This window comes from Apus apus, chromosome 2 (genome assembly GCF_020740795.1).
Source record: "Apus apus isolate bApuApu2 chromosome 2, bApuApu2.pri.cur, whole genome shotgun sequence".
NCBI classification, from domain to species: Eukaryota; Metazoa; Chordata; class Aves; order Apodiformes; family Apodidae; genus Apus; species Apus apus.
In genome coordinates this window covers 4158437-4302615 of record NC_067283.1, presented here as the reverse complement: position 1 = coordinate 4302615, position 144179 = coordinate 4158437, and the positions used below count along the sequence as shown (strand labels likewise).

The 144179-nt window shown below is 42.1% G+C and overlaps 1 protein-coding gene across 3 annotated transcripts; it reads left to right on the top strand.

Moving 5' to 3' along the window:
• The first annotated feature begins 54758 nt into the window (after window positions 1–54758).
• MINDY4 (MINDY lysine 48 deubiquitinase 4) lies at window positions 54759–142870 on the top strand. 3 transcript variants are annotated; one of them, XM_051610395.1, is made up of 18 exons: window positions 54759–55005; window positions 57071–57190; window positions 58581–58789; window positions 65112–65370; window positions 66745–67157; window positions 84154–84212; window positions 84558–84667; window positions 85753–85869; window positions 88853–88941; window positions 93362–93463; window positions 94443–94506; window positions 95874–95939; window positions 96181–96248; window positions 113396–113459; window positions 115490–115651; window positions 128649–128829; window positions 131863–131935; window positions 142496–142870. In XM_051610395.1, the coding sequence occupies exons 1-18, from the start codon at window positions 54943–54945 to the stop codon at window positions 142536–142538; spliced, it is 2262 nt and encodes a 753-aa protein (XP_051466355.1). In that variant the 5' UTR covers window positions 54759–54942; the 3' UTR covers window positions 142539–142870. The 3 variants fall into 3 exon arrangements, with proteins under 3 accessions (XP_051466355.1, XP_051466354.1, XP_051466356.1); XM_051610394.1 differs by lacking the exon at window positions 142496–142870 and adding an exon at window positions 136750–137940; XM_051610396.1 differs by lacking the exons at window positions 85753–85869; window positions 142496–142870 and adding an exon at window positions 136750–137940.
• Window positions 142871–144179: the final 1309 nt, after the last annotated feature.

Sequence of the window (144179 nt, the reverse complement as noted above, 5' to 3'; positions counted from 1 at the left end):
AACAAACTGTTCTAACTTCCAGCCACTAAAGATTTGACCTCAATAAGGTCTTTTTAGGACTTTTTGCTGATTCTCAAATGGACAGGGCTCTTTACCTGGTGGTGCACAGACTGCAGTTGGGGCTTTCTTGCTTACAGTTGGTGGAAATTTGGACTGGACACGATTTAGACCTTCTGCAAAGCTACTTCAGAACTTAAAAGTCTAAGAAAGACAGCTTGGAAAGATCCCAGCAGGCACCTATAAAAGCTCAGGCCTACAGCTGATATCAGCTTTGAGACTCTAGTTCACAGCTTTCCTCCAATGAAACCTACAACCCTCCTTCTTAGCACCAGAATGTCTCTGGGAAGACATTTATTACAAGAGGTATTTAAGCCTTCAAGGATGTGCATGAAATGGAGCCCTTCTTTCTCCTAGGCAGCTCTTACACTGATTCAGCTCAGAGGATGATTCCCAAATGTAGTCACTGAGGGGAAAAAGGCCAGTGTGACAAACAGTTTAAAACCCACCAGGTATTAGAGGCTTGTTTCCCACAGCAGCCCTATGGCAACTCCATTTCCCAGAATCACAGAATGGTTTGGGTTGGAAGAGAATTTAAAGATCATCTAGATCTAACCCCCTGCATGGGCAGGGACCCCTCCCACCAGCCCAGGCTGCTCCAAGCCCCATCCAACCTGCCCTTCAACACTGCCAGGGATGGGGCAGCCACAGCTTCCCTGGGCAACCTGTTCCAGTGTCTCACCATCCTCACTGGAAAGAATTTCTTCCTTAAGAAGAGACTGAAGAGTTTGCCCCTGTGGAGTGGTGGGTCTTGGCTGCACAAGTGGGTGGCTGCAGTCAGAGGCACAGAAGTCCCACACCAGACATGACCACAAAGTTCAGCTTTTCCTTCTGTGATATGTGAGGGGATATTGATCCAAGCTCTTCCTCTGGAAGGGATTTTGGCCCAGTCCCTGCATTTTTTGAAACCTGGGGAGGCTCTGGGAATGAGCAGAAGCAGAGGTGTGGGCACCTGGAGGTCAGCCTGGGGCAGACCCTATGAGCTGAGGTACCAGGTGATACAGACAGTGCTGGGCAGTGTTCTCACATGTGACCCTTGGTGGGACTGCAACCTGTTCCAGTGGAAGCAAGTCACCCAGCCTGCCTCAACCCCTCACAATGGTCCCAGGCATGTAAATCACTTTGGAAATTAAGCCTAGAGTTTTACAAGTGAAAAAGGACATCACTGGTCCTGGAATCCAAAATCTGATGAGAGCTAGCCACTAGAGTTGAGTGGAACTGTAGGGCCAGCCTGGGAAAGCTGCAGCAAGTGATAAAAATAATCACATTTCATGCCTTGTAACTTTAATGAATCACCTTAACACTGAGTCTTGCTTAACCAGACATAATTAAGAACAGTGTGAATGTTACCTTTGAGGAACGAGGTGGTAACTCAGTGTGTTTAAATCAAAAGAGTCAGCACAGAAATGAGTCCGGGTGCACATGTATATGTGTTGATCCTATTATCTGCAGTGTCTGACTATGATGTGTGCTTTCTGCATTAGTGATGTGCTTCGCAGTAACAACAGGATCCTTTACTCAATTACAGCAATAGTCCTGATGAGTTTGTTTATGTCTTTGATAATTTTCCAATGATGGTGTGTTTTGGAGAGTGCACATACATTTTTAATGAATTGAAATTGTGTTGTGTCTGATAAGGTATCTTTTCCCCAGATGGTCATATTACATAAAATCAGATTCCATTCCCTGAATTGAATTCAGCCTCCCCCAGAGCTTTGTCACCGACTTGTTTCCATTATATGACCCTGGCATGTTACACAAATTAGAAAAACAAAAAGAACAAACAAATCTGCTCTCATTTTCACTCTCCAGAGAAGAATTGACACAGCAGAGATCATTCTGAGAGGCTTGTTTGTGCTGTACATACATGCATTTCAAGCAAAGTGGATGGTAAACTGCACTGGATTGCAGGAGATAAAAGTTTCCCTCCTTCCTCTGCCACTGAACCCTTGGGAAACCCTGGTCAAGTCACTTAGAAGACTTTTCTCTCCCCTAAGTTTAGATTCTGGTCTAAATGAGTTTCCCAGGCAATGGAAAGAGACTGATGTCTCCAGAGAATGATTCACATGATGCTAAAATGGGAGGGGGAGGAATAATAACCCACCAGAAGAGTCTCTCTTCCTCTAATCAACTATCACAACAAATACAAGAAATAAGACCAGCTAGCTGGGTGAGCTGGAATAGGTGGCAGGGCTACCATCCACTTGCTCTTAACTTCAAGAGAACTGCAGATGAGCCCCACAGCTATGAGTGAAAACCAGATCTGGTCAAGTTTTAACCAAGATACACCTTCATTCTAGGGTTTGGTTTGCTCCTACTGATAATTTAAGAAAAACGAAAACAAACCAAAAAAACCCCCAACCCTTCAGTGTAGACTTGCTCTCAAACACCTTAGTTCCCAGCCAGATCTAGTTACAAGCTATGAAAATAAATCTTGCTGTTACAAGATGCATGAAAGAAAATTTGGCTGCACGAGCTCTGCGTTACTGCACGAACATTGAGAGAAAAGATGAGATGGGAGGGAAAAGACCTTCTCAAAAGCATTTTTACCTAACAAATGTGGCAAGAACCAAAATGTATGGGCCTCTTCAACTCCTAGTTTGGCTGTCTAAATGTCTTAGCATCTGTTGTAATCTCAGGCACTGTGGGTGTATCCTGCCCAGCCTCTAGAGCCTCTGTTGCTCCTCCTAAATCCTCCATCACCCCTGGAAGCCACCCACAGATACCCATGTAGGGAAGTGGCACCAGATGCCTGTGTTCAGGCAACTCAATCCTGCTCTAGAGTCCCCTGGAACTCATGAGTTAAATGAAGACTATTTAAGGACTACCTAAGCATTCTGGGATGCTCAGATTTTTTACCAGCTTTTAGCAAGTTCAATTATCTGTGGGAACACAGTGAGTATTTTAAGCAGAAGAAGAGATTCACAGTGCCAAGTGAAGAGAGCAGCATCTGAGCCCTGAAGCAGACTGTGAAATCTCCCCCACAGCTGAGTGAAGTCTCACGTTGAGGTTGAAGGTTGTGCAAATCTCACAACGTTTGGGTCTGAAATTATGGAAATGAGTATTGCAAAACTCTCTCTAATTGACACTGATAAATTGTTACATGGTGCTCAAATATGTATGATTCAGCCCAGGTGGAATACACCAAATTAGGTCAAAGCCTGTAATCCTATTCATGTCTCTAGCCCATTTAAGACACTGATCTGCCTAAGCAGAGATAAGCCTATCAGTGCTAACAGAAGCTGGCTAGATTTCAGCATTTATCATATTCTCTACAGTCACTAATAAAGCCAAATTCTGTCGTGGCATTCAAATACATTCATATTCCCCAGGTAAACAAAGATTTTTTTATGTAGGGCTTGTTACAACATTCTAATTTTCCTTCAAGTTCTCATTTAAAAAATATGAATGAGGTTGCTGAAGATGAGACTTTCCATCCTGAGAAAAACACTTCCAAATTTTCAGGCTCCATTGGTGCCAACTATTTCACTCTGACAAAACTGGATGTTATTGTTTTGATTTTGCTAATACTGAGCAGGAAACATCACTGTGAGAGTCAAAGGAAAGCTGTTAATTTATTTTTGAAGTGCTTCATCATGTTTAACCTAAACAAGGTTTTCTCAGGTTTAAGATGTATATTATAGGGCAACAAGCCACCTTCAGAAGAGCTGGCACACTCATCATCACCTCTTGACACTTTGATGGCTTGTAAACAATCTGGGAGCACCAGAATTGGTGATTTAAATATTTAAATATATTTGAAGTTTCTCCATTTCCAGAACCAGCACAAGCTGTTTTGTTCCAGCATTTTGATCTCTTGTTGGATTTTGAATCTGTAAAACGAGACTGTAATAATTTATCTGAAATTTATTTCTGTGCAAAGCACAGAACTTCATGGAGGTCACAAAGTCAGAAGGGATCCATGTGTCACCTTTCTATGCCTATACAATGCACAGATTTTAGGCACACTGGGGGCTGGATTAAAACAGTACTTACACACATCTTGGTCAGGTCAGTGGAGCAGCAAGAGGGAAAACAGCCAACAGGATCAAGTCATAATTTGTTGCTTTGTGTGTTAGTGCCAGTAAGCCCTGGTGGGAGGATCAGAGTGTCTCCAGCCTCAGCTTGATGCACTAATCCCTCAAGACAATACATTTAATTGTAATTTCAAACCCACTGTTTCTCTGGCATGCAACATACAATTATATTGGCCTCACTCAGGTGGGAAATGAGCTTGCCATAAGTTCTTGAAAAGAATCTGTCTTTTTTTCCCCAAGTGTGTCTTGCAGGAAAAGAAGATTTGTACTTAAAGATTTATCTCCATGAACCTCAAAAAACCATCCTTGTCAGGGTAAAAGTGAGTAAAATGCTGAATATCTTTCTGAATAACACACCAGCATCACCTAGCCCTTTTGAAAGTGAAGAGTTCTACACAACCAGGGGGCTTGATCTGAAGTTAATGTTGTCCCAGCTCAGTAATGTTTTCTTATCCCTTCCTGAAATACCTTCTGTCCCAAAGGTCTGTTACACTATCACTCTGAGACACCTTAAAGTTTGCCAGATCTAAAACATCCTGGTATTAATAGAAATACCAGCTCATGCCGTATTAGTCTCTCTCTCCCCAGGAGCATTGCATCCATAGTTGAAAAACTTTCAGTCTTTCTCTTTCCTTTCAAGGACAACAGGTTTCTTCCTGGTCCTGTACACATACTTCTCTCCTGCAGAGATGCCCCATCCCTGGCAGTGTTGAAGGGCAGGTTGGATGGGGCTTGGAGCAACCTGGTCTAGTGGGAGGTGTCCCTGCCCATGCAGGGGGGTTGGAAGTAAAAGATCTTTAAGGTCCTTTCCAACCCAAAGCATTTGGTGATTCTCTGAGTCTCTGACATCCTTCCCAGTTATTATGGACTCTGGGGCTTGGGCTGAGCTGTGCTGTATTGGGATGGGAAGAGGCTCTGCTGCAGTAATCAGGCTGATCAGATCATGGTGTGCCACTCCTGGAAGGGCCAGGAATAGAACAAAGCCATCAGCAGGCACCTGCTTTGCTTGTGTTAATCAAGCCCTGGGCTTTATTGCTGCCTGCCAAACTCTGCAATTGGCCAGGGGCACGACAGAACCCAGTGTGAGGGAACAAGGCTGACCTTGCCTCAGCAGTGATCCTGCCTGACATCTTGCTACCTTTGCTTTAGCAAAGCCATCATAAAGCCCATGGAGATGCCCTGCTTTTCTTCCTGGAGCTTCTGACTGAGTGGAATTTGATGTTTTATTACACTTGTGGATTTGTTGATGCTCAGTCTGAGGCTCCTGTACCTCCAGAAATGTTGGCTTTATCTACACTAGGCAAGAATTAATCCCAATAGTTTCTGAAAATGCCAGACCCTACATTATACAAAGTGACAACAGACCCACAGGTTGGCCTGCCTGCAAACACCTGAGCTGACAACAACTCAGTGGATTTAACACACCAGACTAGCAATTAACTCCTGTATCTAACACAAACTTTCCTGTGAGACCTCACTTCATTTTTGTGTGTCCTGTATCTCAACAGAGGTAACACCATATCTGTTGCCTGAGCCATTTGGAAATACCTGCCAACTCTCTCTATTGTTCAGAATATAATTTTCTTGAACTGTTAAACTCATGTTACTGCAGTGGATTAATAAGTAATAATATTTTAAAAAAATCAAACTTAATTTGACCCCCAAGGTAAAAGCAGGAAATCTGGAACATACAAATTATACTCACTTGGTTTTGGTGTTGCCACTTTCTTTGATTTTTTGGCACAAAAAGTTATTAGAATTTCTTTTAGAAAGAGGCTTCCAAAACCAATGTTAATAAGAATCATGAACTTTCCTTTGAATTTAACTCCAGTTTCTTGCAAACCTGTTGAACAGTCCAGGTTTGCTTCAAATTGGATGCAGATTTCTCAGGAAAGGTCATGAACTTTCATAATACCTTTATAACCATCCCAGCTTTAGAAAGACTTCTGGGGAAAATAAAGTGCCTAAAGGCTAAACTGCATCCTGCTTTAGAGCTCCCACGTTAAGGTCACATTCATAGGGTATAAATTAGCTTTGTCTGTTAGTAGTTCTCTGCCCTTTAAGCCTCCAATGTAAAACCAAGTAGTTTTTGGCTTAAAGGAAATTAAAAGAACACAAGTCAGGTACTTAAGTGGGTAAAATGATATAGCAGCAATGGCACACAGATGTTATTATGTTCCTGTGAAGACTCCTTTGTAACCTGCAAGCTGCCTGTTCTACTCATTCTCCAAACACTGCATTATATTTAACATTAAAATGAGAGCTTGTAGTGACGGGCATCTTTGCCCATCTGTTTCTCCTCTGAAGTGCTCAGTATTTTAGGAAACCAATAAAAATAACAGAGTGATAAGAGCCAAGTTTTTTTGGTGTTTTTTTTTTTTTTCAGAAGGGATGAGTTATTTTGGATCTGTTCTAGGAGAACTGGCCTCTTCCCAACAAGGTGTGCATAAAAGTCCACCACGTGTTGTCCTATAACAATACACAGCCTTGCCTGTGAGTCTAGAGAGGCAATAAAGCTGCTGGAACATACTGCAAGGAGCTTGGGGCCAAAGCTGTGCTTAATGTGCACCTCCTAAATGCTCCTCTTTGAAGTCTTTGCATTTGATGTGTCTCTAAAACTGCCTTTGGGTCTGATTCACTGAAATCACTCAAAGCTTTTTCCATTTCCTCTATTCTCTTTTTAAGCTGCAAACGCATGGCCCAGAATCTCCTTGGGGGATGGAGGGAATGATTTGGCCTTTTCTGAACTTTTACTGTCCTTTTACCTCCACACTTGAAGGTGCCTGTGACAGGCAGTTTGACTGCTAACTGAAGCTCCTCACTGTTTCTGCTCCAGGCTGCAACCTTGGATGCTCCCAGCTGTGGTCCTTCTCTCTGGCTCCTCCCTAACCTGATCCTGGCTCTACTGCTCCCCTCCACTCTTCATCAACCTTCCCTCCACCCAAGGCCCCACCCAAAGCTGTGGTTTCACCCCACCGACCTCTTCCTAATCTTGGCCAAACTTGTTCTTCAAGCATCAAGTGGAGGAAAGATGATGGAGAAGATGGAAGAGACAACAGAGCCTGTTTCTATATCCCTCTCAGGTATCCAAGCACAGCACCTGGATCAACTGGATGCCTCCGGGGAACAAGAAGCATCATGAAGGATGCCCTGCTTACTGTCCTCCTGCAATTCTCTCCAAACCCATATTTGAACCCTTGATCCTCACATCCCTTTCCTCTTCTTTTATTATGTCCATTATAATTTTTTTCTCACTTTTTCCCAGCACCAAAATGCTTGATTACAAGGAGTGTGTGTGTGTGTGTCCCCAGCAGGACAATGACAAAGTAATAAAATGTAGCTCTTACAGTGAGAGGAAAAGAGCAGCTGGCTCAGGTGAAGTGCAATTATTTGTGTAAGATTAATGTGAACCGAGTGATTGACTAAAGGGTTGTCACTTTATTGGCATATTCATTAAAACAAACAATGTGAAAATTACCACTGATCAAGACATCTCTGCCTGTAGCTGCCACCTCTGGGTAGTGACTGGAACCAGTGCAGTCTTATGAGGGAAGGGAAGGGAAGGGAAGGGAAAGGAAGGGAAGGGAAGGGAAGGGAAGGGAAAGAGAAAAAGGAAAAGAAAAAGGGAAAAGAGAAAAGGAAAAGGGAAAAGGAAAAAGGAAACTAAGTAGTAGACTCTCATAAAAAATTCCCAACTACACAAAGCAAAACTGAAGACTTGATCTCCCTTGTTAATACTCCTCATGCTTCCAGGAGCTATGGCACGTATCATGAGGCTTCTTTTCAGGGCATTATTTGAGACCAGAAAGATGTTTTAAAGCAGGAATTCTTATATTTTTTCTGATTAAGAGTGCCCAGAGGAGATGTGATTAGAAATCAAGAAGTAAGCCCCAAAGCACAGCCTCAAACCATGCTGGTGCAGAGCAAGTACTGAAGCGCCAAACAAAAAGCAGTGAATGTGTTTGGGGAACAACTCTCTTCCAGCAAGGGGAACCAGACACACCACAAAGCTTTCAGCAAGGACCTGCTTTGCTGTTTCCTCTCCATGGGTCACTGGATCTTTATTTTCTGAACTATAACTGCCACAATTGCTCCTGTGGCAACAACTGGTTGTGTTCTAGGTCTCACCAACCATTCAAACACCTGGAAGTCACTGTAGCCAGTTGAACCTTCATCTTGAAGTTCCAACAAACACTGTAGTACCTGTGCTAAGGTAAACTGGTATTGCCAGCATCCAAGAGCTGGCACTTTAGGCTCATGACCCAAAGGAGCTTACACTTTACACAGGGATATACTGGAAAGAGTCCAACGGAGGCTACAAGGATGATGAAGGGGCTGGAACATCTGTCATATGAGGAAAGGCTGAGAGACCTGGGGCTGTGTAGGCTGGAGGAAAGAAGACTGAGAGGGGACCTTATTAATGTCTACAAATATCTGATGTCAGGAATGGGCCAGTCTCTTTTCAGTGGTGCCTGTGATAGGATGAGGGGAAATGGCACCAAGTTACAACACAGGAAGTTCCACCTCAACATCAAGAGAAACTTCTTTAGTGTGAAGGTGAGGGAGCCCTGGGACAGGCTGCCCAGAGAAGTTGTGGAGTCTCCTTCTCTGGAGACTTTCAAGACCTGTCTGGATACATTCCTGTTTGATCTGCCCTGGGTGTTCCTGCTGCAGCAGGAGGGTTGGACTTGATCTCTAGAGATCCCTTCCAACCCTGATCATTTGATGATTCTAAGATTCTATAGGAAGTCATTCACAGTGGTCCTTTAGGGAAGCAGAAGTGCACTTGAGTTGATGGCTCCAAATACATGGTTTACCCCCAGGAATTTAGGGCTCAGCCTCAGTACAAAATGCCTTATCCAAAGGCCATTGCAGTCACTGGAAAGACTGACCCGAACCACAGTTGTCAGAGGTCAGGCAAAAGACAGGGTGCTGCACCAATAAAGATTGCTTACTCTTCTTTTTGACATCTTCCCATCTTGCTGCTTTCATTAATGCTGTTTCCCCCCCTCCTTTCCCCACTCCTTCCTGCCTCCTTTAAGCACAAAGAGGAGTCTGCTAGACAATGCACTCACAAGTTAACACAGCGCAACAGACTGAGGCTACATTAAGAGCAACTAACAGGGAGGTTTTATTTCTGAGCTCTAGGGAAGGAGCAATGAAATGGAAGGATAGGGCTCACCACTGCTGTGAAGCCCAGCAGCTTCAGCTATAAAAAGAATGCTTTTACACAGAGATATAAAATTAAATACAGTCTGAAAGCCTCGCTGCTTCCAGAGAAGCTTTAAGCAGCACATGTTGATGAGAGTCTGGATTGGACGTGTACAGGAGAAAGGTGTTTAACTGCTAGGTGCACATTGTACCTCCGAAGACCAAGGCTGCAGAGGGTGTGTCCAGGCACGATGGAGCCAAGGTGGTTTATCTTGGCAAGTGGGGGTCTCAGGTCTGGCTTGCTGTGTGTGACCAGACCTTTCACACATGGTTTTTTTCCATCTGTACATCTGGAAGCTGTTTTAGGGTATCACAGGGTGAGAGGTGATCAAATAATTGTTACTGCAGTCCTCTAAGCAATTTTAATGAACTATGGGACCTCTTTGTACAGGCTACAGCTCCAGCAGTGGGGACACTGCCCAAAACACCTATGTTGCTTTAGGATCCTGGGCTGGGACTTAAAGTAGGGCTTGAAGTGCAAAGGCTCTGTAAGTGTGGACATCAGAAAGGTTTTGTCACCCATCACCTCAGAGCATCTGTCATTTCACTGCTACCTTGGGTCAAAGACCAGCAACTTCTGGTAACAGCATTTCTCACAAAGTATCTGGAATTTGTTTTGAGACATCAAAAGTTCAGTCCCTCACCTCCTTGGCTGAAATACTTCTGTTAAAAACACAGGCCTTGCTGCCTGAGTTTTCCATTGCCACCCAACGTTGGTTCTTGTGTTGCTGTTTATTTAAAATAGTCTTAACTGCTCTGGCACTTCTTATGGAGAACATACTTCTGGGGTACAATCAAGTCACCTCTCAATCATCTTCCTGACGAACTGAAGAGACCGAGCTCATTAAATCACTTCTCAAAAGTATTTTCCCCAGCCCTCAAATTATTTTCTGTGTTGCTTTTCATCCCTGATTAGTTTATCCTTATCCTGACACCAAAATGTATCAGTTTGGCTCTGTCCAATGCTCCCAGCTAAGGTTTTTTTAACCAACTGCTCCTCTCCCAATACACCTTAAAAGGGTCATCAGACACTGTCCTCCCCCACAGCTCCCAGTCTGTGACTACCAGTGCAGAATGAACTGCTCAGATTTATACCCACAAGATTGCCTTCAAAATCAGTCTTTTCAAAACACTATCATCTACTCTTTGAGAATTACCAGTATTCCTAGAGCCAGCAGATTGCATTTGTCTGTAATAAAAAGACCATTTGCACTGGCCTAGCTGACAAACAGTCAAAATTGCCCTCTCTAAATGTCATGTCTTCATTATTATTTATAGGTGCTTCATCATTTTGACACCCTCAAATTTTTTCAGCTGTGATTGCGTATTTACTTTTGGATCATTAATGACACTGTTGACTAGTGCTGGGCTCAGTGCCAATCTTGTAAAACGCCAGTAAAGCATCTTAAAAAGTCGTTCCATTAGCTGCAGGAATGCTGCTTCCCTTGTTCTTAATCACTTGAAAGTGTTTCTACAGAAAAGAATATTGGCTCCTACGATGTATTGCTCATTATTGTCCAGAACTTTGCTCGATACTAATTAAAAGCATTTGAAAGATGCTTGGGTACATGTATGCACAAAGCTTTCCAGCTTCCCTTGATCAAGGGTCTGTCAAGACCTATGTTCAATAAAGCCTTGCTGACAAACATAAAAATTGCATTGCTATCCTCTGTGTCTTCACTAATCAAATCCCATATCAGCTTTTCCATAATTCTGCCCAGGGCTGGAAATCCAATAAACTGGCATCTAGTTAAGTGGATTATTTGATACTTACATCTAAAATTAGCTCCTTGCTGAGTTCTCAAAAATGCTACGACACATCACATTGAATCCAGAAGAGATGAAATGCCCAAACATTTCCAATTGTTTGGCCTTAATCCACTGCCACAAAGTGGACACAGGGCTCCAACAGGGGGGCTCTAGCAGGTTTAGCTGCAGTGAAGCTGCTGAAGTTGAATAAAAGCTGTTTTCAGCTCCTCAGTCCTGCAAGCACCTTAACACAAACTAACTTTGTTTAGCTATCTATATAATTATATCCCCTGCTCATCACCATAGCAACCAAAATACTATACTAGAAGGTTACGATATAAGTAACTGCATTTGGAATGAATCTTTCATCTATAAATGTCTCTGCTTCAGCCCTGCATTAATCCCCACAGATTCACTTCACACTAGAGCTGCAAGCTCAAGTGAGCACAAACGTGTGAACTCATAATCACAAAGGAAATTTCAAGAAATATCTGGAGCTCAGTGCTTGAATTTATGGATGAGTTAGCCTGCTTCTTCCACTGTGAACTGTTCTGTCTCACAGCTTCATGGAGCTCTGCTAACAACTCAAGACTTTACACACTCTCTCTCTTGAGAGCAGAAACACTTTTCTGGAAGTTAAAAGTACCTGTGACCTCCTTTCTCTCTGTTTTGTCTGGTGCTTGGTTTTTATTTTTTTATTATTATTTTTTTTTCCTAAGAAAAAGTTTCAGACCTGTAGGTAATGTGGTTCTCCCCCTGTACTGAGCACTGGTGAGGCCTCACCTCGAGTCCTGTCTCCAGTTCTGGGCCCCACAATTCAAGAAGGACCTTGAGGTGCTGGAGCAGGTCCAGAGAGCAACGAGGATGGTGAAGGGGCTAGAGAGAAAGTCTTACAGGGAGAGGCTGAGAGAGCTGGGGTTGTTTAGCCTGGAGAAGAGGAGACTCAGGGGGGACCTTCTCACCTTCTCACTCTCTTCAACTACCAGAAGGGAGGTTGTGGTCAGGTTGGGGCTGGGGTCTTTTTCCAGGCATCTAGCAACAAGACAAGAGGGCATGGCCTGAAGCTGCTCCAGGGGAGGTTTTGGTTGGATATCAGGAAGCACTTCCTCACAGAGAGGGTGATTAGACATTGGGATGGACTGCCCAGGGAAGTGGTGGAGGCACCATCCCTGGGTGTGTTCAAGGACAGGCTGGATGTGGCACTTAGTGCCATGGTCTGGCTGATGTCATGGTGTTGGTCATAGGCTGGACTGGATGATCTCAATCTCAGAGGTCTTTCCAGCCAGTGCAGTGAAAAGTTAAGCAGAACAGAAAAGGCAGTTAAAAGTTGTCATCTAGCCCTAGTAAAGTTAATAAAGTACAAGAGATGCACTTGGTACGTAGGCAGAACCAGGAGAAAACTGATGCACAGTCTGAAGTGGGAGTGGCTAGAAAATGTGCAGGCATAACATGGTTTCCCTAGAGAAAGGGCTTCAGAAGAATGCTGGATCCACAAGGTCAGTGATGTAGTGAGGTCTTTAAAGACATTAAGTGATTTCCATGCATCAGTCCCTGTGGATCAGGACTCAGTGCATCTTGGTCTGGAGTTTGACTTCTGGGCAAACTGCTGGTTCTCAGACATTGGAGAGGTGATTGTCCCCCTGTGCTCAGCACTGGTGAGGCCACACTTGGAGTGTTGTGTCCAGTTTTGGGCACCTCAATTCAAGAGAGATCTCGAGGTGCTGGAGCAAGGACAGAGGAGGGCAATGAAGCTGGTGAAGGGCCTAGAGAATCAATCTGATGAAGAACACATGAAGGAGCAGGGAATGTTTAGTTTGAGGAAGAGAAGGCTGAGGGGAGACCTCATCAGTCTTTACAGCTACCTGAAAGGTCATTGTAGAGAGGCTGGTGCTGGTCTCTCCTCACAGGTAATTAGTGACAGAACAAGAGGGAAGGGCTTCAAGCTGCACCAGGGCAGGTTCAGACTGGACATTAGTAAAAAAAAACCTCACAGAAAGAGTGGTCAGACACTGGAATAGGCTGCCCAGGGAGGTGGTTGGGTCACCATCCCTGGATGTGTTTAAGGGTTGTTTGGATGTGGTGTTGATGGATGTGGCTTAGGGGAGAACTTTGTAGAGTAGGGATGATGGTTGGACTCGGTGATCCCAAGGGGCTTTTCCAACCTGGATGGTTCTATGATTCTATAATTCTATGATTCTACAACCCATCTGAGACCAATGACCTTCTGTCAAATGTGATCTTGGAAAATCAGCAAATCCTAGAGCCTGTAAGTCTTGGAAAAAAGCAGATCTTTCTGCAGGTCAGAAAGAGATTAACAGCTAGTTTAAAAGCTTCACATGTTCAGAACCTCTGTGACTACAAATGATAGTTCTGAACACTGTAATATAGCCAAAATGAGACATCCAGCAGCATCAGCCACCTCCAGTACTTTGGTCAGGATAGATTAGATACTCCAGGTCCTTATTCTTGAGCCTGGAAAGAGTTCCAAAATAGATATATTATGAGTTCATTTCTTCCAGTACCTGTTTTTGATTGAACAACATCTAGAATTAGTCATCATTAAAGTAAGATACGACACTAAAAAGAGCACTACATAGGACCTCACTTGGAGTATTCTGTCCAGTTCTGGGCTCCCCAGTTCAAGAGGGACAAGGATCTACTTGAAAGAGTCCAACAAAGGGTTACAAGTATGATCAAGGGACTGGAACACCTGCCTTACGAGGAAAAGCTGAGAGACCTGGGACTTTTAGTCTGGAGAGGAGAAGGCTGAGGGGGGACCTAATTAATGTCTATAAATACATGAGGGCATCAAGAAGGCAGGGACAACCTCTTGTCACTTGTGCCCTGTGACAGGACGAGGGGCAATGGATTCAAATTAGAGCACAGGAAGTTCCACCTCAACATGAGGAAGAACTTCTTTCCTGTGAGGATGCCCAGAGAGGTTGTGGAGTCTCCTTCTCTGGAGACTTCCAAGACCTGTCTGGATGCCTTTCTGAGTGACCTGCCCTAGTTGTGTGGGTTTTTTTGGTCCTGCTCTGGCAAGGGGGTTGGACTCAATGATCTTCAGAGGTCTCTTCCAACCCCTAATATTCAGTCATTCTGTGATAGGGGTGTGGAATCATGGGAAAATAAGGGAATTAAAGGGAATAAAGAGTTTAGAACATGGTTATTAAAAGATACAAGCATATGGCAAGAACAAGCCCAGGTGAAATATCCACAGAAAAGAGAGGGCTAAGATGAGGGCATGAATTCAGAGCAGCTTAGGAGAGAACAACTGAAGCCATGCCACCAGGCTGACTGTTGACATCTGTCAGCATTCAAAACCACTTTCTAGCACAAACAAAAAAGGACATCTGTTGGGTTTTGATCTCTTCATTCCCATTAGCAGGGCACTTTTCCCATCAGCTTTTCTTTCCGTAACGGAACCAACACTCAATGAGTGACACATATCAACACCCTGGACACAGCCACTTTCCCACTGCATCCCAGACTGAGCTGGGATTAAAGCTCATTTCCCTGTGAGCACATTTCACTTCCAGCACTGACACCTTCGTCCCGACACTTTTCCCACCCCCACCCTGGGTCCACCAGCTCCCTCCTGCCCAGCACTAATTTTCAGCTCCACCACCAACCACAGGCAAACTCCTCCCAGCAGCTGATGGCTCCTTTCAGCCCCTTCTGCCAGATACTTCTTATCAGAAGAGCCATCAAAAATAGCAGAGAGCCCTTGGATGACGACATGCTAAGGTTGGCACAGGACACAATTCCTGGCTGGCCTTCCAAGCTGACAGCCACTGTCCACTCCCACAAGCCTTGCTCCTCCAGCAGGGTTGGAGGTTGCTTCTCCTCAGAGCTTGGCCCAGGCAGCTGGGATGCTGTCACTGACAGTGCCATTGCATCATGCATATTTAGGATAGCTGAGCACCTCTTCCCCCAGCCACTCCCCCCCATGGCAATGACAGGCTCTGTTTTGTGTTTGTTTCCTGGCTCAAGTCATTCCATTTGTTACGTTTGGCTCCTCTCCACTGCAGCTGAAGAGCCAAATAGCCAAGGGCAGAGGGCTGCTATTTCACCTTTGATAGATGGGAACTGAAGTTACTCTTGGCAGCAGACCTGAAGCTTCTATAAAGACAAAAATTGGGGCTCAGACACAAAAGGGCCATGCTCTGCAGATCTTGGTGGCAGGTTTAGTTAAGATTACCTGAGCTTGGCTTTAAATCAGCTTGGGGGACATATTGTCTTCAGGATTATTTTGCTGAAGTACATTTAGAGAAGTTATGATGGGTCTAAACAGATTATTGTAAGAACAGCTACAGGCTCTGCAACAAACAAAACACCCAAACAACAACAACAACACCCTCATTTGATCTCTCAGATATCAGCTCAGTTTTGCACTGTTAGGAAATACAGAACCCTACAAAACAGAGTCAAATGTGAGAATAAAGTATGATGAAGTAATGAGATTTCAAATCTTTTGGAGCTTGCTGAGCTACAAGAGCTCTAGTCCCTATTTTTTTTCCCAGTCTTTCTTCCCCTTTACCATACATTTTTGAAACCCAGCAAGTTTTTATGGTAGTCATATACTATTTACAAAGAGCAACACGAAGTTTTGTAGCAGTGCACATGGTATGTAAAATGAATTATAATGCCATCCAGCTTTTCTATGTTGCCTTTTTATCATGAGAGCTCCAAGACAACTCTCAAGCAAAGAGAATCAGCTTTTGATTTACACAGGTAAGACACTGCAGCACAATTGGTTTCATGGAGTCATAGAACTATTCAGGCTGGGAAAGACCCTTGGGGTCACAGAGTCCAACCAGGTTGGAATTCAGGTTGGAATTCTTAGGTTTGGTTTTGGCAGAGCCATGAACAGAGTGGATGATTGTAGGGTTGAGTCTACTGCCTTTAACCATCATACAGTATTGCTCCTCATACACATACTGGCTAAAAACTGTATCCCAGACCTGATTCAGATCTGAGCTCACAGAAGTGAATGCAACTCCCTAAAACCCAATGGAGCTATATTTAGCTTTGTCAGCTTAAGATCAGGTCCATTATATTTCAAATTAATGTTGCCCTGCAATAGACTATGTATATTCTAAGTGTTTCTTAATCTTTTATTATTTCTTCATCAAGCATTGCAGAATTTGCCAGCTTTACATAATTTAGACATCTTGAGAACATCATAACACTCCATTTAATTCCTCCTTCTAATGGAAAATTATATAAAACCATTCCTAATCAGTTAGCCTTACTTCCAGGGACTATCACTGAATAATTCAACCATGACAAAAATGAGCTCTGCAATACTAAGTGTCATAGGTGGCTCTGGCATGATCTAGACTTAATGACAGATGAACCCAACTCCAGTCAAATCCATGAGAACCTGTTTTCATGTCTGCAGCCAGTAAGGATGAAAACCCATTGGAATCTGGGGGTGTTTGAGTGGAATATTTCAGTCTTGAAGGGCAAAGATGTGAAAACTCCATAATACCAAAGTGACTTGGAAGCTGAGTTTTATCTTCAGATAGGTACCTTTGATGGTCTCTCTCTCTTTCAAGTTCAGATCTAAAACTGATGTGTGGAGGTAGCAGATCTTGAAACCAGAGTTAGGAACTTTTGTCAGTATGTAATGGAGGTATATGGGGAAAATAACTGCATCTTTAGTCCTCTAGATATCTTCTGAGGTCTGAACTTCAGCTCTGATGAAAAAAGTGTTGGAAATAGGCCAATGACCCCAACAGGTTCTGAAGTGTTAGCAGACCCTTGTGTGACCCCAAGCCTGAACCACACACCCAGCCCTTCTGAGAACATCCTTCCCCAGAGATCAGGACTGTCCATAACTGGGGGGCTTGTTTTACATGCTATCTTCTGCAACATTGTCCTGGAACATTGGCCCAGTGAGCTCATCTAACACCTCCACAGCCACCCGGACAGAAGCACAGTCCTGAGGGAACAGAGCCAGAAAATGGGCTTATGATCATAGTGTCCTGTGCTCCTTTGGTCTGAGCTCTTCCCACCAGGCATGTGGTCTCCCTTGCCACCACACATGGTTACTAATGCCATAATGACTACCACTGTTCTGAAATAGTGGAGCTGCTCCTCATTGCTTTGATTCCAGGAAGAAAATCACAACATTAATTTACATCTCCCTTTCCAACTCTGCATGATGACTAACTCCTCTGCCAGAGTAACCGAGCCAGTGAGTCTGCAACCACATCCACCACCTGAAGACAGGGCCCTTGAGTTACAGAACAGTCCTCCGAGATGGTGGGAAGGCACAAAAATCCACCCCAGCTCAAAAAAGGACCTTCAGCATCCTGACTTCTCTTCAGCCTGGTGCTGATCACTCGAGTGCCTCATGTCTAGTCAATGTGCTGTGCAGCCAGTGGCCAGGGAAAGCCTGTGCATGTTAACTCCCTTCTGCAGGAGCTCAGCAGCTGTTCTTTACAGCTGGAAACATCTGAATTGTTTCCAAACATCTTCCTTCTTGAAATACCAGGGCTTACTTTGTCTGGCAAGCTTAGCTCTCTCCAATCTAGCTATTTCCCCTCGGCAGGTCTTCCCTCTCTCATGCACACACCCTTTTGCAGCAGGGCCAGAAAGCTTAACCCACAAAGCAGATGCACCCTGGGCTAAGAGGGCATGAACAACTAGGAGCTGTAGATAAAAAACAGGTGTGCAGAGCCTACAGTGACACAGTCAAATAAGTATCCATAATACTACTAAAGGAATAACTAAATAAATTACTCTTTCTTCTCCCCTAGATGTTTTACAAGTGACCTTGCCTGTAACTAAGCAATTTCCCTCTTATCTGCTAATCCCCTTTTGTTCCTCCTTATATCCAGGTTTCCCAGATACATCTGACTTTTTACCAGCTGTTACAGGACAGCAGCATGATTTGACTTTTGGCTGCATGTTGTGTTTGTCAAATTCTGCACATCCAGAAAGATGCTGAAGTGATGAAGGAGAAACTGGACCCAGTGCAGCATCAACTGTTCCTTTTTGAGATGCAGGTGCAGATGAATTTCAACTCACTCTACCTTTGAATTTGCACGTCAGACTATTGGCCAAGATTTGGCAGGTATGTTGACAGCAAAATGATGGTTCGGGTAAAATACTGGCTGCTTTGGAAAGATTGTGGGAAGTGCCTCTCCATGTGGCACTCGTGAGGACACATCTGCAATACTGTGTCTTGACAAGAGCCTCTCATACAAGTGAGATGTTGACAAACTTGAGGGTGTCCAGTCGAGGGCCATGAATGTGCCTTGGGATCTACCAACCCAAGGAACATGAAACATGAGGAGACCCCACAAGAACTTGTTCAGCCTGGAAAAGCCTAAAGGGGGACTTCTTTTTGCTGTCAGGAAGGAGGTAATTTGAGGGAAGAAGGCAGACCACTAAGCAGTGCACATCAGGAGGACAAGAGACAGCGGCTACAAGCTGAAGCAAGATAAACTCTCATCTGAAAAATGAAAACTGGCTTTGCCATGACAGTGGTGAAGGATAGGAAGAGGAGCTCCGAGAGGCTGTGCTGCCTCAGAATGGTTGAGGTTAGTGGGGACTTCTCAAGATCTCCTAGTCCATCCACACTTGCTTAAGCAGAGTCAGTGAGAGCAGGTTGCCCAGCACCATGTCCAGCCACGTTCTGAGTATTTCCAAGGACTGATACTTCACAGCCTCTTGTGGCAAAATGTTTCAGTGTTCAACCACATTGTTAAACCATGTTCATCGACCTGTTTTAATGTTCAACCTCAGTGAAAAACAGTTTTCTTCTCTTCAGATGGAGCTTCTTGTTTTTCCATTTGTGCTCATTGCTTCTTGCTCTGTCAGTGCTCACTGCTAAGAAGACCCTGGCTCTGTCTTCTGTGTTTAGCTTCATAAAGATCCATCACTGGAGATTTTCAGAACTCTATTAAAAACCTAACAGCCCGGGGGGTGGGATAGAAACTATCACTGTTAAGAGCAATGTTTGGGAACAGAGACACTACAGGTCACTTCCAATCTAAGTGATTCTGTGATTTTACAAATGATCATTGCAGATGTGTCAAAGCTCCAGAACACTGAGAGGTTCCAGCTTTATGACTCTGGAAGTACATTAGATAAGACAGATCACAGGTAAAAGAAGCAAAGTGCCATTTTTATTGCTATAAAAAACCTCAGAATGCAGAGCTATGGAATTCCTCCAGACTCTTTCCTGGCAGCACTAGAGAAAAGAATTAGCTCATTTTCCCAAATTTCACTCCAGCAACTTCCCCATCATCATCCAGATTCTTAATTTCCTTCCTGCTTTTTGTATCAGTTTAAATTCATGAACTCCCACTTTAGATATGCTTTTAATGATGAGACATGAGTGCACAGTATTATTTTTTACAAACAGAACTGGAGGAGGAACGTGTGCACAGTAAAATAATCATGCACAACAGACTTTTGAGGTCCTACATCTGACAGAGATGTCACAGAGTGAGGAGTCTCCTGGAGGTGTACATGGGCTTAGATTTGTGCATGTAATTAGGGGCAGGTTGAGGGAACATCTGGATATTGACTCAAGCTGACTCAAAAATACTGACATAGCTATGACATGCACATTTACTCAAATACTTATAGGAAGCAGGTCTGTTCCTTTCTAACAGGGAAGAAGTATTTATCAGAAAAATTCAGCAGCACCAAGAGCACAGAGGTAACACTGGCCCTTCAAAAAGTGCTTTAACAAGTGCTGTTAGACTGGCTCAGAAATTTCTACGCAACAAATAACACATTTTCCTTGAGAGCCAAAGATTCCCCATTTCCATGCCCATTTGACAAAACCCTGAGGGTTTTTCACCTAAGCAATACTGCTCAATACTGCCTCGACAACACCTTTTTGTGCAGGGAAAAATGTGGTCACAATGAGAACAATTAACAAAAAGATATTAGAAAGGAACCACCTCTGCCATCACCTCTGCCTGAAAATCCCCTTCCAAAGTGTCCTGTGAAATTAAACACTTCCAGGGAAGACTCTAATGATTCCTCATCATATCAATTCTTTCTATTAATTATGGCAGTGTCAGGGGTCTCAATGAGATGGGGCTTTGTAACACTAACTGCTGTAGCAGCCCCTGAAGAGCAGTCTGGTGCACAAAGCCTGAAAAATAAGTAGAAAAGAGTCAAGGAGAGTGAGAAACAAACAGTTATTCTTGCATTGTACTGGAAAATCTGAGGGGCAAAACAATTAAGGATCAGAAAAAATCAAGCTGAGAACAGAGTCCAGACACCTTTGGTCTCTCTGGAGCACAGCTGCAGGCTAATTGTCCTTGACACCAATCTGGTAAAGCTTTTTAGAGTATTTTTGCTGGAGTCAGACAGAAAATTCCCTCTCTTATCTCCTCACTGCAGCCTGAAGCCTCCGTACCACATGTCAAAGTGCCCGACAAGAGCGCTGCAGCCACAACATCCAGACTGCTCACCAGCACAGTCACAGCAACATCATTACCCCAGCCCTGCTTTCACACCAGCCACAGCCTCCCCTAAAAGCCTTGTGCAAAAAGGAATGGCTTCCCACCCACCAGCTGCCCATCCGTGTGTCCAGGAGGACTGGAATAGCAAAAGGAGGGTTTAGAACCATTTGGTGTTAATCCTGCCAGTAACTGCAAACTGCAAAGGAATTCCTACCAGCAATTTTGTCTCCTCTTTGTAATCGTTGTTTCTCAGGGCAGCCTGAAATTTGATCTCCCACATTTGATCGTAAAGTGGCCATAAATTCATCCCTGCAAAAATTACTGATCCTCCTCCTCCCCCCTTCCTCCCCCCCTTTTTTTTTTTTTTTAATACAACCTTCACAGCTGCAAAATTTAACTGAAATTTGAGTTATACCTACCTATTGCCACAGAACTATACAATAAATCTGGTTCTTTTCTCCTCTATCAGAATGCTTTAAGCAACTATACTCATAGAGTCTCTACAGGAGAGTATCTAATTTGTGCCTTCATGCAAAACCAGCCATTCATTTTCTCCAGCTACGTTTTCTACATCTAGTCCAAAGTGACAAACAAGCCCTACAGCAGAATGAAGGTCCTTGTGGTATCAAGAGAGCAGTGCTTGGCCAAACATTAACATCTCGTTTGACTAGATTCCAACATAAGCATAATTAAAGTGTCTTTTTGTTTTCAACTGAGGCCACAAGTAGTTCACATGCACTGTAACCCTCTCTACTCACATTAAGTCAAGATATAAAATATGCAGGAAACATGTATTTCACAAACAGAAATGTCACACTCTGGGATGAAACAATTTACTGCTGGCAGATAAAGAGAGTCACTTTTCTCCCCAGTGTCATTAAGTCTCCCTTACTAATGCTGCCACAACTGAACCCTGAAGATGTGCTTTGCTTTACAAGAGAGTCATGCCCTTGGGGCCAGGCAGGCATTCCCTGGGCTCTGAAAAACTTGTGGGTTTTTTTTAAGAACTATAGCCTGGTTTGGAGCTGCAAATCCCTCTCTCTGTTACAGAAGAACAACAGGAATAACCTGCTAAACTCAATGGGGTCAAACCAGTGAGCAGGTGAGGAGATAAGGGAAGAGCAGAAGCAGTCAGTGTTGAACTGCAAAGCCATTCTGAGCCTGTTCCCAGCCTGGAGCACAGCACATGATAGGAGGCACTTCCCCAAAAATTCACATTTCAAGTGGGGGAGATGACTGAAGGAACATCAGACACTTAACTAGAAACATCATATTCTTCCCTTCTAAGCAATGTAGAGATGCTGGCACCTCCTGAGGGCAAGAGTATCCTTCTGGTGACCACACTGACCCAATTTAGGTCTCCAGCTTGGCTGTCAATTACCAAAAAAACAGACCTAACAACTTAGCCATGTGCACGAAAAAGAAGTCACTAGCAAGATGACAGGAAATTCAGTCCAGTGCATTGAAAACTGCCCAAACTGCCAAACTCAGAGAGCTGTGGTCAGTGGTATGAAGTTCATCTGGAGGCCAGTCACTAGTGCTACATCCCAGGGAGCTCATACTGGGGCCAATACTGTTTTTTTTTATTCATTAGTGGCTTGCATGTGGGTGCAGAGTGCACCTTCAGCAGATTCATAGCCAATACAGAACTGGGAAGAGTGGTTGATAGACCAGATGGTTGGTTACGATGCCATTCCAAGGGCCCAGCACAAGGCTGGAAAAATGGGCAGAACGGAACTAATGAACTTCAGACAAGGCAAGTGCAACATAGGAATGGGATGGGTTTGGACTGACCAGCTAGAAAACAGCTCTGCAGAAAATGCCCTGGAGGTTCTGGAGGAAATCAAGCTCAACACAGGCCAGCAATGTGTCCTTGCAGGAAAGCAGGCAGACAGCAAGATGGGCTGCATTAGGAGCATCACCAGCAGGCTGAGGGAGGTCATCCTTCCCCTTTACTTGGTATGGGTCACATCTGAAGTGCTGTGTCCAGCTCTCCTCAGTGTCTCCTGGTGTCTACACAGCTCCAACAGGTTTCTACTGGCAGCTGATGTGGGTAGTTTTTCAGTCACTGATACCTATACCCAACTAAGATTTTCCCCAACCCTTCTCTTAACTGCTGAGAAGACTATAATTTGGGACTTGTCAAGAAGCCTAACCCAGAAAACATCTCCCTTACCTAAAAAGGCCCTTCTCCCTCTCAGAAAAGGGCACACACTGCTGGGCATTAATGTGCACTGACTGAAAAACTTTACAACCAAAGAAAATTGCTGAAGATGGGATGAAGCCTGATGCTTCGAAGCATTAAAAATGCAATTTTAATAAATCACGAGTTCCCAGGAACAAGTTTTTATGTTTATGACAAAATTGGTGGTAGTTATGCCTTGCAACAGAAGTAATTGACAGGATGAAATGGTTTTTACTCCAAGTCGTTGCTTTCTGTGGAGTTCTTGAAAATGAGATGAGATCCGTCGAGACAAAGAAAATGAAATCATTGTAGAGCAATGAAAGTGTACCTAAGTGGTTATTTACTAGGAAAAAATTTCAATACTAATGACAGAATGAAGAGATTAAATAGAGTGAGAGGTTTGCTACAACCTACAACAACATCTCCCCTCCCAGGCCCCCTTTCCCAACGCACTGGTTAACATGCCCATGTTTTGTGCAGGTGGGTAGACTGGGATGCACAAGAGGTTTCCACAGGATAAAAAGCCCTGAACAGGGATGCTGTGCTCAAAAGGACAGTTCCAGACTTCAAAGCAGCTCTCCCAGGACACTCTGAGTGATAACCCACCTACACCAGAGATCCCCAGCCCTCTCCAAGGGCACAGCAGAGTCTTGTGTCACAGTGTGTCACAGCCCCCCCAAGCACACCCTCACGGGAGGCACATCCCAAAGAGGAGCACAACCCAGGCAGATGGCTGCTCCAGCCACAAAACAACCCATGTCCCACACCTGCCCCATAACCACATGAATGAGAGGTGCAGTAGGAAGGCTGTTTATTTGGAACATAAGGCACACAGAGGCCAGCTGAGATGAACGGTTCTTCTCCCCATTTCCCCTGCACGTGGATGCATTCACACTCCAGCTAATGTGAAAAGCATCAACCTTGCTCACTCCTACACTGTCACTTGGGGTGCACAGTTATATTTCTGAAGCCTCCCGTGGCCTGAACAGCCTCTCAGAAGACTCTGCATGGTGCAGAGCTCTGGTGGGTTTGAGGGAAATGGAGGCACACATCACCCAAGTGACAAACCGACCTCAGCTTGGCTGAGAGAAGAGCAGTGTGGAAGGAGACAATCCCTGTGCTAGGATGGAGTGGCAAGTGGAAAGAGAAAGAGACCAAAAGGCTGTATTTTGGTGGCCTGTGGTCCCTGCAGCTCCTTTACAGGGCTGAGAAGCATCTTTGCATCCTGCCCAAGCTCCAGGGAGAGCGAAGCTGTAGCATCCATCCCACTCTGCTCTGGCAAGCTGCCCGCTAGCAGAAACTTCATGTCATAGATTTGTCTTTCCACACCTGCCTTTTTCTTTTTGTTCCCTCTGAAATGTCATGGGAAGGGCAAGGGAGCACAATCCACAATCCAACTTTCTCATGCAGGCCTGAGAACTGATCCACCAGTGAAACCGAATCTGCCAGTTTCTAGTCCACTGTGCAATGTCACGGTTTGAGAGGGTGATAAAGAAGTGCAGGTCTCAAGGAGAGAGGTTTTGTATTTAAGTTAGTTCACCTGAGGCTGGTTTATTCTTACTTTTACTTATTCTTTTCAATTCATTTGCTTCTACCTCCTCCAGCTCCAGTGGCAATCATGGTGCTCAGCTCTCAGCCCCATGGGGCAGGCAGCCCTGGCTCAGTTTTCACACCAAATAGCAACACATCAAGAATGAGAACACAGTTCTTGAGGCAGCGACTGTTTTCTGTGTCAGGCCCTCCTGGAGCTTCTCACCAGGGCAGTGATTGGAAATTCTCCATCACCCCAGTCCCAATTATCAGAAGAAAGTGGCAGAGAGTGGAAGGCCAATTCTGATAACTGAGTCAGAGGAGCAGAAAAATTAGCGTCTCTGAGTGATTTATCACCTCAGGCCACTGGTGTAATCCTTTCCAAATTCAATTACAGCTAATTAAAAAATCATTCTCTGAGCTGATCACTTACAGTTCCAAGGTACTGTTAAATCCTGCTGTAACAATGACCACAAAAACCAATACTCTAAGGAACACTGCAAGATTTGCTCTGATGTGATGCTAGGGTGATACCATAATACACTTAGTTGGCAGCCCTCTGGCACACTGGGTGCTTTTGTGTAAAGCAAGGCAGGATTACAGTCCTGAGTACCCTAATATCTCTCTTTTTGTTTAACCTGACCCCAAATTGGTCTCGGATTGCCTGGGAGAAGCAGAAGCCTTGAGAAGCTGTTGTTGCACTTCACACACAGCTGCACTTAGAATGACTTTATCTCATTCATAAAGAACTGGTGTTATGGCTCCTGTCCACTCATTTTTATTTTTATTTTTGTTTAGCACTAGCAGACACGAATATATTATTATTATTAGCACACGTTTAGTCTGAGGTCAAGTTCTGATGACCAACTCCAGCATTTGGTCTGGATAGAAATGCCCTCTCTGTGCAGTCAGCAATCTTCCCTTGACATTGGGGATGCATACCAAGTTAGAATAAAAGAGAGGGAGCAATTTGGAGACAGAGGCTCAATTCTGGAAAGGGTTTTAAAAGTCAAGCATCTCTTTTCCTCGCAGAGCATTCAGTAGGATTAAATTTCCTCCAATTGTCAGGAGTTAGACCTTTGTAGTTTTCTATCAATCACTGTAAAACAAGGGCTCTGGAAGCAGCTACAAGACATGAAGCACCTTTCTCTGCCTACTGCCCTGTAGCAATAAGTGCTTAACTCCTGGGAATGTCTATTAGCTATTCTTTTATTGCGTTATCTGGATAATAAACCATCTGCTTACACAGCTTTTACTGACAAGATCAGCTATGGGATTGGCAGCAGCAGAACAAAGTTGCTGTTTGCTTTCAAACTCTCAAGGTCAACACAAGCCAGTACACCAGTCACAGCAAAGATATGGCACAGTGGAAGGAAAACAACTTTCTGGTTGTTCTTCAACAACCAAAGCAGGATTTGCCAATGACTGACCCTACTGCAATATTTGAAAATGGATGTTTCATCACACAGGCTTTGGAACAGAGGCTGGTGATCATTTTTCAGAGTGTGTCACACCCTCTGTGCTTATCAGGGCACAGAAATGCGTGTCAAAAATACAATTTGCCTAGGAGGAATCATTGCTGTCTGATACATCACCTCCTGAAGGGACCATAAGAGGATACTTTGAAGAAAAACAGAACAGCTGACAACACCCCCAATCCAAGAAAATGACATTTCACGGGGGAAGAAATTTCCTCTGGCTCTTGCAGAGAACACTTAAGCTTTGTTGTACATGATGTAATTATCCACACTTTTATTACCTTTTGTGTCTTAATTACTATTACAGTATGCCTGGCAACCTGTCACTCATCAGCTTACAATCAGGGGCTTTGACTACATGGTTTAATTCATCAGATTATAAAAGCAGCCAAAGAAAGCTGTAACACAGCTACTGGTTCCTGTCCAACTACAGTCCTGACTGTATGGGCAGGCCTATTTACTCATATTTAATGAATTGCCCTTCAATGAGGCTCCACTGACTCTCTTTGGCACATTTCTGAAAGAATGTTTTGAGAATGGGAAGAGAAAGTTACTGCACAACCTCCACAGGCTGTGTCTTCATAGCAAACTTCATCCAGAACGAGAAACAGGTTTGCGAGTGGAGGGGCAGAGGAAGCCTCACTCAGTATGATTTTTGCATCTTCAATTCAGGTTGTCCTCAGCTCTGACCAAAGCTCTTCTGCTCTCAAGGCATTCATAGCATTCCTCTCTTGCAGAGGCTCTCTGGAAGTTAGTAATGGAGCTGATCTCCTCCACCAGCACCAGGGATCATCACTGATATCGGCCAAGCACCAGGGATCATGACTGATATTGCCCCTGGTTTTCAAAGAACTTGTAGGAACACTAAGGATTTCAAATCTCTTTCCTGTATCATGTTCCAAATCCTTTAATCCTATTAAGGACATTCAAGATTAACAGATAGGAAACAGGAAAAAAAAAACCCAGCAAACCTATTAACAAAAAATTACCTTTCCCAAATGACATGCAAAATACAGCTGTATACATGGAATGGAATGGAATGGAATGGAATGGAATGGAATGGAATGGAATGGAATGGAATGGACTAACTACACTAGACTAGACTATTTCAGTTGGAAGGGACCTACAATGATCATCTAGTTCAACAGCCTAACCAATTCAGGGCTGACCAAGTTACAGCACCTTATTAAGGTCATTGTTCAAATGCCTCTTAACCACCGACAGGCTTGGGGCATTGATGACCTCTCTAGGAAGCTTGTTCCACTGTTCAACAACCCTCTCAGAAAAGAAATGCTTTCTACTGTCCAGTTCAATACTCCCCTGGCACAGCTTTGAACCATAAATTGTTATTTTGCCATTAAAAGAAACATAATTATCTCAAAACACTTGACAGTCTCTGGCACGTAGGGTTAGATGAGCTCTTCTCCTGGAATCATACTCTTTCACCCACCCTCCAATTACTGTCACTTTATTGTGGGAACAAAAATAGCCATGAAAAGAAATTCAGTCAATGCCACTGTAGTATAAAAAGCACCACAAAATGAACCCGACATATTATACTTAGGGTGTACATTGAAAGAGGAGATGTTACCCGGCTGCTCCTTGACTACAAAGGAGATATAATTCTCTTATTGAGAGCTCCACCAGTGGTGAGGTTAGAGTAGAAGACAGGATGAGAATTTTGCAACATATTAAGATCCCATGGCTAAACCTTTCACCAGGTTGGTGATACTACAGAATTTTTCATGTCTCAGAGAACAATCTCAGCAAACACCTGATTTGCAACCTAGGAAACAGGAAGAAAAAAGAAATAAAAAGCCCACACCTTCTGTCATAGCTTTTTACACCTCCGTGCTGTCTTCAACCCAGAAATAGGTCACTGGGTAGTTTTACACTTCCTTCTTTTTTGCATCATTCAACTAGGTAAAAGAAGTGCAGAGTAAAGCCTGCCAGTTACACTGAGGGAATGCAGCTGGGGACAGAGGAGACTGGGATGTCTCCTCAGTGAGGCTGCTTTGGGTGCAGGTTTGGGCACTGCAGTATAGGCAGGACATGGAGTTGCTGGAGAGGGTGCAGAGAAGGGCAGCTGGGCTGATGAGGGGTCTGGTTTTACAAGGAGAGGCTGAGGGAGCTGGAGCTGTTCAGCCTGGAGAAGAGGAGGCTGAGGGGAGACCTCACTGCTCCCTACAACTACCTGAAAGGAGGTTGTAGGGAGGTGGGTGTTGGCCTCTTCTCCCTAGTGACCAGCGATAGGACAAGAGGAAATGGGGTCAAATTGCACCAGAGGAGGTTCAGGCTGGACATTAGGAAAAATTTCTTCACAGAAAGAGTGGTGAGGCCTTGGAACAGGCTGCCCAGGGAGGTGGGGGAGGCATCCTCCCTGGAGGTGTTAAAAAAACAGGTAGATGTGGCGCTTCAGGAGACGGTTGAGTGGTCACAGGGGTGTAAGGCTGACAGCTGGACTTGATGACCTTCAAGGTCTTTTATAACCTTAATGATTCTATGACTGTAAGTCCCAAGACTGCACCAGCTCATGGCTATGACAGAGCTGTCATGCATAGAGTTGATGCAACTGCCTGCGGGCCACAAGCATCCAAGCTAACCTGTCTGTGGGTAGCTCAGAAGGTGAGAAGCCAGTGGAAAAATGAATAAGGAGTTGACATCTGTTGACATCTTTCACAGGAGGTGAGAAACCCGGAACGATGGTCAATGAACAGACTGGCATCTCCAAATAGTTCACCCAGGTCCAGTAATGCTGGAGGCAGAACAGGTGGGAGATCTGCTGCCATGAATATGTCATTAATTATATTTGATTAATTTCTGTTGCTCGATGTAGAGCTGTTCTTTCAGTGGACTATTTATCAGCAACTCAGCAGTCAGATGAAGCAGCACTTGCTGAGGACACACTATTGAGGATGTTATTGAACCTGGACTTCTATAAATGTCCCTTTATAGCAATCACCTCATTTAAAAGTCTCTTCTGATGGACGGAGCTTTACTACAAGCACAGTTTACTACAAGCATCTCATCCTGCCACTTGATGGGCATATTCAGTTCTGGAGGAGTCACTTCATTTTAGAGTGCACCTTAGAAACAGCTGCTTTTTCCACTCTACTCATCTTCAAAGCATCATGGAAAGCTTCCTGCTTTCCTCACAGAAGGTATTTTCATAGCAGAAAATCAAATAACAAAATTATCCCGTTCTTTCTTCCAAACTCTGCTCAAGCAGGGTATAAATTGACTTTCCAGTAAACATATGGGCCACCATCATTGCTTTACTGATTGGACTGTAAACTACAAAAGTTTAGACTCAGACTGATTTTGAGGTGCACTCTCAGAAGAGAGATGCACTTATGAAGAGGGAAATTTAACAAATGTTGCTTGATAACTAGTTGGAACAAAAAATCTGCAGTTACTGGTCCCTTCACATGCTACAAGTGATTGATTATGGACTTATGGTAATGGTAGCTCATCTTAAGAGCTTCCATGGAGACACAAATCAGCTTTAATTAAAAGATGATATGAAAAATCACTTGTTGAGATACCAGTTCATTAACAAACCAGTGATAAATTACACGGTGGGTTTATTGGAGACAAAGCACTCCACCACACTTAATCCAGTTCTGTTTATTTTCACCCAGAATGTCTACCCTTAGGGCATTTTAAGTACACCTCTGTTGAAATGATTTAAGGAAAGGGAAGCCCCAGTCTGTGATTCAGTAGTGGCACACAGACAATATGGGGTGATTTAAAGGACATAAAGTAGTGCTGAGGAGGAATATCTAAGATACAGCAGCTTCTTTTGAAGGATTATCACTTTAGCAACAGCACAGAGTTTATACAAAGCAAGTTTTCCGTTTAAACATTTGCTCTTTAAGAAATCAGAACACACCAGAAGGTGTTTGGGGTGGGTTTTTACTGTTTATTTCCCCTGTTGCTACTTCTGCATTGCTAAATGCATGTACCTCAGGGAGCAACCTCAGGCTCTCAGAGAAGCTCCTGCCGAGTGGGTGGATTCACTTCAGGAGCATTTGAGTCAACTGGGTGGCACTGCTGGGGCTGTTGGACAATTTCTCTTGCAGTGAAAATCTTTTCACCACTCAAAACACTGGTGGCAACACACCATGCAGCAAGTGACCAGATGTTTTTAAGATGTAAATTGGAGGATAAATGATGCAAGGTTGAGGAGGCAGAGTTTGCTGGAGCAGCACTGGTGGGCAGGTGGAGATCAGGACTGTCCCTACTGATCATGGAAATCCCAGAATGAACCAAATCCAAGCTTCACTCCAGAATGAGCTGAGTTTTGGCTCCTATAAAGGACCTGGGAATTAACTAACATGGGAAGTCACAGACCCTGGAAAGCAGCAAGTCAAGTTAGTCAGCAGTGTAGACATCTCCTAGATTAGTACACAGAGCCTGTAATGATCCATCTTCCAAGAAAGTAAATTAGCCCATCAGGGACTGAGTGGCTTGTTGTCACTGGAAGCATCCATGGTTTCTGAAAGATGTAGAATACATATTTTCTGCAACTCAGTCCCCTCAGGATAGCTGGGCATCTAGGATCTGTCATTTTGACATCCATATTTTTCATACTAAATGCCATTTTTTTCAGTTCATTCTGTTCTTAGATGGATACCCCAAAAATATTAATGAGAAAGCATGCAGCTGAATCAACAAATAAGCCTTTACATGTTTGGGCAGGTTTGTTTTTCTCCTTGGCTTCTACTGCCATAGCAATTTGCAGAGGGATGGTTGGTACTGAACAAAACACTGGCTCAGCAGGGGAAACACAACAGTAAGCAGGATTAAAAGAGCAGCAGTGTCAGCACCTTCAGGTCTAGACATATCAGCACCCTGTATCAGGGCAATAGCAAGAAGACATACGAGTTACTAAATTGGAATTATTAAATCAAAGCTGTTAACTTCTGCTTGTCTCTTCACCTTTCCCCACAAAGGGAGGGCTCTGCCCATGTTCCTCAGCTGTCCTCATCTTCCAGAGTCAGGACTGAGCAGAACTCAGCTTCTCTTGCTTCCCCAGTCTATTGAAAAGTGCAGGAGTTGTTAGACTGGATGAAAAAAAGACCAGTATTAAAAGACCCACAGTAGAAAGAAAAAAAAAAAAACAACCCAAAACCTCACCAATATATGATTCTATTTTATAGGAGGCTGTCACTTTGGATTCACTGGTAAACAGTAACAAAATTTGGTATGAACTGCTCACCTTTGGATCTCAGACTTTGCAAGGATGCTTCACTGCTTCAAGATAAAGACAATTTCTTCTTTGAGTTGGACAGGACACCAGCTCTTACTGTAACTTCTGCAACAAGCTTTAAATCTCCAGTAAATCTCCTGTTTGTTTACTTGTTTAATTGGTTGGTTTGACCAAGGTTGGCTAAGTAACCTAAAATGAGACCCATCAAGGAGTAATTTCACTAAATTTCCCTCCTCTTCAGGCAGACAGTAAGTTCAGCTGCTCAGCTGGTACAGTGAACCTGGCTACTGGCTCCCACTTGTTCCTCTAGACCATCAGTCAATGGAGAGACAGGTACCTCCAGGAGGTGACATAATCCACCTACTTGAGATCCCTTCTCTGAAACAGATGCCACAAATCACTAACTAAATGCCACCTTCCTCATGCACTGGCAAGGCAACCTAGCTCAGCCACCCAGAGGTTCAGCACCTAGTTCAAAGTCAGATGGTCCCTGTTGCAGGAAGAAGCCCATCCAGCTGCTTCAGCTACCTGATGTAGTGTGGTGTCCTCAAGCCACTGGATTCACTCTGCAGAGAAACTGAAGCACTTGCTTTCAGGGTAGAAGCTCTTAGGATAAAAGCCCTCTCCCTTTGAAGGCAGCTTGTTTTTGGTGCAGATTTAGTGGACGTGCAGAAGCTCTTCCAGCACCTTCAGTCTGCAAACAACCTGAACAAGTGCCTCTCAAGTGATTAAAAATGATAAAATTATAGTTATGCTGACCCAAAGCTAGAACTGTCTGGCTTAAGAATCCGTTCTGATGTGTTGAAAGCAGAACTAAAGACAATAAGAAATGTAGCTGGGTGCTATTCTGGCTTGCTATCATTGCAAGGGGACAAATCACCACATGTAGGGATTAACTGGGACTTACCTCTTGCACATCAGGTTTTCTAGGAAGGGGCAGATAAGCCAAAAACCTGATGTTTGATTTACAGCTGCCATGGTGACATTGTACATTTGGGAGGAGTGTCAGAAAAATGCTTGAGCAGAGTGTGACAATATCAAGAGACAAAATTCCCACAGTTCTGTATTTTATTATTTTTTTTCCAACACAGGCACTTCTTCTACAGCACTCCAGCACTTTAGTAGTCCAAAGGTGCCACCAGGCAACATGAGAGAGAATGCCTTGCACTAGCTACAGTAGAAGAAATTCATCTCAGGACTTATACTGCTGGAACAAGCAGAGTTGTTTTGAATGACTGGAATTGAGGGGAAAAAATAGAGAGTCTCATTTAAATTGAACTAAGCTTGCTGAGTGGCATGAGGGATTCATCAAGGCCTTTTCATAATTTCTCTGGACCCCTTTACTTGTGTCCCTTCAGCAGTCCTTCACTTCCCTCATTTCATTGCTGTGTGCACCAAGGGGTTTCATGCTTCATGCACCTCCAGCTCCTCTGTGCTGCTTCCCAGGAGCTGGCTTGTCCAGATGATAAACTGGTTCATCCTCAGTGACTGGCTGGATTTAGACAGTGTATTTCTCAGCTGTTATTTCAGCAAGACTTTCTTTTTCAAGACATAAAATCACAGAATCGTAGAATGGCTGAGGTTGGAAGGGATCTTCAAGATCATCAGGCTCCAACCTCCCTGCTACGAGCAGGGACACCTCCCACCAGACCAGGCTGCACAAGCCTCATCCAACCTGACCTTGAACACCTCCAGGGATGAGGCTTCCACAACCTCCCTGGGCAACCTATTTCAGAGCCTTCCTACCCTGATGGTGAAGAATTTCTTCCTGATGTCTCACCTAAATCTCCCCTCTTTCAGTTTAAACCCATTACCCCTTGTCCTGTAACTGCCCTCTCTGGTGAACAGTCCCTCCCCAGCTTTCCTGTAGCCCCTTTCAAGCACTGGAAGGTGCTCTAAGGTCTCCCTGGAGCCTTCTCTTCTCCAGGCTGAACATCCCCAACGCTCTCAGCCTGTCTCCAGCGCAGAGCTGCTCCAGCCCTTGGATCATCTTTGTGGCCTCCTCTGGACTCTCACCAACAGCTCCTCCATGTTCCTCCTGTGCTGAGGGCTCCAGAGCTGTACACACTACATTATTTAGGCCAAGTAATCTTTGTTTTCAGTAGTTCTGTATCATAAAATTCGGCAATTACTCTTGTAAATCTGTCAGGGGTCTAAGTAATTATCCAATTTAGAACATTTAAAATAACAGGCAGGAAAATTCCACCCTCTTGCATGTGTTGTTAAAAGGAATTGGCCTGGGGGAGATGGGCGTGCTGTTCAAGTGCATTTTGTTGGGTGAGTTGGGTTAAAAATGTGCAAGAATATATGGTCATCTTGAAACAAGTTGTCCTTTGGCTTCATTCATCCTTCTTTTCTGTTCCAATTGCATCAAGTAAGAAAGATTATTGCAAGGAATCGAATTCCTGCCTTCAGCTATCTAGTGGAAGGTTATAGAGAAGACAAACTCAGAGTATCCTCAGAGGTGCATGCTGAAAGGACAAGAGGCAAAGGACACAAACTGCAGCAAGGGAAATTTCGGGAGGACACGAAGAAACAGCTTTTTTTAACTGAGACTGGGACAGGTGCCTGGAGTGTTTGTGGAATCTCTGTCCTGGGCAATTTTCAGCACATAGGGGATGAAAATTTCAAGCCCCATGATCTGGCTTTGAAGTGGATCCTGCCTGAGGCAGAGGTCAGACAGGAGACCTCAAGAGATCCTTTCCAACCTAAATGGTTCACTAATTTTAACAAGCAGAGACACAATTCTGTACTTCTAAGGCACCAGCAAAATCACTTCCCCCTGTCAAGCTGAAACCACGTGAAGAGGGTCTCTAGTGCTGGGTTCATAGGAGCTCCTTCAGCATCAAATGGGTGTAACTGAGGTGAAGCTAATGTTGAGCCAGAATTTATTAAAAACCTGGGCAGAGCAGCTCCCCAGTGACATTTTAGCCTTAGAAGCACTGCCTTCTTAAATTGCTAAAAAAACAGGAAGAATGACTAATAAAGCTTTAAGTCAAAGTATGCACCCAAAATCGTTCTCCTTATCCCTGCCCCTGGTGTTGTATCACTCAGAGAGGACAACACCTGGGCTCCAGTCTCACTGTGAATACAGCATCTGCCATCACTGACAACTTCTCCTCACCAGGGCAGCCTGTTGTTGCAGGAAGGTTGCTTTCCCTCCCCATCTACCAGGGAAGCTCACTGGCATCCACACATATTTCACAAACGTCCCCGTTTTCCACCAAGCAGATGGACTGTTTCCCAGCCAGTTCTACCCCAGAGAGTCTCTACACCTCCCTCCATCTGCTCCCCAGGCCTACGCAGGCAACAAACTGTGCAACCTTACAACGATGATCTTGGCTTGATGCCTCCGTAAGAAAAAACAAAACAAACCCAAAACTAAATAAAAAAAAATCCTTTGCTTCAGCTAGTTTTTAGTATCTATAATTAGCTGGTATCAAAAAACATCAACATAGGACTGCAGATATTTTTGATACAGTTTGAGTGATGATGCTAAAGAGAGCATAGGAATGTTGCAGGGCCACAAATATTTCAAAGCCACCTTATGGACATTTGCAATTTATAACAAGCTCCTAATATGAAGGCCTGTCTTCAGTAAGGACAGCAACAGAATGATAAATGCTTACTAGGGCTCCTGGAAAGGCAGGATAGAATTTCCATTGGAATTTTTTACCTTTTCCTTCCCCCAGTGAAAAATTTTAATGTTTCTCCAGAACAACAAATTCCAGTACCTATGATGGTTGCACAGACCTTAAGGTCTTCATTCAAATGAGGTGAACAAGTAAAGTAGGAACAAATCTCAGGCACAAAACATTTCAAATCCAAATTTTAAATACCTCAGAATTTGAGAGAGAGATTCAAGGTTCAGGGATGGTCTGCTACAGGAGGGAAGAACAAAACTGACACCAGCATCAAAATACAAGTTTGATATTATAGAAGACCTTAAGATCACTCTTAACATCTGAAACACCTGAAAGTTTTAATTGTAGATTGACTGTAAATTACAGACTGCCTGAAATGGAATGATTTGGCCTTGCTTTTCCTACAGAATATAAATTAAAAAGAATTTTTACTTTCCCCATATTCTGCTGAATTTCACGGAGTCTAATGCCAACTGAAAGTTCTTGTAAGCAATTATTTAATCCCTGCTTTACTTTACTTTCCAGTCCAGTGCCAATGCTATGAAAGTTTTCACTAAACAATCCTGTAACACACAAACCTCCCCTGTGAAGCCTACTTTGCTACACCCCCCCACATCTGGATGAATGCTGGGGGAAGCAGAGGCTCTAACAATTATTTTCTATTGTTAAACAACATAACACTAGTGAGAACAGTTGTTCAAAAAGGAACAGCATTATGAGAGGGAAACAAACACCTTAAAAACCAGCAATCAAAAGAACTGACATTCAAGGACACACTAGCAACAAGTGTAACCTTATAGCCTCTTACCCATGCTGGAGTAAATAGGTAATTGCTCATGCATAAATGTAGGAAGTGCTTAGTTCTCAATAAATAAATTATAAAACTATGAGAAAATCCACAAGCAGCAGTAGAAAACAAGAAGATTCCAGCTACTTATTTGAAGGCAGGTATTATGGTCTGACCTCCTGCACTTACAGCCCAGTTCTGTGAAGCCTCTTTCATTGAAAGATAAAGACCCACTAAATTTCCTCCCTCAGCCTGATTTAAAACATGGGGAAAGTAATTGGTAAAATGAAAATACCCAAACTAATAATCTCTGCTTAAGGCTCCCTTGTGCAGCAAAACCTGTGGGACCTGGGCTGATGCATGTGGGATGTAGACAAGCTGTAACTTCTCCTCTGACTCAAAACACTGGGGGTTCATGGACTTCACTAAACTCTGTGCCCAATTTCTGTGCATCTTTGGTTTAAAATTCTTTCAGGCATGGACAGATTTCCCCACCATTAGAACTGGTTGCAATATAAGAGAATCCAATCAAAGTGAGGTCTGCTGGGTGTCATTGAAAGTGCAGTTAAGAACAGAAGGCAAGGTTTTGGCAGACCTGTCCACTGCAGATTTTCTTGCACCTTCTTTTGAAACAGCTAGGATTGCTGGAATGGATCTAGTCTAATATACATCCCCATTTCATCCTCTCAGTACTCCAAATCATGGAATCTCCTCCAAAAGTTGGACTCCAAACTCTGCAGTAGGGTCTGGAACAGTCCATCTAATTCTGAGTCAAATACATTTGACAAGCCTGTTTGGGATCTTGCCATAATCCAGGGTTGTGGAGCAAAGATGAAGTCCAGTTGCCTTGTATGGGATGGTAGGAATGCTGAGGACTGAAAAAATGGCCAGGACAGCAGCCCCAGAAACCATTTGACTGCTCTTCAAATATCCATATAGTCGTTACTCTAAGTAAACCTGCAAACCCATGGCTTACTTCAGCCTTACTCTTCAATCCCAACAGTAACCACTTTCAATTATTGTGTAGCTTCTGAAGACCTCCAGAAACTTCATCTTTTCACAAAGGCTGGGTGCTGGACTGGAAATGATTCAAATCACAGTGTAACAAATGCAACCAGCCTTGAATTCCTGCAGGAGCTCGTGACAGGCATCATTTTACACTGGATCTCAGCAAATACCCAAGCATTCCTTTTTTAGCAGAAATACTCCTAAGAAATTAGTTTCAAGATCTCACGGGTGCATATTTGAGGCTCCAAAGACTATATCTGTACACACACAAGTATGTTATTCATGCCAGAACTGCTCATCCAATCAAGGAACGGAAATGCTACTACTGTTTGTGGTTCATTTACCCAAATGCTCCCGAATATCACAGCGGAAATTTAGAATAGTTGGGAACCACTACGACACTGAAAACATTCCAAAAATGCACGATGAAAATTCTAACATTAGACTAAAAATCCTGTGCTGCTCCGAGAGGGGGGGAAAAAGGAAAAAAAAAAAAAAAGCCTGTGTTAAATGGGTTCCAAAACACCTGGAACTGGTGCTGGCCATAATAAGAACAACAAAGTTTTTGGAGAAGCAGCGGATGAGGTTCTGTAAAAATAGATTTTTGCTAATTCATTATTGAGAATATTATTTAAGTCTTGTATCAACTGAAATTTCAGCTTCAATTAACAACAACAACAAAAACCCACCACGATTGCTACAATATCGAGTAGAAGGCAACGTTTTGTTTAACGTTTCCCTTTTGGTTATGGTCAGAAGAGGAGGAGGCTGGGCTCTCCAAACGAGCAGCTGGAAAAAAAGAAACAACGAATCATGAGCTCGCCCTAGTGTTTTAAAGTAAGACTGCAGTGAGGAGCCACAAATTCCTTCATGTTTTACTTCATAAACCATTTCCTTGTTTATCCTTTCCGTATTAAAGCCAAAACCTGAGTGCCTAAACTCTGATTTCTTTTGTTAGCAATTTAAAAATGTTTACTCATCTGAATCTCCCATTTTACAACCAACTGCATGTACTCAAATGTTTTGATGTGGATTTTGAAGACAGTTACAATTAAGTTCAAAGCAGTACATTACTTTGTTTTGCAGACTACAAGCATTGCAGCATTTACCATGGAGAACCCCTAGCAAATGTTAGTTTATAGCTTCAGCATAAGACACAAGGCAGAAGAAAGGGGAGGGAAAAAAAAATCTGAAGCATTTCATGTGGGATTAATAAGAAATTCCCAATCCATTCATGACCTGGTTTTCAGAAACTAGTCCATTTACATAAATACAGTCTGCCTGCAGCTACATGCTGTCTAGTTTTTAGAAATCATAGAATCTGCTAAGTTGGAAGAGACCCATCAGGACCATCGAGTCCAACTACTGTCCCTGTGTAGGGTACCCCAAGAATCACACCATGTCCCTGAGAGCATCATCCAAATGTTTATTGAGCTCAGGCAGGCTTGGTGCTGTGACCACTGCCCTGGGGATCTTGTTCCAGTGCTCAACCACCCTCTGGGTGAGAAACCTTTTCATGATATCCAACCTAAACCTCCCCTGATTCAGCTTCCTGCCATTTCCCTAAGCCCTGTCACTGTTCACAAGAGTGAAGAGATCAGGACCTGCCCCACCTCTTCCCCTAGTGAGGAAGCCACAGACTGCAAGAGGTCACCCCTCAGCCTCCTCTTCCTCAAGCTGAATAATCCCAGTGACCTCAGCCGCTCCAAGTCATCCCTTCCAGACCCTTCACCATCCTCGTGGCTCTCCTTTGGACACTCTCCAATAGCTTGATGCCCTTTTTATATTGTGGTGCCCAAAAATGCTTGTGGTGCTCAAGGTGAGGCTGCACAAGAGCAGAGCAGAGCAGGACAATCACCTCCCTTGACTGGCTGGCAAGACTGCTTGATGCACTCCAGGACACGGTTGGCCCTCCCAGCTGCCAGGGCACACTGCTGGCTTATCTTCAGTTTGCCATCAACCAGGACCTCCAGGTCCCTCTCCACCATGCTGTTCTCCAGCCTTTTCCTCCTTTTCCTGCCTTTTAAAATTATTATTTCCCAATAAAATGATAAATTTCAAACATATCGCTTGGTGCATTAATGATGATGCACTCCAGCTTTGAGGGAAATGAAAAAAAGACACAGGGTTTTTGCAAATCAATACCTACCACCTCTAAATGGGCAAAGTAGTCCTCTCCAGTCTGCCTACAAATAGGACAGAAAGTTTCCTGAGGAGTGGGGTGGCCCAGGCTTCAATTTCAACAGAGGTGTGAAGTGAGCTGCAAACTGTGGGAGAAAATAAGACGGAGGAGACATCAAGCTTCTGAAAACTACAAAAGAAGCCTTTGAAAACTACAGTTGGAAAAGGTTTTCAAGGAGAGATGCTCAGTGCTGAGAAAAAGAAAACAAACCACTGAGCATGTTGCCCACAGCAGGTGGATTCCTTAATAGAAGCTGGTTGCACATTTTAGGGGAAGAAAAGAGTGTGTTGCATTGTTCTCAAACAGCCACCCTGCTGAGATGGCAGGGCAGGAACATTTCATTTCCCTAAGACAGAACTGGGATCCAAAGGTAATTTCCCTTAGAAAAAGGGACAATAGGATGGCACCAAGAAAACTGCTTGATTCTGCCAATGCATTGGTGTGACTGTGTATAAAAGAAACTAACAGCAACAATTTGGTATGAGATGATGGTGATCAGTTCATATCTGAAGTAAAAAAAACCCACAACACTGCAAGCACACAGCAGGAAGAAAAGCTTGAGATGGACTATGAAATTTGAGGGCAAAACTAAAAGAACTAGAGCACTTGTCTTTACTCTGAACAGCTTTCAAGGTGTCTGAAAGGACATTAAGACAGGGCCTTCTGGCTGATCAGTCTTCTTCTTAACCCCTTCCTAAAATCCCCTCCCAAAGCAAAGCAACAACAAAAAAAATCTCAATCTCAAATTAAAACTTCTATCTCAGTCAGAATGAGCGGATTCTACAAGAAGTGACTGCTGAGGGTAAAGGTTTGAGAGAGGAGATAAAAAGCAAGGCTATTCTGGAGAGAAAGCCCTGCAGAATCCATAAAAGCAAGCAAATGTGTGATAGGGTCAAGTCAATAATTTATTTTGCTGACATCGATATGCACAGAGAAATGAAACATCCATATCCTTTGGATTCATATTCTTGCACTAAATATATGTTCTGTCTGAAGGGCAATGAATCTCAAAAAGAGAAAAGGGATGTTTGAAAACTGCCTTGACAGGCAGAGCATGTCCTTTGTTCCTGTAATTTTACTCTGTATTTTGTTTATCTCTCAGTCCATGTGCCAAAGCATATTATTGTTTACTACTGCACCTGACTTTGTTATTTTCCTGACAACAATTATAACTGAACATATATATGAGAAATGTAACTGAACTTGGAGGTGCTTCTGTTTGGGTTGACAGGTAGATGACTGGGCACTGGCAGAGCTTTGCTTAGAGGAACAGACCATAAAAAACTACGGGACACAGCATCAGAAACTGCCAAACATAAATAACAGAGTGAAAAGCTGAGAAAAAAGTAATACACCTAGCAGTGTGAGGCATGGCTGGGTTTCACACGTGGTTATATGAGAGAGCCACATTCCAGAGGTAACTGATGGGGTGCACTGGGGACCATCTGGGGACCAGGATCTTACAAGGCCAACAGGACCCAGGTAATGTCAAACCACCTCAGGCCCAGGTGAGCTCAGTAACAGTGTTGGAAATACTGACTTTGAATGCAGATACAGTAAAATCATGAGCAATGAGGAAGAGATAATTAAGGATGGGTTGCTCATTTAGGAGGACATAGGAGTGGAGAAAGGAAGAGATCAAAGTTCAGGGGGAAAAGAAAAGCATGGGAAAACAAAGAGAAATGGGAACAAATGGGGTCAGCCTAGTGTAAGCAGGTCAGAACCCTTGTCTGACTGACCTGTACCTGACCACCACAGTTTACCCTATCTCATCATCACATCCTAGTCTTAACTATTTTGTGTGAGATCTCACCCTGGTCTCTGTGTTCATGGGTGATCTAAGTGTCAGCAGCTGAAGAGCAGACTTTCGGCCACAGGGGCCTGTAGGTCTTGGTGCAACCAACTGGAGGGACTGGGTTTGTGGGGGCTTCACCAGGGAAAATCAATTCTGTGTGCATGTTGAATGACACTTGCTAACGAATTTCAAGCTGGACTAGCTGGAGTGTTGGAGAAGCTCCACATCTGGTAAAGGCCAAAGTCTCAGTTGACAACTTGTTAAGGTCCTTGGAAAAAGTCCAGACATGGGTATTAGATGAAAGAATCTGGGATAATATCTGAGAGATCTGCCAACGTGATGTGCTTGTGAATCTAGAGAGGCAAGACATGTAAAGGTCTTTTTACTAGTGAACTTCAATCCAGACCTGATGGAGAAGGGTAAAAGCACTGGGCCATCTGTCTTCATGTTTCTATGAGTGTTGCTGGTGTTCCTGTGTTGTTACACACTCACATTTGTTGTCTCTGGGTACCCTAGGATGGTCTGTGCCTATCACCTTCTATCAGATGCCCTCTTTCACTGCTGCTCTTCTCTTGATGGAATCCCAAAACTACTTTATGAATACCTGAGCATGCCTTGGCAAGGAGAGCACCCTCACTGCTCCTTAATCCCAGTAAGAATGTACAGATTTGCTCACCAGACCTAATCCCTTGTGTCTAGTGGAGCGATTGGAGTTCAGAACGGTGCACCAGCCACAGCAACCCCTCAACTCCTGTCTAGAAATCAGTATCAGCAGCTTCACTTACTGCACTGCATCAGCTGCTAGGAGAGATGAGCTGCCTGTTCCTTCTGGACACAAAGAGTAGTCCCAGTCTGATTATTTGACTTTTTGGGATGGTGACAGGTGGACTCAGCAAAGGAAGATCAGTCAATACCAAAGCATTTCCATGCAGGAAAGTAGCAATTGGTCCTGTGAGGGGTAAGGAGGGCACAGAGAGGCTTGAAAAGGGGTGGGAAAGATGCATTTACTGAGAGTGGAGCAACCACTTAGACTAACATCCCCTCCTATGGACCAGCAGAATTGTGGTGTTCGCACAACCATGACAAATGGGCAATGTTTTAATGTGATGCACTTTGTGTCAAGTGTTTGCAAACACTTGACAAGAACTTCACACTTCCAGGATCTTAAGCAAGCCATCGAAGTTGCCACAGTATCAAGCCCATGATAGTATGGGCTCAGGAGTACTTTTATCCCCACACAACTGCCTCAGCAAAGAATGCACATCACAAAAAGGACATAAAATGTCTGGCTGAAGTAGAGGTCATCTAAAACAGACTGCAAAGAAAGGTTGGTTGATAGGAAAGGCATCCTTCCATGGCCTCTGTATTCTCTCTTTTCCTGCTTGATATATTGTAGGACAACAAAGCTCTGTAAGAATCTCAGCAGACATCAGGACAGTCATCCAGTGGGACAAAATGAAATAAAAAGGGGACAATAGAAGAAAAACAGGCTATCAGTGACCATGTAAGAGCTGCACAAAGAATCAGTGACAAAGCCTACTCTTACCAGATGCTGCATGAATGCTCCAAGTCCTGCTGTTAAGTTGCATTGCTTCTTTATTTCCAAGAGGATAATGATGAACAATTGTTTATAACTATTTCCCAAGCACTAAGGTAAGACCTCTGTCTCTGACTCCTGCTGCTAAACATCCTGCATTAGCAAACAGTCCCAAAGATGTTGACTAAATTAGTTTTTAACTAGTTTAACTAGTTTTTAACATTTAAAATGCAAAATTCACAGGACTACGACAACCTGGTATTAGGAAACTATTAACATCGTGCCCAAAAGATACAGATGCCTTTGCACACATGTGTGTAGTTAAGAGTGAATTATGAGTCAAGAGATCCAGCAGCATATTAGAAGTCACAAAGCTGCTTACTCTAAAGATCTCAGATGCAATTATAAAACTCAGTGGAGAAAAGTAGATATTATTTTCTCTCACTAGTGTGCTTCGAAGGCAGGTCATTCTTACCTGTGCTTCATACCATTCCTATTAACAGAAAGCTGAGGTTCCCATTAAACCAGCACTCCTTTTTCAGAGAAACAAGACAAAAAGATGGATGAAGTTCCACACTGCAGCAATGCCATAATTCACACTTCATGAGGTACACGAAGGATTACATTATTGAACTGTATTTCAAACTGTGCCTGGCATCTCTGTGCTGACTTGCTCTATGTTCCTAGCTCTGAAATACACAGAATTTCACAGACCTTTAGAGGAACAGCCAAGGCTACCATGCAGTGCTGAAATAAAGCCTATTTGAATCCTTATTCTTTGTTCCCAATCTTCCTTAAATTGATGGGAATTGAAGAATGTTGAATTTTTTAATATATATTTTTTTTTATTTTAAATGAAACAGATTTTCAATCCCACATCAAAGAAGTTCTTCCAAAGCTATTAGCCAAACCACATGGGAAGAACCCAAACCACCTCCAATGAGGCAGTTATTAAAACAAATATTTTGATTTAATATACTTGTTAAACAATACATTTCAAGACAAACAGAATCCACTTGCAGACCAGGCAGTTTCTGCTGGTTTCAGTCACTGGAACAGCAGAAGACTACCATGATAGTGAAGTGCTCAGAGGGTGGGGTTTCAGTCTGCTTTTCCTCCAGAAGACATTCTTCACATATCATTTTTGACAGGCTAATTTTTGCAGCACCTATTTCATAGAATCATAGAATGATTTACACTAGTCCTGAGCAGAGAAGCAGTGTAACAGCTTTTAAGCTTCAGCTTTTAATACCTCATCCTTGAAAAGCTTTCCAAAATTTCTTGCTGTTATTGTTTTAATCTTCCAGTAATTTCTACCTTTCATTTCTAGCAGTTCAATGAAGATAGTTCCAATAACCACAGGCAACAAGATGACAGTTGTTTCAGATCTCCTCTTTCAATGACAGATACTCAGTTGTCTGGAGGGAGATGACAGAGCAGGTGCCCATCAGACCTGCTGCTTAACTTACAACACAAATATGAAATGGCCAGGGTGTGCAACTAGGGACTAGCTGGTGAGCATAGCAGGTGACCCAGATGTGCAGCCAGAAAGAAAAGTCAGCACAGTGGTGATGTTCTGCATGAGTGGAAGAGGTTTTGATGTAGAGGTGAGCACACAAGGAAAGATGTGGCTGCATAAACCACTGGGCTGCCCTTCCTGAGTCCAGGGCTGAGGCTGCAGCAGCCCCACTTAGGCAAGTGCTCTGGTAAAATCATTAAATTTGGAGAGCTGGTGGGGGTGAAATTAAATGCTTGACATCTAGTGACCACCCCAACAACAACAAACCTCCCAAAGACTCAGTGAAAACAGAGTCAACAATGGGACAATTAATGCTAAGTTACCAGCTTTGCAAGAGTAACAGAGCCACATGCATGGGTGGGTGTGTTGCAGTATTTTTAAAGAATGATAATAAGTTTGTAGTGTAACAGAATGAAGATGTTATAGACAAAGACAAACATGGAAGAATCTTTCAGGTTAGGAATTGTATAATCTAATCTCAATTTAGCACTGCAACTGGACACTGCTGAGCCCCATCAGGGCAATGACAGTGATCATGAAATGCTGAGCACAGAAACTGTACATTTGGAACTGGTAGCAAAAAGAGGAGTTAAATTATCTACATTCAGAAGGGGTTGGTGATTCATCAGGATGGGATGCAGACAAAACCCCTAGCAGAACCTGTCTAGAAATCCACATGACACATGCTGTGTTGGCTGTGGACTCCAGTGGTGCTTGGGATCCAGTTCAAGTAGGATCCCTGGAAGAGCTGTTCTTTAGCAGTGATCACAGCACAATTACTTTACTAGAGAAAAGAGCAGGAGAGTGAAGAAAGCACTGGATAAAAACTGTGAAGAACTGGAACAACTTAAAAACAAGGCTATTATTCAAGAAAAAGATTAAAAGAACAACCAATCAAATGTACAGACAATCTAAAAACTATACAGAATACTAGACTAGAAGCCCAGATAAAACATGGACCAAAGGGAAAGAAAGAGAAAAAAACCCAATTAATTCTTGCTTGGCTCAACAGGGAGTTAAGAAGGCTGTCAGAAGGAAAAGGTCAGAATTTAAAGAAATTAAAAGCTTGCCCACATGCAGGGAACAGAAAAGCCACACAACACGACAGGTCAAATGTAAACAAGAAATTAAGAGGGTGGAAATTATTAGAACAGCACCTTACAAGGGATACTCAACTTCACAGTAAAGTGTTCTTTAAAAACATTAAATGCAGGAGGCCAGCTAAGGAATCAACAGGACTGCTTGTGAAGAGGATGTAACAGGAGCACTCTGGGGTAGGCAAAAACACTCAGTGAACTTCTTGCACTGGTCTCTTCTGCTGAAGACCCTGGGAAGGTCCCCACGTCTCCAACATTCTTTCTAGTGAATTAAATTCAATACACAAGAAATTCTGGAACAAAACAACAATGCTAACAAACCACCAGACCTGGATGGCATTCTCTCAAATGTGAAAATGCAAAACTGCTGGCCAAGGTGTGCTACCCACCCCTAAAGCAGCTGCTCTGCCAGAGGCCTGCAGCACTGCTCATTCCCATCTACAGGAAGGCTCCAGATTGTATCTCGGAATTATGGGCTCATAAGTGACCTCCTTGACATGAACAGACTGTAACAAACGTTGAGGACACGAACAAATACACCATTTGGGAAGAACTGCTACAGACTTGGAAAGGGAAATCCAGCCTCACTTGGCTGCTGGACTTGCACAAGTGTTGTCCATCAGTATTTGGGTAAAGGGAATCCCATGGATGTGATCTATTTGTATTCGGAATTAGCTTATCATTAATAAGGTACATGGTCTCAGAGATGAAAAGAAGATACCACACCCAGCACATGACTACAGAGCACCCATGCTCAGAAACATGCTAATACCCCCTGCAGGTGATGATCAAGGTGCAGTACCATGCTTCCTAGAGCAACCATCCTGGGGACATTTCCAAAGCCTTTCAAGTTTCTTTGTGCAACAGTTTTCTACTATGTATTTTAATACTTTTTAAAGTTTATCTGCAGTAATTTCTTACATTGCTGTTCACAGCAGCTCTAGAATAGAATACGGTCAAGACAAACTACTTTATATTTTTAAATAAAATGCACAGTTGCAGAACTGAAATGAAATTATTTCTAATCACAGAATCACAGAATTTTTTGAGTTGGAAAGGACCTTAAAGATTGGGTTCAAACCCCCCTGCATGGCCAGGGACACCTCCCACTGCAACAGTGCCTCACCACCCTTACACTGAAGAATTTACACCTGATCTCTAATCTAAATGGTTAACCATTGGACTAACCTTGGACTAGATGATCTTTCGAGGTCCCTTCCAACCCCTAAGATTCTGTGATTCTGTGATTCTAAATCTCTCTTCTTTCAGCTTAAAACCATTACCCCTCATCCTCTCACTTCAAGCCCCTGTAAAAAGCCCCTCCCCAGCTTTTCTGTAGCCCCTTCAGGTACTGAAAGGCCACTCTGAGGTCCCCCCAGAGCCTTCTCTTCTCCAGGCTGAACAGCCCCAACTCCCTCAGCCTGTCCTCATCAGAGAGCTGCTCCAGCCCTCGGATCATTTTCATGGCCCTTCTCTGGATACGCTCCAACAGGTCCACATCTTTCTTGTGCTGGGGGCACCAGAGCTGGATGCAGTATTCTAGGTGACTACCTGCACTATTAAGCCAAGTTCAAGTTAAATGCAACATTTTGCTCAGACCTAAACTCTACAAATGGAAGTGGGTGTCATAGCCTTCAAGAGTTTAAGCACCACTTTAAAAGAATCTGTCAATTATTCAATAGAAATTCTTTCCTAGTACAATGTTGCTGAACTATCTCACATCCAAGATTAATTTAATGCTTAAAATCTAGCATTTCAAGGAAAGGCATGAAATAATTTATCTTGGAAAAAAACAAGAGAACAAGAAAAGACAATTATTCATGTGAGTAAGAGAACATGAATCACAAAGGAGAGAAAATTGTATCTATAGAATGTAGACACACAGAGAGCAAACCACTATAGGAGGCAACACAAAGAAAGGAGATTATAATTGTAGGGTGAAATTATAGCTGCATTCTGTATTTTTCTTTTTTTCACCCTCTCTTTTTTTTTTTTTTTAAAGCATAAAGGAACCTGGGTCACTGCAGATCCTGGTCAAGTCAGTCAAGGTGCTACCATGCCACCCAGAAACCCTCTTTAAAAGCACGTAGGTCCATCTGTACTATCAATACACTCTCTTTCTTCCAAAGGTCTCAAATGATTGAGAACACACACTAACATTTGGTAGTTCCACTGAGGAATCCACATCCGTGGCATTTAGACAAAGGTTAGTGCCAAGGAGAAACCAAGGAGGTTATTAGTGATAGGACCTGCTTTCTCAGCAGGAAGAGGACGAGACACCTGACCTTTTCTTTATCAGTGAGCCTGGATAATGGTTAAAAAAATAAATAAAATTTAACTGAGCCCTTCCATGAAGTCTCAAAGGCCAGTTCCATTCTGTTTCCAAGGACATTCCTGTAAGAGGCCAAGAACCAAACCACTCCTCTAGAGCAGGCTGGTGTAGCTGCCCATGTTGTTTGTGATCAAGACTCTAAATCGTGTCAGAGTCCCTACACTGGGAATCCCAGAGCCAGATGACAAGACAAAGAACCATTTCCCTATCCAGGGAGATTTGCTGCTTCCCCTGGACTTGGATCAGGGATACTGAGGAGACACTTAACAGGCTCATCCAGTCGTTGGACACTTGCTACAAAATCACACGGGGAGCAACGACACAGTCAAGGGAGCCCGTGAGCACATCAACACAAAAGGCCTGAATGACTAGAGCTCTGGGACAGACAGATTACAGGATGCTATGGAGGAATTTAGGAACACTGACAAGGATATGGAGATGGTGTTAGGAAAGCAAGAACTCACCCACAGTTCATGCTTGTGGGAGACTTCATGGGCTAAAAGAAGTGCTGCTTCTCTCATGTTCGTGGCGAAAGGCTGAACATAGACACCTTGGGCCTGCTGCTCAAACGGGCAGGTGACTTTATAATGGCAAAGAAAAATGGGGTTAAGTGAGCCAATTTCTTCCTTGCCTCCTTTGCCACTGAGAAGGTCTCACAGGTCTCTGAGAGTCCAAGGAGAAGATGAGCGACTGGAAGCAGGTATGGTCGAAGTCAGGGATTACCTGTGAGACCCTGACTCATCCAGTTTCATAGAACCAGATGGGTTTCACCCATGGGTGCTGAGAACTGACTGATAGCATAGCAAGGCTGCTCTCTATCGTAATTGAAAACTCACAGAAATCCAGGGAGGTCCTCAAGTCACTGACAATTATTGCACTTTTCTTAAAAAAAACAGGTTAAAAGTTCTACCTGGGGACCTACAAGCTAGTCAGCTCTCCTGTTTGTGGGGAAGGGTTGAAACAAGTCCTCCTGGGACACACTTCTGAGTGCATGAAGGAGGTGGTGGTTATTTGGAATAGTCTGTGGAATAGGATGTGGAGGTCTTGGTAGTCAGTAACCTGCACAGCAGGCAGCAGAGTGTCCTGGCAGCAAATGCAGCTGACAGCATCCTGGGCTGTGTTCAGCAAGGAAAACTGTCTGAGGGAAATGACTAACCCCCTTGGCTCTGTACTCATTAGAACACACCTACATGATTTGCAGACGTGAAATGTCACATACATTTTTGGGACCCCTGACATAAGAAAGACGTTGATCAACTGGATGGAGTTCAATAGAGAGTCACCAAGCTGGACAGGGTCTGCAGCACATGTCCTGTAAGAAGCAGCTGAGAGAACAGGGTTTGTTCAGCATGGAGAAGAGAAAGCTGCAGGGAGGAAGAGATCTGTTGTGTGAGACAAAGTTCATCTTCATAAAGAAACACAGAGTGATAGTGGCAAATGGAAGAACCTGAATTAACACCCTGTCCTGACTATTCTGGACTACCAGAAGAGTCATCAGCTTGAAGGAGGACAAAGAAAAAACAGGCAAAGGGATCCCAATAACCTTTCTGGAGAAACAGAGCCCCTGCTGCAGCTCCTCCTGGGCTTGTCACAGCAGAGCCATCAATGACACAATGAAAAGGCTCTCCTGTGCATCTTCTGGACTGACAGGAGGGTTTATAAGATGCAGGGAAGAGCATTATAGGATTCCTAGAGATGTTTAGAGAAGGAATCAAAGGCAGGGGAAGGTAGGGGTCAAGTGATTTGGGAAAGATCAATCAGATACGTGACAATAGAAAGACAAGGAGTTAGAAGGGGCTGGATGTCCACAAGCCAGGGCTGGTCAGCATGCCTGTCTTTCTGCACCTGCTCAGTGCAGTCTGTCCTGTCTCCTTACTATTAAACCTTATTTCTAAACACTGTCCTAAAGAAGTGTCTCTCTCTTCTGCAGCTGTATGTGCATATGAAGGCCTGAGAAATCTGTTTCTCATGCTATTAACTCATTTTTTCCCCACATCCCTGATTGAGCTAAGGGCTGAAAAAAAGACAGGCAGCATAAAAAGAAAAAATAGTGAACCTAAAAATGCTTTGATAAGAAGGAGCACAACCAGATTTTTTTGTTTAGCATCCAAAATATGAGTCAAGTCCTCTCCTGTACAAATCAGTCACTCTTCAAAACCCTTCTTCACAAAAATGCTTTTTGTTCACAAAAATGCCTTTTGTTCACAAAAAGTTAAAGCATTTCACACTTGGAAAATCTTTACACATTTCACCTTCTGCTTTAACATACAATGAAACGTTCTGCATTTTTACAAAAACCACAGGAACATTAACTAGAAACATATAAATCATTTTAAACAACATATAAAACATCGGGCTTAATACAATTATTTTCTCCACAGTACAGAACAGAGAACAACAAACTGCAGCACGTACATCATTGTGTGCAATTATGCAAGCAACATATAAACTGTTCTAATTACTTTGCATTGATACCAGATCCCATTGTATTCAAGCTTTGTAGCAAAAAGATGTCAGCTGACTCCAGGTGCCTTTAAAAGCCAGCTCTATTCTGCTCAATGTGCATTACTCACTCTGGAAAATAATAGTATTTACAGACACCACAATGTTCAAGCAAAGTTTTAAGAAGTCTTTCCAGACCTCACATTTACTGGATTGCTGGAACTGTCACTCACACTACTGACAGTATTTCCCTCAGCCCCTAGCCAGAAGAATGTTTCTAGACCACACACATTCAGCAGCCAGTGGTGCTGAACCACCCAAATTAAATGCCACGCTACCCCAGCTGCTGTGTGAACAGTTGGTGAGCTCAGGGTCTGCCAGCGTCACGGACTGGCATCCTGAAATCTAGGGTGGTGACATTTGTTAGGTTGAGGACTAATTACAACCAGAAGCCTCTAAGGCTGGAAGAAACAGTGAGCTACAATATTGACCTGTGGGGGAGGACATCACAAACCACTGTGTGTCAGGCAAAATCACTTCCAGGCTGCCCTAAGGCAAGTGAAGCAACAGTGGAAAAACCCACTGTGCGCCAAAACTTAATTGAATCAGAGAAGTACTTGAGCTTAAATATATTTAACAAGACATCTGGAACTGTTTAGGGAACTCTCAAGGGGGAAGAACACTCCATGCCAGGTCAGGTATGCTCCTGCAAGTAATCCAGTCTATGGCTGACACCATGCTGGAGCAGGAATCACTGTGCTTATTGCCTCAAATTCCAACATTGCAAATTCATCAGAGGAATTTTTATGGACTCCGTGTATCGCTTGGTGATCTAATTGTTTCCCCTCCTTTTTTTTTTTCTTTTGTCCTCAGTGCTTGTATCATGGTAAAAGGGTTGTGGACAACAAACTAGCTCAAGTGAAACACCCCAGCTACAGACTGCTTCACCTGTAAAACTAAAATTTTCTAAAACTGGAGGAGCACTGGCTATGCAGAACTCCAAATCCTGCTCTGATCATACTAGGCTGAAGAGCACACCATGAGAAGTGGTGACCCAAGATACTACACTGGTAACATCAGGGATGACTCAGCTTGTCCTGATATTGCAGAGAAACTTCTTGGTGTTATCACTACTAATTGCCATGATCAGGATATGCAGTTATGGAGATCCAGAAGGCTGTGGCTCCAGTACTCCAAATTTCACACTAAGTTTGAAGAAACATAGTAAAAATAGCCTAGCCAATGCCTTTAAGTAATTCTTTTTCATCATTGGGAACAAGACTTCCCAATGTCTGGATTATCTGTCTATAAATAGCGCATTTTCCAGGTAGATCTGCCCTGCCCAGGCCATGTGGGACTGCAGCCTTGCTGGTGGTGTCACCACCCCTTCGTGATACGGTAACCCTTGACACCCAGCTCACCTTCCTCTGCACAGGAGATCTGCTCTTGCTGCTCTCTGACATTGGGAAAACGGGCAAGATCATCAGAGGCTTCTAATTAAATGTTCTCCCAACTGTGCTCATGCTGAGCCTAAGATACACATCCCCCAACTCCCCCCACTCCCCCACATCCCCCAGCAGACACCCTCCAATTCCCATCATGGCTGATTGACAGGAATCCAAAAGTCAGAGTGAGGACTTGACAGCCAGTGTTCCCTGTCCTTCCATGTTGCACAGATGAGATCCTGCCCAGGTCCTTGGAACACACCAGTTTTGGTGCTTCTGAGTGTGTGAGTTATTAGCTGAAAAAGTACGTAAAGCAAGAAAGAATTTGCATAGTAAAAACCAAACCTCACATTTCAATTTCACATTGAATTCTCTTGCATTAATTTTCCACAGAAAAAGCACCTCCCCTTTCCTCTGCCTGACAAAACCTCATTCAGCTGAGGAGTCCCATGACCCCAGGGGTGCTCACCTTGGGCTGCGGGGAGATGCTGTGTTGGGAGATTCAACATCTTTACTGATGACCTGGATGTGGGGATTGAGTCCACCCTCAGTAAGTTTGCAGATGACACCAAGCTGGGGGAAGTGTTGATCTCCTGGAGGGTAGGAAGGAGCTGCAGGAGGACCAGAACAGGCTGGGTCGATGGGTGAAGGCCAATGGCATGAAATTCAACAAGCCCAAGCGCAGGGTCCTGCACTTTGGCCACAATAACCCCAGGCAGCACTACAGACTGGGGGAAGAGTGGCTGGAGAGCAGCCCAGCAGAGAGGGACCTGGGAGTGCTGGTTGACAACCAGTTGAACATGAGCCAGCAGTGTGTCCAGGTGGCCCAGAAGGCAAATGGCATCCTGGCTTGTATCAGGAACAGTGTGGCCAGCAGGAGCAGGGATTCTCCCCCTGTACACAGCACTGGTGAGGTCTCATCTCGAGTCCTGTGTCCAGTTCTGGGCCCCTCACTTCAAGAAGGATCTTGAGGTGCTGGAGCAGATCCAGAGGAGAGCAGCGAGGCTGGTGAAGGGACTGGAGGGAAAGTCTTATAGGCATGGGCTGAGGGAGCTGGGGCTGTTCACCAGGGAGGAGACTCAGGGGGGACCTTCTCACTCTCTTCAACCACCTGAAGGGAGGTTGCGGTCAGGTGGGGGTTGGGCTCTTTCTCCAGGCAACTAGCAACAAGACAAGAGGGCTTGGCCTGAAGCTGCTCCAGGGGAGGTTTTGGTTGGATATCAGGAAGCACTTCCTCACAGAGAGGGTGATTAGACATTGGAATGGACTGCCCAGGGAAGTGGTGGAGGCACCATCCCTGGATGTGTTCAAGGAAAGGCTGGATGTGGCACTTAATACCATGGTCTAGCTGATGTGGTGGTGTTGGTCATAAGCTGGACTTGATGATCTTAAAGGTCTTTTCCAGCTTCAATAATTCTGTGATTCTAAAAAATTTAAAAGATTCTAAATTTAAAAGAGATCTGCCACCTGTCAATGTGCCAAATGCTTCAGTCCTAACAGAGCCTGCTGAGTATTGCTTAATGTGTGGATACGGAGGAGACACTGTCCCACGTGCTTTAAAACTACCCAGTCCCTGTAACAGTCGTGTTCAGCGTGTACCACAACGCTGCAGTGGACACATTAAGAATGAAACACTTGAAACAGATTAGTGATGAAGGTAAAACTCATAAAATCAGCATGGTAAGAAGGCTGTTACAGAAAGTGTTTTTCCGAAGCCCACTATTCTTTAGCACAGCTGACTAGTAAATCTTCCCCAGCTTTGAAATGCAGTTTCCTGATTTCTTTCTGTTTGTATCCCAGCTGAGCTTGCTCTGTGTCCTTGTGAGACCTTGCACCACAGCACACGTGAACACCCACTTGTGGGAGTACCTTAGGAACTACTTTGGAGAAAATCAATCCCTGCATCACCACCTCATGTCACCTCTTTGTTAGGTTGTAATTTAACCTACTTTTTAGCAGTAAGAGTTATATCATAGAATCATAGAACTGTTAAGGTTGGAAGGGACCTTAAAGGTCATCAGGCTCCAACCTCTCTGCCATGAGCAGGGACATCTCCCACCAGACCAGGCTGCACAAGCCTCATCCAACCTGACCTTGAACACCTCCAGGATGGGGGCTTCCACAACCTCCCTGGGCAACCTATTTCAGTGCCTTCCTACCCTCATGCTGAGGAATTTCTTCATGAAAAGAAACCTTGAGAACACCGTCTCTGCAACAAACAGTAACAACCAGATGGAACAGAGGGTACCAAAGTCACCCTCACTGTTCTGAAGCTGGTAGTTCCATTGACAACAGCATTTCTCGGTGCTGCAACATCGACCTGTAGGAGCCGGGGGCATTCCCGGCACCTCCATTTCAGCATGGAAAAATAAACTTCCAAGAACTGCTAACTCCGTCATAAGGGAAAAGAGGTATGAAAACCTGGCCACAATTAAACACTGCTGTACTTCCTGTGCATAACAGCATCCTCTTTATAAGAGAAATGGACCGTAAAAGACTGTTAAGGCATTAAGGAGTTGAAACTCTTCAGACCTGAGTTTTGTCATTGCATTTTATTACACTATCTCTGTATTTCACTATCTGCACTTAGACTTCCCCCCCTGCTACCCAGATTCTTGATATACCACAGGCCTCCTGTGGTTTCTCCCACCAGCAGGACTTGGGCTTCCTCCTGTGCTCTGTCACCCTGATCTGATCACTACTGGTTTCCTATCTCTCTCTCTTTTTGTTTTTTTTTCCTTTTTTTCCCCCTTTTTTAATTTCCCCCCCCCCCCCCAGGAATTTGAGAGTTCTTCCTGCTTTACAAAACCACATCATGTGGAATCAGCTCATGAGCAGAAATTCTGTTGTTTTTGCAGTGGACATTGAATTTCAAGTCGCTGAAAACACTGTGTGCAATGTCTGCAAAACAGCCAGAGCTGCAATCACTGAGCGGTGATTACGTGACACTATTCCTGTTCCTTCAGGAATTTCAGAGGTTGATGTATGGGGTTTACATGCCAAGGTGCTGGTAGCAGGAAGGTGAGGAGTGGCTGCAAGGGTGGCCTCTGTGAGAAGAGACCAGTGTTGGTTCCAGATGGCTCCACAAAGCTCTGGCTGCAGGACACAGCTGAGCCCAGGAGCAAAGCTGGTGATGCCTCTGTAAAAGCACATTTAAGAAGGGGAAAACTGTTGTGCAGCAGAGTGTGAGGAGTAAGAAAGAAAAAAAAACAACCCTCTGGACACCCAGGTCCCAGGAGGGGTAGGAGGTGTTCCAGGCACTAGAGCAGAGATTTCCCTGCAGTCCATGGAAAGGACCACACTGCAGCCTGCAGCCAACCCTGTGTCAATGCAGGAGAAATGTGTGAAAAGGAAAAAGCAGCAGGGAGAATCTGTTACGGACTCCAGGGAGACCTTGGAGCACCTTTCAGTACCTGAAGGGGCTACAGGAAAGCTGGAGAGGGATTTTTGACATGGGCTTTCATACACGACAAGGGGGAACAGTTTCAAACTGAAAGAGGGGAGATTTAGGTTAGATATTAGAAAGAAATTCTTCATTAAGAGGGTGGTGAGAACCTGGTCCAGGTTGCCCAGAGAAGCTGTGGCTGCCCCATCCCTGGCAGTGTTCAAGGCCAGGCTGGATGGGGCTCTGAGCAGCCTGGTCTAGTGGGAGGTGTCCCTGTCCATGCCAGGGCGGTTGAAACTAGATGATCTTTAAATTCCCTTCCAACCCCAAACCATTCTATGACTAAGCTTAATTTAGCAGCTGTGTTTTTTGTTTGTTTTAGACAAGAGTGCAAGTTTACTAAAGAAACATACACGGTTAAAAGCTGCATTAGCACAGGATTAATAGGTGTCAAATAACTATGTATGCTTCTTAAATAAATAATAACTAAAAAAAAAAACAAAACACACAACCAAACAAAAAGCTGTCCCCACTCCCAGCTGTTAACATTCCTTCCTGAAATTTTAGCACTTAAAACAACTCCCGAGCCTCTTGCTGCAGTGGTTACACCATGAGCTCCTTCAATTTTAAGTCCTATCATCGCCTTCCTTTCCAGAGGGAGGAGTTTTCCTGGCTTCCGATGACACGGTCTCCACAGCAACATCCCTCCAGGAGCCGGACTGCCCAGATCCCGGCCCCTTCCATCCCGCCCGGCCGCTGCTCCAGGGCTGCAGTGGTTAAAAGCCGCAGGGAAGAGCTGCAATGTCGGCAGGCTGGAATGATTTGGTAGATGGAAGTCAAGATTCCGCCCCCTAAGCAGACTTCGGGCTAAAAATGGACAACTCCTTTGTGGAAGAAGTGGCTGCATCACTGGTGAGAGAATTTCTCAGCAGAAAGGTAACTTGTCTCGATTTTCTCCAGCTCGTATGAATGGGAATGGCACAATGGAAGATGCTGAGCGCGAAAAGGGGAAGAAGGGGAGTGGGGGGGGAGGCTTTTTCCAGCCGTAAAGCTGCTAGACCTGAACCGAAACAAGCCTGCCCGGTAAGGATCCGCACTACATCTCCCACAATGCCTGGACATGAAGGCAGCTTCCTCCTCCTCCTCCTTGGGAAAGCGCGATTCTTACCCACACGCGCCTGCAAAACCCAAGGTTAAATCAAGGAAGGCAGGTTCAGGATTTTTCTCGTTAATTTACTTACCTCGCCCTTGGCCTTGTGTTTGCAAGGGGCAGACGAAACTTCCTGGGACTAAAAATAAAAATATAAAAGGTAGCGGTGCTAGAGGAACCGGTACCGTGTTGGTGGGATGCTCTTTTGGGGCTTTGTTTTTCTTTTCCGATTGTCGGTAACAGCTTGGCAGACAGATGTGTCTGTGGGGAAGGGGAGGGAAGAGGCCACTGAACTTTTGACAAGCTTAATGCTGTTAAGGAAACTTTGTACTGTAGGTGAGGGGAGTGTGGGACTGAGCAGCAGGAAAGGCACCTTCACGTTTCCAGGTGCAGGTGGCCACCACCTTGTATTTACGTGCAATCCCAAGGAAATACTGCTAATGTCCATCCCAAGGCACTCCCTCAGTGCCAGGAATGAGTTTGCTCGTGTCAGAAATAAACTGAACAGCCACTGACTTAACTAAGTGCGACAGAAACCTCGATTTTCTTCATCCGTTTTGCATCCAGTCTCCAAATGTGCATTTTCTATGTTAGAGAACAAAGCTGAAACATTTGCCAGGAGAATTGCAGAGGCAGAATTCATTGTTTGCCTTTATCCATTATTATATTTCATTATTTACTGCCAGAAGTATGAGAGGCTCGAGTCATGTCTGTTCAATGAGAGGCTCAAGTCTGTTCAATTGATTGCAAAGATCTTTCAAATGAAAGACATTTACACTTCTGAGTTAGATACGTGTAAATATAAAAGTGAATAGAAGCAGAAAAGAAAATGGAATGTCCTGGTGATAAAACAGACCATAGAGCTTACAAGAGTAACCGATACTGGAATTGCTGTATCTATTTCATACTACTCTGGGGTCAAAACCAAAGGGCACAGATAAGCCTTCATGCTTCTGCAGAAGTGCCGCCCTGCAGCCCCCAAATCTTTATTACAAATCAGAACCAACTTTGAGAACCATCCTTCATTCGCCACAGCTTGTCAGGTTACCTACATCTGAGCCAGACAATCCATCTGCAGAAAAAGAAATCCATTCTTGTAACAACAGCCCTTCAGAGAAGAAACCAGGACTTTCTCAAACTAGTAGTCTGCTGTTCTACCACATGAATTAGTTCAGGAGTTGACTCTTGACATTTCACAGTAACTCAGTCTCTCCCTCCAGAAAGTGAGGCGCCCAGAAATGTTGTTTCTGACGTGCCCATCTATGCTGACTACAGGTACAAAGTAGTTGAGGAAGTTTCAAGACCCCACACCATCGGATCCCACAGAGATCTGACCCATTTCCAACCTAGGACTCATCAGAATCACTTCAAGTCATGATAAAGGTTCTGAAACCCGCTCTGAACCCACCGAGAACACAACTGATGTTCAGACTCTGTAACTACCCAAGTCAGAATCTCATATATGAAATGCTGTATCACATCTCGATTGAAAAGCAAACTCAGTATTTCTGGACATATTTGAATGAGAAGCCCAGGTATTAGCAGGGGGCTTCATAGAGACCAGTCATTCTGATGAGGCTGTTGAGCATTTAAGTCACCTGCATGGAGGTGCTTTTTTTCATGTTTGATCATTTCCCTCTCACAGACAGTATTGCCACCTTATTTTCACATCTGGGCTGTATAAATGCCAGACTTGACCATTAAAATACAGGTTCTAAGGGTTATCTTGTTACTTCTTACTGCCATTTTAATGTATCCAGAAGTTTCATATTACATCCAACAAAGTAAATAACAAAAGCTTGGGTTTGTACTGTCTCGAGTACTCTGAAATCTGACACTTCTCCTTCTCAGGGTTTGAAAAAAACCATCACTACCATGGACCGAGAGCTTCCACGCTCGGAACTTAGCATCAATAACAGGAATGAACTTCGAAATGTCCTCCACCTGCACTCCTTGTACAAACAGAACAAGGTAAGGAAGCAGATCATGCTCCCCAAAATGTGGTATCAGGTACCACAAAGCTAGGCCAGCTTTGTGTATGACCACATGGTAGAGGACTCAAGCTAGGGCATGTAGCGAGAGGACAAGAGGTAATGGATAATAACTGGAAGAGGGGAGATTTAGATTGAACATTAAGAGCAAATTCTTCACTATGAGTTGGTGAGACCCTGGCCCAGGTTGCCCAGAGAAGCTGTGGCTGCCCCATCCCTGGAAGTGTTGAAGGGCAGGTTGGATGGGGCTTGGAGCAACCTGGTCTAGTGGGAGGTGTCGCTGCCCATGCAGGGGGTTGGAACTGGATGATCCTTAAGGTCCCTTCCAACCCAAACCATTCTAGGATTCATGTCTGGTACTGCATTTCTGTGGACATACAGGGAGTTTCCTGAGGAATGGAGAGCTTAACATGTAGGTGAGATTGCAGCTTTGGGGATGAAGCTGAGACCCTGGCAGTTCATGAACCCTGATTACAAACTGCAGCCTCCAATAAACCAGAAACAATTACTCACTTCCAACACCTATTCCATCATTATAGCCAGTTTATTCCATTTTGGAAGTACCCTAAGCATGCCAGTTTCTGTGTGCAATTTTATGCAAGACCTGGCAGACAGAATTACACTTCAAGCATTTATTGTTCTTTGAAATATAAGATAGCAGCATTTGATGAAGGGGACATCTATAATAATGTGACTTCAAAAAAATCCCCCAGTGTAGTTGTATCACTACAGCAGACATGGTAGCATTTTTTACTTAACCTCTAAACTTCTCCGGTGTTCTTCATTGGTTTTTCTTTGTTCTTTAAAATGAAATGCTTGTCTGTACAGGGCACATTTTCCACAGTACTGTTGAAAAACAGTGTAGCAAGTGCAGTAGGGTGTTGCCCTATACTTAAAGAGTTATCCCAAGTACCTGAATAGAGTTCCAGAGTCGATGGTTCTCACCACGTTCTGATAAAATAAACCACAAATACTGAAGTCAGGTAGTAAAAATACTGGCTGTTCATGCTAGATGCCTCTGAAGCTGAGCAGGTAACACTGGAAAAGGTGTATCCTCACACAGTTGCCACGCTTTGCCATGTTTAGCTAAAATGCAAATAAGGAATCAGCATAACAGATTGTTTCTTCTGTATCCTGCTTATTTAATGTAACACAGCAACACCTTGGAGCTCTTGATGTTGATTCTCCAGCTGACATCTTTCAGCTTCCTGGACTGTTTGTACATCACATCTGGGATATAGCCATAGGCAGCTAACTTGAGATAGTAGATGTTCAGCTGCTGTGTAAAAAGAATATGCTACCTTAGGCTGCAGCAAGACTAACGAAGAGGTTCAGCAGTCACCAATAACCTTATTTTTCTTTTTGGACAGGCAAAGGAGAACCCACTGAAAACGCTTCTTGAAATTATTACTAATTATTTCCTTGAGCGCTATGGGACTTCCAGAAGCATCAGTTCAAGTTCTGCTCTGTCAGCTCCTCAAAGTAAGAGCTCAACATCTCATCCACCCAACTGCTCGGATGAAGATCACGTGCAAGGCAGTTCCATTGTGCCTGAGAAGGGTGAAACTAAAGCCTGCAGGTAGTGTTATGTCTTTCTCTTTGCCCTGGCTCATAGCTTTATTTTTCTTTAATAAGAGAAATAGTGTTAAAATTTGTGTCATTTATCCCTTCAGCTACACTACCCTTTCTTAGTTATCCTGATAACACAAAGCTTAAATCCCCAGATTATTAAAATCTCCTATGCCAGCCACCCTTCAGCAATGCTTTTCTATGTTCCCTACTAATCACAAAGACTGATCTCAAATGCGTATTTCAGCTACTGAAGCACAAATATGAGGTTTTATGCCTTGTAAATAGGAAATACTCAATTGGAAGCACATTCTGATGAGAAACTAATTAGCTGCACTCAAACTTCAGGTCAGAAGCAAGGCTTATTATCTTAAATTCAGTATTGTAACAAACACTAGAGGTTGTTATTTCCATTTTACAGGATAACAGGAAACAGTGTAACCACGTTTTGCAATTACTTTTATTAGTGCCCCCTCCCTGGAGGTGTTCAAGGCCAGGTTGGATGAGGCTTGTGCAGCCTGGTCTGGTGGGAGGTGTCCCTGCTCATAGCAGGGAGGTTGGAACCTGATGATCTTGAAGGTCCCTTCCAACCCAAACCACTCTATGATTCAAGGTGTAGTAACAGCCCTAACAACTCTTCAATGGAAAGCTTTTAAAATGGGCACAACAGAGCAATTTACCTTCCCAGCCCTGACTCCCAGGGAATTAATCTAATTTTATTCCTCATCTTAAACACAGTATGCTCAAAGTAGCCAAGTCTGAATGTCAGTGCCTGCAAAATCCCAGCAAATCCTTCCTGCCAGGGCAAGAGAAACAGGATTTTGCAAGTTGATGCTACGAATGACAGAATGGTAGGGGTTGGAAGGAACCTCTGGAGATCACCAAATCCCACCCCCCTTCCAGAGCAGGACCACCACAGAATCTGGGGCAGGTCACACAGAAAGGCATCCAGATGGGTCTACAGAGTCTCCAGAGAAGGAGACTCCACAGCCTCTCTGGGCAGCCTGTCCCAGTGCCCTGTCACCCTTACAGTAGTTAAGTTTTCCCTCATGTTGAGGTGGAACTTCACGTGTTCCAGTTTGCATCCATTGCCCCTCATCCTATCACAGGGCACGACTGAAAAAGAGACTGGCCCTTCCCTCTTGTTACCCACCCTTCAGATATTTATACACATTAATAAGATCCCCCTCTTAGTCTTCTCTAAACAGCCCCAGGTTTCTCAGCCTTTCCTCATCAGATGTTCCAGTACCTTACCCTCCTTGTAGCCCTTCACTGGACTCTCTCAAGCAAATCCCTGTCCCTCTTGCACCGGGGAGCCCAGAACCGGTCACAACACTCCAGGTGTGGTCTCACGCCCGGACAGGGAGAACCTCCCTCCACCTCCTGGACACACTCTTTAAAAGGGAGGCAGTGCCAACAGACGAATTAGCAGCTTCTCTTTATGACACAGGAGCTTTCGGCATGCTGTCAGGGACCCCGCCTCCCCGCCTCAGCCTGCCACCCCACGCTGCTGCCTCGCGTTCCCGCTCTGCTGTACGGCGCGTTGCAGTTGTCCTGTTTCCCCTCGAGAACCTCTCCCCGTGGCCTGCCGACGCCTTCTTACTAAAACAGAAAAGCTTTCTGGTACAGAGGAATGCTCTGAACACCCCTCCCTCGGACGCCAGCAGAGAGAACCGCCCACCCCGCTCTCCCTCCCTCCCGCCAACAAAATGGCGCCGCCCCCCTCCCCGCGCGGGGACTTGGGGCGCAGTGTGCGCATGCGCACCACGGGGGAGGGGGGGCGGACCACACGCCCGGGCAGCGAGTGCTCGGCGGCTGGGTCAGAGCGGCCCTCGCTGCTCCGGAAGTGGTGCCTCCTGGGGGCCGCTCTGCTTCTACCCTGGAGGGCAACTCTATGGTTTTAACCCTGCACTGGCGGGCGGTTTGTCGAGCCCCGCACACCCCTGTGCTCACACCCTGTGCTCACACCCCTCTGCTCACACCCTGTGCTCACACCCCTCTCCTCACACCCCTCTGCTCACACCCTCTGCTCACACCCTCTGCTCACACCCCTGTGCTCACACCCTGTGCTTACACCCCTGTGCTCACACCCCTGTGCTCACACCCTCTGCTCACACCCCTCTGCTCACACCCTGTGCTCACACCCTCTGCTCACACCCTCTGCTCACACCCCTGTGCTCACACCCTGTGCTTACACCCCTGTGCTCACACTCCTGTGCTCACACCCTCTGCTCACACCCCTCTGCTCACACCCTGTGCTCACACCCCTGTGCTCACACCCCTGTGCTCACACCCTCTGCTCACACCCTCTGCTCACACCCCTCTGCTCACACCCTGTGCTCACACCCCTCTCCTCACACCCCTCTGCTCACACCCTGTGCTCACACCCTCTGCTCACACCCTCTGCTCACACCCCTGTGCTCACACCCTGTGCTTACACCCCTGTGCTCACACCCCTGTGCTCACACCCTCTGCTCACACCCCTCTGCTCACACCCTGTGCTCACACCCTGTGCTCACACCCTCTGCTCACACCCCTGTGCTCACACCCTGTGCTTACACCCCTGTGCTCACACTCCTGTGCTCACACCCTCTGCTCACACCCCTCTGCTCACACCCTGTGCTCACACCCCTGTGCTCACACCCCTGTGCTCACACCCTCTGCTCACTCCCCTGTGCTCACACCCTCTGCTCACACCCTCTGCTCACACCCTCTGCTCACACCCCTGTGCTCACACCCCTGTGCTCACACCCTTCTGCTCACACCCTTCTGCTCACACCCTCTGCTCACACCCCTCTGCTCACACCCTTCTGCTCACACCCTTCTGCTCACACCCTCTGCTCACACCCCTGTGCTCACACCCTGTGCTCACTCCCCTCTGCTCACACTCCTGTGCTCACACCCTCTGCTCACACCCCTCTGCTCACACCCTCTGCTCACACCCTTCTGCTCACACCCTCTGCTCACTCCCCTCTGCTCACACTCCTGTGCTCACACCCTCTGCTCACACCCCTCTGCTCACACCCCTCTGCTCACACCCTGTGCTCACTCCCCTCTGCTCACACTCCTGTGCTCACACCCTCTGCTCACTCCCCTCTGCTCACTCCCCTCTGCTCACACCCACACACACGGGCGCCTTCCCAGGCACCGCATCAGAGCAGCGCCCTGGGTGGGAAGGACCCTCCAGGGTCACCCAGCCCGGCCGGCAGCACAGAAACACAAACCCAAAGACAACACCCGCAGCCCGGCCCGCTGGAGCGGCCAGGTCTCACCTCCCAAATCTGCACCCGTTTTGAACGTCTCCAGGGATGGTAGCTCCACCACCTCCCTGGGCAGCCTGTGCCAGTGCCTGACCACTCTTGCAGTACAAAAATTCTTCCTAATATCCAGTCTAAACCTCCCCTGGCTCAGCTTCAGGCCATTTCCTCTGCTCCTGTCATTATCCCCCTGGGAGAAAAGCCCAACACTCACCTCCTCACAACCTCCTTTCAGGTAGTTGTGGAGGGCAATGAGGTCTGCCCTCAGCCTCCTCTTCTCCAGACTAAACACCCCCAGTTCCCTCAGCCGCTCCCTGTGTGTTCTCTACACCTCTCACTGGTTTGGGGTCTCTCCTCTGGACCTGCTCCAGCACCTCAATGTCCTTCTCACAGTGAGGGGCCCAGAACAGCACACAGGGCTGGAGACGTGGCCTCACCAGCGCCGGGAACAGGGGCAGGATCACTTCCCTACTCCTGCTGGCCACACTATTCCTGATGCAGGCCAGGATGGTGTTTGCCTCGGCCACCTGGGCACGCTGCTGGCTCAGGGTCACCCGGCTGCCCACCAGCACCCCCAGGTCCTCTTCTGCTTGGTAGCAGCTTCCCAGCCACTGCACAGCTTTCCGGCCACTGTGCGCAGGTGTTTGAGCACACAAATGCAAAGAGGAGAAGTAAAACCCCCCAGGCAGAAGCAACATCTGCCGGGAATGCTGCAGTGCTGCGAGGAAGGGCCCCTTGCCAGCATGGCACAGGCAGCATCCCTCACGGGGCCAAGTATCCTCCCTTCCTGCCCCAGCCAGCCAGCGGGGCAAGGGACAGCCAAAAGTGACAAATGAAGGGAAAATCAGAAAGCAAAAGGCAGAATTGTCCAATCTTCTGTGAGTACAAACTTGGAAACGTTGCCCAGCCACGCGATGAAAGCTGTCGGCTGAGGAGGGGGGCAAAATCCTGCACTCACTTGCAGGTTTCCATCTAAATCCTGTGTCATTTTGTCATTGTTTTCATGCCTCCATATAAACCAAACTCACTGGTTCTGCCTTCTGGAGGTGCAGGAGGCTGAAGCTGGCTGGGAGAGGGACACGTGGAGTTTGGGTCCTGTGTTCATATAAACCAGTATTTGTAACTGATTTTTCTTTCAAAACCGCCCGAGAATCTGACCCTTGGACACAAGTATAACTTCTGAGCAGGTGGCTACATTTTGCTGTTGGATCAGGACTTATCCCAGCCAGTGAGGTTGTGGTGTGGCTGTAGGATGAGGTTGCAAAGCAGCTGTAACAAGGACTGTCATGGGCTGGTGGATGGGTTGGCTTAGCTCTGTCCTATTTCATCCCATGAAATGGGCCAGTGAGAGAAACAAAAGCACAGCTCTGGATCCTCCTCGCCATTTCCATCCCCTCTGGCCAAGGAAAAATCAGGCATTCCCAGGTCAACCAGTCAGTGCCTGAAACTAGTTTTCATTTCAACTACCTGGGTAAATATAACAAATGCTTTTAGGAGTGGAGAGTGTAGTTAGACATGTACTCTTCCCTGGTTCCTTATTAAAGAGTCCTCTTTCCTTCTAACTGACCTCTTGACTTTCATTTTGGGTTTCTCTAACTGGTAAAACAGTCTTTAAGCTGGCACACTGTGCCCTTTGCCAATGAGGAGTGATGAGGTCCCAGGTTAGAAGTAAGTCCTCAGATTTCTTAATGCTCCCACAGACTCATCATGCTCCCTTCACACAATCACAGAATCATCCTGGTTGGAAAAGACCTTGAAGATCATCAAGTCCGACCATAACCTAAATCCACCAACCATGACCTAATCTAACCGTTCAGTGCTTAAATCATGTCCCTAAGCACCACATCTATATTTCTTTTAAACACTTCCAGGGATGGTGACTCCACCACCTCACTGGGCAGCCTGTTTCCATATGCAGCGTATCTTCACAACAGGAGACACTACATGAAAAAAGCAATTTTTACTGGTAAATAAAAGGTAAATTTTTTTTTGTGGTACAAGAAGTTTCCACTCACAAAATTGCTTTACTATGAGCTAGGATAGAGAAAAAAACCAAACAAACAAACACAAAACACAACATCCTAGGGTGAAAAACAAGTTCAAGGACAGTTATTGTAGAGACAACCAGTATCTTCAGGTTACACAGGGTCTAAATTTATCATCTGACAAAAAGACATGTCAGTGAAGTGGGAACTACTCAATAAAAGAACTTCCATTGAACAGTGACACAGTGTTATGCAGACAGTGAAACAGATCCTGATGAAGAAAATTGGACCTGTCATGATTTTTTAGAGGCAAAATTGATGGCTTTTTTTCCTTGAAGGAAGACCATGATTTGTTAAAAGAGATTTTTAAGAAAGAAATGCTGATAGTGTTGTACAAACGGGGTCACAAATCTCACTTGCCTTTCAGAAAAGCTTGTTTATAGCATTATATACGTGTAGGAAAACAGATGCAAACAGTGAACTACACCTTGTGTTGCTACCTGGAGGACCAGGCTGAGGAAGATGGGGAAGGTCAAATGATAGCAGAGGAGCAACCTATTATCAAGGAAAAACCCAAATACAAGAGTACCTTTCTTTTTGAAGTGAAAGAAGTGTTCTACATCTGAACAATGAAAGGGATCAGCAGAGTCAGTCTCAAGTTATATGATAACAGAGGCTGTGAGCAACAGAATTAAGGGATTTTCAAACTGCCAACCAAGCAGATGGAGAAGGAATGGGAACTGCTGCTGGTGGCTTATGACCTTTCTGGTGTGATATATAAAATATATATATATATATATAGTTTGCTTTCTGTTATGGTATGGTACACATCACAATAAGGAAGTGGGTAAGACTAAAGTAAAGTGTTACACATATTATCACCAATTGTGACACACTAATGATAAAGAAATAATGTCCTGAACACCTACATAGAGATGTTTAAGTGAAAAGGGATTGTGTTTGAGTACCACTGCTAGATAATAAGTAACTTAGTTTGGCAGCAGTACCTCAGTTAGCCAAGCAGATGTTTTAATTGATTTCATTGTGCATTGCTTTGCTGTTTGAAGTTTTGCCTTTTTCTTCCTTGTAGAGGTGATGTTGAGAATCCACTAGACAAAATCCCTCCATCCAGAAAACATCAGCAAAAAAGTGAAAAATGCCACACAGGGACAATACACAACAGCCACTTACCCTCTGATGGGGATAAGAAGCTAAAACATAGTCAAGAAGATTTAAAAGCAGCAACGATGTCTGAAGAGCTGAAATCCACAATGAAGGAGAAGCCAAAGCCCAAGTCTGGACTCATTGTCAGAGGAATGATGGCTGGACCAGTAGCAAGCTCACCAGAGGTGATTTCCAACACTTACAAAATATTTGGCTTGGCTGTGGATTTTATAGCTAAGCTTCTGTGATAAAGTCACTTGCAAATAATATTAAAATGACTTTTGCATGCTAATCCATTAAATCTGCAGCCTGAAAATATGTGGTAAGTTAGGGAAGTGGTTCTGGTTAATTCAGAAATTAAAGCTGTTTCAGATATAACCACTACATGCAACTACCCCCTGCATGTCTGTAATCTTAGGTTACAGAATTTCATAGAAACATAGAATCATAGAATCTGCTGAGTTGGAAGGGACCCATCAGGTCCAACTCCTGTCCCTGCATAGGGCACCCCAAGAATCACACCATGTGCCTGAGAGCATCATCCAAATGTTTCTTGAGCTCAGGCAGCCTTGGTGCTGTGACCACTGCCCTGGGGAGCTTGTTCCAGTGCTCAACCACCCTCTGGGTGAGAAACCTTCTCCTGATATCCAACCTAAACCTCCCCTGAGCCACCTTCCTGCCATTTCCCCAAGCCCTGTTGTTGGTCAGAGGAGGGAAGAGATCAGGACCTGCCCCATCTCTTTCCATTCTTGATATCTTTTGACAGATAGGATTTTTCCATTTTCCTAGGAAAACTGCTTTTCTATCTCAGCAGTTATCTACAGCTTTCCACATTTTTTTAGTCATGGGTATCTGTTTTATTTAGGTTTTTCTGAAATGCCCCATTTAATTAATAGCAGTTTGGAGTAGAAAATGACTTTCAGTTTGAAATATGTTTCTAAATTGGTCCAATCAGACTACATTCTATCAACACATGTTTTAAAAACACAGTTTGAAAATTCTTTCTTCTTCTATTCTTTTTTTTTTTTTTTTTTCCTTTGTGGTTCTTTTATATAGACAGGAACTTACCCTCTGTAAAACAAGGCTTGTAATAATGACAAATTGAAATATTTTCAACATATCATTGAGATAATGCTGAAGACAATATGGAAGTTAAATAGATTAGTTGGATGTTTCTAAATAGCTATGATTTGGAAAAAAAGAACAGATACCTGCAGTGGGCAGTCTTTCCAGTAAAATGCCTTATATATCTTGGTTTTCTGAGTTACAGGTACAGCCCCAAATATTAAGCTTATTGGAGGTATTTTGTTGGTGTTCTTGAGGAAAAGAAATCAGTTTTTAATGGTATATAGCATCTTTAATGCTGTTCACATTTCAAGTAAGAATATATGTCTCATTTAGTATCAATTTTTAAAAAATCTGATTTACTATAGAACTTGACTCTGAAGAATAAACACGTTGCTTAGCCCAGAAATCAGTGCTAGAGCTTTCCTTTGCTTTTCATGTTTAATCAAAGGTGCTGAATTTTAATCTCTGGTTTTAATGGCACTTCTTTGTAGGATCTGCACAAAAGGAGACTTTCGAAACGCTCCACTAGCATATGCAGAACAGCACAGCTGAAGGGTGAGGAACATGAAGAAAATTACCTGAATGTCCCAAGTACTGATTTTCAAGAAAGCAAAGGATCACAAGTAAATATGGAGTTTGCATCAAAGACTATGTCAGGCTCACACACAAGCTCAGCCTCTGAAAAATTAAGGAACATCCCCAAAGGTACAGATGACTCTGTTGCTAAATTATTGTCTGACAGAGAGAGGACCAAGACAGAAGAAAGAAAATCAGTTTCAAGCTTTGGTACAGACAGCCATGAAAAAAGCCTTAAAGTGAGTGCCCCTCACAGACATTCAGGGTCTGGAAGAGAGAAGAGAGAAAGATCCCTCAAGAAAAATGAGACTCGGTTATCAGGCCACAGGTAAGAATATTTGTAAGAATATTATATTGAAACGTTGAAGAAACCTGTTGGACAACTAGGAGTGACTGAGGTGGGCCTTCTGATTCCACTGAGGGGAAGTAGCTGGAAGAGATGAAGACACTGAAAGGCAGAGAAGTGTTAAGATTTAAATTAGTAGCTTTTGACACCCCAAACCACTCAAGACTCCTTTCTTGGTCAGTGGAGAGACCCCAGAGGTGCTGGTTTCTCTTTACTGCTTCAAAAGGCAGCTAGTTACTAGTTCAGGCTTAGACCACTTAGACATCTAAGCAGTACAGGTGACTCCCACCTGTGGAGGTCATCTCTGGTGTTCCAGGGAAACCTTCCTTGCTCCTTAGGAAACAGTATGGATGCTGCAGCCTCACAGCTCTGTGTCTGAAAGCACTTTACTCTAAAGTTAGCTCAGATTTTCTCTTTTAAATTAAGCTGCATTGCTTCACATTGATGTAAAAGGTTTAGAAAAGCCTCCTTCTGTGAGCTCCAAATATGTATTTTTGGCTTTTTTTCTGTCTTATACTCCTAGTTGACCTTTTCTTCATGATAGTTTTTTAAATTATTATTATTTTATATGCAGAGAAGAAAGGGACACATGGAATTTTGTTTATTTGAGTTTTGCCAAAGAAGTAGAACCCAAATTGCCACATCTCAAAGCTGGCTTCCCAGTGGGGCTGTGACTTAGATTGGATTTTGAAATACCTCAGGTTGATTAATCCACCAGAGTTTAACCAGCCTGAAATGCAGAAGATGCTCTAGGTTTGAGCAGTGCAGGGCAACTGTGCCCTGGCTATGCATATGTAACAACTGCATAATAAAAACTGCTGTTTCACTGCCTAGCACTTCTCTTCAGCAGCTCTCAGACAGCTTTAATCAGGGGGTGATTCTCACTGTGCCCATACTACAAGAGGACAAAACTGAAGAGAGACACTTGCATGCTACAGGTTACAAACCAGGTCGACAGTACAGTCATCCTTGAGAACAGAAATCCTGAGTGTTGGTCTTGTGGTGCACTCCCAGTGCTAGAGCTTGTGTTATAGTTGGTAGAAATGTTTTTGAGTTTGTATCACCTGCTGCTCCATAAACTATGCTGAAACTGCAACCACAGACTTTTAAAAATTATCATTGCTGTTTTGTTTTCCTATTTATTCACTTATAAATCTTGAGACACTGTGGTTGAGGCCATGAGGAAGCAATGACATAGTCTCTCCACATTTATGTTAGAGGCTGTGGGAATTAACAAACTGGTGAAATGCTGGAGCTGCAAATGCACCAGGACTGACACTTTCATTCTGTCTGGAACCAAAAATCAGCTGAAAATCATTACACAGTTATTTGCCTGTGTTAACTAACTTCATTTTTAAAGGATTATTGAGTAACAGGCCAAAGTACTACAGTCCTAAGTCCTAAAATCCATAAGAGGTCAGTTCTGTGTTGTGTACTGTACTGGAAAGCTGAGCAATGTCAGCTAACAGCTGAACCCTGGCTGTACAAATCCATCTGTTGCTGATCTGGAACGGAGGCCTGCAGATCCACCTGTGATGTTCTGCTTCCAGAAGGATTGGTTAAATCTTGCATAACTCTGTGTGAATGCAGAGACACAGCTCGTAAGTCCCTGTGGAAGCAAAAGCAATGGGCTCTGACTCCATGCAACTAGTTTCATATATAAGACGTATGAGGTGGTGCTAATCCAGCCTTTATGCTCTCCAGTTTCAGGGTGGTTTATTACTTAATGCTTAGCATTCATTGAAGTAGAGAATGCAGCTTCCATGGGCTTTTGACAGCTGCCCACAAAGCTGATAGAAAAAGCATATTCCTGATATTTGATAATGCATGTATAGTACATAATTTAAGACTGTCAAAGGCACATTGGACTGGATAACATCTTTTGGGAAGGCTGACCAAGAAATCTCTTGTACTAACTTCACTTACCTGTGGTTGGATGTGCTGATACTTCCTAACCTGATGCAGTAATTATGGAGTGAGCAGAAAAGGAGAAGATGGACTCAAAGGGGACTGCCCCAGTGCACCATTTTGTGCAGTGTAAGTGCAGTGACTGCTGGAGTAAGAGGTTTGGAACAGTTTCCTTCCTTCAGAGAGCTGGTTTGGTTTCACAGAATCACAGGAACTTAGGGGTTGGAAGGGACCTCGAAAGATCATCTAGTCCAACCCCCCCTGCAAAAGCAGGATCACCCAGAGCACATCACACAGGAACGTGTCCAGGTGGGTTTTGAATGTCTCCAGAGAAGGAGACTCCACAACCTCTCTGGGCAGCCTGTCCCAGGGCTCTGTCACTCTCACAGGAAATGTTTTTTCTGATGCTTCGCCAGGAACAGAAGAGGGAGCTATTTCCTAAGCAGAATCCATGTAATCTATTTCCGAAGCAAAACAGGGATATTCATGCCAGACCATTTGAGTGGAATCCAGTAGAGCATTTGAATTAATGCTGAGCTCTGAGCTCCTGAAAACTCTCACTGAAATCAGCAGGACTGCTGAGACTCCTGAAGTTAAGTGGAAGTGACAGAGAGTGGAAGTGAGACTCCAAATAAATATCAACTATTACAATATAAGACTTGGCTCTTGCAAGACTTTTATCCCTTGGGCCAAAACCTGCCCTGTATGGAGAGCCTTTCAGGATCTAGCCAGAGAACTTCAGCATTTTGAGGACTGAGAAATGACAATATAGGTGTGGATGTTTTTCTGGATCATCTTCCATTCTCTATTACTCCTACCTGACACTTCTGTCCTAAGTGCTAATTAAGTATCCAGATGAGTAGCTGAAAATCTATATAGTTTTTGATGGGACACAAAAAGTTCATTTACAGGCATCTGCAATTCTGCTTTTGTATCCTATAGAAAACTAAAGACATGCAAATCTTACTTTTCCTTCCAGTTGTACTTTTTCATTCTCTTCCTCATATGAAAACAAAGCAGCTGTTGCACACAGGCTGCATCCAGTGTCTCCATATGAGGAGAAAAGGAAGCAACTCCACTGCTGGGCATCAAAAGACATGCTAAGTGTTATTGAAGAAATGCTTACAGACTGACTGGGCAGAAATACCTAGCTATGCAAATAGCCTGGGGAAATACAGATCCACGGGATTTTGACTCACATTTTAATGAAAAAAAAAATGATGGTGCTTCTTTTTCATCAACTACTGAATTCGTTGCTACTGCATGAAGTCTGTGAGCAGGGGTGACTGTGTTGTGAAGCCAGATTTGTGACTTGATATTTCAATCTTGCTGTGTGAACAGGAAGTTAGAGCCCTAGGTATGATAAATTGTGTCCAGCAGGTCGAGTGAGACCTCACCTGGAGTATTGCATCCAGTTTTGGGCTCCCCAGTGCAAGAGGGACAGGGATTTACTTGAGAGAGTCCAGCTACTAGGATGATGAAGGAACTGGAACACATGTCTTATGAGGAAAGGCTGAGAGACCTGGGGCTGTTTAGTCTAGACAAGAGAAGACTGAGAGGGGATCTTATTAATGTTTATAAATAGCTGAAGGGTGGGTGTCAAGAAGGAGGGGGCAATCTCTTGTGCTCTGTGATAGGATGAGGGGCAATGGATTCAAACTGGAACACATGAAGTTCCACCTCAACATGAGGAAGAACTTCATTACTGTGAGGGTTACAGAGCCCTGGGACAGGCTGCCCAGAGAGGTTGTGGAGTCTCCTTCTCTGGAGACTTTCAAGACCTGTCTGGATGCATTTCTGAGTGACCTGCCCTAGATTTAGTCCTGCTCTGGCAGGGGGGTTGGACTTGATGATCTCCACTAGTCCCTTCCAACCCCTAACATTCTGTGATTCTGTGATTTCACAAAAAAGTTTGTCCTCATTAAGAACTGGAGGTTCTGTCTTGGTTCAAATAGGAGCCATTTTGCTGTCTTCACAGTGAGGAGGGAGTTGGATTTCTGTGGTGACCCAAATGAAATGCTTACCTACAAAGAGGGCTGCGGAAGTCAAGTCTGAGCACTGAGTTTTCCAAAATGACAGACCAACACACCCACCACAGATAGGAAAAAAAAATACAAATACATTTATTTGCACTGCTGTTGCTGCAATTCCTTGTTTCCTTTTATGAAATTGGAATGAAGTTAGTGAATCCATCGATTGGAGACTAATGATGGAGCTGTAGTCTTTGCTTGGTTATTGAACTGTTACTGCTGAGAGTGTTTCCTTTCAAATTCAGGCAGACCTAGTGATGGTTAAAAAGGCCAATGATTAACTGCAGTTATTACCTAATTGCTCATAACTATAATAAAATACTGACTTTTAATAGAAAGCTACTTGTTATTTTTTCAGTATAGCCTGTACTTCATGTTTATCCCCTGGCAGACATACTGTTCCTTTCATCACCAAAAGCTGGAGGTGAAGAACAGCTCATTCACCAGCATCTTTCTTTATCTACATAGTACCTGGCAATATGATGTCTGAATTCTTCACCAAAAAAAGGGAGAATGATCACAAAAAATGAGAAGAAAAGGATTGTTTTCTTACGTGTATTACAGGGAGAACAGAAGTTCTGTTGAGTCAGTGGTAGCTCTCTGCTTCATGAGTGTATTCTTTCCCCTGTCACAAGGATTTATCCCATAAAGTATAACATGCCATACAGTTTGCACACCTACTCAGATTTAACTGTGAATGCAATCTATATGCCTTTTTTTTTTTTTTAAGAATTCCTGATTTTTAAATCATCCAGAAAAAAAAGCAATATCTAGGTGGCAGCAAATCTTCATGTGTCCTCAGCTGCCAACAAACAGGAGCTCATTTAATTTCTCGATTCATATTATCATCGAATCTGCTGAGTTGGAAGGGACCCATCATTGAGTCCAATTCCTGTCCCTGTGTAGAGCACCCCAAGAATCACACCATGTCCCTGAGAGCATCATCCAAATGCTTCTTGAACTCAGGCAGCCTTGTTTATTATAGCATATAAATTGTGGTGTTAGAAATGGTAACCATAGGTACAGGAGGTCATTATCAGAAGACTATTTCAATCTGGGTTTTAAACTTACTTTTCTCAGGAGCTGGATGTCTGTCTTTTTATATTCCATGGCTTTAGCTTTTAATGCTTCAGATATAAATCTTCAGTGGCCACAGTACCTTCTTTTTTTCCTGCCTAAACTACATGATAGCAGTACAGTGATGAATATATGAAGGGAATAAGGAAAAAGAAAGGTTTGCTTTGGCAGAGAAATCGTGCAGGAGAAGTAATTAACTTTGAGTCAGTTTGTGGTACTTTCTTATGTGACTTAATCTTGCAAAGGTAAATTGTTGATGAGTTTTCTCATTGTGTAAACTAATGCAATGTGTACAGCACTCCTATTATTTTACTGCAGAACCTTCTATTTTAAGGAAATGAAAAATGTTTCTCCAAGAACATGTGAAGACATAATGCAGTATTGGCACATCCTACCAAACTGCACACACGTATGTATACAGAATTATCTCAGTGATTCTTCCCTGCTCCTTCGTAGGAATTGTATTTAACCTAACAAATTAAAAATCACATTTATATCTCAGTGACACTTCAGTGGAGAATTTGAAACCCCATCTATCCTTTCAGGTCATTTTGAGGCTGTTATTTATAGTTCCTTCTCAAAGGAGGATTTCTCTCTGTTCTTTTTGTTAAGTCCTTGTTCCTCTCGGTAGTGTTAGTTTGTGCAAGGCACAAGGAAAATGTGGGTGACTCACTACTTTTAAGGTTTTCTTTATTTATTATTTTATTTTGAGATTTTCAAGGGAATAAAAAATTATATGTTTAAAAATAGACCATTCAAGTGAATGGTCCAAGATTCCAACTAAAATGTTGCTTTGTCTGGAGTTACGATTTTGTTAAAATGCTCCAAGTTCCACAGGAACTTGGGAGAAACGGTGTTGAGGGAACATATGAAGATGAAACACTGCAAACTATTCACGACTTTCCTGAGTCTTTTAACCTGAGCAGAGCCTTGCATGGCAGGGAGAAAAGGTTCTTGGCCACCTTTAATATCTTGAGGTGGGGTCAGCCCTCCCTTGAGGAGGGGAGTTGGATTGTGTGACCTCCAGAGGTCCCTTCCAACCACAACCATTCTGTGATTCTCCTTAATGCTGGATCCCCTACAAGGATTTATCAATAAACTGAGCACCCAGAATAGAATAAATACCTGTTGAAGCTGATGCCTGACCTCAGATTAAAATTTTTCTGTTGCTTTACCGAGAAACCGTGGGGAACAGTGAATTACTTGAGAAGCCTAAATGGTGTCAGAAGGCAGGATTTTCCCGTGTTTCACAGCTTGAGCAAACAAAACTGGGGAAAGGCAGGCAAAACTGCTTCAGGGCAGTTGAGAAACAGTTCTGTCTCAGCTACAGTTGTCGCTTATGCAGCCTCTGAAGTTGAAGTGCTCTCCTAATTTTTCATGCCCCTTAATTCTATCAGCGTAAGGTGTGGTGGTGGTGTGGAAACCTTCCACTTCTCAGCTGAATAGTTTCTAAATGAGTAAATCTGAGCTGGCCAGCTGTGTTCTGACTGGGCAGTTCTGCAGTGTAGTGGAACCGCCTGAACTAGATGGTCAGATGTTATCTGTAGAGCTGAGTTTCCCTTCTGGTAGTTAAAACCAACATATTTAGATGTTGGAACTTCTAGTTTTCATGTATAAAGCCAGACAACCACCCTGCCCCAATTCCAAGAAAAAAAAAAACAAACTATAGAAACTAGAATAAGAGCAATGAAAGAAGAAAAAAGTGTAAAGCTGGAATCAAAGACCCCAGGGAACAAAAGGACTTAGCAATCAGGACCTGAAGTGATGGCTGTTTTGCCAATATCATAGAAGCTGAAAGGGAATGGTGATCAGAAAGGGAAAAAGAAACAGGAATATCATTACATCAGAACAGAAATTTCCTCCTGCTATTACTGAGCATAAGGATACAGCAGTGGATCCCATTGTCCAAAGGCAGAGATTTCAGGAGCAAGAAGGATAATTGATTCTCCACTCATCCTTTCATTTGAGCAATCACCCTACTTATCCGGTTCTTCTAATTGTCTCTGCCATACCCTCCTTTGCCTTGCAGGCAGTCTTGGCTACAAACTGAATGTGAGTTAGTGGTTTCCTTTCCAAAGGCTGCCAGTACAGATGGATATTTCAGACAGTAGGGGCTGTTTTATGACTGTGTATCTTGGCTTCAGATGCCTTTTCCAACCAAAACCTAAGTATCTCTGGTGTACTTCGTCTCCACCACCAGGAAAGTAAGTGCCAGTGAGTTCAGAGTCAGAATGTCTCTTTTTGCAAGAGTCTTTCAACCAACTTTGCCTCAGCTGGGCACTCTAGTGGTTCCCAAAATATCACTCATTATTTGGTAATAAGCCTTTTTCTAGCAGTGCTCTGCATTCTAACACCAATAGGGTAGGGTTAGTGAATTGCCATAGATACCAAGTTCCTTAATGGAACATTACTCATATTTCGTAGAATCTTACAAATTACAGATGTAAAAGACTTTTAAGGTCATTTGTTTCTGTGGCAGATTATTCATCACTCTCTCTATACTTGCTATAATACTTTTTCCAGGGTTTTGTCTAGTCCAGTCTTAAATGAGTCAAGTGACACGTGACATGTCTCCCCTGAGAATATATTCCAGTGTCAAGCAGTCACAGAATCACAGAACATTAGGGATTGGAAGGGACCTCTGGAGATCATCAAGTCCAACCCCCCTGCCAGAGCAGGACTAAATCTAGGGCAGGTCACTCAGAAATGCATCCAGACAGGTCTGGAAAGTCTCCAGAGAAGGAAACTCCACAGCCTCTCTGGGCAGCCTGTCCCAGGGCTCTGTAACCCTCACAGTAATGAAGTTCTTCCTCATGTTGAGGTGGAACTTCATGTGTTCCAGTTTGAATCCATTGCCCCTCATCCTATCACAGGGCACAAGAGACTGGCCCCTCCTTCTTGACACCCACCCTTCAGCTATTTATAAACATTAATAAGATCCCCTCTCAGTCTTCTCTTGTCTAGACTAAACAGCCCCAGGTCTCTCAGCCTTTCCTCATAAGACATGTGTTCCAGTTCCTTCATCATCCTCGTAGCTGGACTGTCTAGTAAATCCCTGTCCCTCTTGCACTGGGAAGCCCAAAACTGGATGCAATACTCCAGGTGAGGTCTCACTAGAGTAGAGGGGGAGGAGAACCTCCAAGCACAAGGAGAATAGTCCTTAGTCTTTTTTCCCTTATATTCACCTTGCATTTGTTTTTTTCTGCCCATTATCCATAGATTAAGTTGATTTTTTGACTGATCTTCCATTTCCTTGCTACATTTTCACCTCTGTAAAATACTCCTAAATATTTTTTGTGTTCTCTTGGGCTTTTTTTTTTGGTCTAAAGCTTGTCTTCTTGGTTTTTTAAAAAATATTTTGCACTCTGAAATCTTGCTATTGTTTCACTGTTCAGTTTTATTGGTTTGTTTTCTGTTTCTTCTATGTATGTAAGGACTGCCCTAACTTTGTTGCACTGTGACTTTCACTAATACAGGACAAGAACAGTCACCTGCTGCTCATGACTTAATTCTCAGCATTATAAAATCACATTAGCACATTTTTCACTGCCATTTGTCACAGACATAGGCCATCTTACTTTCAGCTTCAAGCACATTGAATGCAAATTGTCTCCTCAGTGTTTTAGTTTGTTTTTCTCCGGAGGTGCCTTTATAGTATAATTATGAAGTCTGTCTAATTGTCTAATTTTCTGTGCTAAGGCAATATGTGTTCCTATGGAAAAGGTAACTCCCTTAATTCCCTGCATTTCTATATAACACTGACAAGCTGTGAATGGCTTTGCTTTGCTTTCTGGACCACCTGTGGCTTTCTTCATCCTGAATGGAGACCAGTACAGTGTTACTGAACATTCCTGCCTTTTCCCTTTCATATGATCCAATAAGAAGTTCCTGAAAATTCACTTTTATGCAGCTACAGCATCCTTAGAGGAAAACAAAATACTAATCTTCCTCAAAAAAATCCTTTAAGTCCTTTAAAAATGTGCAGGTTTTATTATTCTTTTAGATATGAGACTTTTAAAATAATGTTTTCAAAGTGTTATGGTCCTTAAATGATTAATATCCAGAATTTCTGTTATTAACAGGAATAAACCATCTTATTGTCTGTGTGAGAACCAAGCCTATACCTTCCAGTTATACATGATTGAATGTTTAAAACTGCCAAGATCCTGTCATGCATTTTTATTCTGCATCTTCCCTGGCCACAAGCTCTGCTGATTTACATTAGAACATTGGCAGAGAATGTTGGCCCTGAGTTTCTGAGCAAGTCCAGAGCAGGATTTATCATTCCCCTCATCAGCATAAGCAAAAAAACAGAACACAAGCAACAGAGGAGGTCTCTGGACTGCATTGATGATAACTTCCTGAGACAAGGAATCAAGGAACTGTCAAGGGGTGTGATCCTTTAGACCTGGTCCTTGCAAGCAAGAGATGACCGGTTGGGGAAGTGAAGGTTGGGAACAGGCTTGGCTGTGGCAACCATGAGATGAGGAGAGGGAAGGAGAAAGCATGGCAAACAGTATTGTCACAGCCCTGGACGTCAGAAAAGCAACCTTTGGCCTGTTCAGGGACCTGCTTGGAAAAAATACTATAGCACTTAGGTCTAAAAGAAGAGTGGCCCAGGGGAACTGGTTGATCTTCAAGCATCACTTCCTCCAAGCTCAAGAACTTGTGACATGCAGGAAGTCAAGCAAATGCAGCAGGAGACCTGAATGGGTGAACAAGGAGCCCCTGAGAAAACTCAAACACAACAAGGAAGCATAGAAGAAGTGAAAGAAGGATCAGATTATTTGGGAGCAGTATAGAGACACTGTCTGAGTGTGCAGGGTTGGGGTTAGGGAAGCCAAAGCCCTCCTGGAGATGAATGTGGTGGGGGATGTGAAGGGACATGAGAAGGGCTCCTTCAGGTACATCATCAGGGAAAGAAAGACTCAGGATACTGTGGACCTACTGCTGAATGGTGCAGGGGACCTGGTAACAAAAGAGACAGAAGAGGCTGAAGCACTCGGTGCCTGGAGCAGGGAACAATTACCCTCAGGAGGGGAGGATCAGATTAGGAAAGTTCTAAGCAGATTATACTAATACGGAGAAATATGTCATGGGGTTTGGGGAGAGAATAAAGAAAACACAGCCTGACTCTTCTCAGTGGTGCCATGGCAGGAAAAGAGGCAATGGGCACAAACTGAACTACAAGAAGGTCAGTTAAAATAAGAAAAATATCATTTCCTATGAGGGTGGAAATGCTGAAACAGGTTGATTAAGGAGTCTGTGGTGTCTCTATCCTTGGAGATGCTCAGAACTTGACTGGACCTGCCCCTGAGCAACCTTCATCTGTTGAACCTGCTCTCAGCAGAAGGTTGGACTAGGTTAGCTTGAGAGGTCCCTTCCAGCCTCGGGTATTCTGTGACTCTGGACTCATGACAGAAACATGAGTTGAAGCAGCTTCCCTCTTTTAAATATGGGCTACAACTGAAACAGGAAAATACAATGCCTTATGAAGGTTAATGTATGAATGTCACACTTCATAAAAATTACTGACCAACATTCCCATTTTAATTATATTGTTTAAATAAAATTGAATTTTGAACTCAAAAGGAAAAAAAAAATCCAGCAGTTATTTTTATGTACATAATTTACCCAACAGTTATGATGGGCTCCAGTCTTTTCTACTATGCATTTTGGTGTACACCCAGGTTTTCTAGGAGGAGTGAATATTTTGAAGTCTGTACTGTTTGCCCAGTGGGCTGTAATACTTCACTGTTATATACAAAATCGGAGTATCAGATGAGATAGCTAAAAAATAATGTCTGGCATTTTGGAAAGTAATAAAGTTCTGATCCTGTGAGACGCTGAGCAGTTCCTAAAATTACTCATTACCTTGATAGCCTATTCTGTGAAATGAGCTCTGTGCTCAGATGGCCTATGATATAAACTATAATATAAACTAGAGTGTGTTGAAATTCAGTCAGAAACCCCAAGTGATTTCAGTGTGGGCCAGGCTGCTCAGTGCCATGCAGTGTGTATGAGCAACGTCTGAGGAATTAATTACTTTTTCCCCTCTATGAGAGGAAGAGGATGTATTGGGCAACGGTGGCATTTCTAGGAAATAGGAGTTGAGTCAGAGTGCAAGATTTCAGATCAAAGAACGGAAAGGAATGCATGTTGGAGCAGCCTAAGAGTAAATTACCTTTGCACATTTCCTTCCATCTCTGGCTGTTTGGGATCCCTGCGTAGCACCAGGCGTTGTCCTTTAGCCACACGAAGAAGCACGTGGCCTCATCTCAAGCTGTTGTCAGTGTTTTGGTGTGGCTTTGCAGGCAGGAAGCACAGTCAGAATAGTGCAATAGGCATCTTCCCTGGGAGACCAACCAAACCCTCCTGGCAGCGTGCTCAGCTGCCAGCAGGGGAATAAGTCTTGATTTGACTTTTTGCAATTGACAATGGCTGTCAAACAAAAAAGGGGTCATCTTTGGGGAATATGGGTTTAACCAGCCCATACACAAAAAAGAGAGAGAGAGAGAGAGATATTGTCATTGCCAAATCACCCAGTAGTGAAAACCTTCAAGTATCTGGCGTTGCGTAACACCCTTTATAACATAATGCTTGGACCGGAAAAAAGAACCTAAAATAAAAGTAACTATTGTGCCTTTTGTTTTGTGCCAATGGATTTATGGCATCAGAGCCTTCCACATAACATCTGCGTCTGCTGCCGTTTGTCCTTTTTAGTGTTTTTCCAGCACTCCATGGGAAGAAGCACTTTGCAGTTACTGGAAATGGCAAATGGCTTCTGTATCACTTCTTTATTTTTAGAAAGGATGCAAAGCTGGCAAGGTCCAGCCCATTGCCTAAAATGCATTCAGTCAATTGAGAATTTGCCTCGTTCATGTGAACACAGAGGGACTCTGGATCTTCTCAAATGCAAATCAAGAACAGACAGCATTCATCCTATTTTGCTGGTAGAGCTTCACACCGTGTCCTTTCACTGTGTCCACACAGGGAGGTCTCAGAGAGTGGTAGGAAGCGCAATAAGAAATCATCTGCACCTTATGAGCAATCAGCTGTTTGCAGGTAGCACAGGGGATTTTTGTCCCCCTTTGTGTTGTGAAGAATACTTTAACAGGAGGCAAGTGCTCTCTGCAGATCATGAGCTCACCCATAGGCTGTTATCTGTGTTCATTTTTTTTAAAGTAAGAGAACTAGCTCACTCCTCCATGTAAGCTCTTGCCTTCTTTCAATGTAACATTTCATAGTAGCTTTCAGGAAGGTAATTTATTTTGCTAAAATCTGTCTGGTTGCAGTGGTTTGAGCTGTTAAAAATCTGAGGTTTCTAGCAGGAAATGTAAGGCCATGAAAACTCCAGATCCTTATAATAGACGGCCTGAAAGCTGAAGGCTAAACCAGGCAGAGTGAGGACTTTGTAGGTGATGAGCAGAATGGGGACGTTGCCTTCACCTCCACTGATGTGAACTGATTGAGTGTTGAAGCCTGGGCACACTTCTCAGTGCTTTATATAGTGACTCAGCTGCTGACTTGTAAGTGTCTTTCTTTAATGGAATTTCAGCTCTCTGTTTTATTTTACTGATAACTGTTTATGTTACTGTTAGCTGTTTATTTTACTGATAGCTGTTTATTTTGCTGATAGCTGTTTATTTTGCTGCTGACTGTTTTGAGTTGCTGAAATCAATTCTCAGTTCACATGGCTGGTGCTGTGCCCCTTGAAAATTCCAATGTGGAGGGTGTTACACCAAAAAAGTGTTCATAGAGTACAGTATAAATAAAGGAGCTATACTTTTATTATAGTAACTCTAGTTTTATAGCTGGAGATAAATATTCATTCACTACCAGCATTCTGTGCAGGTGAACTCATCATGCACTTCAAACCATCTTCTAGCTCAACCTGTGATTATGATTTTTTTTTTTTTTCATGTACAACCCTTCTTCCCAGCAATGCTGAAGTTTTCTCCTGGATTGTCACTACAACTATTAAAATTCAGCAGGACAAAAGCAGATTTGTGTGTGAGTTTATTGGCTAAAACTGTGACACCCTTTCAGTGACAATTTTTTTCACTTAATTTTTTTGTATCTGTCACTGAGCCATCTGTTTATGAATTAATTTTTCACACTGCTAATGTGTCAAACAAATAAAATCCAGTACTTAACTAAAAGGCTGGAGAAACTAAATGTATGAGCTCTGTTACCTTTGTCAAGCAGACCTGCAAGCATGGCAGAATTTGTATTAAATCTCCTTGACAGGGTCTTGTTTCCATGGAAATATATTGCCTGGTGTTATGAGAATTTCCTTTGCATCTTTGTGATAGTTTTCAGTAATTCTGTTTTTATAATTTTGCCCCAAAGCAGAGGCAAACACCATTGCATATAATGGTCTTGTTCATCTTTTTGCCAATAGCAATAGTCTAATTTTTTATCTTACCTCCTCTCCAGATCTTACTCTCTGTAGCAAGATGTCCTGTATGTCTGTCTGTGGCATAATGGAGCACTGGGACAGGCTGCCCAGGGAGGTTATGGAGTCTCCATCCCTGGAGACATTCAGAACCTGCCTGGACATGTTCCTGTGTGATCTGCTCTAGGGGATCCTGCTCTGGCAGGGGGGTTGGACTAGATGATCTCCAGAGGTCCCTTCCAACCCCCACCATTCTGTGATTCTGTGATAACAACACAAGACTGTAGGATTGTGATGTGACTTCTAGGCATCCTCCTGATGCTAAATTATTATGCAGCATAGATATAGGTCCAGTAGAAAACCTGTTGGAATCAGGCAGTGAAAATAAGTCTTACTGACAGTCACCTTCAAGCCACTGGTGATCAGTGTTTATTTGAATCCCCTTTGTTTATTTGACCTGTTGTGTAGGGTAGTATAAATAGGAAATGGTGGAATGTACATGCATTATTGTGCCCAGAAGTGCTTTCTCTGTGAGCTCAGCTTTTCTGTGTAAATTCAGTTTTCTGCAATGCTTGAAGGTCAGATAGAAGCCTTCAAATATTTAGAGAAAGTCCTGTATAGTATGTTTATAGTGAAACATATTTTTTTCCTGTCCCATTTTTCTGCCATGATGGATGACTTCCCCCTTTCTAAGTATTCTAACGGTATGGTTTTATGTGTGCAATAAATTTTCCTGGAACAGTATCCATCTGCTGAAATGGAAATTGCAGCAAATGTCCTGACAGTGTTTTGAGAAGCAGAAGTTCTCCTTAAGGAGGGAACCTACACCTGCAAAAATACCCCACTTAACCAGAAAACACCCTACATCCATCTTTGATGTCAACACTTTCCTTAACTTGATGAGAATTTCCTTGTGCCTTGAGATTTCAAAGCACTTTATATCCTGGGCTTGGTTCTTCCTGGAATGAGTGTAGAACCAAAATCCTTTAGAGTTTCCAGAAAACAATAATGTTAATAAAACTGATGCCAGGTGAGCTCTGCATGAATTGTACCACGGTTGTTTTCATTTATAGATCTTTCCAGATTAAACACTACTGAGGAGAAGTGTTTGGGACAATGAATGAAGGGTGCTAATTTGATGTAGGGAATGATCTAGGTGCCTAAAACTAGGCATGTATTGTTATTTGAGGTGCTAAGGTATCTAAGACATGTAATGAAACTAGAAGATATGACATGCACAGTACCTGTAGGAGACCCAAGCCCTTCTGAAGAGCAGCAGCTGAGCCTGGCTAGGTTGCCATAATCTGCAGCACTGCATTCTTATGTGTCAAGAGCTCTTTTTTTGCCAAATGAGATCAAAATGGGTGGACCCAGGGAGCAACGCATTATTCTCTGGGAAATGAGACAACAGTGTGTGATCTCAGACAAACCAAAAATGTGGATGCTGGTGATGTGTAAGTACAGTTAAGTGACATGAGTACTTGGCTGAAAAGAGGGCAGATTTAGTGTCATTGAGACCCTTCCCATGACCAGGAGAGATTAAAATACTATTCTCAGCTAGAATTCAGTATTATCACAAAGTAGAGGGTGATCAGATTGCATTCTAAAATATATCACAGTCAATTAAATTAAATTCTATAATGTATTAAAAATACTGTTATAGAGCTCAATACTACTAATGCTACTATACAAAGTTGCTCTCAGTCCTCTTATTTCTGTTGACCTGCTGGGCATCCTATTTGTTTTTACCTCCAGTCCCCAGTAACATGGGTGATTCATTTCTATTCCATCTGTTCTGAACTGTCACCATCCACATCTCTTTGCATTAATCCTTTAACTTGTTTATAGAGAAAAGGAGAAGTGTTTCTTTTCCAATAGTATCAAAGAGCATCAGGGAGAAAGGTGCCAAAATGATTTTAACTGGAAAAGTCCTGAGTGGGATCTGTGTTCTGTTTCTATTCATCTTTCACACACTGCAAAAGGAAATTAAGTTAATGGAAAGTATGTGATATGACAGCAGTTGTTACTATAATAGTATCGTGCATACAAAGAATGTTGCTGAGGAAATTATTCCATACTATTTTTGAAAGGATTGTCAGTGTAATACCTTTTTTTCCAAAGGCAATGATTCAGTACTGCTCTTTTGAAAAAAAAAAAAATACTGTATTTTTTACTGTAGTGATTTGAAACTTTTCCTTGGTTCTGAATGCATTTTGGTACAAATTCAACAGGAAGAATAAACCCATCTCATCTCTGAAAATCTCACATTCTATTTTAGTTCACAGCCAGGTTTTTTTAGTAGCTATTTATATGAATTCTTAGCCTGTTATTTATGTAGTATACAATTAAATCACAAGGGCAGTTGAACCAATTCTAGTGGACTGGAAAATTACCCTGGTAAAGGAAGCCAGTCTAATACCTATTCTCACTTATGTTATTTGGATATTTCAGTTGTTTAAGGACTAACTTGAATCTCGTCCTGTCAGGGACCTGAGTTTTATTTTATGCCCTTATCCTTCAAACTCAGAAGCAGTAACATCTGTGTTAACATCTTCACTTGACGTTCAGGGCAGTGAAAAACCTGCCCCTCCATATGAGCTTGCAGGACCTGGCCTATACAGAAAACAAACAAGTGAAATGAAACTTGTATTGAAACAGGACTTAAACCCTGAGTCAGTGGCAGTGTATTGCTCTGTGCTGGGTTCCTTTCCTGCTGAGCTGCTGAAGTTCAGCTTCCTTCTCTTGGGAAAGTTTTTGCTGTCATTATTTTTTCTCTATACAAATATGCTAATGAAACTGAGCTCCTTTGTATAGAACATCTTAAAAGCTAAAGGTGAAAGTCACTGAATATGCTTTTAACCTGTCTGCATTTTTTCTTATCTCTCTCTGCACACACAGCCTCTGTGTGTATATATGTATATCTACACAAATCTATACACACATCATGCAACTATACAAAAAGGATGGGGACAGGCTGGAGAGGGTCCAGGGAAGGGCCACAAGGATGATCAGAGGACTGGAGGACCTTCCATATGAGGAGAGGCTGAGAAAACTGGGTTTGTTTGAGAAGAGAAGGCTTCAGGGAGACCTAGTTACCATGTTCCAGTACCATGACCTTATTACCATGTTCCAGTAAAGGGTGGTTCCCAAGAAGCTGGAGACTCCCTATTTGTAAGGAGTCACATGGAAAAGAGAAGGGGACATGGGCACAAGTTGCTCCTGGGAAGATTCCCACTGGACACAAGAGGTAAATTTTTCACCATGAAGAGAGTCAGACATTGGAATAGTCTGCCAGGGGAAGTGGTAGATTCCCCTCATTGGACAGTTTCAAGTCTCAGCTTGACAGGGTGCTGAGCCACCTCATATCAACTACAGCAGTGCCTGGAGAGGTTGGACCAGATGATCCTCAGGTCCTTTCCAATCTGCCATTCTGTAATCCTATGATTCTATAAAAAATATATATCTTTGTGTGGGCATGCTGCATATTTCTTCTTGTTTATTTGAACAACTTTTCTAATTAAAAATGAACATTTAGTAATTATTTTTTAAATTAATTTTAATGTAGGAAGTCTCCAATATCCACTTGCTATGAAGCAGACCAGATGAAAGATGCCCTAGAATTAGGTAAGTTATATCAAGCTTCACTTTGGCTTTTGTCCTCATATTCTCCAGAGCAGCTGTAACCAAATATGTGTGAGTTGCTTCTTTTGTAACTCTTGATTCAGAGGAATTACATTTGGTGTTAACTTGTTGGGAAAAAGTGGTAAAAAAACCTTAGGAAGTAATCAAACAAAGCTGGCTCAACTATTTTTTATCTGCCCTTTCTGGCTAAAACTATATTTTCTTTTTTATAAAGACAGATGACAAGAAAGTGTTAATTGTCATATTCATGACGCCCTGGCACTGAGCTTGCTTGGGGAAGCAATTTTATTTATGCAACACATTCTATTATTATTTTGTTTCTTTCAGTTGATGTTGAAGATGAAGAACTAACTGGAGAAGTTAGTAAGAACCCAGATCTTTCAACACTCCACATGCATCAAGTATCATCAAAGGCAATTGATATTTCTCTTGCAAAAGTAAGACTAACTGTGATAGTAAATACAATTAGATGTGTGATAACTTTATGCCAGTTAAGTTAGCCAAAGCTGCAATGGATTCCTCTGTGTTGCATGTTGGTGTGTGATTGAACATGTGCTGTGTTCAGGTTGAAAAGTAACATAGGGATGCCTGTCCAGAATTCAGAAGAATATCAGAAGAGCATGCCAGAATGCATCAGCCCACTTGAAACCCAGATAATAGCTTGAATTAATGAAGCTTGTATTGTTTTATTAATGCCTCTTGTCAGTTATTCATGTGCTTATTCTCCAGTGCTTTAAATTGACAGTGGTTTAGAACAAGTTTATTATTTCCCTGTCACTGTTTCTCCCTTGCTTACCTTCCTTATTTTGAGCAGAGATGGAACTTTAAGTGTTTTCGTTCCCATTCAGACAGACGGAAAAAATAACAACACAGAAAAGATAATGAGGGTGTCTTCCTATTTTATTTCTAGATCAGAGAGGTCCAAGTAACTGTGCCAACACTGCACTGTCACTTCTCGTTTGCTCAGCTTTGCTTTAGCATGAATGCAATTCCTTCAGTTTAGCTGTTCCTGAAGAGCAGTGGTTTGCAGTTGTTCAGGGCCAAGATCTGAACTGGGCATGAGCTTATATGCCATCCAACATACAGCAGTCAAGCAGCTGAGTAATATTTATCTCATACCAGCAACTTTGACAGCCAAAACAAGCTGCCTTTTCTCCATTCCATGCCCAGTAGGGTCCTTTTCTCCCCAGTGTAACTATTCATAGGTGTTGCTCTTGTAGCTGGTAAATTTAAGACAATACTCTGCAATTCTTTCAATGGGAAACTGTGCCCCAGACGAGCTGCATGAACAGTTTCCTATGCTGAGCAGCACACAGCATTGTGAGTTGAAGGAAAAAATTGCTCCTCTTCATTTGAGTGTTGCTATTTACAGTATGTGTAAAACAGAAAAGGGTGGTTACAGTGAGTTAGTCATTACCCTTCCACACTCCTCCTTTCTTTTCTACAAATTACTGCAAGAGAACATACCTATGTTTTTTATTTGTTTTTAAAATGTCTTCCTTTCTTTATTTTTTTCTTATAGGAATTAAAAAATCTTTTGTTTGGCTCTAGCCTTTGTTGCTTCAGTGAAGAATGGAAAATACAGAGTTTTACATTTAATAACATCCCCCAGCTAAAATATGGCATTGTGCAAAAAAAGGTACTGTAAGTGGTTTCCTTGAAGTGACCTTTGTTTACACTGTGTTTACAAAGGCTGTTTGTATCAGGAGTGAAAAAAGAAGGTCTTCTAAAGACTCATCTTTTTCTTTAATTTTTTTCTTGTTACCACTGGATTTTTGAGGGAATCTTAAAGTAGCTACAGAAAGTGTGGATGTGTGTGTGTGATGGGGAGTTACTCCTAGGGAGGAAGAGAAGCCATTTCAGCTGAAAGCTACTGGTGGTGGAAGAATAAAAGGACATAGATAAAGGGTGGGATTTGAGAGAGAAAGGATATGTAGGGGCAATGATTAACAAGTTTTAAGATGGAGCTTGATCTTTCTCAAAAAGCTGGATGCAGCAAGAATTGCCCACAGTGCCTGGCAAATCCCAGGGAGATTTTTGCCTCTTAAAGACATGGGGGAATCACATCATGAGCCTCATTCCCAAAATAAAAGGGAACAAATGCCCTTGCAGTGTCACTGGAACTGGGACACTGGGACTGCTGGTGGGACCATCTTTTTTGCAGCCATGTTACTGTAATCCTTCTCTGCAGCCACAAGGTGCCAGCTCCTCCCCAAAACAAAGTTTTGATCAATTCCTGGGCATCATCTACTAAGTGGCCCTCCTTAAAATCCCCAGCAGGTCCCTGTGGTGACCAGAGCTGGTAAAACCAATATGAGTGGTTATGGGTCAGCCTGGAAACCAATCCATAGCTAACAAAGATCTGTCAGGTCTAGGGAATTCAGTGGGAGACTCACCCATCTGCTGTCTATCTTGTCAGCTCGCCTGGGCACCTGACTCTAGCAGAGGGAGACTGCAGGGCTTCAGACTGTCCTTCTGCTCTGTCTGCTGGGTGCAGTGTGCCAGCCTGGTTTCTCAGCTGGCTCATGGGTTGACTCAGTCCAGGGACCACACTCAGGGCACAGGATGTGTAGCTGCCTCCAAAACCGAACAGATCCATCATAAAAATGCATCCTCCTCAGCTGCAGCTTAATGCTTTTGCCTCTGCCCTGTGACTCTCTACGTGTGATTCTGGGATATCCATGCACCAGGTCTCTTCTCATAAGTGCAAGAACCTGAGGACTTCAGTACAGACTAGGAAAGGAGCAAACTCCTCTTTAGAAAACACTTATCAAGCTTCTGCATGGATGCAAAAAATCTTTATCTGGCCTGAGAGAAGTAGAGTGTTTTGTACTGTAGAGAAAGGAAAGGAAGAGAGGCTTTGGGGCAGAGACAATGCCTGATAAACATTAAGATGTTTCGTTAACTTACCTTGTCTAGTTAAATATTTATTTAGGCTGATGATCTCAGAAGAAAGCTGCTTATGTTTAAATAAAGAAGAGCAGAAAAAAAAATAAAAATAAAATTAAATGTTTATTTAAACTCCAGAAGGAACAATGGCAGTAATGTTCACTGATCTGCAGTAAATGTCACGTTGGTGTTCCCAGACCTTGCTGCTAGAGATAGGATGTGTCATCACTTCTAGCAACTCCCTGCCCATTCAATTCCCTGTCGTAAATTCCACAACAGGAATGGTAAACCAGAGTGTTTTGCTTAGATGTGTTTATTTCAGAGTGTAAATACTATTCCTCCTCACTCCCAAAATTGTTTTCAACTGAACAATTGCTTTATTCTCTCCTATGTTAAGTTCCATAGGTGGTGCCATAGGAAGATATTTAGAATGGTTCCTGTAATTTTTTTGACTGGGAAACTTTCTCTGGTGGACTGAAAGAAACCTTGCTTTTTTCCTTAACATATTTCAGCCAATTCACTCATTAGTTATGTAAGTAATGATAGAGAGGCAGTATGTGTCTGTTTGAGTTATAAATGAGAAGATGGAAGGTCTTGATATCTAACCTCTTCTCTGGTTACAGGGCCTTTATTTTCTAAGTTGCATCCTGGGCAACCTGCATGTACATGAAGGTCTCTCTCTCTTAGGCTTGATGCTGTACTTAGGACAACCTGAGACTTAAACTGGTCTCTTTGGCAGCACTGTTCTTGGATAACAGCAGTGCTGGCTACATTTTTCAATCTCCTTCAGTTTTTTGAGAGGAGTTTAACTGATCCTAAATTACTTCATCACAGCCTGTTCACCTACAAAGGAAATGAGGGGTGCAACTGTAGCACATGTCAGCAGTGTGATCCTGGGGTAATTTCGTGGAATGGAATGCAGCAGGTCCGTCTCCTTCTTATGTTGGGAGCTCCAGAACTGGACACAGTCCTCCAGGTGGGGTCTCACAAGAGTGGAGTAGAAGGGGAGAATCACCTCCCTGGCCCTGCTGACCGTGCTTCTTTAGATGCAGCCCAGGACACTGTTGGTTTCTGGGCTGCAAGTGCACGTTGCCAGCTCCTGTTGAGCTTTTCATCGACCAACACCCCCAAGTCCTTCTCCTCAGGGCTTTTCTCAATCCGTTCTCTGTCCAGCCTGTATTTGTGCTTGGGATTGCCCCAACCCAGCTGCAGGACCTTGCACTTGGTCTTGTTGAACTTCATGAGGCTGGTATGGTCCCACCTCTCCAGCCTGTCAAGGTCCCTGTGGATGGCCTCCCTTCCCTCCAGCGTGTCGGCCACCCCACACAGCTTGGTGTCATTGGCAAACATGCTGAGGGTGCACTCAATTCCACAGTCCATGTCCCTGACAAAGATGTCAAACAGCACCAGTCCCAGTACTGACCCTTGAGATCTTTCATTTGTTTTCATGATCACTGAACAGATGAAAAACCCAACAACTTTCCTTTGGCATTACACATGTCCAGGCATTTTCAGGAAAAGCAGGTGAGAAACACCATACCAGTTAAGAACACCCATTTTCATTGGCTTGCACAGAAAAAAACAGAGCAACAGAGAGCACTACAAAGTCATGGGTGTGGAGAGATGTAAGAATGGCTTGAGCCTGAATGGAAGCACAGGGCTTGCAAAAGTTTTCACCAGCATCAAAGAGTGCCAGTGGTTTTGCTCATGGAGTGTCCCATTATTGCCCTCAGGGTGGCCCATGTGGAGTTCTGGCTGCAGTTCAAGCTTGTGTGCTACAGCAGCTTATCTTTGCAGACAGTAACAGGAATAAAGACACTTGGTAAGTCACCAACTGACATCAGAAATCTTTTCCATACAGAAGTCATTTATTATTTTCCTTTGCTGCAGCCACTCGGGAGCCTTTTGAGTTTGAACTTATTGAACTTCTCTTTGTTTCTGAGAGAGAAATAACGTAGCATATGGTTTACTTGTATTTATTTCCCTTTCAACTGTAGGAATTTAGAGGCTGGTGTTTTATTTGTATAATTACTTGCTTGTAATTAACCCAAGAATCTCCAAAAAGAAATCCAGCAGCTTGAACTGAAGCCAGTGAAAATCATTTAACCTTGAGATCCTGTGGAGATATAATTTCAAATAAAAATGTAGTCAAGGTTTGAAAGACCATGAAATTCATGCAGTTTTTGACACTAAGTGTCTTGGGGTGGGGGAAAAATTAATTACAGCTCCAATTTTTATTCTTGGTAATGTGTTTGATCTTTCACAGTTAAACTCCTTAGTAGAATTTGAATTTAAATTTAAATTCTGTGTGTGTGGTTAGTACTTACTTTAAAGGAGTATTTTTAAGTTTTGCTAGTGTCAAGGAAACTTGCTGGGACTACTTTGATTATTAACATACTTGTCACTTTGTTAAAGGGACAGAGCTTGTTCAATGAAATGCTGGAAAATTATGTCTAAAAAAATACTTAAGTACCAGACTTCTTGTGTTCACCTTTTGTTTTCAATAAGAAACTAATAAAAGCAAAAATTCACAAAGCTTTCCAGTACAGGTACAGTTTGTTGAATAAGCATAACAGTATTTTACTGGTTTATGCTGCCACCCCCTTGTGTTGTTTGTGAGTGATACTCTGACCTAAATTTAGTCAAAAAAGCTTTCATACTGAGATTTTTCTTGAACTTCAGTAGCTTACAATGTAAAAATGTTAATTGTGTAAAAATTTGGCCTTAAATATACACTTTTCTGCTTGGAACTGTTTAGGAAAGTGACAATGTCTCTGTTGATTTTCCTTGATTTTGTCTGACTGGCACTTAATTTGGGCTGTTTTTATCAATAATGGAAAGAAACAAGCACCTGTAGAGCATCATTATTTGTCTTCAGCACCCAGGATGAGAGGTGGCAGTTTAATCAAAGGATTTCCAGGCCCTAGGGCGTCCACAGTGGTCCCCAGGTCTGGGAGTGCTAGTATCCTTATATGAAACATCTACTAAGCCATTAGAAGTGTTGAAAACCAGGCTTAGAGTCTGAATACAATACTGAAAGTTGTATGGTTACTACTACTGCTGCTGTTGCTAGTGATCACTGGCACTGCTGGCTTGCAGACCCCAAGAAAATGGCCAAATAAACAATATGCTATGAATTCATCCCTTTAAAATTGCCTTAAAGTCACTTAAAGGCACAGACTGATCAAGAGACAGAGTCAGTGCTATAATACACGTGCAGAGTGTATATCAAGTTAATTTTACAATGTTAGACAGTTTAGTTTTTTGTCTTCTGAGCACACTTTTTAAAAATGGAAGGATTAGCTAGCAAAACTTTATTACTCTAACTCAGTTTATCATGAGAGTAGACTTTGCAAAGCAGAATGAGGCTTTTGTCCACTTAAAAGAGAAAACTCTGAAACTTCCATCCAAGCAAATCAGTACATGACCAGGAATCTCCACTGAATTCACCAAAGGATTATTTCTGGTTGTGAAAACCAAGAATTTGTTTCAGCTTGGAGGACAGCCTTTGATCATCTGCTCCCTGGTCCCTTTGAGTCTCAGGTCATCCTTAGTAAAAATAGAGACATTAACCTTTTCATCTTTCAACATGATTCAGTGATTGTAAATGTCATCAAATTTTATGGCACTGAAATAAGTGGATTGAGGCCAGATTATTTAAACTATAAGTGTCCCAACTCATGCCAGCTACAACCTATCCTGTTTACTTGGCAATATTTGCCTCTTGTATTTTTCTCCTCCTGTTACCCACATGGTTTTAAAAGGTTTTGTTTTTACAAATTTTACATATAAAAAATGCTGCTGAAATATGCAGCAAGTCTCCCAAGGAATTCCAGGTTAGCATGTGAGCTCTTAGTCTTCATGCACTGAAATGCTAAAAGCCTCCAGGCTCCTAAAAATGAATACTTTTATCCATGAGATAAACATATTTTTCTTATGATGTGTTTGCCATGGGCAAAAACTCTTAGGCAGAAAGAAAGGGCAATGAGAGGATTAATATTCCTTTCTAATTCTAACTTGAATTTTCAAATTATTAGCCACTTCATAGTAAGTGTTTGACTTCAGGCTTCTTAAACATTCAAGAAAAAATTATCATGTCTCCTACTTACTCTGCTACCTCTCTCAGACACATAAATTAGTTGCTGTGCCTCCAATAAATTTCTGAGTGTTTGTATTAGAACACAGGCAGAGATAAGAGAGAGTTATGGTTATATTTTTTTACTTGAAAACTCTCACCAATTATTTCCCATATCTCACATCCTTCAGAGAGGGAAACGTTCTCTAAATGAACATTATATTCAGGGCAGATGTTGAACTTGAAAGTCTGTTTAATTTTTTGATGTTTGGTGTTTCTTGTTTAGTCTTTGGGATTATTAGATCTTTTACTCAAATACTGGGAACAGGTTTTCACATCGTCTCCCATGCTGGTAGATGGGAGATATTATCAGTCTGACAGTATCTGAATTTCAAAGTCTGCCATTCTTGAAGCCACTAGAGAACATTCCAGTTCTGTGCTTCTCAGGGGCATGGATCTGTTGTCAGCTTCTTCAGGATCAAGGATGTTGGGATTTATTCTTAAATCTGCCAGTTTTTCCATTATATGACTTTTGGCCTTCGGGTCCTGTATTTCTCCAGTCACATCTTGGAAGTGAGAATAACAGGAGGTATTAGAAGACTCCATGAAACAGAATTTATAGGAACTGTGTTGACAGTGTTGCTTGCATGTTTGGGATCAGCAGACTACGGTAATCATTCTGTAGTTTTACCCAACATTGTGTAAGTGACAATATTTCCAGGAACAGTGGGGCTCCAGAGACCCATATTGAGTCATTTTCCATAATGTTTTAGGTCACCACATTGGAACATACCTTATTAAAAAAATACAAGCTTAGTGTTTATTGCAGGTGCTACGTTAGATAAAGTTTAGTAGTAGGTAAGAGCATTTAGGCTCTGGATTTGTTGGCAAGAGTTAAGAAAGAAAAATAAAGACCTTCATAATAAATTAAAAATCATATTTCATACATAAAACAATCATGTTACAGAATATTAAAACAATTGTATTGCAGATTTAAGGGTGGATTGGCTTCTCTTGTCCATTATTTGCCAGTGCAGTATTGTTCCCTAAAGTACACTTGCCTGTTGTTTTTTTCCTGACCAATTATGAATATGTATTCTGAAAGAACATCCACTGTTTCTTTCAGAAGATTAGTATTCAGGGTATAATCATAGATCTGTGTATAATCAGTTCCTGTTGTTGTTTATACCTTAATATATCTTGCCTTGATTTTGGTCCATGGCTCTTAATGATGATAATAATAGTTTTGTTTTAACAGTTCCTTATAAGTCAGACACCACCTTAAGTATTAATCTCCTAGAAGCAGAGACTGTGCATTTCATCTCTTAGATTCACCTCAGTTACAGGGGTATTGTCACAGAAGATGCAGACATGGGCTAGCAAGCTTGAAGCTGCTTAGCTTAGGTACCCATGACAGCAGTCTGACCATCGTTAGCTGAAGCATCAGTTCATCCAGATCCCCCAAGGTCACCTGGGGGAATTACCTTCCCTCACATTTCTGTTTTACTTCTGACTTTGGAAGAGACCTACCCACTGTGCTTAGTTTGTTTTACTAGCAATCTAAAGAGGAAGCTGTTCTAGATACAGCTCTGTTCACTGGATCTGGTCATCTTCAGGAAGATCCAAGGTACCTTCTTAAATGCCTAAAATGATTTTTAAGGTGGTTCACCTCAAAGAATGGTTCCAGAAAGCCCGTATTCCAGTGGTGACTTCAATTGCATCTCCCTCTTCAGAGCTCTTTAGGTGCTGAACAGCAGCACCACATTCTCCTATCACCTTTTCAGTCCATTGCTGAGAAGTCCCCCCACTGCATGCACAGTCAGTGCTCATGGAATTTCATTCAGGTGCTTAATCCTTACAGAAAGGTTGAATTAAACTATACATGGATACCTGGCGTGTCTCCTCAGTAACAATACTGGCTCCTTGTTCAGCTCATGGGGTTTTTTCCTGAATTGGCCATCCAAGTGGTCTCCTCTTGACTACAGAAGGAACTGAGATACTTCAATGATATTTTTGAGGCAACTAAAAGTAAAGCTTTTGTTCTTTTAGCTGCCAACCTTCTATGAATCTATGTGTGCTGTAATTAGGACAGTTATCCTGCAAACGATTCAACTTCCCAATAAATCATTTTGGCACTTGTCTGCTTCTTGCATTTCCTGGCCTGCAGTTGTCTTCAGCCTTCAGAAGTTCACAGGACCAGATGCCTCACCGTGGCTCTTGCAGACATCCTGTGGCGTGCAGGAGGCCATGAAAAAGCAATTGTGGCTCTGTAAGTAGGAGAAGCAGCTTCAGTTACTGTCCAATACTCCTGTACTTGTGTCTGTTATTTACGTACATCGTTTACAAAATGAAAGATGTCTTTGTGCAGTGGAAAATGACTTAGAGAGAAATGCAGGATGGTATTTCTGCTGTCCCAGTGCTGGGACAGAATAGTCAAACCCTATGAAATTGCTGTGAAAGATCCTGTGGATTTCATTGAGGCTAGGAGTCCTCCAAAAGCTTTCCCAAGAAATATTTCTCCAGGTATAGCTTTTTACTCCAACAATTTTGTATTGCAGGATATTGTGTTAGTCCTGGGACTGATTTCCTTTTGCTGCCTGCTAGATAGTTAATTTATGCTGTGCAATTAGGCTGCTTGCACACCAGACATCTGTCTTCTAGATCAGTAGCTTGGGCTGTACTGGATCCCATATGATACTTTGAGGTGAGACAGGCTTTGTGAGAAGAGGTAATTTCTTTTATTAGATCAACTAATATAGTTGAAAAACAACAAAGAAACTTTTTTGGGGCCCAAATGTCCTTCAAACCTGAAACAGAAGCAGCAAATTCAAAGACATTTCAAGGGGTATTTTGCATACTTTACATCTATAAAATGCTTCCTTTGTGATGATATTGTAGATATGCTCTTCTGATTGTTTTCATGTTGTTGCTCTAATATTCTTTTCCAATAAAAACTGTCATGAACAATTTATCCTCTTTCTGCCTAAAGAAACTGGTAATTCATATTACATAGACTAAGAGAGAGCACAACACAGGTAGAGTATATGCTTAATTGATAAAAATTTGTTGAATATGTAACATGAACTTAATTTGCAAGGAGTCCTTTTTTTAAAAAAAAAAAGTGGTTAAAAGTAATAGTACAAAATCTATGGCTCATCATTCAGTTTTTATACCATGTTGACTTCTCTTTCATGCCATTTTGTTCCTTTTAATGTGAGGTTTGGTGTTGTCTGATTATCCTCTTCCAGGCCCTCAGGAAGACAGCAGTTCACTCCCATAGGAAAATACAAGGCAGATGGAATCTTAGAAACTGTAAGACTCTCCATATATCCTGTATCTAACTTTTCTTATTTTAGAATGATAGAATCATAGGGGTTGGAAGGGACCTCTGAGCATCATCGAGTCCAACCCCCCTGCTGCAGCAGGAACACCCAGGATCATGTCCAGATGAGTCTTGAAAGTCTTTTGCTACAATGAATCTGATTTCCGTTGCTCTATTAGTGTTTTAAAATCTCGTATGTCAAATTAGTTGACATACCCAATAGGAAATAACGAAATCATGTAGTCTGGCTGGCTCTGAGTTGTCCCAGTGCCTGTGGGCAATTGAGCTTTCTGAAGTCCTTTTGGGTTCTGCTGCCTTTCAAGCTTCTAAACTGTGCCTACTTTTATTGATATGCAGTAAATGTGAACGTGGATCCTCTCAAGGTGACCAGCATGGCTGGAAGCATCCAAAGGCAGTATCACAGAATTCTTTGGTTGTTGTTTTTTTTTTCCCTTCCAGAAGCTCCGAATGACAAAATATTTTCCAATTATGCCTTGATTTCCATCTGAAGCTCTCAAATACCATAAACCAGGCTTCAAGGGTTTAAGGGAAAATTATTGGCTTCCTAAATGGAGGGATGAATGTGTCAACAACTTCCAGAATCTGACAGTTTTGGAACAATTGGAAATGAAAATATAACTGTATACTGTATAAACACTGTATGAATAGAGTGAATGCAGCTGTAAATGCTCTTCCAGGAGAAAAGATAGATTATTTAATTTATATGTTAACATAATTCTGAGCTGCTGGCTATTTCTGAGTGAAGCCAGGACCATTATGCTGCCTTTTAATTACTGCTTATCAAAAGTCATGTGGATATAGCCACAGTGAAAGTGCCATGGAAAGGAATTTAATTCAGGCTACTTGATCTTTCCTCTCGCAGTATTCATAAGACCATAATTTATGTCAAAATCTGAAGATGGAAAAGTAGACAAAGAATGTTCAAGTAAGGGCCTGGATCTGTGAATGCTCCTGAATTTCGTGTTAAATATGAGAAATCATGGGAGTGTTTTCTGAGGATGATAAAAAGTGCTCTGGTAGATGCCTGCTATAGGATCTAGGAATGGTTTTTCATTGCATAAGCAATGCTTACAATGGAGTCAAACTGTTCAATGACCTTGAAAATAACAAGAACCAGTATTTAAAAATTCAGAATATACAAAGTGCTGAGGTACAGTGTTATATCAAATAAGAATAGTAGGAGGTAGATTTCATTAGATCTTTATTGCATGTTTTTAGTTCAAATCTTTCCGGTCAGATCTGAAGTTTTGGCTACTTCAGTTCAGCTTTCATGGTATGAACATGAGTTGTCACTGTTTCAGTAACTTCTTTTCTTTCTTCTTACAAATCTTCCCAGCTAATATTACACAGTGCCACAAGATATGAAGATCTGACTGCATTTCTTCAGCAGAATATTCACCAGGTACCGTCTACAGAGAAAACACTCAACCTGTTACAGTTCAGCTCTCAGTCTCTGTGTTTATCAGTTTCATATGATGTCTTCTGAACATTGTTTTAACAATGTGTTTTAACAAAGAGCAACATATTCAGTTTTAGCAGAAATGAGAACAGTAATTTCTGCTTTTAGTTTGCTTGGCATTTCTTTCGGATTGGGCAAAAAACGTACACAACAAACAAAATAAACACAGTCCTTTCTTTTTCAGTTTGAAACTGGTCCCTGTGGGTGCATCCTGCTGACTGTGTCTGTCATCTTATCAAGATCTATCAATCTGTGAGTGTCTTTGTGTCTCTGCTTTATAAATTGCAAAGCAAACAAGCTGTACAAAGTGACAAAACAGCCGTAATGCACTTAATTCTCTGGTGGTTTTATTCTATCTTGATGTTTACTCACATAAATATAAGGAAGTTATACTGGTTTACTCATCTAATCCTGGTGCTTTTTTTTTCATTGTTTACATACACAGGTGTGGGTGTATATGCATGTGCTGTTGAAGTGGCAGTGATCAGTCCCCTATACTGATTTAAATTATTCCATCTAAACATTAGGCAAGATATTTAAGGCAGTTGCCTGTGCTCCCTTTCTTGTCAGTTGAAAGCAAGACTCTTTTTGAGGTTATTTCCCATACTTTAGGTATCTCTCTTAGGTGTGGATGAATAACTTGCTTGTGATTCCCCAATCTCTCTGTCAATGAAAATGAGAAAGAAAGATCCGTCTAAAATGGATTAGGCAGCTAATTTTTAGATGCTTCTAAGTAAGGTATGATAAATCTGTTCTCACTTTATTGGTGTAATAAATATGCTGAGCCTAACTGAGGGTTAATCATTACAGCCTCTTTTAAAAATACATTAAGGCTTGCCCAAGCACAGATGCAGTTAATTGTGCTTTTATGCAGATTAGGTGTATTTCTGTGGAACTGTGGCTACTGGAGTGGGTCAGGATATGAAAGCTTTCTTCATTTTTCAAATTCCACTGTGGTAAAAATCTCCTAGAGTTATGTGCAAGTGAAAAGAACTGTTCCCTGACAATTTGCAATAAAAACTGACAGGAAGAGAGCAGCTGTGCTTGAAAGCAGCCTGGGTTTGATTTATGTCTTGCATCTCTGCATTGTCTAGAAAATAAATAGCTACTTAGTTCCAACCTGCGATATGCATTCTGTTGCTCACCTACTGAGGATCCTGCAGGTGTTTACAGGTTGGCTTTTTGGTTTTGTTGTCATTTCTTCCTTTCTTTTGCTTATAGTAACACTACAGGCTTAATGTCACTTTTGTAGTCTAACAAAATGATGTAATAATTTTATAGCATATGTGATGTATCCTCATTTTTCTCAGCCAATTACAGCAGAGACATCCAGATTAGTAAAGGTATTTGAGTAAGTAATAATACATTTGGCATTTGTTAGGATCATGAAAAGCAACAATGTTCCTTATTGCAATTGATTGCATTGCTTTACTTGCTATAAAATGGTAAACATTATTTAATAACATAAACAAGGAGCTGATTTTTCCCATCACCTCTCAACTCTTAACAGATGTTTTATGACAGACCCAATCAATCACCTGTGTTTGTATTGGAGGGAGCTAAGTGTCTAAAGTGAACAAGAAAATTCCTTATGGTGCCTGTTTGCTTTTAATGTGTATAAATATTTTTAGAGTTCTGGTCCACAATTGTTTCTAAAATCTTAGTATCTTTCTAGGAAGTTTCATGACTTTCCCACATCATTTTAAAGTACTGTTACTCTTTTAGCTTGGTACTGTGAACTGCTTTGCATTGATACCTATCTTTTGTTTATAAGAAGCAAGAATTTTTCTCTGTCACTAGATACAGTGAAATGTGTTTTTAGACCTTTGCATGCATTCTTTTAGAAATGCAAAGTAAATTTCATTGCTGTGATTTTTCAGTAATAGATTTGAACGTCCATGTCATAGTAATTCTCAGGATATTACCAATAGCAAGACAAATAACTCACTGCTTATATAATCAAGAAATATGTACCATCTAGTGAGTGTTACAAGCATTGTAATTATTTACATAGCTGGCATAGTTCTGGATGAATAGTTGAAGATAAATAAGACTTGGTTTAGATAATGGAATTTTCACCCAGTAATAGATCTCCCTGGATTTTTTTTTTGTTTGTTTCAGTTTTTGAACAGAAAATCAGTGCTTGGGTTTTTTTTTTAAAGAAAAAAAGAAAACTCTATGGAAGTTTCAATTGTTCTCATTTTTCTGGGCATATTTTATTGAAAAAGCTTGATAAGTTATCTAATTTTAGTTGAGAAGTTGATATATTTTTGTTTCTCAAATCATGTTGAAATGCTTCTGTCTGTTCTTCACCATGTGCTCAGAATGGTGAGTTTCTGGGGTCCCTTGGTAAATATCTCATGTAAATAATTGGCATTTCTTGTGAGGAAGTTGAAGACTAAGGGTGGAACTATGGTTATCACAAGACAACCTTGTGTAAGATGCTGAGCTATGTCCAGTGAAACCAAACTGAAGCATTTACATTTGGTTCAACAAAGAGAAGACTGGCATTTTGATTAATGAATACTGAAATGTTTCTTTCAGTTAAAACTGTTCTTCCCAGTGTTTTCTGTCCATGAATAATTCCAGTGTTTATTTATTGAATCTTTCACTTCAGGATATAATTAGAAGAAGATCATAATGCATTATTTAATATGGTGGGGAAGCACTAATTACAAGTTAAAAGGCAGAGAACTCCATATGGACTAAATGATGAGGTTGATGAATTGAAGGAGAAGTGCCACTGTACCAAGACCTGTGCAGTTCAACCCATCCAGAACTGATCTAGAAGGAGTGTAGGTTAATGAGACCACCAAGCTTAGACTTTCTCAGAGCAGTCAGACCTGCAAGGAGATTCCTCCCATTTCTGTACAGATGGATGAAAAGATGCAGCTGTGACCATGCTACCTAGCTAAGGAATGCCAGCTGCAGTAGCTGGTGTGCTTCAGGATGATCATGACCTGTTAGCACCTCCTTAAACCTGTGACTAAGTTCAAGCAGTTCAGAAGGATCTCACAGTGCCAACAATGGAATAATCTCATCTGAGCGTAGCCTTCTAAAAATTACACCAAGTCTCAGTCCTCCCAGCTCCCTGTGTAATCAGTGACAAGAGAGAAGCTTCTCAGAGAGTGTATCCATCTGAAAATAGGGGTCAAGAAAGGTGAGAATTGCTGTGGGCAGCACCAATCTTTTTTCTTTTGATTTTGGAGGGAGAACTACTAGCTAAGAGTTCTGTTTCTTGGATGCTTGCTATTTTGAGGGGATTCATTTGATTTATTTTGACTGTCTGCCTTAGCATGAGATAAAGCATCTCCTGAAATGTTTACCTATCTCCCCTAGATAAAGTAAATCACCTCCTCATATAGAGGCTTTACAATGTAAATGTGAAGTGGTGAGAAGAATTTTGTCTTATAGTCGTTGGTTGATAAAATGGGAGATGAAATTCAATGTTAATGCAAAGCATTTTATGTGATGAAAAAAAAACATTTCAACTATCCTTACCTAGTGATGGGCTCTGAATAGGCAATTGTAAAAAAGGAGATAAATTCTGGCACCACTTCTAGTAATTTAATTATCTGAATGTATCAGTTCAATTTTCTATGACAGACAAAATGGAAACAATCATAGGATCACAGAACAGTTTGGGTTGGAAGTGACCTTAGAGATCATCTAGTTCCAACCCCCTGCATAGGCAGGGACACCTCCCACCAGCCCAGGTTGCTCCAAGCCCCATCCAACCTGCCCTTCAACACTGCCAGGGATGGGGCAGCCACAGCTTCCCTGGATGTGTAGAGAGAGTTATGATGATAAGAAACAAGAACACAATAAAATTGTAATGTCTTAATATAAGTATATTCTTTTCTCATGCCTTTATCTTGCATGTAGTCTTGTCTCCCCAAGTCAGTAAAGACACGTTAGAACTAGAACACCCTGGATGATAAAAATAAAGTTTCCCTTTAGTGTGGATTAGCTTCTGTGAGAGGAGAGATGAAATCTTTCCTCTTTGGCATTGAATAGGAATAACTTGGATGTGGTAAAAACTGAGACATGCAAGATAAGGTTGAACAAGGAGTGACTATAAATGATTTCTGAGAATCCAAAAACTTGGGGGCTGTCATGGAAATGCTCAGGCTCTGGTTTGAAAACAAAGAAAAGCTTACTTTTTTTTTTTTTTTTTTTCCCCTAACATAAGTAACTTTCAGTACTGGGAGATAAGTAAGCCAAAAAAAGAGGGGTTCAAATAAATTTAGACAAATTACTGGAACATCCATGCTTGAGGACCTTTAAACCCCCCTATCTAGATGTAATCTCCATGTGCCCCGTTTTTGTGTTCTGCCTTGATGTTTCCTACTGCTGCTGCTGCCTGGATGCTGGAGTGGGCTGACTTTTTGGTCTGGCTCCATAATTTGAACATTGTTGCTGATTTTTCCCTTGTAAACGGAAATCCCAGTTTTCAGTTGGGCCTGTCAGGCACTTCTTCTACATCACTGACAACCTGAAGTACTTTTATTTAATGGGAACACATGCCAGGAAATGCAGGGCTCTGCAGGGCTTTGTAGATGTTGGTAATGAGTTTATCATGCTCCATGCAACTGATAACAAATGGCCAAAGAGGAGTGAGAATTCCTGAGGAAGTTGCTGAGAACGTGTTGTTGCTTCTGGTACAGGAAGGAATGCTACTCACTAACCATTGTAACCTTGTTGTTTTTTTTTACAACCAGTGAAAAATTAAAAAATGTGGGCGTATTGTACTAGCTCAGGGGACTAATCTTCCTGAGTGTGCAAAATGTGTCCTGAAATCTTCGTGCTCTTAAGAGCTACAAGATGTTTTCCATGTACCTGGGAGAGACTGAGCTTAAAGGAAGGTGGGTTACAACCCCCCATGTGGGCTTCACTGTTGCATCTGAGAATGGAGGAATGATCAGGAGTGGTTTACACTGACCCAGTAGGGGCAGCTTGGGTGAACCCCACAGTCTTACTGAAGTTACAACTTATTCCTGAGCTGCAGCACAAATTGTCTCTGCTAACTGCTGTCTCATCACCTCCAACACTTGGCACCTTCCTCACTCTGCTTACTCATGCAGAATCATTGCTGTGTTGGGGGGTGGCTGATTCTGATTTATTAATTGAAAAGCCTTCTTGAAATTCCAGCTTCTTACCAGCCAGCCACACCATCTCTTTTCATTGCTGCCTTTTTCTCACTGCAATCACTTTATCTCATAAACCTGTCATTCCTAGATACTGTTACAGCAAAGGACACACTGAATGAGAAAATTCCTTTGTGTAAAAGCAGTGTAGGGTCATTTTCAAGCTACTTGGAGAAACTAAATAGAGTCTCATCTGAAATACAGACTCATTGTGTTGCTCACAAATTTCCTGACCAGTAGAATCTAAACACCAGTGTTTGCAACCTCTTTTGTTGACTTGGGGATACTTTTAACACTTACTAGTGGCTGATCACAAGTGTAGTCAGCCCTGGTCATCTTTTAAACTTCTTCTCTGAACTGTTCATGTGAGAATAAGGAAAACAATGCCTTTATCTGTGGGAGGAAAAGAAAAGGAGAATGATATTACAACTTCAGAGGAAGCTTTGTACTTCATTAAGTTATAAACCTAGGAAAAAATGTGTCACCTTTTCCTTTTTGTGATCCCAGAAACTAACAACTGTGCTTCTCTAGTCTTTACTGCTCCAGAAATGTGTGCAGCCCTGTTTCAATATGATTTTGTGCTGGTTTTTGTGCATTTTTGAGTTTGGGTGTTTATGTTTTGGGTTTTTTTTATTTGTTGGGTTTTGTTGGCTTTTTGTTTTCTTTTGTGTTTCTCTAAAAGCCAATGCCTTTTTATTAAATAGAATAACTCAATTTTAGTCCTTATCAGTCTAGGACTTTTCACATCAAATAACTTTGACCTTAGTTATTAGTAATTTACCTAGTTCTCTGAAATTTGCTATTAATTAATGCTTTTTTTTTCTGAGGGGAATGTTACAATTAAAATATGTTATATAATATGTTGTAAAACAAGTTATGATATTAAAATAACATTATCTATGTCCATGAGCATTTATTCTTCTTTTCTGTGGCACCATTTTACTGAACTAGGGAAGTTAAATTTCCTTCATCTTTCCTTCTGTTCCATCTTTGAAATAAACACACACAAGCATTAAATCAAGTTGATAGCTGTCCAGTATACCAGTTCCATCTCAAAAATTAGCCTTCCTGTAAAAAATGAAGCTGAGATTCACTTGACATGTTATAGGAGAGAGAAATTTTGACTTATCTGAACTTCTTGTGAGAGGAAAGATCAGGCTAGTGGCTACAATCCCTCTTTGGCTATTTCAGCCTTTACACAACTAGCAAACCTTCCTGAACTAATAACTTGCTCATCTCAGGAATCTGATTTTTAAGTGCTCCAAGAATGTTGGACAAACTATGTGCATTGTTGTCATCATTATTATGCTGCATATTATGCTCAAATATATCAGTTTGTCGACTTGATTTTACTTCTGTAAGTATTTGCCTGGCTGCATGTCATATTCCAAGAATCTTCCTGCTTTGGGCCACTGGCAGAACTGCTTTTACCAATTTTTAGAAAAAGATAACAGTTCTGTTACTTATCTCCATAGGACTGGATTTCACTGTGAGACATACTGTTATATGTGTACATGATGTATTACTAGTGCAGCAACACATATGGGCTGTAATAAAGATCAGAAGCTCTCCTTGCCAAAGAGTCAAAAAGAGTAAAGGTGCATCCAGGGTCACCTCAGCGTGTCACCTGCTGCTCCACAATAGCTCTGACCATATCTGCAGTAACTTAGAGGGCAACAAAAATGACTGGGGGGTTGGAGCATCTCCCTGATGAGGAAAGGCTGCGAGAGCTGGGACTGTTCAGCTTGGAGAAGAGAAGGCTGAGGGGAGATTTTATTAATACCTACAAGTATCTAAAGGGTGGGTGCAGGGAGGATGGAGCCAGACTCTGCTCAGTAGTTCCCAGTGACAGGGCGAGGGGCAATGGGCACAAGCTGGAACATGGAAAGTTCCACCTCAATATGAGGAAAAACTTCTTAACAGTGTGGGTGACAGGGCCCTGGGACAGGCTGCCCAGGGAGGTTGTGGAGTCCCCTTCTCTGGAGATATTAGAAACCCACCAGGATGCAGCCCTGAGTGATGTGCTCCAGGGGATCCTGCTTTAGCAGGAGAGTTGGACTGGGTGATCTCTAGAGGTCCCTTCCAACCCTGACAACAGAGTTTTCATAGAACAGGAGGGACATGTGAAAAATGGGAAGCAGAAGCCTGTGGGAACTGATGTATCAAAGAGCTTCCAGATATGAATAATTTGTTGGGTGTGTGCTGTAAGCATGTGAACACGTTTAACTGTGGCCAGAATGAGGTGTCACAAATGAGAGAAGAAGCTGTAAAGTGACTACTGAACTTTGGCATCTCTAGCCCCAATGTTACCTGCCTTTCAGACATCATTTCCTGGTTCATTTTCATCTGGGTTATTTTATACTGCTGCAAGGCCAGAGTAAGGACTCTTAATTAACCATACACTTCATTAAGATAAATAATCTTAAATAATATTGAATAACCATATTAAAATTACAAGATATTAATGCAATTTACACATACTGAAAGACAAGCTCTGGGAAGACTAACTACTCATAAGACAAGTCATTGAGATATGTAACAGGAAATGATCATCATTGTAGTAATCTGTATCAAGCCATTTTGTTCTGTATACTTCTCTATATCCTTTCTGTGTACTTTTCTGTATAATTTCCTGTGAAATAGCTCTGATTCTGACATGTCACTTGACTTTTAAACTCTTCCTGTCATGTAGGACCTTGAAAAAGAAAGTGATGCTCTGTTGGTGCATGAACTGCAGGTAGAACAATGGGTCCCACACCCTCAATCCACTTTCCTTAGCTGACACCTTTTCCTGTCTCAGAGCCAATCTCTAATTTACAGTTCCCCTAAAATTCACCTACTCTCCTCATGCTGTTTGGCTGGTGAGGAGAGGCTTTCTGTGAAATGACTATGTGGCTTCTCCAATGGTAAAAGCAATTACACTGTCACAGAAGAGATCCAGTCACGTGGGGCACCCTCAGTTCTTGATGGAAATATGTTTTGCTATGAGCCAGTTTTCTGGGTAAGCTTTTTCACAAGTAATTTCTCCCCAGCCCCCTGACTGGAGAATGCCTGGGAGACCAACAGCCAGGGGAAATTACGTGTGTGAGCAGTTTTCACTCCATGTTTACTGCAAAATGAATGCATGTCATCATGAATTTTATAAGGGGAAACAGCTGTCAATTATGTTACAGGACTGAAAAACAAGCAGCTTGTTTCACCCAACTGAAAAATCCATATCTGAGGATCTCAGGCCTCTCCCAAGATCCATTGGTGATTTTACAACATGGAGGAAGCATGAGATTAGATTTATTGAGAACACTGGGAGGAGACCAAATAGAAGAGTTTGTGTGGGATTGAGTCCTTGCTAGGGAAGAATTGAGTCCTTGTTTGTTTGGGTAAGTGAACTTCTGTGCCTCCTGCTTGCAATTCAGAATCTTCAGGATCTTCCATCTCTTTGAGGCTCTGTGGTGTGAATTAGACAGAGGCCCTTCTAGCTGGAGTGTTCACTAGGCAGGAGTTGCTTGCTGCATTTATAAATATATTCATTAATGTAAACCCTTAATGAAGCAGAGATTGTAACTTCAGCTGCTAAGAGGCAATCAAGGAGACAGAGTTAATAAGTGAGACAGCCTTAGCAATATTCAAAGGAGGTTGTGAGAGTGAGACTTAAGCTGTGAGATGTGCATTCTTTCAAAACAGGATATGCAGCTAAATATACTGATGTGTGAAATGTCTCCTTATAACACTTTAGAAAGAGGAGACCCAGGAAACAAGAATAAAGCTACAGATGATGGTAGAATGGGAATTCAAAGGCAGATACAGGAGAGTAGGGTGTAACACAACACAAATATGTAGGCATCTGTAAAATAAGATTGGAAGAGAGTGAAACTGTATAGCCTGCTAGATAAGGAATGTGACCCAGGTGGAAACATGACCACAAAGGCAAGGAAGAAGAGTTCAATTAGGTTTGAGGAAGTTTGCTGCACTAAAGAACAAGGAACAAAAGTTAGTGGTAAAGGAAACTGAAAAAATGAAAACAAATTCAGCCAAAAAAAGAGAAGAATCAAGAAGACAGAGATGTTGTTATACTGATTCTGTTTGGCATCTTGCTAGTCAAGAGACTGATATATTGAGAAATAAAAATAAAAATAAAAAACAAACAAAAAAACCCACAAAAAACCCCAAACAAACAAACAAACAAACAAAAAAAAACAGGGGGGAAAAACCCCTGGAACTTGCATGAATAGTGGAGTGAGACATGTCACTCTTTTCTCCTTATTAAGAAAACTCAGGAAGCCTGTGACCAGCATGGGTCCACAGAACAGAGAAGTGGACAGAAGTGATAGCAGATTTGGTGTGGACATGCAACAGAAAGTTTTATTATAGCAACAGGGGAGAAAATCCAGATGGTTCCCTGACACATCTGTTTCCTTCTAGAACAGATCAGGATAAATCATAAGGCTGAGGAACATGCCTGAAGAGAAGGAAGCTTATTAGAGAGTTTTCTGATCTCTAAAGAGTGCAAAGGAATGAGAAAAGTGTGGTGAGCAACAAATAGCTCTAGCACTAATGGTCTGAGTCTAGGTGTTGGAAAATACAGAAATAAAGGGATTAAAATGAGGTCAGACCCAGATCTTATATCATGGAAATTAAACTACAAGCAATTTCCTTATCATATCAGTGAAAAGGTATCAAGAAAATATGTGAAGTCTCTGTGTTGAGTGGATGTGTCTGATAGGAATAATGTAAAGAATGCTCCAAATCTAAGTGAATATTTTGCCTTACATTTCAGTAAGGAGAACAACATGGTGCAAAGGCAGGATGGCTAACAAGAATTCATGCATAGAAATTGAATTCATTTTGTGGGAGGTAGAATTGAACCTGGAAAAGTGACGGCTACACAACATGGAGTAAAAAATAAACCAGGTATCTTTTTGCCTCCATCACAAACCTAAACTTATGCAAGTCCTTCTGAGCTCTCTCTTGCTGTGTCAGACTTTATGAATGGATTTGATCCTAAAAGTTGAAATGCTTCATCATATTTTACCACTTGCCCCATTAAAACATGAGCTGCCTTGCACCTCTGGTGCAGTGAGCCTGGAGAAGTGGGTGCTCTCAATGTCCAAATACTGAAATAACTACCATCTATAACCACAGACACAATGACAATGATGCCTACTGCCTTTTCCTGATAGAAGTCACCATCTAACTGTGGAACAGCAAACCGTGCTTACATTTGAGAGAGATGGAAAAGCAGACCAAGCAATTTAGCCTTTATCTCAGCAGGTTGAAAAATGCTGAAGGCAAAATTCTGAAAAGAGAATAACTGACTATAGGGATAAATGAAAAGTGGCAGGGAATGCACTCTGCTTTTACGGGAGATAAGTTTTACAAGACTGAACTAATGTTCTACTTTCACAAAAGGGCTGCTTTTTTTAAGATGGGAAATGAAATAGATTAATTCTATCTGAATTTCAGTTAAGCATGCAATTATAGTACCTAATGGAGAATTGGTAGTTAAACTGGAAATAAAATAGAATAAAATTAGTTTATGGAGCAGTAAGAAGAGGTTTTTGTATTTGGTATCATGCCAAATGAGAATTCACTAGCTAATGTGAAAATGAAAGATCTTTTAAGAATTGTTGAGGTGATAAAGGGGTGGGGAAGGTCCTCAGTAATCACTCTGGGATTGAACTTCGTTTTTATGCCCTCCTGTGATGTTGGCTACTGGGCCAAAAAAATGAAAGAGGCTACTGGGCTAATGAAATGTACTAATGACTTAAAACTTGAAAGGTACTGTCAATACAGGGAACAAAAAGAGTCAGCTCAGCTTAATTATGAGGGTATTAAAAAATAATTTAACTACAGAAACTACAAGGTCACACAAACAGAAGCTACTGCATTTCTGTGCTGTGGGTGTTCAGAAACTGTAAGTGGCAGGATGAGGAACTGAGAAGAGCAGTAGAGCACACAGTGACTTTGAGCCAGCATTATAAAATGGCAATCAATCTACTCCTAGGGTGTATCAGCATAAATAATTTTAGGAGGTGAAGAAATATTAATAAATTCTGTAAGGCGCTGATGTGTCCTTGTTGAAATACCATGTTACATTGGATTCACAGATTAAAGCTGGGAGAAGTGTAGGGAAAAGGAAGACCAGAGGAATAAGAAATCTGTTTTATAAAAAAACAAAAGCTTTTAGCTTTTCTAGCCTAAAAAAATCCATGTTGAGTGGGGAAATAACTATTTTCTAAAATATGGTAAGGTAGCAGTTGTAAGTAAACAAGAAGGACTGAAAAGAGTTATTTAATTTAAAGACCAATATTAGTATAAAATGAAAGTGTATCAGTAAACTTAGCCTGTGATTCAGTAAGCCTAGTCAAAAGGTGACCATATTTCAGGTTTGTAAGCTACCACTGAAAGCCAAGAAAGCAACCAAGTCACGCTGTTCTCTGTGGAAGACAGTAATTGGGATGGCTGAATTTTACCTGCCAGATGCAGAGACCATCATCTTGCTTTCTTCCCCCTCACTCTGCTTTATCCCAGCATGGGATCTGGCTGTAGTTCACCCCATGGCTAACATAACCAGAGTGTTGTTCTGAGAAGTATCTGACATACTTGGATTTGAGTGCTCCTCATTTTCATAAGACTGGCCCTATAGGATGAAGGGAAAGGTCCATCCAGCCTATGAGCCTGTCTGTGGTAGTGAAAAGCTGTGGCTGCTGAAGGGAACTGCCTAAAACATGGGGTGAATACAGAGCAGTTATTCTGCTGGTGTGTTCTTCATGTTTCCAATGGTCAGTAATTCAGAGACTTCCTAAACTGGCGGTTGTATCCAGACCATGGAGTTTATTAGCCCTTCATCAGCCTATCCTCCATGATTTTTTCTGAAACCTTTTTGAACCCTTTTATTCTTTTGGCCTTTGCAACATCCTGTGGCAAAGAGTTCCCCAACATAGTTCTGTGCTTTGTGAAAGACTCTTTCCCTTTGTTTGATTGAACTGGTTGCCCAGTAAGTCTACAGGGCGTTGCCTAGTTCACCTTGTGAAAAGTAGTGAGTAAATATTCCCTTAATCATCTCCATACCATTGAGGAGTTTTTGAACTTCTGTTGCAGTCTGTCAGTTGTGTCCTTTTGTCATGAAATTGTCTTCATCTATTTAGTCTCCTCTCGTAGGAAAGCTACTCTGTATCTTGACTGTGGTTTCTTCTGACCATCTGACCTTCCTCTCATTCCACTGTATCTAAATGCTCAAATTCTTATTCCTGCTCAGCTAAAAATTAATAGTCACTAACAAAGTGACTATTTGAGTATTCATGCATTGCTTTTAAGTGGCTTGCCCAATGGAGGAGTCTTTTTTCAAGGCTGCCTGCAGGGTGTTGTCATTTCTATAGCAACCTTGTTTCTTAGCTCATAATCTGGAAAAAAATAAATAATACTCAGCCTGTCTGCAGAGCTGGCCTATTTGTGAGTTGAATTATCTCTCTCTGATAAATAGCTATTAGAGAGCCATGCCTGAGTCATGACAGGCTCCCTTTATGCTCATCAGATGAAGAAAAGGCATTTTGCAGGAGTTTCTTCCTCTGCTCTGCAAATTATCTAAGCAAGGTTGCTTAAATTAGGAAGTACCAGTTTCCCTTCATGTACATGAGAGTAAAGAAGCACAGAGTGATAAGCTGATGTTTGTGGGTCCATCTTTAGATATAAAAAATATCACCAGTGGATGTGGTGTTTCAGGAGGTGGTTTAGTGGTTAGGGGTTGTAGGGCAGATGGTTGGACTTGATCTTGAAGGTCTTTTCCAACCTGGATGATTCTATGATTCTATGAAGCCCTAAGTGATTGATTAGCTTTATCATCTTTCCAGTCTTGCTTTTTCCCCTTTCCTGCAGGAAATCAAAGCACTTCAGCAATGAACACTTTTGATTTTATGGGCAGAAAGTACATGTTTTTAAAAAACTCCAAAGATGTGAAAGAGTTAGAATAATTGTACTACAAAATAGAGCAGTAACAAAACCCCACTGTCATATTTTTGCTAAACTGCAGCCAGTTTACTGTCTATGATTCAGCTGTTTGCTAAACATAAGGTCAGCATGATTAAATAGATCTGGGTTTAGTAGCTTTGCTTAAATGTTTTGTGCTCAAGAAGACCTACTGCATTCAGGAAGAAAGACAGTTGATTTTGAATAAGGAAATAAGGAAATGGCGGGTTGAATGTGCCAATAGATTAATTACTTTTCACATCAGATCTATCCCTCTGAAAGATAAATACTTCCCATAGCATATTGGCACCCTGTAGCAGCAGAGCTGATGAACTAAATGTGCATGATCAATTTGTGAAATTAGCAGGTACATGAAAAAAATATATAAAGAACGAAGCCACTTCCTTGCTTTCACTGGACTGAATTCCAACCATTATTATTATTAGCATTAGCATTATTATAATAATTATCATTATATTAAATTTTTAGAGGGGCTCTTCCCTTCTTTTTTGACCATTCATTTGAAACCTTTGCAGTGTGCTAGCATAAAAAAAAAGATAATGGAACCTACACACAATAAACCAGTCACCCATCCTGCCATTTTCCACATCCCCATTGTAATTATTTGAAATCCTTATACTTGCAGAAGAGTTTTTCTCCCTCCCAACCCAAATTCTATTTTTGGAGTAGACTTGTACTGGTGTGTTTGTTAACATAGCTGTCTGTTGCCATGAACAAAGTGAGGTCAGCTCTAATTTTCTATTACAGCTTTGCCACAGAGTTAAGGACTGTAAAACAACCAGCACTTACTTGAATGCAGCATTTTTTAAATTTATATTGTTTTATTTTGTTTGCTGCTCATCCAAACAATATCTAGGGTAAATACCTGACATGAACTAGTCTGGATTTATTCCTACTGTTACAGTTTGCATGTGACTTCTGTATATAATATTCAATGCTCAGATGTTCTCTATTTAAGACTTGGCAAGAATTTCCCTGGAAGTAAATTGAGAATCAATGTGTAGGGAGCATTTTAAAAATGTCTTATTTATCTAACTTGGTGTTATTTGCTAAGAAAAAAGTTGGTCTGATTACAGATTATGTTCTATTGTAGCACACAGTGCTCAAAATATTTGTATTTTGGGTTTGTATTCATGCACTTCAAAACCATTAGTAGAGTCCGTACAGATCACTGTAATTTATTTTATCAATGCACCATCAGTGCTAAGATTTACACTGCTGTTACAGCTGCTTCTAACTGGTTTGTTGGGTTTTTTTTCCATCTCTCTTGAACTCTTAGAGGGCTTTATAATAATATCCTTAAATGGATGTATAGATTGAAAACATGAGGCAGATTCCTTATAAGAACCTTCAGGAGTACCTTGAAGTCTGTAAGTTATGTCAGTATGGCTATCTATGCACTATACTTAAAAGTCTCATGACTTGAATAGGGTTGTCTCTTTTAAAGCAATTTCTAAATGTAAAATTCCATCCATGGAAAGATAAGTAGTCTTAGTAATAACAATTTATTCCTTGAGTCTGTTTTGACATTTGATAGCCAGGACACCAGAATGAGCGACCACTTCCGATTTGCTTGTCGGCAGCAAATGTCTGCACAGCCTGGCAGGAAACAAACCACATTGCAGTCATGATCTGATGTTTTTCCACTGCATGAGGATTATTTGCACTGAGAAGCTGTAAAAGTTTGTCCCAACACAGTAAATACACCTGCAGAGCCTTTGGCAGGTATGAATAGTAACCTTAAAACCATTTTGAGTAGGTGTAAATCTCCCAGCTATATGCCTGATGTTTTGTTTCCTCATTAGCAGAGGTGATTGGAAAGGCAGATGTTTCTTCTTCTTCAAAATCCGAGGTACACCTCGAAACTCCCATATTGTTTGTACCTACAGAAGAAATTAGAGCTTCCTCCTATTGTCTCTGGCGTATGTCCCATCGTCCCTCACTGACGCATATTGTGGAGTCTCCTCATTTCAAACAAGGCTGCGGCGTTTTCAAGACGAAACTGTTTCTAAAACTAAAAAATGGCCAAAATCCAAAGATTATTATCGCCTCATCCATTCCTTGCAACGTTGCAGCAGAGAATTTTCCATCTCCCGGGCACGCTTTCCGTGGTCTTGTCTTTGAATTCACAAGAGCAAAAGATGTCCTCGTGGCGCTTTGCTGTGACTGAGACTGACTGTCTTGCAAATACATTTTTTAAAAAGGGACTTGAGATTCAGTCGCTATGATTTGATTTAAATGATTTTATGTATCATTAAGGCTGGAAATCTTTTCTGCTAGAGAACAGCTCCGTGGAGAAGGACCTTGGAGTCCTGGTAGACAACAAGTTATCCATGGGACAGCAATGTGCACTTGTGGCCAAGTAGACCAATGGTATCTTGAGGTGCATTAAGAGGAGTGTCTCCAGCAGGTTGAGGGAGGTTCTTCTCCCCCTCTACTCGACCCTGGTGAGACCTCACTTGGAGTGTTGTGTCCAGTTCTGGGCTCCCCAGTTCAAGAGGGACAGGGATCTACTTGAGAGAGTCCAACAGAGGCTATGAGGATGATGAAGGGACTGGAACACCTGCCCTGTGAGGAAAGGCTGAGAGACCTGGGGCTCTTTAGTCTAGAGAGGAGAAGACTGAGGGGGGATCTAATTAATGTCTATAAATACATGAAGGCATCAAGAAGGCAGGAACAAGCTCTTTTCACTTGTGCCCTGTGACAGGACAAGGGGCAATGGATTAAAACTCAAGCACAGGAAGTTCTACCTCAACATGAGGAAGAACTTCTTTCCTGTGAGGGTGACAGAGCCCTGGGACAGGCTGCCCAGAGAGGTTGTGGAGTCTCCTTCTCTGGAGACTTTCAAGACCCATCTGGATGCCTTTCTGAGTGATCTGCCCTAGTTGTGTGTGGTTTTTTGGTCCTGCTCTGGCAGGGGGGTTGGACTCAATCTTCAGAGGTCCCTTCCAACCTCTAATCTCCTGTGATTCTGTGATACCTTATTTTGGCATTCAAATAAGACCCATGAGAAAATAATTATCTAAAGTTTGGGATAAAGACAGGGCATGTCCCAGCTTTTTACTTAAGAAATCAGTTATTTAACAGAGCATGTATAGTGATGTTTCCCCTATTTTTAAAAAGGGGGAAAAAAGAAGGTTCATGACCATCTAAAGAACCTGAAGGTGCACAAGTCTATGGGACCTGATGGGGTCCATTCATGGGTACTGAGGCAGCTGGCAGATGCCAGCTCTACCTTTGTAACATTAGCCAAAACAATTAAGATTTACTTACTTTATACTGAAGGGAAATAGCTTTTCTAGGAACCATAGAATTAATCTGTAGAGTTTATTGCCATAGCTGTCCCAGAATATAGTGCACTGTTTTTCTCAAAACTAGATTAGACATTTATTTATGTATACAATAGTGTTTGCAGTTACATTATACCTGCTGGATAAAACTACCAGTTACAGCCTTCATTTTTTAGGTCATCAACCTGTCACTAATTCAGTAATTCCTGGAGGTATAAGAGAGAGAGAGAGCTTACTTTGGGGAGATATTACTTCATCATTATCAAGAATGCAGTTTCACAGACTATTCTTTTTGATGTCATAAAATAGAAGAAGGCACCACACAGCAGTGTTATAATTGTGTGCATCTTGAATATATATATTTTCTCCACTTCGTGAACAATATAGTGCACAGATTACATAATCTTCAGTTGGTGGGGGTATTACAAGTTTTGATGATGAGAATAACAAATACATATATTTGTGAGAACATCTTATCAGAGTTTTAGCAAAGGTTGCCCAGGGAAGTTGTGTATTCTACCTCCTTAGAGATATTATAAAACCATCTAGGTATGGTCCTGGGAAACTGGCTCTGGGTGGCCCTGCTTGATGGGGAAGGTTGGACAAGGTGACCTCCAAAGGTCCCTTGCTATCTCAACCATTCTGTCATTCTGCAAGACAGATGGTCCAGTAGTTCTAAAGTGCTACCCAGTAGTGACAATAGGTTTCTTTCTCCTTTACAGCTGTTTTCTTTAGTCTTGCTCTGACGAACTTTCACTTCCCACAGGTTTAGTTGATACACACCTTTCTTTCTGCGCTTTGCAAAACATCACTTTGAAAGGATTGCAAATTTTAGAGCTATATTTATGGTTGGGAAACAGCTTGGGTTTGTTTCCCCCCGCTGATTTAGAGACATCTAATGAAAAGAAGCAGTTGTATTTATATAAGTTGTATTTAATGCTCCCCTCCTCAGGTAACCGTGTCCTCCACTCCTTTTCAGGGTGCGCAACGACTTTGACGTGCTCACAAACCGCCTGATCGGCAGCCACGGCTACTGCACCCAGGTGAGTGAAGTGAGGGCTCTTGGGGATGGCAGACACCACTACCTGCAGAGCCGTGAGCTGAACTCTGGGAAGAGATGGCATTTCCTCCTTTAAGATCCTTGTGTTTTTCCTTTTTCCCAAAGAAATGTAGATAGAGTGCTTAGCGACTTGATTTAAGCACTGAACGGGTAAATCAGGGTTTGGTCAGGGGATTCAGGTTATGGTTGGACTTGGTGATCTTCAAGGTCCTGTCCAACCAGGATGATTCTATTATTCTACAATGTCAAGCACCTTTGCCCTTTATTCTCTTCCCTTGTGTTTTGGCATACTGTTGTCTTTGCTTTCAGAGCCTCTGCTTTTTGGCCTGGTTTTTCCAGTCCACGTGTGTCTGCACTGGTGTGTGCACAAGTGCTAATGCTTTTCTCATATGCCTCTCTTGAACTCCTTAGTTGATTTTAGTGCTGAGGTACCACTGAGGCTGCAAAAATGTGTTTCCTCCTTGCTACTTCAGCAAGGTGACTGAGGGTGCTTGTCTGATTGTACAGCTCCTCTGTAAATGTTCGCTGTCCAGTGAACTGAGCTGATGTGGAACGAAGCTAACTGGTACTTCAAACTGGAGACACTGACTTGCCATGGGTGTGTCTAGAAGACATGTGGCACTTGTAAGGAAGCAGTCTGAATTGCTGTCTGACACTCAGGACCACAACTTTATGTGGTCTAAGTTCTAGCCCATGTTCTGTACCAAATGTCCAGGCTCCAGGCCTGCGGAGGCATCCACCCAGTTGGAAACAGTTTGCCTTGGACACTTAGGTGGAATGTAGAACTCAAAATTCTGGGGCATGGTTTCCCCCAAACCTGGAACATGGGCAGTTTTGTAGTTGGAATATGGTCCACAGTTTTTAAATGTACTGCCATTTTGGCTGCAAAAGGCAAGCTTCATGTTGCTAGAAGACTTTGATACTGTGGTTACAAGGTGATTCCTCAAGAAGGTGGTGGAATGTTTCTGGTGGACAGAAGTCCTAAAAACATCAAAAAGAACTTACAAACTTTGGAGAGTCCTTCAGGAGAAACACGGGGCTATAAATACATGCACTATTTTTAAAATCATACACCAAGTCCAGACTGGCAATACCAACATTATTCATGTCTTTGGGCATGGTAATTTGGACTATTTTTTTCTGGAAACTTTCTTATTATTATTTTCCCTTGTATTTCTTGACATATGTTACTTATTAATAGTTAGCTGGTTCATTGCTGTAGCACAGTCTGCTGGTAGATATTGTTGCTGTCACATCCTAGCTGGCCCTTGTAGAGTCTTCTGCTAAGCAGGGTGACTGGTGTCTCTGTTCCTTGAGTTTTACACAGGCTCTCGTGCACATCCACACACACACACACACCCCTTCTCACATGTATTAACCTCTGACACACTTGTATTCCTAGTGCAATTAGAGAGGAATAATCTACAATCTGCTATATTAAGTTTATTAGTGATATGGACCAGATGGGAAGTCATGTGGGTCAATGTCTTACTGAGTGAGACTTAAGTTCATCCAGAAATAGTCAGTGAGAAAAGAAATAAATCCTTTAACAAATCTTGCCCAACAAGAAAAATGCATCACTAAGCACATGCAGAAATGTCAGGCTGTACATTTATATCATGGTACAGGCTGTTAATTTATATAATTCATTCTGTAGCTTTTGTTGTAGAGAAAAACACACACCAGAATGTTTTTATTAAAAAAACCACAAGCAAACAACAAAGAGTTGGATGTAAGAGTAAATTGATTATCAGAGGTTTGACTTTGGAAAGATGAACACTGAAAACTCTGCTGATATTTCCTCATCTTACTTTGGGAGTACATTTTTCCCCAGAATAGCTGGAAGAAATTGTATAAGCAATATTAATCCTAACCTTAAGCTTAAAACTACCACATAAATTAGGATTCTGGTAGATGTGTAACTTTATCAGTTCTCAATCAATCTTGTACTGATGTCTGGCAGAGACAAGATGTTTACTGTTTGTTTGTTTGCTTGAAACATGTCACAAACAGGAACTGGTGAACTTGCTTTTGACTGGCAAAGCTGTGTCCAATGTTTTCAACAATGTGATAGAGCTGGACTCTGGAAATGGCAACATCACCATTTTGAAAGGCATCACAAGCCGCAGTGATATTGGTTTGCTGTCTCTCTTCGAGCATTATGATGTTTGCCAGGTATGTTTCCCATTCTTATTTTCATTAAAAAGGAAACAAATCAGTTTAAAATTGTTTTGGAATGAGTATAGCAGCTAAGAAATTATAGACTTGATTGAATTGCTCACTCAGAGGCATCTAGACCTATTTTAGATGCCCAGAGGCAGAGCGTGGTCTCCCTTCTAGATTCAGGCTCTGTGTCTTAAGTGCCACCCCTTGGTAAATGACTTGATTAGTCTACAGCATCTCAAGTCTTGCCTGCCTGTGTTATTTTCTAGTTGATCTCCTGAAGGAGGAGTCATCTTACAGACTAACACACTTCTATTTAAGTGGCTACTGCATAGATCTATCTATATGAACTAGGACCTGCTCAGTGCAACTGAAGGCTGTTCAGCTGCCTACACATGATTGAGTATGTAGGCTGAGCTGAACAAATTCCCCTGACTTTATTCACTAGATCTCCACTGATTATAGTGGAATTGAGACACCCATCTCACAGGTGAACAACTATATCTTAGCCATTTATATATAAGCAAATTAATCTCTAAGTGTTCAGCTTTCCACAAGTTCCCTTGTGATGGGAAGCCAGATGGAATCCTCTACTTCATGCTGTAATGTGGTCATATTGGACCAGCAGTACATCACAGAAAAGACAATTAAAGTAGCTGTGAATATAATGGAAAAGTTCAGTTTAACATGTCTTTGAGATTAGTATATCGATTGTAGTTATAATGAAAATTAAAATACAGATTAAAATATCAAAGAACTGGCAGCCATTAATTTACCTCTGGAAAAAGCTTGTGTTATGATTTCACTGGTTCTCCATCAACAGACATTGTCATCAAGATGGACATCTTTCCTAAAGACATGTTCTATCTTAGGCAGACAACCTTGTGTTTGATGCAAGGATATTATCTGAAATTCTTTTGCTTGTGTTGGATGCCAGATTAGATAATTGTATCTGTCCCATCTGGATTTGTAGTCAGTGCCTCTGTACAAATTTGTGATTAGCAAAGAATTCGTTAGTACTGATATACAGATGTGGGACCGAAAACAAATCCTGATGTTAAGTGTTTCCCATATGGCTAAAGTCAGTTACATTTTCCTTCTACTGACAAATTATAACTTTTATTGAGTTTCAATTAATTCAATCCTTTACATTATTCATAAGATTATAAGGCTCAGATTCAGTCAAGACAGCATATCAGAGTATCCAAATCCAATTAATTCAGAACAAACTGGAAAAAAAATAAAGTAGCCTCTATGTCTAGTTCCAGCTTGTTGTCCTTTTCTATAAACAATGTAACATTTAAAACCTCAAAAAATGGTTATGCACCACTGCAGCATTTTTTCCATTCTCTAGTGAGGAGAATGACTTCTAAGTAGCAAAATGGCAAGTGAGGTCAGCGCAGGTAAGAGCTATTTCTTTCCCATCTGCCCTCTAAAAATAAAATACAAAGTTAACCCAGAGGATCAGACACTGTCTTCCACTTCTTCTGCAAATAAAAATCTTGGGGAGGGGGGGTGGGTCCTGTTTCTTCTACTACTGTGCCCTTGCCTGGGAGCTGGACTCATGAGCAGTGAAGTGTTTTCCAAGTTGGTGACCCGTAATCAGTTGCAGACACTCCGGTAGACATAGTTTCCTTTTTTTTTTTTAAGTCTCCACTAGTCCAGCATCTGATGCAAATTGTCTTGCTTTTTATTAAGAACATCTGGGAGTGCTCCACATTTCAGTCTGTACTTCTCAGCACATGTTGCAATGCCTGCCTTAGGACTAGGACAGAAGTCAGATCCTGGTGGGCTTTGGCCTCAGGTCGGGGGATTCTCCACTGTGGCTTAAGCGTGAAGGGCCAGATTTTACTTTCTGTTACAAAGATGGAGGTTTAGACCAATTCAGAGAAATTAAAAGTCCCAGTTTGCAGCAGCAGAACTGAGAATAAATAGCATTTGCCTCTAAGTCTTTCAAACTGACTCTTTTCTTCCTCTCAGTGCTTTGGTAAGTGGATTCAGCATCCAATTACATCGTGGCTATGAGGATGGTAACTGAAACCAGTAATGGAAAAGAACTGTCATTTTTGGTTGTTGGTTTGTTTTTTTTCTGTTGTTTCCAGGAGTAAGAAAATCCTGAGCATGCTATATGGTGAATCATAGACATGAGAGCTGGAAAACTCCCTGTAGGTCACATCCAACCAATCTCTCAGGGGATAATGCAGGATATTTTTATGTTCTGTTATATAGTAGGCTTGCTTTTGAAAAATCTGTATCCATGAAATTCCATGCCTTTTTCTTCAGATAGCCATTGGTAACTGATTATAATGCCTATAACCTTACCTTTTTTTCTCATATTTCTCTACTTGAAAATATGAAGACATGCAAATGCAGATTTGCAGGTACCAGCAAATGTGGGGATTTTGACATCCACCACACAGCTTGTGCTTTGGATGTACTCATATTAAATCTGACTGTTAATTTACTTAGTTTCCTCTGACTATCGTTCTTACTTTAAATCCAGCCTGCCCCCTAAACAGTTCTTCCCCATCCACTAGACACTGGAAGCTGATGTAACAGTTCCTCTGTTTTTCATCATTATATCCTGTCCAAAGCTTATTTTTATTGCTCTTCTCTAGACTTCTTTTAACTAACCAATGCATTTAGGAAGTGAGATGCAAGATTCCAGGCTAGATGCAGTAAACCCACCTAGAAAAGATTTCTATACCATTTTCTTTCCTTTTTTTCTAAAATGTGGAGTATTTGTTTATAGTCCATCACTTCCCAGGCATGTCTTCTGAGCTGAAAATATCACGAGGGCATGAGAACTGAATGAATCCAGTCAAACTTCAGCAGTAGCAAGTCAAAACAGAATAATCAGTCCATTTTTCCTCAGTGGCTGCCTGAAGAATCCCTCTGTTGCTGCTCCAGTAATCACTTTCAATAGGTCATGCTGAATGTGTTATCTTTGCTGATTGGAAAAATGTGTGCTTTTGTGTAATTTGTCTGGAATTATTAATGTCTAATCATCACTCTCAGTCCTAACATATCGCTATACTCAGGATATTTTTTGAAATGTAATTACTTGTTGCAAATTGTTTCCCAGTGGCAGATGGATTCATTCAATCTATTTCATATGCAAACGTTTAGTTTCATAGTGAGATTCCATATTTTAATGCAAAAAAGCTAAAAGTCCAATTATGTTACTTTTCAGTAGGCAAGTTTCATATTTACATATATTTGGATTTCTTTTCTTTGTGCTAAGCCCATGTTTAAGCTATATTAATTCCCTCTGATCTTACACATTTAGCTTGGAAGCTTAAATTAAGATTTTAGGTTTCATGAGAATTTTTTAGAGCTCTTAAAGCAATGGAAACTTTTCCAATAGCTGGTCAGCCCACATCAAATTGGTGCAGATTCTCCTCTGGGTGCTGGGCTGCAGATGCAGCAGTTCAGGAGCAGTCTCAGGGAAGCTGAGTGGTTTCTGCAGCAGGGACAGGACCTCAGAGAAAAGGGTGAGGCACAATAAGTGGGCAGGGCCAATTATAGAAGTGATTGAGAAATTTCAGTCAGAGTCTTTGCCCTAAATCCTGCTGTACAATTGCAGCAGAAAAAAAAAAAATAATTGAATGATTAAATGTCCTTTTCAAAACTTATTGTGACATTAAAAGCAGAAATAGATGGAACAGATGCTCCTTGTATTTATATAAGATCATTTAAGAGACTAACAGCAAAAAAAAAAAAAAAGGAGAAAAATAATCTCAAATAATTTAAATTATACTATTATTATAATTATTATGGTTAATAATTATAATAATATATCTGGCATTTATTGTGTCTTTTCCTATGAATAGATCTGTGCTTTGCAAAAGAGTCAAGTATCATTACTCTTTTATAGGCAGGTTAACAGACAAAAAATAGTCAAAGTGCTTATCTCAATAAGTGATCCAGTAAGCTGCTGGCTGAACTGGGAACATAGAACAGGACTCAGTCTCAACTTCTAAAGTGTTTTGAAACCACTTTAGGTATGTGCTGTTGTACGTGAAGTAATGGAAATATTCAAGGCTGTCTCTTGAACCTTGACTCCAATTATTCTTTGTTTTCACTGCTTCTCTCCTGCTTTTAACCTGTCCTGCTGTAGTAGTTAAACCTCCTGCCATCTGACCTCCCCAACTCACCCTACTCTCATTCTTGACAAGGTCCAAGTCTCTGCCTCAGCTGTCAGTATTTCAAGAGGCTGATGCTTTTTAGTTTTTGCACCTCTGAAAATGAAGAGAGAACGTGGCATTGACAGAGAGTTTATGCTTCTGTTTTTTCCTATTACTTTTAAAAAGAGAGAGAAACATAAATAAACAAAATTTAGTCATTAAAATTCCACAGATTGGAAATATTAACTTTGGTCCTTTTGATGAAACCAGCACACTCTGTGCTATAACAAGACCTATTTGAATTATTAAATTCAGCACATATGCTCTGTCTTCTGGCACCTCACCTGTTTATGTGCCCTGTGGAATGCCCTTCCTAGAACCTTCTTCCCTGGGAAATGTTTCCTCAACAGGCACATTTCTTAGGGAGATTGACTTGGATTCAAACCAGGTCATTGGTGGGGTTATGGAAGGGCAGGTTTAGAATAAGGTTTTTAACCATCTCGTTTAAGAAACCAACAATAAAAATATGCATGTGCAAAATGGAAAGTGATGGTTGGTTTTAATTTTCCTCTTAATTTTCAGTAATGGGTATGTGGTACATACTGGGCTGTGTAGATCCTTTCAGCAAGGGACCTTGCTGTTTACAGAAGACATTTCTGAGTGCCACCATGGGCAAAGACATGATACCTACAACTTCAGCTGAAACAAGACTGACCAAGGCACTGGCCTTTTAAAAATCTGTTCTTCATTCCTTGTTTTTACATCTTCCTTTCCAGCCTGAAAAAAGACATTTCCTTTAATGAAGTCCTATTGTCCTTCTACTTCTCCATGGGCAGCTATTTTCCCAGAGGCTAGTCTCTGTTGTTGGGATATTGGCATTGATTTCTTGTCAAAGTCCTTCCAAAAAAAAAAAAATAGGATCAGAGTTTTTATTGAAGACAATAAGAATAACAAACCCCACAAGTTTAAAAGAGTTTTGCATGCTTTACAGACAGACAAACCAGAAAATGGTAAGTTAAATATTTTCCATATATCTCTCTAGATTATAAATACCTGCATTTGGATTGGGTGTTATCCCTTCTAACTTTAGGTCCTTCATAGGCTGAAAAAGCTTCAGGTAAGACTCCACTTATAGCTGACGAACAGAAGGGTCCACATTTCTGACAATACCCATCTCTTTCTTGCCTGATTTTACAGACAACCAAAGCCAACCTAGTAGGCAAGCCAGCCTAGAAATAGCTGCTGAAAAGTTAAGTGGACTGAATCTTGATCTGTCTTTGTCATTGCAGTGAAGTAAATTATTGAAATTAACTATAAACTTCTTCATGTGTATTGAGGAAATGGCAAAGTGCTGAGGAAAGGGCAGACCTTCTGAATGAGGGTCTGAATCTCCCTCAGTATTTCTTCACTTGATGGGACACACCGGCAAAGCAGCAGAATGGAACAAGGATAAAGAAAAGATCCTGAGGCTACCTGGCACACTCAGGTCTATCTGCCTTGTCACAGCTGCTGTCTTCTTTTATGTTGTGGCAACATAAGAGAGCTTCAGTCAAAAGCCAGTGTTGTCCAGGAGTCTTTTGTTTGGTTTAGTAGTCCTGGGATCGAATCATAGAATCATGGAATGGTTTGTGTTGGAAGTGATCTTAAAGATCATCTAGATCCAAACCCCCTGCTGTGGGCAGGGACACCTCCCATTAGACCAAGTTGCTCAAAGACCCGTCCTGCTTGGCCTTGAACACTTCCAGGGAGCAGGGAACCACAATTTCCCGGGCAACCTGTTCCAGTGTCTCACCAGGTGTGAGTGTCACTCAGATGTGAGTGACTACACTGGGTGAATCTCACCCCATGGAACATCACCAGATTGTAGCTTAGTTTTCATTGACATAATTGTTACTGAAAATCTCATCACACATCTCTTTCTATTCTTCTTCATTAATGTTGCCCTTTTAAAACCCCAATTAATGAGCATAAAGATTTCCTATTTTACAATAACAAGGATTCAAAGCTGCAGAGAAATTACCTAGGGCTCCAATGTAGCAGTAGCGGGTTTTGCTACCATTTATAATAATCTGGCTAAAAATTCTTCAACTTCTACTTAACTTGGAATAGTCATTAAATTATGCATACTCTGAATGTCAAATATTATGACAATATTTTTTTTCTTAATCTGATTGAAATAAAATACATATTCATGGCAATAATAGCACTGTCCCTTAACTAAGTGCAAATAGAATAGAAATATAGCTGATCTGGTGTTTTGATAGTGCTGGTGGAATAGATGAACTGAATCAGTGGTGTCCTTGATCACCCAAGGGCTGTTGCAAGGGTGTCTGCTTTTACACAATTGATGCTTCAGTCTTAACACTTTTGGGACATTATTTATTATTAATTCAGTAAAGGTCATTGCAATTGTGGGGAGAAAATTCTGACAGAACAAACAATAGGCTGTGGCCTGTGACTGTGAAAGCTTTGTGTAATTACCCTTTTGTCTGTCAATCCTATTGGATTCAGGACATCCAGCAATTATTCAGTTTGACTGAACCCAGACCTTTGGGGAATCACAGGGGCCTTAGTACTGCACTGGATGATTACTTTGGAAAATAAGCATTTATGACAGTTGTATTCAGGCTACCAAACTAGCAAGAAATGACTGAAGTTTGCACTAAAACAGAAGATAATTTAATATTTTTATGGGGTTTTTTTAAGTAAAGTTCAACAAACAAGGACATGAAATCATATTAAATGATAACAAAACTCCTGGAGAAAAAATGGCACCACATTAGCCATATCCAGTGATCTCCTTTGGTTTTGGTATCGTCTTCTTGGAATCATGGACATTGCATAGGAATGATAACCTGGTGTTTGTTTCTGTTCGAGGTGAAGTGTTTAAATGAAGCCCAAGAGACACTGAATCTAGGTTGCATTTTGTCATGGTTTGGGCCTAACATGACAACAAAGAACCAGCCACATGGTTCTTTGAATCAGTCACTGCCCAACACCCCCCATCTCACACGCACTTTGGGATGGGGGGGACAAACCCAACTAGAAGCTCATGGGTCGAGACAAAGGACAAGGTGGGTTCATGCACCTCTATGGTCCCGGGCAAACCAGACTCAACTTGGGGAAAAATAATAATTCAATTTCACACTAATCAAACACCCACAGGACACAGACACACACAGAGCAGGGTTTGCATATGTTACCCCTCCCCTCCCTTCTTCCCGGGCCCAAATCCCTTTGTTCCTGGTTTGTCTCCCTCCTTCCCCCCAGCAGCACAGGGGGATGGGGATGGGGTTTAGAGTCACATCACAGGCTGGTGGTTCCTGCTGCTCCTTCCTCCTCAGGAAGGATTCCTCACAGTCCTGCCCTGCTTCCCCACAGGGTCCCTCCCATGGCAGAGTCCTCCACCAACCTCTCCTCCATGAGTCCTTCCCACCAGGCCTGGAGCTGCTCCAGAGCTGCCCGCAGAGTCACGGGGGCTTCAGGAACAAACTCCCCTGGCCCGGGGGCTTCCACGGCTGCAGATCCACATTCTCCCCTCCTGGTGCCTTCAGGGAATGTTCCACTGCATTTCTCCATGAGTGCAGGGGCACAGCTGCCATCTCGCCATGGGTTGCAGGGAAACTTCTGCTTGGGCACCTTCTTCCTCACCAACCTCAGGATCTTCACCCTGGCACCACATTCACCTCTGTGCTCTTTCACTTTCTCTCTCTCTGCTCTCAGGTCTTAACAGCAGTTCATTCATAATCACAGAGGTGACTCTATTGTCTCTCTAGTCACTCTAGCCTTGGCTACCTGAGCTGGGGGAGCTTTTAGTAGCTTCTTACAGGAGCCACCCCTCGGGTGCCTCCTGTGCTACTGAAATCCTGCCAGAACCAAACCAGCACACAGCTCTTGTTTGTGTTTTCTGGTATGTGCATGGCAAAAGATGGGCTTGTTCAGTGAGCAAGTAAAATGGGAATGGTGAAGTACCACACACTCGTTCTGGCAGGTACATTACAGTAATTCGCCAATATTCAATATTTGTCTGTAGGTTTAATTTCACCATCGTGCAATTGCAGCTAGAGTCAGATGGGGAAAAAGACCATTCATAGTGTTGAAAATGAGCCCTTCGAAGGTGCTTCCTTATGAAAGGTTGACATTTTCCAAAGATGAGAATTGTGTCCTTGAAGTTTATGAGCATTCGTAAGGGATTCCTAAGGGAGAGGATTAGGGTTAGTGAAGTTTGCTCCATGAAAACATGCAGCAGGAAAATACATCTAATTCATTCCCCCTCTTACTTTTTTTTCCCCTCTGAAGATTAATGAGTATGTTTGAAAACAAATATTTGAATACTAATGCATTATTACTTTTTAATGCATTATGATACTGCAGGCAGCTAAAAAAAGGATTAGTTTTGTGTTCTACAAAGTAGGAATACAGCTGTTTAGCCCTAAACAAAAAGCACAATATTTAATAAAATAGATTCAAGTTGTATATCCCTGATTTGCCTTTGGAAGTGAGAGCCAGCATTACACGCATAGGGCACCATACAACAGCTGGAAAGAATGGCCCTGTTCTCTGGCAAACACTTGCTGGATGACACACACTCTTGATTTGAAAGGGTTTCCTGAGGAGTCAGAGTATTAGGTGTTCATGCTTATTCTTCTGTGTTCTGCTTCAAGGTCCTATTATATTCCAGGAGTACTATCACCAACCAGCTTGGCCAGGCAATTGAAGAAGCAGCCACTGCTCACCAGCTGGACCAGTTAAATGAGGACATACTTTTAGTCTACTCAACAGCTGGGGCTTGAAGAAGGGGGCAAAGGAATCCTCTCAAATGAGGATTGTCCTTACTTTGTTGGTAGCATGATTCCATATTGTATCTTGTGGAAAAAATCTAGATGTGATTTGAGGAATGCTAGGGGAGAGGGAAGTTCCTTATAGGAAATCTAGACAAAGTAACATGTTTGGGGAGAGGAAAGAATTTTAGCCTTACAGATGAAAAACGTTCCGTGGCAGTTGGCTGTAAAGCTGGGAAGCAAATCCTGGACCTGTTTAATCTACTAGTGTAGGAATAATGTGAGGTGTATGGAGAACAAGAAGCCCTTAGAAGGTGATGATAGTGTGGGACAGAATGGCCAGTAGTTTAAGGGAGAAGCACACCTGTAGGGACCAGCCAACACCTGGAACACACTTTGATGGTAAAGGCAGTAGCTGATCCTCAACCAGTATAAATGATGAAATTGGAGTGAAGGAATCTCCCTTTTTACTGGAGGTGACAGTTTAGCCTGCAATGTTTTTATACTCTCCTTATTGTCTGAAAGTTCATGCCCTCTCCTTCTTCTGCAAGCATTGTCATTGAAAACTATACATATTTGGAGTTAGTTCCTACAGACCTTGCTTATCTGAACAATTTGTCCTGACTTCAAGGGGACTGTTCATGTGAGCAAGAATGTTCTGTATCTCTCTCATCTTGTTTTGTCAAGCGTTGTTTGACGAAGCTTGTAAAGTTACTTTAGCAGTCATATGTGGGAAGAACACATTTTGAGGAGAAGGCTGGCTGTTCCATTTTGGCTTTGATCTATCTGCATATGAAAATATGCATGTTTATGAGACTGAATCTTTTCATCCGTATCCCTCTGATTTGCCATCTTTTGTTGCATCTGCGTGTTTCCCTTCTTGATAACTCCTGTTATGAGTACTTTTGTAAGCTTGTAAAAAACCTTCTGTACTTTTAAGCCAAGAATTTACTTAAAAAGCAAAACTGTTGTATAAAAGGCTGTTTTGAATAGATATTAGCGAGTCAGGGAACAGTTACTTAATTAGCTAGAGATTTGTTATCTAACATCTGAGGAAATTCTCACTGGGGAATATAGTTGGTTATGTACTCCTATAATTTCAGATATAAATTCTAAAACTCAATAATATAAAACCCAGACACTCATCACTTAAAATGCTGCTAATTACAATAGCATATATGTTGGCTTCTGACTTTTAGCAGCATGTTCTTGACATTTACACTTGCATGCCCAAGGTAAAAACTGAGGGCTGTACTGTAGAAGCTGTATCCATTAATTGAGATCTAGGAACCATATGAGCAATTTTTTGTTAAAAGCCTTCCAGTTTCCACTACCACCTACTGCATATGCTGAAGCATGATTTAAATCCCATAGTGGTAAAGATACTGGTAGCAATAAACAGAGAAGGAGCATGGCCAGCAGGTCAAGGGAGGTGATTTTGCCCCTCTGCTCTTGTGAGACTCCACCTGGAGCACCATGTCCAGTCTTGGAGCCCTCAACACAGGAAGGACATGGAGCTCTTGGAGTGGGTCCAGAGAAGGGCCACAAAGATGATCAGAGGGCTGGAGCAGCTCTCCTATGAAGACAGGCTGAAAGAGTTGGGGCTGTTCAGCCTGAAGAAAAGACTCCAAGGAGACCTTATAGTGGCCTTTCAGTATGTGAAAGGGGCTCATAAGAAAGCTGGGGAGGGGCTTTTTACCAGGCTTTGTAGTGGTAGGACAGGAGCTAATGGTTTTAAGCTGGAAGGCATTAAGAAGAAGTTCTTTAGTGTGAGGGTGGTGAGACACTGGCACAGGTTGCCCAGGGAAGCTGTGGAAACCCCATCTCTGGAAATGTTCAAGGTTGGATGAGGCTCTGGGCAACCTGGTCTAGTGGGAGGTGTCCCTGCCCATGCAGGGGGGTTGGAACTAGATGATCTTTAAAGTCCCTTCCAACCCAAACCATTCTATGATTCTTTGTTTTCTGTAGATTATATCGCTAATATAGAAACCTCTTCAAAACTACCTGAGCCTCTAAGCAACAAAGTTTCTTCCATCCAGGTGTCTGTATGATGAAGACAGAAACTGATCTTATATTTCTGTGCCCATATATTTGCACGTTTGGTTGCCATTCCTTGTTTGGCAGATGGGTAGCATGCCAGCCAGGCAACAAGTGTTTAGCAAGGGATGCATGAAACTGGGATCAAATAAAGCTGGTTATACATAACGTGCTGATTCTGTCTGGAATAAGAATGATAAGCAGAGCTGTAGCCAGAAACACTCCACTAAAAACACTGAGTTTTATTTTGGATTTTAGTTTCTCTGAGCAATTTATCAAAGATATAGAAAAGAGCAATTAAATGGCAGAAAAAAAAACAGGATTAATTTTGAACTTAGAATGCAGCTTTCAATTTTAGGAATACACCTAATACTAGCTATTGGATTCTTTGCTATATTAAACAATCTAATCACTATATTTACTTTGTTTTTTTTACTACTGAAGATGCTAAAATCATTAACTGAAGCTGCAGCTCTAAAGTAGCAGCATGGAACAGGAAGATGGTGTCTATGTCAGAACACATTAATGTGAGGTGAAGAAAATCCTACAAGATATTTACTGACCTCATGGGATGCAGGAAATTTCCATGACACATTATATATCATTGTATTTTAAGTTTCAAAACCATACATACACTTCCCCAGGTATTAATGCATATGTCTGCCTTAAAACATAAATTCCATGAGAAATTATAGATGTGAGCCTAAATATATGTAAAATTATCCTCTATACTTTGCTGGACTTGAACCTTAAAGACTATGGTTTGAAGAAGCAGAAAAAAAAGCTGATTAAGCTGATTAAACTAATAAATTGATACATATCTAGATAAAAAATGCAAACACAAAGAATTTCTGTAATAGCATTTTCAATAGCTGGTAGATTTAATAATAATACTTCAAATTAGTAACAAGCGTGGAAATGATTTCATACTGAGTATTTAGGGATTTATGAAGAAAAGAAAACACATCTGGTAAAGAAAGATTTAGGTTTTTTCATCGAATCATAGCATCATCTAGGTTGGAAAGAGCCTTTCAAAAAGGACCTTTTGATGGTCTCAGGTACATGGTGTGATTCTTGGAGTGCCCTATGTAGGGACAGGAGTTGGACTTGGTGATCCTGATGGGTCCCTTCCAACTCAGTAGATTCTATGTTTCTATGATTCTTAAAGATCATCAAGTTTGACTGTTTCAGCTGAAAATATTTCACTTTTAAGAAAAATGAATCAAAACAAGCTGCTTTCTTCTAGTAGCTGAAAATATCTTACATATCTGGATTGTGAAGCTAGAAGTAGATGATAAAATGAAGGGAATGTGTTATATTCTTAAGCCAAGATTGGCCTCAGTTTAGTTGTCCACATGAACATGTCTCATGTCATCTGAGATCCTAGGAAGTCTCATGGTTTCCAGGTAGTGTTACATAAGAGTATGATTTCCCGTGGATCTCATGTAGTATTCCTGACCTAAACTCCCAGTGGAGTTTAACTGTTCTAGCTATTGCAGAGGATAGGTTGGTTTTGGTTTCATTTGATTCTGATCATCTGGGCTATGATCTTTTTGCTGCAAGGATACGGCAGCTGGATTTCATTGCAGAATCACAGAATCACAGAATATTAGGGGTTGGAAGGGACCTCCGAAGATCATCGAGTCTAACCTCCCTGACAGAGCAGGACCAAAAAACCACACAGGACTAGAGCAGATCACTCAGAAAAGCATCCGGATGGGTCTTGAAAGTCTCCGGAGAAGGAGACTCCACAACCTCTCTGAGCAGCCTGTCCCAGGGCTCTGTAACCCTCACAGTAAAGAAGTTCTTCCTCATGTTGAGGTGGAACTTCCTATGCTCAAGTTTGAGTCCATTGCCCTAGTTACCAAGGCTGTTTACCTGCTGATAACTTTTTATGTGTTCCATGATTTACCAGAGCTATCCTGCTCTGCTTCATGTAATGAGCCTTCATTAATATTTTGAAATTATAATTAATAACTGATCTTAAACATCTCATGTTTTCACAACAAATTGTTTCTCTCCTTTCTCCCTGGTATGTTCTGATGTTCTGTATCTGTCTTTTAGGTTGGTTGTTACTTGAAGACCCCTAAATACCCGATTTGGTTGGTATGCAGTGAAAGCCACTTCAGTGTGCTTTTTTGTTTGGAAAAGGACTTACTATGTGACTGGAAAACTGAGAGGAGATTTGATTTATATTATTATGATGGCTTGGCCAACCAGGAAGAAGAAATTCGGTTAACGGTTGGTATGTACAACTCAGTAACTCTGCATTTCATCTCTGGTGGTGGCAACAGCATCACCTCAGAAAGAGGAATCCAGTCTTACAAAGAACGATGGTCTTTCTTAGGCATTAAAGATTCTTTGTGGGCCTGTTCCCTAATTTCCATAATTAATTTTGGTGATTAGTTGGGAAATTAGGTTTCACAAGGAAATTTTGAGGCTAAGCTCTTGAAATCATTAAAAATGAGCATGTGCTGCTTTACACAGACTGGCAAATCTTTCAGAGACACGGGTTTCCAAGGAACAGGTTGTGATCTGGCCTGTTCATGCTCCCAAGTCTATAACTGCTTGCATTCTCCTTCACACCTCACATCAATTCTGCAGACAGCAAGTGCAACTCTCCTGCTCCTTAACCCCACATGCCTGTAGTAAAATGAGCAAAGAGGGTGAGGAAGCCTGAAATCCTTATCTCCAAATCCAGCAACTTCAGAAGATGGCAGGAATCTGGTAACAAATCTAGTCTTTTAGCTGGAAACACAAGCATGCAAAAGATCTTCCAACTTATTACACTGATTCCTTCAGGAGACCATGCCAAATTCTGCAGCTGCTTTTACAGTAGTAACGTACTTCTCCAACTGGAAGGCATTTGGACAAGAAGTAGAAAGCTCCTACTTATTGCTATGTTAAGATATTCTTGACCACTAAATTCCTATTTGCTAATAATATCCTACTTATCTTTTGTTTTCTTTCCTTCAATATATTTATACAATCTAATCAAATTCCTTCTGAATCTTAAAGAGCCACTCTACTGTAGTCCACTCTTTAAAAATAAGCTGTCTGTATTCCTTGTTTGCACCTACATTTTGGTTCTTGGACAGGTTGAGTTATAGATGGCTGTTGGATATGGCAAAGCTGTCTGAATGTGAATGCTGGGGCTTGAGCATCTCACAAGATTTGGTAGTGAATTCAATTGTCCTTCTGCCTGTTATTTATCCTCTTATTTTAATTAAAATCCCTTTCATTCTATTGTATCACATGATTATTATCTCAAAATAAAAAAGCTTCAGCTTCACAGGATTTTTGTTGCCAACTGGTTCCCACATGGTCTGTCCCAGATAGAAGATGCTTTGTAAGTGACACATAGGATATAGTTCAGCACAGAACTTACATCTCACTGGTGCATACCTTCAACTCTGTATTGTTTTAAAATTGTTTTCAAAAAACAGCTGAATAATTGCTGAGAAGAATATAACTGAATTTCTCAGAAGGTTCTTCCAGAGCTGTAGACACCATCCTCAGCCCTTTGCAGATCCCAGAGAAGGCAGCACAAGCAGTGAAATTAGGAGAGGGTCAGACACTGGAGGCAGCTTCCAAGAATACCTGGTATATTGATTATGACTCTTTCAGAACATTTTTTTCCCCACAGTTAAGATGAGATGTGAAAAATGCCTCTGGAAAGGTAAATAATTAAACATTACTCTCTAAAGTCGCCATTTAAATTAGGAGCAGTATTCCTTCTCTTAGTGATTCTCTGTTCAGATTCCACTCTTCTGAACCCGTGCCCATCATATCTCCTGAATAGCAAGTTCTTCATCTTCTGGATATTGCTTCTTGCTATAAGGAGATCCAGAACACCAGTACCAGGAATTCCTAGAGGGTTCCAAATACTATTGGAGACCTCTAATGAACTGTGTTAAACTCCTCAATATTAAGATAAAAGAGGCCCTTTGAAACTTAGAGACTGGGTACCTCTAAGTTTCTGAGGATCTAGGAGAAAGCTGCCAGTACTTTATGTACTTTTAAATATTGTCCATCTCCTACTATTCCTGCCTTAACAGTCATTCAGAATTTTCTACATGTATTTATACTGACAAGATCAACAGCCAAGGGGGAGCCAAGTCCTCTCTATGACATGAGGAAGCCAGATACATCTGAGACTGGCAGCTGTGAATGTAAGAGCAATTGCCTCCCATCCTGTCTGCATCAGTCTCTCTGAAGCAGACCCATATCCTACACCCTGTCTTGGCATCCTTTGTTGGTCACAACCTGCCTGTTGGCTGGGTGACAGGCAGCAAAGAAGAAAAAAACCCAACAGAACACAACCAACCCTCATCTGCTGCAGTTTAAATATTTTACTCCAAAACAGGAAACAGCTGAGCAGACTTGACATCCAAGCTGGTCACAGGATGTTTTCTCTCTGGGAATTCAGTGACTACTTTCACTGTTGACAGATCCAGTGTCTGAGACACTGACCTCTCTGTTTTCCCCAGAACAGTGCAATTGTCTCTCTGTCCCAAAGGAATGCTCAGGCTGTGGTAGCTCTCTCATACCCAACACAACTCAGTCTTCTCCTCTCTGTGCTCTGCTTTCTTGACAGTTGAGGGACAACCTTCTAGGGTGAAGGAATCTTAACAGAGTTTGGACTGAACTTGGGGTTTCCTATTCAGCCACTGCTGTCCTTTGTATCTAGTGATGAAAATTGCCTTCTTAGTAATTACATCAGTTCCAAAAGAAAAAGCTCATGACAGCCCTCCAGCATATTCTTTCACCTTATAATTCAGTTTTGCTTGAAACCATCTCTAATTTTTGTAAAATAACCTGGGTCAGAGCATGTGTCTGAACCCTGTCCCCCGATCATCCTTGATGTTAAGTAGTCAGCACAAATCTGGACAAGTTTCTGACCCAAAACAACTAATACTGGGCACAACTGGGGATCATTCCCAACAGCAAATTTACATTCAGTCATCCCTTTCAGCCTTTAGCTTGCCATCCCATGCACAGGCAGCAGACCAAGAGCTACAAGGTTTTAAGAGGTGGCAAAGCAGTGATTACCACACTCTCCAGGTGTGAACAAGGACTTGGGGTGGTATTCAAGTGCCAGCAGTGCTCATCTTCCAGGGTATTCCAATCCAAAGGAGATACATGCCTACTGTGGACTAGGAGATTTACCATGTGAGTGTTAGTCCATCAGTTCCATGGGTGGAATTCCTAGAAGCCACTGTGCTTTTCTGTATGAGTAGAAATATGCCCCAACCACTAATAATCTCTGTCTCTGCAGACACAACTCAGACGTGCACTGAAGATAAAGAAAATGATCTTACTCCTCCACTTGAGCATTGTATCAGAACAAAGTAAGTGAAACTACAGTTTTTCATACAGGTATATTCATCTATTGATATAAATTATATAGGCAAGGCTGGAGTGTGGTAAAAAAATATTGAGGCAAGTAATCTTGCAAAATTACTGCTTAAAAATCAAAGGCTGTGGGAATAGGTGTTACACACTTAGTTGTGTATGATTGCACTTAACTTGGAACTGGCTAAGACTTTAACTTCGTTCTTAGAGGAACCCTCATTACATCACAAAGAACCAAGACAACTTCAGCTTCAGAGCACAACTGATTTCAATCGATCTAAATTTAGATTCCCAGAAGTGTTTGATTCTCATTGTAGAGCTATGATGATAAAAGGAGACAAATTCTTCTGCCTTCATCAGTCTGTTTTGAACTTGAGTACCATTCTTGATGCATGAAGCCCTGGGCTCAGGAGTCTCAGTTTTCTTAAACTTTCCCTGTGTCTATGGGCAGCACAGAGTTTCTCAAGATCACAAAACACTCTGCTTTTTGAACTAATTTGTATTTTCATATACATCTGTTCATGTTTTCTCCTTAAATACAAGGCTAGTTCCTGTCACGATAGGATTTTCATGGCCATTTTGAGGTCTATAAGATATTAAATGAAGGACATCTAAGCATTTTATCCCAGTCATGCTGAAATTAAGGAGGATATTTTCAGTGAGGCATGAAAGAAGCGAAATGGAGAAATTTAACTGGGTAAAAAAATCAGTTTTTGATCAACTCCATCTGCACAACTTTGAAAGCTGCTATCTGTATATCTTTGGAACAAGAAGTAAAAGCCTTATTGTCAAAGACCATAACATTTGTTAAATCAGCAAGCCAAGCAGCTTCAGATTTCTCTTGCCATTTCTCTTCTCTCCTTGCTATGATTTGTCCTGTAAAAAAAACCACCCCCAAAAAAGGAGGGTGATGACTGCCAGTGTGTTCATGCAGGGCTGCCATTATAAAGTTACAGGAAAGTAGGAGAGGAATCCTGCAACATGACAGCAGTGACATTAGTCCAGGCTCCTTGCACGTACAGATTGTATTGATCCCTCTGTTCCAGTGACTCTTAAGCATGACTGCAAACTAAAGTAAATAATACATAGCCTCAGAAAGCCACACAGGGGAGTGAATAATGCATGAAAATACGAAGAGGTGCTCTTAGAACATCTTCCATTGCTGGCATGGTATCAAAGTTATACAGTTTTTTGCAATGGTGATGTTTGTTTATTTTAAATTCCCTGCTTTGATTGACTGGAGAAGTAAATTACCAGCAAATTCCAGTGTCAATTTATTTGGTTTGTACCATTCTCAGGAATGTCTGATTTATCCTGATCAGTCTCCTTGTTTTCAGTGTTCTCCACTTGCTTTGAGTGTATTTCTTTAAGCATGGCCTTGCTGCTAAAGGGTTTTTTTTATTTTATCTTTTTCCTTTTTGTTTGAAGAATTTTTTCTTCCCACTATAAAACAGTACACAAAGAAAAGTGTAAACAAACAAAAATAACCAACATTTTCGCAAAGTGTGAGATAAGAAAGAAATTTTTTCTATCATACAACCATGGAAAACACTCCTAAACTAATTTTTACTACAGCAAGCAAGCAGGCAAAGAGTTGTTCCTCATTTTGACCAGGCATTCATGATGAAGCCCCTTATCAAAACTTTATCATTAAAAATGCAGGATATTTTCTCAGGCAGTGTGGAGAATTTCACAGCCTGAGCAATCAGAACTGAGAAGATGAGACTGTTGTTTCCAAATGTTGCTTGGGATTTTTCCTTTCGTTTATGTGACTCATCCCTGTTTTAATCCACGAAAGACTTCACCCTGGTTTACCCCAATACCTGAGCACCACAGTCCTGCAATGCACAGAGTTCTGTGCCCAACATCTGCCTGCTCTCTGTTCTCTTATCCTCTCCCAAAAGGGAAAGCTGCATATGGCAGAGAGAGTTTCTGGATTTTCTCCTTGTTATTATTATTATCAGAGGAGAAGGCTTGTTTTGCTTCTGCAGGAGGGGAAGGCTGATGTTTTTAGTCCTTATACCGCAAAAGGTCAGAAGAGTAAGACTGGAGTTTAAAACAGAGAACACTTCAGATGTAGCACCACTGGTTGCCAACAGGTAGCACTTTAACCTGCAGGCTCCCAGCTGAAGAGTCAGCAGAAATGCAGGTGCTTTTATTGTGGCTTCCAGCCCTAGCCACCCATAGGAGCAGTCTGATTCTGACCAAGGGATGTCTGGAATGTGCATCCCTGGGATGTTTGGGAGATACTGTGCAGATGTCTTGTCCCATTCTTCCCTGAAGAAAACTCTTATATCACACTCACAACCCTCAGTGTCTCTCTGCAGTGGCGGAAATAACATCTGTTAGCTCTGCCTGAAGGCAATAAAACTTGGTTCTGATGTTCTAATCTGAATTCAGTGGTATATTTTGTTAACCCTCCAGCAACAGCTTTCCTCTGTGATCGTGGGGCTGAATGATACATCAGTTTAACTGTTTGCCTTTGAAGTGAGACGTCCACTGGAAATGTAGTGACTAAAAGGAGAGGAGAGCATGGACTTTTCATCCCAAATTATTGGTGTGCTTTAAAACAATGTCAAATTATTAGTACAGGAGATACTCTCTGAGTATTACTCCAGACTGAGCCTGATCTGGTTCCTCTTGAGTTCCCACTAACTCCATGACCCTTGGGTGAGGTTGTAGTTGAACCAGATGGGTAAAATACAGTTTTCGTGTTGCTACTCTGGTAAATTATAATTGAATCAGCAGCTGGAATTTGTTCCATTTCCATTACATTGTGATGGTATAGTTTGGGAAAATGATCACACTGAATTGTCCAGACAGTTTTCTTTCTGTCTGTGAAGAAAAGATTTGTTCAGCACTTGTGAGTGAAATTCCTTACTATTTGACACCTTTTATTGTGCAGATTTAATAGGTGAAAGAAGTTTTGAATCAGTCTCCATAGAATTAAACAAAGACTGATTTTCAGTCTATGAACGACTCAGTGAAAATGGTTTGAAAATAAACACTGGAGAAAAGGCTTTTTATTAAAGTTGCCCAGAGTCCTGTTATCTGCTTAAGCCTGGTTTAAAAAATGCCTGTTCCTCAGTGCATAGCAATTAGCAGCACCTTAAGCCATGATAGCAGAAATGGTGTCAGTACATGTTAATGTTTTCACAGAGCCCAATGTAGTCTTCATTCTGTCTTTTGGCCTCTGTGAGGCCTCTGTGAATCCCTCTTGATGCTGTAATCACCCTGGTGAAATAGAAGGTGGTACCTTGGGAAGATTGTACATGAAGATAAAGGAAGATTTGATGTAATTATGTGAAAAATCCAGTGGGGACAGAAGGTGGCAATAACATTTGGTTGTTCTGGGGGTGATATTCTGAACAGCTCTTACCACTGCTGGCTGCCAGATTAGGTTGAATATCCCTAATCAGAACATCCTCTGCATTTAGCTTAAAAATGAGGCATCACTGTTGTGGATTCCTACTAAATCCTGGGATGAAGAGAGTCTTTCTGCAATTTTTTTTCATTTTTTATTTTCTTAGCAAAATAAAGACAATAATTTTAAAAAGAAGCAGAAATTTCACTTCCTTTGAGTTTTTGCATGGAATACTGCATGAATTCAGCTTTTGGTTTTGTTTTACACTTAATTGTCTTGCTCAGCAAAAGGACTGAGCTGCCATACCCCTGCTGACACATCCTTTCCTCAGTGACAGAAGGAATGTGGCACTCTGGCAACTCACTGTTTTTTCCACTCCCTCATCAATGTCTTAACTACTGTGCACATGCACTCTGAGACAGATTTTTCAAACCAGCTATAAATACTTGACACTGGGAATGCAATAGTTCAATTCTAGGAAGATCTGGACCATAAGCTTGCAAATATGAGAAATCACAGTTTCATGGTTGGAAAGGACCTCTGAGATCACCAAGTCCAACCATAATGTTGTGGAGAAGGGTGCACTTCATGCAAGGAATGACCCTTTACATTAAGCTGACTCACTTCAACCCAGTGAGGCCACATTAAAGCATCATCCTCATTTCACTGAGTCTTGGTTCAGATCTTTGTCTTCTGCCATGGTTTGAAGACACATTTGGTGACAAATGCAGGATCAATACTGTCTGAGTTCAGTCTTGGGCACATTCCTGGAGTGGGCAGCTGAGCAGTAGGAGCCAATACAGAGCCAGGAACTACACACATGGAAAGCTGTGCACATGCCTGTGGACTCATGTGGAGACGTTGTTCTCAGTGTCCCATCTCCAGTGTCATTCTGAAGAAAGAATGAGGGTAAAGAAAAAGCAAAACCTCAGCACAGGAAAAACAAAACATCGCCACAAAAGTGAGCCATTGGATACTTCAAAGGAGCCAAGGTCAGGAGCAAGGGTAGCTGCGACGTGAAATGACCTGGTCTTGGAACCTGAGAGTCACAGAGCTCCTAACCAGAGGCCTGCCTTTGTGGGAGTGGGCAGCTTGCCTAGTAACAGCTGAAGCTGAGCATTCTGGTTATATTGGGTTCATTCTTGTACCCATGTTGGGGATTCCCTGCAGTCTTTGCAACACAAAGGTACTTGTTCTGAACCAACTGCTGCTCTCTATTGCCTAGGACAGACTGGAGGAAGGGTAAGGAGACTGACCTCCAAACTTGGGCATCTAAAATTAGGAGGCATGAGTACATCACTCCCATTCCTTTCCCTTTGAGAAAATGTGATTAGTTACCCCAAATCAGTCCATCCTAGTCTCGCCAAGGTTTGCTGGGTGGTTGAGGGGTGTTGGGTTACCTTCCCAATGACCTGATGGATATAAAACATTTACTTTCATTTCTAGGTGGCAAGGAGCTGTTATTGACTGGAATGGCACTGAACCAATCCTGTGACTGACCTGACCTGCACCTTATCTGTAAAGACAAAAGGGAAATGACTGAATTAGCACATTCCTATTCCCACCAATACAGGAAATGGGACATGAGTTGTGCAGTTTACAATGAGGAAGAATGACATGGCTTGCAGGCTGGAAGAGTTTCACCTCAATCACCTCTTGCTTCAGATATTTTGCTTATAATATAAACAACACTTACGTAAATTCCTCGTCACTGCCTTTAACATACAGCTTCTGAGAGCTGGCTGAGTTTCCACCTCCAAATCAAGGTTACAGATGAAGCAATGAAGTCGTCAACGTCCCCCTTGAGGTCTCTTTCTGGATCCACTCCGTATCCTGCAATTGTTTCAAAGCATCTGTTGAAAGATACTGAACCCAGATTTCTGTCACTGTAGATGCCTTCTCTGTACTCCCTAATTATTCACCTACAAAACTCCAAGTGCAAGTATATAATCGCATCCAAGAAATATATATTCACTTCTTTACCTGATATTAACAAGTCTTATTTTGCACTAAACAGCTTGGTAACCAAACGGGCTTTTCAGATAAAGCCTGATGTATACAAAGTTCTTGTTGTGTCCTAAAATTTGCAGTCAGGATGATGGTTTTGTGTTACCAGAGTAATAACACCAGTACATACCTTATACTGGGTGCAGTGGGTGTGTAACAGTGCCTCACACTGATGTAGCTAATTTGTCTTTCTGGGTGAGAAAAAGCTGTATCAGTGTCTTTACATTGATTTATAGCGTCGTATCTGCTCGTGCAGTAGAGTTTATTTACACCAAAGTGATCGATCAGATCTGTGGTTTGCTTCTGCATAACTGCAAGAAAGCAGAAGAGCTGGTAGGTTTGAAATGTAAATGGTGCCTCTCTGTGATAGATGATGTTTTTCTTGATTCCATAAAGTGCACGTACTGAAATGATGTACTGGGCAGATGTATCACGAGGTACAGAAATAGCAGCTTGAATTCCTGAAGTGCCATTTTGGCAACAGTTTACCAAAACTGGATCAAGTTACAAGATTGGAAAAAAATGCCTTGGGAATAAAAGGCAGATAAATGGTGTTTGTGGAATTATTCCTCTCTCTTGAGAGAGAGTGAATATTTCATGAAAGTTTAATAAAGAACTTTTACTTTCTGATATTTACTGTGACACCTTCTTCCTAGTCAATATAGAGACTCTGAGTCCTGATAAACTTGTTACTTTTTCCAAAATCAATTTCCTACAGAAGGTTAATGTCCTACTGTGTGTAGTATGGAGATACCAAACTGACTATGCAAATACAAACCTTGAGAAATTAACACTTGAGCTAGATTTGGAAACCAACCTGAATATGTGCAATCATGGAGTAGCAGAAAGATTTGGATGGTCTTTAAATAAACATCTGTCTCCCCTTTGCTTCCCATGAACATCACTCTATCTTACTGCAGTAAAGTATCTCAGAGCTTCAGTTTTTTTCATTTTATTTAATTCAGTGTAACATGATTTGTTTGGTTTAGATCAGATAGGCAAACTCCTTGAACTTTGTGAAATTCAGATCTCCACTCAGCCTCTGAGGCACAGCCAGCTTCAGATCTGAGGTCTTTCCTGACTACGAGAGGGATGTGAGATGGTCTTTGGCAAATCCCTTTGTCTTGGTGTATGTACTGTCAGCCACGGGTGGACTTGATACTGCCTTTGAGATACATTCATCATCCAGAATTCAAGCACTCCAGTTTCCCAGGAAGAACGTGCCTCAGTGTGAGCTTCAGTGTTTCTGGGAGTGGGAGATCCCAGAGAGTCAAAGACTCAAAGCTCTTATTCCTTGTGACATCTCTGTGAGATGCTTTGTTTCATGAAGCAAATACAGTTTTATCTTTCCATCTATCTAAAATGTAAACCAAGGTTCTGTTTTTGCAGCCTGCATTTGGGCAGAAGACAGCGTAGAGATGAAAAATGGTGGAAGATTTTTGGAACAAGGTTTAACCAAAAATTCCTTCCTGGATTTTTCCAATCTAGTAAACCTACACTGCTAACTTTAAAGCACTAAAGTATGTCCGTTTGGAGATAACCTTCCACTCCCTGATAGAAAAGCAGCAAAGATAAGTGTCCATCTGGGGAAGGAGGGAGCTGCCTTGTGACAGGCCAGATTTTATCTGACTAAAGTATGGATGTCTACGGTGCAGACGTGTTCAGAGGAGCTGTTCTTCTCTGTTCAGAGGAGGGGAGATACCAGGGTGTGATCTAGCTTGGCTTTAGGATGAGAACGGTGCTCCAGACTGTAGGACGGTGAGTATAAAGGGAGCCCTAGAGAATTGCTTCACCCATTGATTTCACCCATGAAGATGGAAGGATTTTTCAGGGTATAAGAAGGAATACACATTATTGAATAAGATTGTATTTTATGGTTTCTCTTGGAGGTTAAATGAAGATGAGGAGAGACTTTGAACTCTGACCCTCTTTCTGAAACAGGCTGCAAAGAATGTTGAGTGTCCTTTATCACTGGTTATGAAGAGTATTTTTGTTGGAAGTTAATTTCTATGACAACAGAACCACAGTGAGACAGCTCCTTCTTACCTGTTATCTGTCATTGTGTCCATGGACATTTGTTCTGCAAAGCTCAGTGCCCAACAGGCATCTAGTTAAGAGGAGCTAACTCCAGATTTACATGTGCCCTCACTCAGAAAGGCAGAAATAAAGCACTTGGACCACTTCACAGAACTGCCACCTGTGTGGAGTAATTCCACCAAGCTGGAGCACTGAGAACCTCAGCATTGCTAAGTTCTTCCTACCATCCTGGCTGCTGGGGCCTAAAAGCAGTACCTTTCTTCAGTAGCAGTGTCCTTACTAGGCAAGACTTGAGGCTTGCTAGGGCAACCTTCCATAAGGAGGAAATGTGCAATCAAAACATTAATTTAGAGCTGATTCTTCTCAGAAAAAATGCCTGAGCTTTACCTCAATCACTGACTAAATCAAGAAGAAAACGTATATATTATTATTCAGTATAAAGCACCAGAAGGTATTTCCCTTGAGACTTTACAGTCTTTTTGAGTCAATCAGATCAGGCAATGTGAAATGCTCTACAGCAAGGCAAACCCCTCTGCACAGATCTGTGTAGAATCAGGTCCTGTTCCAGAAGCATGCATCTAGTTTTTTTGGTTTGGGATTTTTTAAAATTATGTCTTCCTCTTTTTTGTTTCTCATTTTCTTTTTCATTGCTCCACAAATGTGAGAGGAGAAGACTGAGGGGGGATCTAATTAATGTCTATAAATACAAAAGAGCTGGGCATCAAGAAAGCAGGGACAACCTGTTTTCACTTGTGCCCTGTGACAGGATGAGGGGCAATGGATTCAAACTCAAGCACAGGAAATTCCACCTCAACATGAGGAAGAACTTCTTTACTGTGAGGGTGACAGACCCTCAGACAGGCTGCCCAGAGAGGTGGTAGAGTCTCCTTCTCTGGAGACTTTCAAGACCCATCTGGATGCCTTCCTGAGTGATCTGCCCTAGCTGAAATTTGGGGGTTTTTTGTCCTGCTCTGGCAGGGGGTTTGGACTTGATGATCTTTGGAGGTCTCTTCCAACCCCTAAGATTCTGTGATTCTGTGACTTCCTGCAAGGAACAAAACATTAACAGTTTGATAATTGAGCATTAAAAGACACCAGTGACATTAGCACTTGTTTTGCACGATGTCTTAATTTCATTCTCTTCTGTGGCATAAAAAACACACACATGCTGCTGAAAATTGAGCCCTTAGCTAAGAACAGGAGTAACATATTGTCTACGTAGATGAATATATGAGCAGAGGTGCTATTTTGGTGAGGTGTCATACATGGCACGTTTGTACAAAATGTATATTTAACTTTGTCTTGGACAGAATGTCTCATACAAATAAAACATGTAAAGCCGTGAGAATAGTAACAGCCCAGATTTCCTCCTCATTTTTACATAATTAATTTGCTAGGGGAAATTAATCTGGGAGATTAGGGTCTAAATGTTTCATGAGCCTCATCTGGTCAGTGGAATGATAACGAGAAGTTAAGCCTCCTCTTTTGTGAGAGGAACAGTAGCACAGTCAGTGTGGGATAAAGCAGCCTATGCTGGCCTTGCTGGTGATGCACCCAGGCAGCTACAGATGCTTGAATCAGCTGGTCTGAACCTAGTTAAAGGTGTGAGGTGCTGTGTGACTCCATGACCTTTCTTATGAAGACAGGCCGAGAGAGCTGGGGTTGTTCAGCCTGGAGAAGTCTCCAAGGGGAACTTAGAGCACCTTCCACTGCCTGAAGGGGCTCCAGGAAAGCTGGGGAGAGGGTTTTTATGAGGGCCTGTAGTGACAGGACAAGGGACAATGGTCTTGAATGGACAGATTCAAATTGGATATCAGGAAGAAGTTCTTTACTATGAAGGTGGCGAAGCACTGGAACAGGTTGCCCAGAGGTGTGATGGATGCCCCATCCATGGAGACATTCCAGGTCAGGCTCGACCAGGCTCTGAGCAACCTGATCTAGTTAAAAAGGTCCCTATGCACTGCAGGGGGGGCTGGACTAGATGACCTTTTAAAGTTCCCTTTCCAGCTCCACACATTCTGTGATTCTATGAACACCTGTCCACCATATTCAGTCATGCAAGAGATGCTGAAAACTGCAAAGACCTCATTACTTGTCCTTCTTGAGTCTGATATGACTGGCATTGTCCTGATCAATACCAGGGGAGAGGCAAGTCATGTTGCAGAGTTTTATTTGGAGTCTGGGCAGAATGGGTACGTGCACACACTGAGTAGGTTTCTTATCCACTTACAGGTCTAATCTGCAGCAGAAAAAAATGCTTTATTGTTACAGCAGTAACCACTTGTGAAAAACTCATCATTATGTGTAAAATTCAGACTTCATTTTGATGAACCTGCTGGTGATTGTTTTTCTACACATCTGCTTTTATTGTGCTGGTCAAATCTGGGAGAAAATTGAGATATGATGACTGACTACTATGAGTTAATCTCTGCTGTCACTCTGTATTTTGTTCCCAGGTAAAACAAAAATGACAACTTGAGTCTGTTGTTTTCAAATCTTCCCTTTTATGAGGCGGATTCTTTTTTGGTTTGTTTCTAATATATCTAATGGGCTAATTTGTAATGACAGGAAATTGTCACTTTAGAAATCAGGGGAAAGCTGAAGAGCTTGGAAAAATGACACAGCCATAAGCCAAGTTTTCCAGAAGTGGTAAGTGGCTTAGGGGCTCTAAAGATTCAGTTGTTGAAACTGAAGTACTCGAAGAAGGCAGTTTTCTGGTTGTGGTTGGGAGCTCCATGAAACCACGAGGACCTCAAATCCCTGGTTGTTTCTGAAAATGCAGGTATCACCTTTTTGAAGGAGGAAAACAGTCAGTTCTTCAGAGCACCTACATGATTTGGGGTATGATTACAAAAATGTAATGTGATACAAAATACAGATTTACATTACTTTAGCAATTCCGTTTCATTTTCCTGTCCCAGGGTACGTTTGCTACGGAGGAAACTGCCCTGAATTGTTTCTCCTTGACCACACCTGGCATAGAGACAGTTATTGTGAAGTAGGGGATAAAAAGTTAACCCACACCAAAGCTTGTCTTGTAATAATTTGTCTCTTCAGTTCACGTTTGTAGAAATGTACAACTTAAGAATCAAGCACTGAAGTCTTTATGACTGACATGCATCATTTTCTTTTTCTGTTTATCAATCAGATCATGTAGGCAACAGAGGGGTTTCTTCATGGAAAGAAAATGATTGCTCCTGCATGTCTGGATGATCCAGGGCCCAGTCTGCTGTATAACCTAAGGATAACTCATCCCATTAAGAAGACTCTGTTGTACACTAGCAATCTTCATTTATTTTTCATTGGCTAGAAGTTAATAAATCCAACATTAGCTCAAAAATAAGGAAGCAGTTTCTCCTTATCAGCTTTGTTTATAAAAGTACAGAAGGAAAAAGGGCATTTTCAATCAGATATTTTATTTGTCATTTCAACCAGGGTGTGGAGGGATTGTTGATACAGTTGAAAGCCATCCATTTTTGTCATGTCCCACATTACCAATAACTGTTGACCATATCAACATGGAAACGAGCATCATTTTTAAAAATAAAAACTTTCTCAATGCTACAGAGTGACTTTTTTTCTAAGACAAATATTTATCTATAATCCAAGATTTCATGATTCATCCTCTGTGGGTTTTTCACTTGAAGGAATTCTGCTAAACTGCCACAGTTGACACTTCATGGAAGTTGTGCTCTAAGGCCCAACTCTTAGCTCTTCATAGGAATGATAGCATTGAGACTTTTGAGAGACCCTCCAACTATTTCTTTGATCTCTGACTCTTGGCATTGAGGTGAGTTTCAGCTGGTGTGTGGTTTCCATGGCACTGCACACATTGCATGCTAATCACAGCATGCTTTGCATAGCACATCCTTGGTCTGCACAGATTACAATGTCTAATTAGCAACTCATAATTCTGGGTCCCTCAGTTTTCAAGGCCGTTTTGAGAAACCTGAGATCATTTGTGAAAAAATAAAGTATAAAAAGTTACCTGTAGACAGCTTGAGATGAGGTTTTAGGTGCCTACAAAGTGAATTGCATTTTTTGTTTCCCTGCCTGCTGCTGGCTGGGTCTGCACTGATTTGCTGGCAATCAGGAGGCTGGGATGGGTGGTTCCAGTGAATCCCACTGTGCCTGAATCATAAGGTTAGAAAAGAAGAAGAATGTTTTTATTTATCTCACACACTTGACAAAACAAGTGGACGAGATGATGGGTTAGAGATTCCTCCTGGCTCCTCCACCTCTGTCTTCCCATTCAGAGCTTTTAGCTGTAAAATTGAGATATATCTTTCTGTGAAAGAAACCACAGGATTGAGCAGCAAGAATTAGCCAGCATTTGGAGAAGGAGCTGCTGATAAAATCTGGTTGCTCACGTGGGCACACAGGAGGCATATCAGAGTTGAGACCTGGAAGGTGTCCTGGACATGAGATTTTGTAAGCTTAAATTTCTGGTATAACAGCACGAAGACTGTCTCTCAATCCTAAATCCTGATAAATCACCCAAGATATCTGTACCTTGTGTGGGTGTTCTGCTTATTTTCTTATCTTATCATTTGGCAAGGACTTCCAAATGAACCTAAGAAATATTCTGGGCATTTGTAAAAATACCCTGCTCACTGGAATTCAGCAAATATTTACTAATTGACAAAACACTAGCAAAGAATGTGTAACCAGAAAAAGAATAAAGCTGTTTCTCCTCCTCTCTGTACAATACACAAAGACTATGAGGTTAAATGTTACATTCCTCAAACATACCTTTTGCTGAGATACACTTGATTTGTTAAGTGCTGTGGACATGAGCCAGAGTCTCCAGGCCTTGAATTTTGGATCATTAT

Bases quoted from the DNA above. Each gene is read 5' to 3' on its own strand.
- MINDY4 (XM_051610394.1), top strand. From the start codon at position 54,943: ATGGACAACTCCTTTGTGGAAGAAGTGGCTGCATCACTGGTGAGAGAA. The intron at 84,213-84,557 runs GTAAGTTATATC...TGTTTCTTTCAG, and splicing joins GAAAGATGCCCTAGAATTAG to TTGATGTTGAAGATGAAGAA. The intron at 88,942-93,361 runs GTAAGTCACCAA...CCTGGCCTGCAG, and splicing joins AACAGGAATAAAGACACTTG to TTGTCTTCAGCCTTCAGAAG.